Below are 144,179 nucleotides of genomic sequence, written 5' to 3'. Positions count from 1 at the left end.
GAACCATCCCGACACTCCCTAAGAGACCACGTCAGTTACCACTTTCTACAAGTGATTTTTAAAGAGAGTTTTCTCTCACCTACTTGCTTTAATGTGTGTTTCAAGTATGAAAAATAAACTGATGTAAGGAAAAAATACTGCTGAAAACTAAATTTTCCAGAAAATTAAATGTGCATAAAAGCTTAAAACCTTATAATATTTTAAAAAGACTTGGGGAGAGATTACTTTTGGAGGATTTAAAAGTCAGGGTGAACTTTTTTTTGAAATATGATTAGTTAAGTTTAGACTTACTTTTAAAAGTTGAAGCAAGAGAAAAAATTTTCCTTCTTGTTGCTTACCTGCTGTGTGCTATTTAGATTTGAGAAAAAAATAGTGACCTGAAGTTAAGAGGGGCTTTGCTTCTCCTCCTCCACATAATGATGATCAGCAAGTTCTGAGAAAATCAAAACGACATTGAGCCGTCTCTTATTAGCCTTGGATTTGTGTCTTTGTTATTGTGTATTTTAATCTCAAAAGGATGTGTCTGGTCCTACCATTGGTCTCCTAAAGCTTTCATATTCTTCTTCCCCTACCTCTGTCTCACACATACATATGCACCCACACACGGGGGAGGGAGAGGGAGGGAGAGAGAAAAGAAGAAGTTCAGTGTTAAATGGGAAAAGTCTAGTAAAATATCATTTCCATCCTAGGAGACAGGATATCTTATGTAACACTCACAGACACACACACATACACACACACACACACACACACACACACAGACAAACAGACACACACACAAACACACACAGTCAGATACAGACAGATACACACACACACACACACACACACACACACACACACACAGACACACACACACAGACAAACAGACACACACACACACACACACACACACACACACACACACACACACACTCAAAAAAGGCCCGTACTTTCAACACAGAATTTGAAAGTGAATTAAATCACTGATTTCCAGGTGTGTTTTCACACACTCTGACACTGAGCGTTGCAGAAGCTGAGTTGGTTCCATAGAGACTCAGAGATGCTGATGCTGGGTGGGGGCACCTAGGGAGGAGGGCAAATAAACAGGGAGGGGAGCATCCTTAGGTAGCCTTGTGACTACACCTGATACTTCCCTGTCTGTCAAGCCCAGGGCCTCCAGCTCACTGTACTTGGAGAGGATTTGAAACTGCAAACACTGCATGGACATTGACTTTTTTGTGCCAACCTTGGTTTGTTCTCTCATCTTCACTCTCTGAAAAATCTCTCCGGAAGCCCTGACCTAGACTTTGAGTGGGTAGTTTGTGCACATACAATCTTCTCCACGTACACATAAGTGTGAATGAGCGCATGCTCTTATATCCTGGCAGATTCTTATGGACCACATTTGAAACTGCATTTACACATGGTGTTTCTATAAATAGAAACACTAGTAAACCTGTTTGTAACTGTAAACTAGGAACTAAATAATAAAATGTTAAACCCGCACTGAATTTTAAAATGTACACGTTTCCAGTACCAAATCACTGAATATGACTATAATGAGAAAATGAATGAAAGATTATGATTGTTTTAGAATGTTATATGAAATTGTATTTCTGTGGTGTTTGAATTTTCCTTATCTTATAATTTTTTTAATATTTCCACCCCTACTTTTCCGTTGACTATTCCTCCAGTTTCCAGGAAATTGTAGAAGTTGGTGTTTTACTAAGTTTCTTTGGAAGTACATTACAAGTTTCGGTCATATAACATATGAAAGTGTTAGGGGCGTCTGAATGAAGATTTTTCAAGGATGTCTGAAGGTTCTGAGTTCATGAATCAGTGATTCTTCTCTGTGTCACTGGTTCACACCAAGGGGACCACGCCCAGAATGAGCATGGATGAAGTTCAAGGGGCACAGGGTGTCTTGTTATTTTGAAACATTTTCAAAGGCTTTGAAATGTTTCCGCACAGCCACCAGTCTGGAGACTATTGATGAACAAACCTTTAAGGGGAATTTAATAAAATAGTCATCAGCATTCTGTTTCTCCTGGAAGTGTTGAATCCAGAGGTTAAGTGAAAGTACTTCATCTGAAAAGTACCACGGGGAAGTGGACAAAAAGAACCGAAAGCAATCTGTACAATGGGAAAAGTTCACCCAGGAGAAATCTTACGAATGCTTACTACCGAAGTCTTTAAACTGTGAGTCATGGGTCATGATCAGTCAAGCACTGTTCTTCAGCTTTCGTTAACCATGAAAGTAGTTTTTACCCCACCGTGGTAATCGCTAGAAAAGATAAACTCCTACGCAGACAGGCAGTGGGAGTGTTGGGGGAGGCACTTGCAGGCTGTGCGGAGAGCTGTAGGTTGCTGGGACACTTCACAGTCCCAGGCTTGACCTACTGCTTGGGATAGTTTCTTATTCACTGTGTTCTTCCCCCCTTAAATTTGCCCCATACTTTCAAAAGTCAGCCTTGTTTTTAAAATGAAAACTTTGGTGTTTATATCAACTTGTAGCAGTACAGTATAAATTATAAACCACTCATATATTTTGAGTATTTCAGAATACATGTCTAGGTTTAAATATATTGTTGAGTTGTTCCATTTAAAACACAGGTGCCATCATTCAATATATTAAATTAAGCATTTCACTGGAAACTCACTGAGATTTTGGGGTCACAGAGTCCACAGCTAGCCAAGGAAATATGACCAATATTTCATTGTTTGTTGGAGACTGGGTCTCAGAATTGTCGAAAAGCACCACATAGAAATTGTTATTCTGAGTTTCTTCTTAAAGTTAAGTAAATTCACCTACACACACACACACACACACACACACACACACACACACACACACACACACACACACTGATTTACTGCCTTAAAAACCAAATAATTTCAAACTTTTAACATGTTACATGTATTTTCTCTCTCTGTGTGTGTATAAATAGGTACCCTCATATAGGAAGGTGAAAAATAGATAAATAAATGGAAAGAAAGGAAGGGAGGGAGAGAGGGAGGGAGGGAGGGAGAGAGAGAGAGAGAGAGAGAGAGAGAGAGAGAGAGAGAGAGAGAGAAACTTAAGTCCCAGCCAGCCCTTCCCAGCCCTTCCCATTTATTTTTCTGATTTCATGGACACCTAAAGTTTAGCTGCAAATCTGACCCCAAACACCAGAACTTCCCCATGTAGCTTTGAGATGATGGGAGGCCATGCATCATCTGCCTTTCCTGTTTTCGTTCTTTGCCGTTGTTCCTCATCTGTACAGGGTAATTAAACTTAGGACAATGCTGTTTTCCAAGTTCAATAATTCATCAGCACAACATGAGCAGAGACGGCCTAGTTACCCACAGTTTTGGCATAAGCCTCCTTGGCCTTCATTTCTTGAACTTAGCTTCTTTTCAATCCATCACTAAAGTCGTTTCTGAGAACTCAGTGGAATTGTCCCACATATTCCCACCTCCCTCAAGACAGGGGCCTAGTGTCTTCAGAGGCTGGCAGACTTGCCCTGCAGCAGAGACAGAGCAGGATTTCACAAAGCTGTGGTCTGGGAACATCAGACCTCCAGGGAGACTCCCTTCATGGTGTCAGAAACAAGGTAGTCTTTCTGCAGCTAAACTGACACCAAGCTATAATTTTCATGAAGTGTTTCCTAGAGAGTTAGTTTCACAGAGGCATGGCTTAGAAGGCAACATAAAGATGATTCTCAAACTTTGGAATGGTTAGTTATATCTCGGAGTGGCCTCTTCTTGAGGTCGGCCCAATGTCTACTTCTCCGCCACACCATAGGATCCAAACTCCTTCTGTTTGTGCATGTTGACAGAGTACATGATGGACTCTAGTTACTTTGTTTGTGCTGTTCTCATTTTGCAAGATGACCCTACAAGAACAGCAATAATCTTGGAAGAGAAGGAAAATATACTTCCCAAAACATCCAAAGAGCTTCAGCTCTTATGGCTGAAGTCACAAAGGCAGGGCAAAATGCACGACTCCCAACCTCCTAGGGATGCATTAGGAGTTCAGTGCAAATCTGACATTGCACAGAGTACTAACCCCAGACGTATAACAGTGAAATACCTAATGTTTCTTGAGGCAGCCATCACGGGCAGCAAGGAATGAGCCACCCATGGGATAACAGCCACTCATGTCTATTTTGAGTTTGTTTTGGTTTGAGGGAGGTTTGATGTTGTTTTGAGATAAGGTCTCTATAGGCTGTGAGACCCTTGAACTTGCAGGGATCCCCCTATCTCACAACTACATGCATAATTCACCATATGCAGCTACAATCTGTGTTCTGGACAGGTTGGAGGCATCCCCACCTCTGATCAGGTCCTCCTGGGCAACCCGGAAGATCTGTTAGGTTGGCCTTTGGGCTTTTAGCAGACTAAGACCTGTGTGCTCTGATTCTTGTAGGATCAGATGGCTCTTCTCTGATCTGCTTCTCCTTGCAGCAAGAATTCCAATAGATGCTCACACTGTCTGCCCTATACTCACATGGGCAGTAAAGGAGAGAGTGTTGGACTGTGCATGGTGTTCCTGGTACCCAATTACTTGTCACATTCAGTAAGTAACAGAACATGACTAGTCTGACAACAGCTATTGCGTAAATGAATAGAGATGCCTCAAATTTCTGAACTGGTCACAATATTTAAAAACAGAAACGAAGGTGCCTCTCTATTTCTCTATGTCATATGATTTTTGACTTTTATATTTTACATTCTTATGAGTGACATTGATAATTTAAAAGTTAAAGAAAGAATATATTTTAGGTCTTTGGCTACTCCTGATTCTCTGGAACCTTAGCATACTTATAGAGGGAAAAGTTTTGCATTGAATACTTCATAAATATCAAATATTTTATAGCATAATAAAATATACAATCCCAGTTTTCCCAAGACCTATTTACTGTATTGTTCAAGTGTGTAACCTTTTAATTGTACTGGGCATCGAACACTAGGTCTTTGATACTCTAGCTTCATATTTGAAAAAGTTTAAATTCAATGAGTATAATTATACCACAGCAAAATCACGGCATAGAACAATGTAAGAAGTCATATCTGGAGGCTCTTCCCCTCAGGTATACAAGGTCTTTAAAATAGACGATCAGGGTTCCAGGGCGATGACCCAGCAGTTAAGAGCACCTGTGTCTATTTAAGAGGACCCTGGCTTAGCTCCCAGCACCCAAAAGGGAGCTCACATTCATCTGTAACCACAGTTCCAGGATTGTTACCCTCTTCTGGCCTCTGTGGGTGAAGCATGCATATTAACCACATACATGGACATGCAGGCAAACACTCACACATAAAATAAAAAACATAAATCTTTTAAAAAACACTACATAAAATAAAAATAAATCTTTTAAAAAGAACACTCAGCTTAGCAAGAACAGAAAATTGAGTTTAATAGCATAATACTAAGCTACATATAAATGTGTCATGTGAAATTTGCAATACAAACTGGTAGATTATTTGGCCTAGAGGGATAGCCAGGCATAGACCATGCCAATCTTATTTTCAGAAAAATCAATGGAGACAACCAGTGTTTAAACAGACCTACTATATAGTGAAGCGGCTAGATCATATGCCACTAAGAGTAACTCATTGGTTTAAATTAAACTTCTATAAATAGACATTTCTCCTTGGTGTATAAAATAACTTCCAATGTAAGCTTTAATATTACTTTATGAGTTTCAAAGTTCTGGAGGGAATATTTACATCTACAATATATTGTTTTGAGTCCTTTGGGATAAAATATTGAAGCCCTCTTCTAACTTCTGCTTAGTAAATAGCTTTACTTTAAAATATTCATAAACCTATTCATAAGCCATCTGTATACATGTAAGGTTCCTGTGTATTCCCCAGTGCATGACCTCCACAATAGTTGGGAATTAAGATCTGAAGAGTGTGGAAATGAGGGTCACAGACAGTAAGTGGGACTCCAGCTTAACAACAGGAATTATTTCCCTCTTTTTTTCAACTGAAAGCAAAACATAAGAAAAATATTTCTTCAAATGAGGTATATAAAGATTCCAGGACCTACTCCTCATTCCATGAATGGAGACTGGAGACATTATTCAATGATTGAATTTAATGGATTTGGTCCAAACCTCTGATCTCTACGCTAATACTCTCTGGGTGGTAAAAAGAAGGGGTGATCAAAGGCAAAGTTGATGGTGAAAACAGACAGAGGTCCTGGAATTGAATGAGGAAATACATCCATGATCCCTGGAACAGGAACGAATAAGAGGGCAAAAGTCACAGGTGCTGAGTGCCAGAACCCTCCAGGGGCTGATCTGCGCCATCAACACCTAGGATTGCTTCTAAGAGCGGAAGTGTCTCTTGGGTTGGCTTGCTGTGATAACTGGACTTCGGTCCCAGACAGCTGTGATCCTGATTTATCCACATCTCTAATCCATCTCCTTCATTTCTGCCTTTTCAGGAAGGTAATGTATGCCCGTCTCCTGCCCCACATCTTTGCATGATGTATCCTTTGGAGCAGAATTTTGCAGAACAAAGCAGAATGTGATGTTTTTAGAGAATCAACTCTTCTATTAGATTTGGTGAGGTCCTTGATACACTTGGACTTGACATCCAACACATGTTTTCTTAAATTTCATGTGATCTACTCTGAATTGTCTTTTAAAAGCACAGGGCTATGGGTGCTGTGGTCTGGGAAAGTAGCAAAAATATATTAAATTGACTTTTTTCTTTGAGATGATAGTCACTAAACTTTAGCCAAGTCTACTTCCCATTCCAGATGCCTGAATAAAATAGAAGGTGACATTCCTTTTATGAATCTAGAAGGTTCAAGCTAACAACAAAATTTGCTCATAGCATTTTGGCTTAGGAGATAGAACACAAACCTGCCCTATGACCTTTCCAGTTTGACATTCAGTCCAGCCAGGGATCCTTGCACAGCTATTTCTGTCATTAAGTAGCATCACAGGTGACATCCTGAGGTTGTGAGAAAAAACATAATTAAACTCTAGTTTGAATCTCTCATGGAAACCTTAAGTACCAAAATGTGGAAAGAGTTGTAGCTTCCCTCATGGAAGATGCTGGGGTTTTTTTAGGGCCCCAATTCTCTGAAAATGATCACCTAACAGATAGAATATATTAGAACAATTTGTGAAGACTGAGCTTGCATCAGGCAAAGGTTGCCCAATAGGCCTTACCTCCTCTTTAGAGAAACGTAATGGTGGTGAAATCTTTGAAAGTAGAATGTGCAACTGTACCTACTCTCTACTCAACTTCGATTTCCTATGTGTGCTTGGACTCTGGATGCTGTAAGGTCAAGAAGGGTGGGGGCCTGAGTCCATGGCACATGCAGAGAGAAGAGTACACTTGGAATCTCTCCAGAAGGTTCAAGAAAGTACAGTGGCACATCTGTACAAGGTGCACATGTGCACAGCCTGCACTTGAGACGTACACATCTGTGGGAGCTCTCTTATGCATGGCACAGCATCTTGTCTTTAGAGGCAGGCAAGCTTACTTCTTTCCAGCCTGAAGCTTGGAAACTGTGCACTTGAGATGTTTTACTATTATTTGTGCTTGGAAGAAAATGCATAGAGTCTGAAGCTCTCATTTCTCCCATGCCAACACTAATGTGTCTTGTCTTCATAGTCTCAATCTCTCCATTTTCTCACCCTTGTCCTGACACTTGTGCCCTCAAGGTGTGTAAACGTCATTTTTTTCATCAGTCTCTTTAGATATGACTTTAAGTTTTATTAAAAAATTTTAACTCATTTCCTTGTTTTTCCCAGAAGACAAATCACTGGACAGAGTGATACTTGGTGAGCAGCCCTGGTCACTTAGCAGGCAGATGGCCAGCTTATGCTTGGATGTTTAGTGGCTTGAATGTATTGAAAAGATTAAGGGGCTTTAGGGACCTGTCCTAACCCTGCTCTACCACAGCATTCCGTGGGAATGCTCCTTTCCAGACAGAATGGTGAGAAATGTGATAACAAAGTCTGTTTGTCCATCTTGCAGACACTCTTCTTCCTCCATAGCATTTCCATGACGCCTTTTTGTCCACTTTCTAGTTTTGAATGGAAATAACCTTCCCACCTGAATTGATAGATTTGCAATATACACCTACGTTTCTCTTACGTAATTTAATTTATGTGCTTGATAATCTAGTGAAGAGGCCCAAGGCTTGAGACAAGATGACTCTTTCAAAAACTTCGGAAACTCTCCCAAATTTTAATAACAATTGCATGCCTTACATCTTTACAGCCTTCTGTGATGTTAACAATGCTTACAGCAAGGGGAGACCTTGGTTTCATGAAAAAGTTCCACCCTGCAGAGACAGCTTAGCAGCTAACCTTCCTGATGTTAGCTGATGCACTTCTTGCTCCTCTCACACCACAGTAGCAGGACATATTGTTGTGAAACAGTAAGTATTTTTCACATGGGGAGAAATGAGCAAGGTAAATGTCGTTCTGTGTTAGTTGAGAGGCTTCTCAAAGGGCATTCAAAATATTTTGTATCTCGAAACAATGATGTTTCAGTGACTCAGTTTAAAAACTGAGATTAAGGGCAGTTTATTTCCTGCCTTTTATTTCATGTTGGGAGAGGGGTTACGTGAATGCCTGTGGAAGCTACATGAACTATTTATGCTCTTGAATATTTTTGAAAATGTAGAAAAATATGAAATTCTAAAACTTCCCATGGCTTCGTCCCCTAGAACCGATACTTATAAAACACTGTAATTTTAAAGGAGTAATTCCTTTAAGACTCTCTAACCAGAGCTCGTGAGAGTGGAGTTGCAGGTGAGCCATCTTGCGAACTGGTCTTAGTTGGTGGGTCTGGGACTGCCATGCCTGCTGTGCGAGGGCTGGATTGGTGCAGCAGACCCACACAGCAATGTTGACCGTTATTCTCTCCAGTCCACCTGCTGGAAGAGTGAAATCAATAAAAAAATGGTGTCATTAGCCAATTCTGATTATATCAGGTGTACTTCAGCAAACACTTCATTCCTGAACTGGTGGAAATGTCTATGTGTCTGTCTTACTCCAGAAAGGTATGCCATTGCTTAGGGAGACTATTTCCTAGGTGATGATACTTATAATTCAGAACCCTGTAACACTAGGTAGGCAACAGTTAGGGATTATAAATGTAACTTCTCTTCTATGTAAGAGGACACTCAGCCCCTGCTCTTTTTAAAAGGTTATGTGCTCATTTCTCAGTGACTTTAAAGACTAGCTAGGTATTAACCTAGGCACTGGTTCTCTCAGGGAAAGAAATGGTGAGATGAAAGAGAGGAACATTCCTAGAAATGAGTGTCTGACCTGTGTGGTCCTTACAGTAAATTATACTAATTCTAAACTTCTGTTTATGTGTGGCCCTTTAAAGCTGATAGAACTTTTCCATTCAGTGGGCAGGTGGATTTCCTGTAGGACCCCAATTGCCTGAAGAAGTCTGTTGTTTTCTTGTGTTTCCATTGCAACATTAGAGACTAAGAGGGAATCCTCTGTGGTATTTCACATAGGTCGTGGATCTTTTATCTATAGGTTGTGTTCGTACCGAGAGGTGAATATTAATAGCTACTGGTGGCAGAGTGACAAGGGGGGAGTTCCCTGTGCATGGGCGGATTAACCTTTCAAAATACATGTTTCTAACTAAACCACTTAGTTACTGTTTGATTGGAGCTCTGAAGACAAGGGCCCTGTGCTATACCCCGCTGTGCCCTTCCTAGATCTGAGAGGAACGTTCGTATAGAGCATGGTGAGTGATACAGGACGTGCTCCTTTGCTTTCAGTTTGCCTGAGTATAGTCTGTTCTTCATGAAATGCTTAAGCCTTTCCTTCTGAAATCGTGTGCATGTGTGATTAGGAACTCGGGACCGTTAGCAACCAGACCACGGGTCTGTGTGTTCCAGGTGGGAAATGACATGGAACTTGTCGCAGATGTAATAATGTGGGTTGTTTCCCTTTACAATAGTCATTTTAGAGCTTTTGCCGTTTAGGTATTTCATCCACACCACATAAGTTATTGAAATAAACTTCTTACGGTGTGGGTACAATTTAGATCAAACTCTATAGATGGCAACTATTTTAAATAAGCATATGAATAATTTTACTCCAGTCACTTTTGGAGGCTGCTACAGAGTTTAGCAATACTGGTTAAATAGGACTCAATGAAAGGAACACTCAGTGAAATCCATAGCTGGGAAACTTCTCCACTACATTCTACCTGCTACAGTCTAATCACATTAATGTGGACTTGTAAACTAACGGGTTTTTTAATAATAAACTTACTAGATTGATTGAGTTAGTCTTTTCACAGGAGACTAGAAATGCCCGTGGGTGTCATGGTGCTGTTTCATTAAGTTGCTAAGCACAGCCAAGGAATTTCTTGCTAAGAGATACTGAGAGGAATCATCCTTTTCGAGTTGTCCCAAAGCCCAGAGTGCATTCAGATACTTGATGTGGCTTCCACAAACTCATTCCTGCAGCACACGACCTCCAGGGGCTCAGACAAAGACAAGAAGCAAGTATTAAAGAATTTGTAGAGTGGGTCGATTTTCACAGACTATTTTTAGTCAATGCTTGGAGATATTAAAAATTATAAACTGCAATATATTTTATAGTTAAAAACCCTCCTTATGTCCTCCTTTCCCTTTTGCTATGTGTCTGCTTATCTAGCCCTGTCATACTTGCCTCTACCCCAGATTGTTCCTGCTCTCTGTGTCCATGAAGTATACATTTAATTAAGATATCATAGCCTCTAGTATGACTTCCCTCTTAGATTTGTAGCCGTTGTCCCAGTTTTCATGGTTTAAGTGAGGCACAAGGAAGAAGTAAGTTTTTATCACGAGAAGCCGAGTTGTAGGTTCAGTTACTTCTGTAAAAAGAATCCTAACTACATATCAAGCAATGAGATGGTGAGACCGGTATGAAGGAAACAAGATCCCTTCGCACTGCTGTGTTCCTGGAAAGGCAGCTGGCTCTCCTTATCTAGGAACAGAGGAAGAAAGGCTTGGGTTTCTTCGCCTGAACATTATCTCCTGATAATAATAACTTGAACCTCATATTAACTGTTTTGGAATTTTTCTTTAGTGTTGTGCCCTTTAACTCTTTAATTTATATAGTTAATTTATAATTAATCTATTTGTTGTCTTTTGGGGATTGTGATGGTTCTGATTTCTTAAAAAAATATGTATTTCATGAAGGATGAGTTCTTATGATAGAAGAAACTTTCTACACATATGTCTTTAGCTTTAAAGAAAGAGGCAAATCTTGCCTTGAAATTGCATAAGGCATGAGAAAAAAATCAATTTTACCTAAATTAAAATAGGTCCTAAATAAAATACCTCTACAGTTTTCATATGAAAACACCATGAGGACCAACATGTCCTCAATGGATGGTAAGCGCAGCCCAAGCGAAAGAATCTCTTGGTGGATCTGAGACGTCGGGGTTCTCAGACACAGGAGCCATTACAGCTTGTAATTGGCCATTCCACAGCTAATAGACTGTCCTAGTTAGCACTCAAGACTAAGTAAGCATTGCTTGTCTTTGCTGATCTGAAATGTATAAGTTCTACAGGATAAGGCTGTTCTCTAATGCAGACTGGAGCAGAATAGCTAAAGAGATGGGTCTGAAAGGAACTCTCCTCCCCCATTCTTTTGAGCCTCACCTCAAGTTGAAAATAGGCAGAAAGGGTTCCTTCAGGTGTAAACGAGCATAGATAAGGGCAGCAGGTTATGTCCGGGTGACCCTCAGAGGGAGGCTACTCTTGACACTGTGCTCAGCATCAATTTTGAGGTGAAGCCATAGTTTTTTTCTTCTTCCAATTTTAGAGAGTATTTTGACATTATTCACGTATTCTCACATGGAAGTTGTTCAATATATTTTTTTTTTCTGAAAAAAAAAATAGCTGGCATCGTTGGATTTCCAAACAAAACAAGCAGGTCATGGATATAATTTCAGCGATCAGGAGGTGGAGGCAGAAGGCTGAGAAATTTAGCCTCCACTGTGTAGCAAATTCTAAGCCAGCCTGGTACACATGAGACCTTGTCAGAAACAAAAATAGTGGATTGCTGAACACCAAATGTACTCAGTGGCTTCTCATGATTGTTGTTAGTCTGTTTTTAAGGCTGTAATTTAATTATATTTTCTCCCTCCAAACCATCCCATATACCGTTCCCCACCCTCTTTCAAACTCTTGGCCTCTCTTTTTACAAATTGTTATTGCATACATATACATGTACATGGGTATATGCATATGTATATACATATATTCCTAAGTATAACCAACTCAGTTTGTATATTGTTACTTGTATATATGTTTTCAGGGCTGATTAACACTGGGCAACCAATTTGTGTGCTCCTCCCTAGGTAGGACCACCTTTCCCATCCCCACCTTACCTCCGTTACCTGTAAATTTTAGTATAGCAGTAAGACCTCATGGGCTTTTCCCCATCCACATTGCCTTGTCTGTTAGGTTGACCTTGGTCAGCTCACATTCTAGTGCTCATGCTGGGGCAACACTATGGGTGTAGCTTCTCATATTAGTAGAAGACACAATCTCACAGCAGACTCCCTGATCCTCTAGTTCTTACAATCTTTAAACCGCCCTCTTCAGTAGTGTTCCCTGAACTGCATGTGTAGGAGTGTTTTCTAGAGATATCCATTGTGTCTGGACTCCACAACTTTGCGTTTTGATTGGTTCAGTTTTATTGTTGTTGTTGTTTTGTTTTGTTTTTGTTTTTGTTTTTTATAGTTGCCTCCCGCTGTTGCAAACAAACGTTTCCTTAATGAGGGTAAAGATAGATGTGTAACATAAAACAAATGTTTATAAATTGTTGTTAAGGATTATGCTGGTTTAGTAAAGTAGTAGTTGTAGATTTTGTGCCAACAATTGTATGACTTTACTAGTACTGGACAGGTAGCAAGGTTTCCAGTACCAGGCATGGTGTCATTCTTATTGAATGGGTCTTAAGTCCAATTAGAGAGCTTTTGGTTACTGCCAATGCATGTGTTCAACTACTGCATCTGTAAAACTTTTGAATTATGCTGGCCATTGATGCAATCATAGGGATCATAGGTGGGTAGGACTATTTGTTGCTTCTCTCTTTTAGGCGCTTGAATGGTATTATGAAAGCTAGTCTTCAGGGAGGGGACCTTCAGGTCAGTTCCAGCTCAGGGACCTCTGAGCCCTATTTCTGAAATACTTGATATCTTCATCAATAGAGACTTCCTATCCACCTCTGTTGGCGGGGTTTGGGAACCGTAACCTAGGGCAAAAGCAATCGGCTGTATGTTTTGGGAGTCTCTTAGACAGCCATGGCCAACAATTCAAAAGAGGGCTTCCTGTGTCTGCTATTAGTGTTTTTGTTAGGTGATCTTTGTCTTTTAGGAGAGAATACCATAAGCTCAGATGATGAAAGTGCTTTAAAACTGCATGTATATATTTATACCCTGAACTCCATACATTACAGGGAGTTTTGTAGGTAAATAGTTAATAGTATAATTCCTTGTTATTTTTTTAATTCCATTCTTTGTCTATGTTTACCTTTTTCCCATTCCTTAAGGGAGTCCCTTTCTTATTACCCCTTCAATCACTTGTATCCTGCTATTTCCCTTTTTCCTCCTTCCACATACTTTTGTATTTATCCCTCCCCTTCCCTAAAGTACCCCACCTTCCCATTTCCCCATTCTGATTAATTATACTCTACTATTTTCCCTTCCTGATGCTCGCCCAACCCCATCCTAGTCATGGTCTTGTTTTACTCTCTTAGTTTTGGTAATTGAGCAATATCCCATAGTGCATATATACCACTTTCATTATCCATTCATCGGTTGGAATGTATTTACTTTGTTTTCATTTCCTAAGTATGTGACTAGAACAGCAAGGAACATGTTTGGTAGCTATGGAGAAGGATGTTGGTCCCCGTGGGGATATGCCAAAGAGCGATATAGATGGGCCATGTGGTAGCTTTATTTTTATCCTTTTGAGAAGTCTCTACATTGATTTTCATAATGGTTGCAACACTTTGCAATCCTACCACAGAGAACAAGGCTCCCTTTCCCCGTTTCCTCTTCAGTATTTGTTGTCAGTTGTTTTCTTGATTTTTGCAACTCTGACTTGAGTAAGATGAAATTCCAAGGTTGTTCTGATTTTATTTCCATAATTATTGAGGATGATAAATTTATTAAAAGACATTTCTTAGCTATTTTTACTTCTTTTGGTAACTCTTCAGGTTGAAGCCCCCGCCTTTTAATCCTTTTCCAGGTCCATTTTTTTTTAATGAGTCATTTGTTTTGTTTTGACTCCCTGTTTTTCAAATTTATTGTATATTCTGGGTATAATCTTTGGACCAAGATTACTTCCCCATTCTGATGGCTTTCTCTTTAAAAACTTGATGATTTCTTTATCTGGTTTAGGTTTTGTTTAGCTTCAGGAAGTCCACTTGTCAGTTGTTGGCATTTATGCTTGGACGGTTTGAGTCCACAGCAGGAAGCACTTTCCTACACTGATGTTATGTAGACTATTCTCCAGGGAATACATGGGACCATTTCAAAAACCAAAACCAGTAGATTTAACTAAACCTACACACACATTCTAGCAGCACTAAGTACAATCAGTTGACTTGGAAAGAAGAACACATGAAGTTGGGGAGGGGTAACGGAAAGGGTATGACAGGAGAGAAAATTCGGGGGGGGTGATTGCATTTGATCAATGCACGATGTACACATATATGAGATTCTTAGCTAATAGGAAGCACTGTAGTGTATGAAAATTAGAGAAACATTGTTCAACTTCCATGGGAAATGTGCATTCTCTTTGAAGATTCCTTGTAGGATAAAATATAAAACATATAAATAGTATCAAAACCAATTGCTTGACTTATGATAAAAAGAAACATAACACGTCAGATATAAATAAAATTTTGCCTAAATATGGGTTAGTACAGGAAAATTAATTTTTGATTGGAATGTCTGTTACTGACTTGTTTTCCCTAATTTTCATTTGGAACTGAGAGGCACAGGCCTCACTCTTTTGTTGCTCTGTATAGAACCCAGACTTAATCCTCTTAGCTTGAGTTCTTCTTGTTTACTTTTGTCAATCAGAGGATGAGCACCTGAGTATTGATCTGCAAGGTGCTTTCTGTGTTGCTCAGGTAATTATACTATGTATGATTGATTGGCTTTTTAGTGATGACAATTAAAAATACAGAATATTCTTCACTTTAAAAAAGTTTAGTGCAAGTACACCACAAAGCCTTGTCTTAGAGAAACAAGTCAATCAAAGAAGTAGGGGTGAGGTTGCAGCAGAATAATGAATCACTTACATGGTATAAAAGAATACATAGGTCAACCCCCAGGCTAATAAATAAATATTGGCTCAGCCTGGCTTTTACAAATTTCCCTTTCATGTGGATGGGAATGTGTCTGGAAGAATTGACACTGTTAGCAAGAGGCTAAAGATGGAGGTAGGGCTGGCTTACCTGTCATGGATATGAAAACTACTCATGACAGGTTTTACCTGAGCTATATTTCTATAGAGAAGACCCATCTTTAATCCAGCATTCCTGACCTTCCTCACAGTAGTCTACACTCATCAACAATTACATACATGATAATGTTTGTATCTCTTAAAACTCACTTTCTCTACAGACATTTTAGTGAGATTTGACACATCAAATACAGTTTAAGTCCTACCACATCTAGAGCTTTCAGTTCGCCAGGAAACACCAATCAAAGCTTCGGGTTGTCAGGGGAGCTGAAGGCTGTCTTAAAACAGACCATTCTGTTTCACTATCAGGACCCATCTGTTAAAAAAGGCAAGCATTATATCTGTTTCACAGATGGAGCTTAGTGTAAAGGGCAGCTTGTTGGATGTGAGAGACAGGGTGAGATCCATACCTTTAGATTTTAAATCTAATCAGCCTTCCGTTCAAATGCTTAAAAGGGTGAATATGTAATTTGAAGAACTTTAATTAAAGTTGCTCAATAAAAATCTTCAGTGCAAGAGTATCTCCCAGGAGAGAGCAGAATAAAGACTAAGAATAAGGAGATACTTATCTTCCACAAACAAGACCTACATCATAGGCTAAAAGTTGGTCACTAATGAGTTTTCACTAAGCCCATGTGCACATCAGCAGGATTTCAATAATCCTCATTTCACTAATTTTATTTTTTTTAAGTTTACAAAATTTATTAAACTTGTGTATTATTGTTCATGTGTCATATTTTGCTGTCAATAAATTCTAAGTAGAAAATTTTAATTTAAGATTTCTTATATTAAGACCCATTTTATATAATATTTCTAACATCTGCACATCCAGTTTGCATTATGTATTTCCAACATATATCAGTTACAACTGATAGAAATCTTTGATGACATTTCACTGATTTTTCATGACTCACAGTATTGGAACGAGTTTTCAATACTGCCTACAGATTATAGTTTCTAGTAACTAGGGCGAGAGACTCTGAGTTTCCTGGTTACTGGTCCCTGATTTCTGGACTTGGGAATATTTGGAATTGCAGTCCCCCATGTGTCTTCTTCTCAGGTGAAAGAAATGTAGGTACCCTGATGTGACTGAACTATGGAGAATTTGTGGTAGCAAAACTTGACTGATATAAAGCAAAATGATTTCTTAGAAGGAAACAGGTGTTGAAAGTCCCCTGATTTAACACCTTTCTCAGAAATATGAAATGGAAAAAATACCTCAAACTCAAACTATAGCTCTTTGGTTATTTCTTTTGATTTATCCAAATGATGTGTAGTCAAAGATCTCTCATTCTTAATTTCCCTTGAGCCATTACTGTAAATGAGACAGGTGTATAAATTTCCTTCCCTCCATTTTCTTCCACACTACAAGCAACTTCAGTGCCAGCTAAGTGTGAGAAGTCTGTCAACTAGAGGTAGCAAATGAATGGGAATGCAGAAGACATACTCTCTGATTGCGTTGTTGACTGACATTGTCATATTTTTAAAACTCTACCAGGGTAAGGTGGTGTCCACCTGCAATCCTAGTGCTCAGGGAACTAAGACAGGTCAGACGAGAGTTCAGGGGCAGAGTCAGTCTGAGGCTACCCTAAGCTACACAGGCAGACACTGGTTACAAACAAGCAAAGCTGAGCACTTGCTTTCGCTCTCACAGAAATATTCTGAAGTATTGGAGTGGTGTCTTACCTTTGAGCTTGTAAATTTTGTTAAGTTCAATAGTTAATTGATAACTGCAAGTGTACAAGTGTGTATGTGTGTCTGTGTGTTGCATATGTATGTGTATACACACACAATTATTGTGTGGGGCTCTAGGTATAAGGCTAACCTGGACAGGCAAACAGGCTATATCAGGTTGAATGATTTAGACTAAACAAGGTATTTAAGGTATTACTAGGGAAATGTTTTCTAAATTCTGTACTAGATGTGTTATAGTAACAAACATAACTAGCTGCTATCGTCCTCACTGTTCAGTTCATTCATTCCTTGTTTCTAGGGCACACGTGTAACCTAAGCACTGGACTGTGTACTGGGCATTTGCTTGTGACAGAATGACCAGCTCATAGAATTTACAGTCTGATGCAGAAAAATGATCTAGGATGGACAATGATATGCTCTAAAAGAGTAAAATTAAAATCTATGCTGCTAAGAGGACTGAGCAAGTCATAAAAGTGCACATTAATGGATTTACAGAGACCCAGGAGAGATTGCTTTTTGTGGGAAAAATAAGTCTAGAAAAATCAGGGAGTAGAGTGGAAGGGAGCACTCACCTTGGAGGGCTTTGTCACCATGATGACTGGGGAGCAGAAACCGCAAGTATCTGGGAATATCGGAGAGACTGGTGACCCATCTGAGGGATTCTGAGCCTTTCAGCTGTTTTAACAACTCTGTCATTGTGACAGAAGAGCACATGGTTTTTACTATATATGTGGGAAGAGGGGTGACAACAAGAGCAAATGTGTTTCAAAAAGATGGCTGTAACGTAAAAAGCAGATAGGGAGTGGATGGCATTGTCAGTGGTTTAACCACACTGGTTAGACGTTGGTTCTTATCAGCCAACTTGACAGATCATTAAATATAGTTAAAAGTTTGATGTATTAGATTACAATTCTCAGATGGTGCGAGTGCCGAGTTCTGCTTTGGTAGCCAGCAAATACAAATCAGCAGCATGGGTGCTATTCAGTGAGGCTCCTCACCCAGTGGGGGTTCTAACCACAGATTCTTGAAAGCGATAGTCTAGAGTCGTACACAGAATTCCAGAGCCCTTACACATGATTCAATTAGACCGTGGTTCTGAAAATTGGCATCCAGAGAGTAAGAGGCTTAAGATTTTATACTTAATTTAACAATTTGTAATTTAACAAATTAATTTAGCATTAATTTAACAAGCAGACCAGAAATACACATGGAGAAAAAAAAACAACTATAATTTCTAATCTGCTAAATGTTTTTCCCCTGGTCACATAACTTTTATTTATTTATTTATTTATTTATTTATTTATTTATTTATTCCTGATAATACCAGGAACCAGTGTTACTTATTCTCATCAACATATTGTCATCAAATAATTTATGCTTTGAAATTTGCAAAAATCCACCTACAGAAGTTACTAGGCAAAGTGAAAGGTAACTAAACATTAGGAATGCTGTACCTCGTTGTGGCTTTATTTGTAAATGAATCTAATGAACTGAGAAGACAGATTCATTCGCCCACTCACTGCAGCCCTGTGACCATGTTGATGTTAAGCTTCCTGACTCCCTGGCTGAATCTGTTGTACTTTCTCAAGTCTCTAACCAACCACGGACTCAACATAATTCTCTGTTCCCTCTCTACAGCATAGAAATGGCACAAAGGGTGGGCGATATATTCATGGTTGAGATTCACTTCTCTCTCTCTCTCTCTCTCTCTCTCTCTCTCTCTCTCTCTCTCTGTGTGTGTGTTATTCCTGTGTTATGTGTGTGTTTTGCATGTCTGTGTGTATATGAGTACAACTGCTCGAGTGTCTCTGAGGGTAACAGACACAATGATGTCATGTGTCCTTATTAGTCACTCTCCACAGTACTCTAAGACAGAGTTGCTCACTGACTGTGGAGCTAAGATGGCAGCCAACAAGCCCTCTAACCCTCTGTCTCTGCCCCTCTGGGCGTTTGGGTTACAGATGTACATGGCCATGTACATGGTGTGCTTACTAGGGATTGGAACTCAGGCCTTTATTCTTGCATGGCAAATGCTCATTACACATGAGCCATCTAAAAACAACCTGTTTTGTTTTTGCTACCTTTAAAAATTGAACAGTGAATTTATGAAGACCAGTTTTATTTGTCTTCCCATGCTACTTGAGAATTTATGTTTTCTGTAATTAACCCAATTTAACTGAAATGTAAGTGTATTATGCTGTGTGTAACCAAAAATGAAGGATAATTGTGTCTATGCAAGCTAACTTGTATACCTGAGAAATTTTCAATACAGGTAGTTATCAGACTAAATTTGAGTGTGATTGAAAAATATCATAAAAATCTGCAAGCTCTATGTGTCTAGCTATGTGTCCATGTGTATGAAGCAACCAAAATTAGAACCAACAGGATTGATCAGAAGTCCAGATCAGAAGCCTGCTAGGAAAAGGAGGCATGTATTTAACTATCTAATAAAGTAACATAATATTGACGTGTTACTCTCATTGTCTTAACAATGTTTTACTAACTTTCTACTTGTGGATCTTCTTTGTGGTCTGTTAGAAAGTTTTGATATATATTTTTTATTTTTTATTCTCTATATTTGAGTGGTGGTTGTAGTGGTGGTGGTGGTGGTTGTAGTGGTGGTGGTGGTGGTGGTGTGTGTGTGTGTGTGTGTGTGTGTGTGTGTGTGCCTTGCATGGACCTGATGCCTTCCAGAGGTGGTGGTGGTGGTGGTAGTGTGGTTGTATGTGTGTGGTGTGTATATGGTGTGTGTGTGTGTGTGTGTGTGTGTGTGTGTGTGTGTGTGTGTGTGTATGCCTTGCGTGGACCTGATGCCTTCCAGAGGCCAGAAGTGAGCAACGGATCCTATGCAACTAGAGTTACAGACGATTGTGAGCCATCACGTGGGTGCTGGGTTCACTGAGAGACATTCTAGTGCTCTTTACTACTGCCAAAATGCCATAAAAAATTCAATGACTGTCCTTATATAAAAATATGTGAATGAATATATATGTATTTTTCAACACAGTGTCTTTGAGAATTTTTAGTAGTTGTACATACAAATGAGAATAAATTTTTGATGATGGTTTAGTGCTTACTGAGAATTCATCATAAAAATATATTGAACCTGGTTAACATTTAATTTTAAATTTAGCAAAGGCAGATCCTGAAATGAAACAGGCTTGCTAAGCGAGGATAATGAGCTACAAATGGAACACCCCAGAGAGAAGCACATGTTGTTAAGATAAAAATCACTTGTCAGCATCAAGTACCTCCTGTCTTAAGTGAAGGTGTCATTCCTTTTTATGATATTTATATTCTAACACATTCCAACAATATAACATAGACTTGATCAACACAGCATATTTCCAACAATGTGTCTATCCTTAAGTTTGAATTATTTTGGAACTTGATTGTGTAAACTTCTGCTTAAACAATCAAACAACTTATGATCTTCACTGATGTACTGAACTTCATCCAAGAATCCAAGACAAGGTTTGGTTAAGTTAAACACAAAGCACCATCTGCTTCTTTAGCAATATCGAGATTCCTTTGTGAGGAGGAGGAGTGGGTGGGAAAAGAGAAGAAGAAATTAATCAAGTGGTGGGAAGGAAGACACTTAACTTCCTTTTAGCTTAAGTGGAAATCGTCAACCACTTGGGTATCTTTCCTCCTATGGTCTTTAGTGCTAAATCTTTTGGTTCTAAAAATTATATATGACTTATAATTTATTTCACCATCGAATCTAAATTTTGAAGCAAGTTTTAATCTTCCTGGTTTTCTGGGTTTTTTTGACAAAAAATGCAAAAATAAAACAATGTAAAAACTATGTAAACACTCAACTAAAAACCCCGAGCAAACCACTGTTGCCAATGATGAGGTACAGCCCTCTACTCCTAACTGACAACAACACATATCTTTCATTTCATCATATACGGTTAGCACATGATCATTTTTTTTATTTTTAAGGCAGAAAGACTCTGACCCATACTTGGAAATGGAAACAAGAAATCCCTGTCTTGCAACCTCGAAAGCCTGTCACCTTATTTTTCTCAACAGGATATTGATTTCTCAGAGGCTATCTCCTATGGCCTTACCTGAAATCATTAGTCAAAAAACTCTTAGAAATAATAATTCAAGATGGTGAACTGCCTACCTCCTCAGAAGGAGCCAAAATAGCATAATTGCTGCACGGACTTCATCCTTGCACATGGCATTACTTAGGGGAATATGACACTGTGTCCCAATTTTTAAAATTGTACAGTACTAGCTATCTACCAGGCAGGCACTCCAGCTAATGGCAGTCTGGTGTGGGCTACACTCATCACCCACTTATAGAAGAGGAGATGGAGAGGTCTGAGAAAATTAGACTTCCCAGGAAGCAGCACAGAGCCATTCTGCTGTTCTTGTTCTGTGGTTTAAAAAAGTAGCTCATAACCAATGGGTGGGTGGGAAAGCAGCTTCGGGGTTTCCATCCTGTGATCCTTTCAAAGCAGTTGGCATTGTGCACCTTGACGTTCCTCCTTTCATTCATCAAACTTAAATGTAGAACTTTCCTAAATGTTTTCAAAAGAATATACCATAAGTTCTAGGGGCAATCTTAGAAGAGTCTAATAAACTGACAGTAACCTTGTTGGAGAGGTGTATCATGGCAAGACTTCTGTTAGACGACGTGATCCGTAAAAGACACAAGTGCTTCTAGGCAAAATAATGGCTTCTTAGATGGTCCTGCACACAGGGGAAGTAGTTTGATACACAATCCTATCTTTCTTTTCACACCATTTATTTAGCATGTACATGCTTTTAAAATTTTATCTATTTTTTAATTGGCACACAAAGTTACAGGTTTCTTTATGGCATTTTCTGGATTTTTTTTTTTTTTTTGGGGAGGCTTGGTTAACCCTTCTGTACCTCTACCAAAATCGCTCTTGAAAAAAAAGAACTCCCCATTTTCTGTGTCCAGCTTGGTTATTTCATTTCAGATCTGGTTCCAGTGTGCAAAATGTTTAATAAGGTTAAATTGTTCCTAGTTGCATTGAACAATAAATGAAGGACCTAAAATCAAAGGTAGTTGCTGTGTTCTCCTGGTGCCAGCGGGCCTGTGACTCGGGGCCTCCTGCCTGGTGTTTGCTCTGCCTGTCTGCTAGTCTTCATACCACCAAAGGGAACTTCAGTAAGTTCCTGATCACCCAGCGTAGGGATTGAGTGAAATTCTGAGTGAATGTGTGGTGTTTGACATTCTCACGACCATGCCCAAGGCCTAATGCCTCAGACACATGGGAGTGGCCAAGCCTTCTCATGGTACGTCACAGAGGGATGTCCAAGTCTTCCTCTGTTCCAAGTGAAAACTTTGACAGTGTGCAATAACGTCTGTGCTAGTATTCTCCCAGCTTCCCCCTAGGCTTTTACACACTGAAGACTGCTCTCCTACACAGATTTCTCCTGCCAACATGAGCCAAGCCTGCCATCTTGTTCTGCTGTATGTAATAACTCTGCCTCCTTGTTCATCTGTGTGTAATAGCCCTGCCTCTCTGTCCAACTGTATAAAATAAACACACTGAACTCTCTAGATGCTGCAGCTTCCACATCAGAGAGCCCGGTCCACCTCATCTCTGCTTTTCTGTGTCTGTTTCTGTGTCTCTACTTTCTCCATTCCCTCATGACCTCTAGACAGCGTTCCAGGACACAAGCCATTCAAGGACATAGCAACGCAGCTACATGGTTTCTGGGCTTCATTTGCTGAGTGAAAATTGATTGAGGAGAATATTTCACTACAGTTGTTTGTGTGGCGACTTGAGGTTACCCTAATTTGGAATTTAGTGCAGACGAAGTCTGAAGGTTTCCCTTTCGATCTGCCAAATAATATGAGAGCATTGCCTATGCTATGTTTTGATGAAGTTTCATTTATAATGTAGATATTACTGTTATAACAAGTGTACTTGTATTTCAAATTTCAAATATCTCCTGTACAATGCACAATTATGGAGGGAAAAAAACCAAAGAACTATGTGTCTAGTCCTCAATCTGTAGCTGACTGGTTGTTTGCCTCTCTGGATTTCCATTGCTTCCTTTGGCAATTAGGGATAATAGAGTTCTTGATGCCTCATTTTAACTAATAGCATATTCAAGGGCTTTGTTACAAATGCATTTATTAATTCATTTATATATTTAAAAGCTCCTCATCTTCTCGAATTGCCAGGATATGCCTTCTTGCCCCTCTTTTTCAGGTATTTCTGGCTTTTCTCTTCAATGAGTGTGGGGAATTGTGCAACATCTCTGGAGCATCATACAAAGAAGAGAGACACTTACGCAATTTTGCATAATTAAAATGAAAAAAAAAAGGCTATACTAGTTGGTGGTCCAGTTCTTTCAACAGTCTCCAGAGGCATCTGCTTCCATCTAGTAACTGGCTGCCATGGTGGTAACAGATGACTTTTAAACAGCTGTCACATGTGAGAACAAAATGAAACAAAAAGCCACCCTCCCACGCTGTGTCTAGGTAGCTTGCCAATAGGTAAAGTGAGTCCTTCTCAGAGACACAGATGAGCAGACCTTGAAGACCAGTTTTTATAATTTGACAGAAACTCTAAGAACTCAGACAAGCTGCCCTCGTGTTTCCCAGAGATGCAATTCCCTGCGTTGTCTAAAGGGGTCATAGCCATTACTAGTTTCTAGGGGCATTTTAAATGTGTTAATTGCCTGCAGGAATTAACTTTCAAAATATACACCATTCATCTAACTCTTCAAGTTTCTGCTATGTAGCATCTGAGGCACCATGTTGCCTGTGTAGCTTTTAACAGTTTGGGTAACTACATTGCAATTAATATTAAATAGAAAAAGTGGGAGGGAAAAATGTTTCTTTTAGTTGTAACATCACTGATTCTTCTATTATCCTGAAAATCATGGAGATGATTACCAACTCCTACTGAACAGAGTTTGGAGTAAGCGGCATTCTGGGAAGAAAGGCCTTGGTACTGGGTGGTTAGCACACCTGGACAGCTTGTCCCTACAGTGTGGCTAATTGAATTGTAAACATGTCAGTCTGACAGCTTTAACAGTTTATGCCTTGAATGTTGGAATGTCGAGCCTTCTCCCCCTTGTTACTGGGCAATTTCTCTCTGTCATCAGAATCTTCCTTAACTGAAAGGCTGAGCCTTTGTTTATACCCAGCTCTTTACCCTGTCACCGAAGCACACAGAAGGCACACTTGTGGTCTATCTTCTCATGCTGGAAAATAAGTCATGAGAATAAAAACATGACTTTGGGTGGAAAGTGCATCGAACAGGTGGTTTTCTTTCCGAGACTGATAGATTTTTCTTCCCACATCTGAGACTTGCATCCTTTGTGTTTTCTATTTTGTCTTTTAGATTCCACGTCGACACCTCACACACGAGAAACATGACAAGACACGGGTAACAGTTACCCAACAGTGCGAAGATTATGAAAGGTAAAAGCAGCGTTTTCCTTAGAGGTTACATTCCTGTAATGAAAATATTCTGCTTGCAATATTTCTGTGCTCAACAATGACGACTCTGTTAAGAACTCTTAAAAGAGAATCTGCTGGATAGAAGCGAATGGAGTAGACAACACAAGGGGGTGGGAATAGGCACGAGTCATTTACATTCTTTGTTTTTATTTTATTATCTTCTTCATCATTGTCATCATCATAATGAAAGAGGGAGAGGGACAAACCACATGTGCACACACACACACACCTACGGAGTGGGGAGAGAGAGGAAGAGGGAGAGGAAGAGGGGGAGGGGGAGAGAGGGAGGGGGAGGTGGAGCAGGAAGAGGAAGAGAGAAAGCACCAAGACACTGGTGGGAAGCTCAGGGGACAAAGTTGAAGTGTCAGTTTTCTTCTTCCCTGAGGGTTCTGGGAATCAAACTCTAGCCATGAAATATGTGCGGCAAATGCTTTTACCTGCTGAGTCATCTCACTGGCTCCTGGGGTGCATGACTTGAACTGTTTTATTCCATTGCTATCCAAGAGGCAGGAACTGTGGTGGGTCCTGGGAGTTTTTGTGCTGGGGATGCTTTCTCAGTTGTACAAATTTGCTTTACTGAAGAAACAACTCAGGGCTGGAGAGATGGCTCAACACACTGACTGTTCTTCCTGAGGTCCTGAGTTCAAATCCCAGCAACCACATGGTGGCTCACAACCATCTGAAATGAGATCTGATGCCCTCTTCTGGTGTGTCTGAAGACAGCCACAGTGTACTTATATACAATAAATTAATAAGTCTTAAAAATTTATTTTAAAAAAAGAAACAACTCTTTCACCAATACTTCGAAAAAGTTCTATTTCCATTGCCTAGTTTGCTTAATCCTTAGTACAGGTTCCTCAGCCATATCCCTCATTCTGTCAGTCACTCAAAGGAGTTTTCCCTGTCTCCTCCTATTCACTGGGACAGTGAATAACTCTCAGTTCTCACTTGGCACCTTCTATGTTGTAAGATGCTCTGTTAGCTGCTTGCAGAAGTCATTTGTACACCCTTGCCTCCAGCTGCTTACAAGTGAAAATGGAAAATCTACGAGCACAGTTAATAATAATACCTGGTTAAATGTTTTGCCTAATAAAAAACTGGATGGAGTGTGCACACCTGCAGCCCGAGCACGCAGGAACCAGAGTGAGGAGAGTTTTGACAAGCTTGAGACCAGCCTGGTCTGCACAGTAACATTTAAGCCGGGGATAAATGTGAAATTAAGCAGAGCAATGGGAAAGGGGATGCTCAGATAAGCACGCTGCTGTGAGAAGAAAGGGAAAGACAAGACTTGTACACTTAAGGGTAGAGCTGTACAAAAGAGTGTACGGCACGGAGTGACAGGAAAGCTGAGCAGGAGGGTCAGCCTCAGGAAATGGGCCATTTGGACCTGTTCATCTTTATGTACTGTGAAGTCAAGGGAGGCTCAGATGAAGTCCCGTGGAGAGACTAGCTGCCTCAGGCTTTATTCTATCAGCCAACGGCTCTCTGTTCCTGAAACTCCCTTTTATAGTATCTATCTTTAAACAAAAGTTTAGACTTGATTTTATCAATTATATGTAGGGGTAAGGGATACGTGTGACTCCACACGCGTGTGGAGATCAGAGGACGGCTTTATGAAATCTGTTCTCTCATTTCCACCTTCCTGTGGATCCTGGAGATTGAATTAGGTTGTCTGCCTTAGCCCGAAGCACTGCTTTCAGTTAAGCCAGTTTAGCCGGGCTTTAATACCTTAAAGATAAATGATAATGAAAGACTTATTAAAGCTCAGATTCTTACCATTAATTTTCAGCTAGAGACATCTGTGGAGCTGGAGACATAGTTTTGGTTCTGAACTTGTGAATAAACTGCTTCCAATATGAACATCACGAGTGAGGCCAAGGGGCTCTGTAATGCAACTTGGACAGAGAGCTAATGGCAGTAGAGTTGGCCAACAGTGCCTACAATCGATTAGGGAAGAGAGCAGTAGCATTAATAAACAGTAGTGCTCACAGCACCCAAGCATATGCAGACCCTGGCCTATTTGTGCTCTCCTGTCATCAAGAGAAGACATACCTACTGATACTTTACCATTAAATATTTATTTTTATATGTGTTTTAATTGCAGCAATTGCCATTATATGACTGAAGCACATGAGGTAATTTGAAAAGCAAAAACTAGCAAGAAAACACACAATCTACATGGATGTTTATTTCTCGCCCATTTTTGATGATCCTGGAGTCATATCTATGCGCTTATAAGTAGTGTATTTCAGTTGTGCTTATATAGAGGTAAAATATATGACATAGTTGTATTCTCTGAATTTTTAATTTGAAAATACCCTTATTTTTATTTTTCAAACTCTATCACGATATTGGTTTTTCCCATTCCTCTAAACTATTTAAATTCAGTGTCTCTCATAAGTAGATTAACCTAAATTTAGTATTTTGTGATGTACTATTCTTTATCATTCTATACTAGTGGTGTTTGTGTCTTGCCTCCTTGGTAAGATTTTATGCTCTCCAAGGAAAGATTCCCTATATAACAATGGACCTTCAAAACATTTTAATAAAATGTGATAAGATGTGTATTTTTATAACATGGGTAGTCTGAGGATAGTCATGTCACAACCTCTGACATTAACAAAGAAAGAACGTAGAAGGTAATGGGGAGGGGCACACCTCATCCCAGCACTTGGGAGGTAGAGACAGAAGGATCAGAAGGTAAAGGGCAGCATAGCAAGATTGAGACCAGCAGAGGCAAGATGAGTCCTTGTTTCAAAAAACACAAATAAAGTGAAAGAGTGAACAGTGATAAGAGAGAGTCAGGGAGGGAAAATGGAGGAACCCAGTGTTTGTACAGAGATAGAAGTCGATATTCCTGCCCCGTTCCTTTGTCTTGGACACAAGACTGACACAGCTTCCTGCCTTGTGGGGAATTCCAAAGGCTTTATGTAATCTTGAGAGTCTTATCATATGGCTTTAAGAATAGAATAAATCCAAGTTTTCAGGCTGTGCCACTTTTTCTGTGGTGCTAAATTGACTTGCTACTGTCACCCTCCAACCTATTGTTAACATGCTATCCGGTATATTAATATTCAGCCTTTCTGTACTTACCCTGGCTGCAAAACACACAGCCTCCAAGAATTCGCATTGTTTTCATACAGTGTTGAAATGTTTGTCCTCCCAAGAAAAAGAGAGAAGGCTGGGCCTGTTTTAGATTACTTCTAAAGTCTGCAGGTACCTGGCAGGTTAACCTGTGTGCTTTGTGTGACAAGGGGTCCAGAAGGAGCGGGGACGGATGAGAGGTGAGGCAAATGTTGAAATCTCTTTGTTATCAGGAAATGAGAAGGTGAAGGACAGACAGGGATGAGAGCAAAACAGGAAGGAAGAAGGCCAGAAAGAGCCTGGGTTAGCCATCCATCACCGCTTCTAAACTAAGTCCCTTTTAATGGAAGCATCTGCAAGGGCAGAATTCAATGCCCTTCAAGTTTTAGGGCTTGTATACTCAGCTACCTTTCAAAGGAAAAGCGAAGACGATGTGGAGGTACCCTTGATTCTCAGTGAGAGGCATTCCTAAAGCCAACACTGATTTTGGTTCATGTGGTCCAGAGTTTTATAAGGAGCCTCACTCAGCATGCTGGGATCCTGGAGTCAGTGATTCATTTAAATTTTTGTAAGGCAGATGTTTCCCTGAGTTTTGTTATAACATTTATTTTTAGTTTATTTAAATGGATCATGCATTCAGAAAATTATAGTCACAGCCTAGCCAGGAAACCATAATGATTCATCTTTGTCTGAAGCAGAGATCATTTCAGAAGAAGGAGATAAATGTCAATCCTTGTGAATTTGTCTGGCACTGAACTCATGCAGTACAGTGGTCTTTGATCCTGTATTATGCATTATTATTATTATTATTATTATTATTATTATTAATTGTTGTTGTTGTTGTTATCATCGATGCAGCAGTCTCCTGTCTTCTGGTAGCAATATGCTGGTCTCCAGAAACATTTTAGGGGCTCTTTTTTCCCCGCATATCCAAAGTGTTCAAGTATCATTTTGTAAAACGTTGGTGTACTTTAAGAAAATTAAACAATAGGGTGTTTTTCTCCATGTGAACAGCATACTCCCCTCCAGATGCAGTGTTTAGCAGCCAAACAGCTGCTCTCTATTAAAATGTCTCTCAAAACCCTACTTATTTGCTCATAAAGGGAAGAGAAGTATAAAGTACGTTTATGGGGTGACAGGCAGATGTTTGGGTTGGAACAGGACAATGGTGGTGGTAATCAAACACTAAATTGATCTCTTTTATGGCACTGTAAGCAAATATGTTGGCCTCTTTGTTTTTAACCCTCTCCTTTCGTGATGAAAATTTTAACTATTATGGACAGGCAGAGTAAAGGACCTCTAGCTAGATGCTCCCTCTACTGCAGAGAAGTGAATCAGTCGGTTTAAGTAAAGGAGAAATCTCTTTTGAAGAGCTGAATAAATACTTTTTATGATACACACAGCATAATTGTTTTACAAGTTGTACTTATTTATTCATAATAGAAATGTGTTACTTTTTCAAGAATTTATAGTTCTTCAAGCCAATAAACAAACATCAATGCCAATGGATTCTGGACATCAGTTTAACTAAGTTCCTTGTCTTTCAAAACTAAGAAGGGCATGTGTCAACCATGGGCTTCTGTGTAATGGAGCAAGTGAAATTAACCTTTAGATGGTGGAGACATTCACAGAGAATTGAGGCATGCCACTGGGAGAGGGCGCGCCATGTGTCCTTATAGGACTTGATAAACTTCATTGTAGAAATGCTTTTGGCGCATGTCATCACTTCTGAGGTCTCACTTCTATGGAGAGTCCAAGAAACTATCAGGGATTTATCTTTGCACAGATTTTAATAAATTGTGCTTGCTTAACTTTTTGGACCCAGTGCGGCAATGACTTGTAAAGTGATTACCATTATCCAGGAAGTGTATTGGAAAATATAGTAGGTTAGACCTTTCCCAATGATTAAATAACTATTTACATAGAAAGGAGCCCCACTGCCTCTTCTGTGTATGGGATTGGGTGTGTCTGGAGACGAGAGTCTACACAATTTCTCAGTGAAATAATTTTGCTGAAACTGTGAAAGCTTGGCACTGGTGTGAAGCTCTGTGCTAGGTCCTCTCAGCCACATACAACACATAGGGAAAGAATTATAATCTCTCTCTCTCTCTCTCTCTCTCTCTCTCTCTCTCTCTCTCTCTCTCTCTCTCTCTCTGAATCTTTCTCCTTTAGTGTAAGGTTTCAGAATTTGTTGAATTGTCTCCTCCAACCTGATAACCTCTAGGGACTAGAGTCTACAGCAATAACACTTTCTTTCTGCAGCTTGAATTTGAGGCCATTCAAAGCAGATCAACGTGGTGAAAGACACTGTATTAACAAAATTCCGATTTTCAAGGCAAGTGGAAACAGGAAATTTAGAGCTCTGTCCAATTTTCTGACAGGAAGTTATGTGAATACACTGAAGAAATAGCAGGGAGAGTGAAGGAGCAGACTTTGGGAAGTTGAGTTTGCTATTGGTTTGGACAGGCTCCTTTATTGAAAATGTAGTGCCCTGAGGGAATCGGGTTCTCTTCTCTGGGGGTTTCTTTCAGTCAACTCACTATGAGCCTCTGCTCAAACTTGACTTTACATGGAGACCCTGTAATTATACTGAGAAATTATTTGAAATACATTTTCATTCTTCCTTTTCAGAAACTTGTAACTTGCTTGATTTCTACTGACATAGATTCTATGTGACACTGTATATCCCAATGTCCTCTTCCATTAGACATGCATGTAATAACTTAAATTGTACGTCACTTCATTTCCAAGTTAGCAGAATTGGAAACTTTTTTTCTTATTTCTATCTAGAAACTATTTCTAAATCAAGGATACTTTTGCTTTCCAAACTCAATTGTTCCTCGTTGTTCTTATTTCTAAAATTTCTTTAATTTCTTTATATTTATAGATCTGTGCTTTTAATCATCACAGAAGATATTAGCATATTAAAAACAAAATTTATTTTGCCATGCAAATCAGTTGTTGATCTGTCCTTTGCTTCATTTTTCTCCATACTGTAATCACAGCAGTAGGCTGAACCCTCATACATAAACCAGAAATCCAAACAATAAACATCGCCAATGAAGCTCAAAGATGTTCCACACCCCATAGCGTCATGATTATTAACTAGTTGAATGGCACTGAGTGCTATTATTCATAATCAGATGTTAGGTTTGTTTAATGTTCTGCATGCTATGGAGATCTATGTTGCAGAGGAATTAAAGTAGTTACACAGGAAGGGGCTTGTTTGTAAGTGGTACTTCATTGTTTCCAGTTGCGTCCAGGTTGTACCCCTTGCTGCTTGGTTAGCTGCTAACAGAAAATTGCCTAATGGCATTGAATGGGTGACAATGGCCAATGCCCTGGATGTGTGATTTCTCTAAGCAGCTCATGTCTCTCAATCTACAAATTAACCTGGCATTGCCATCTTCTTATTCTCATCTTCTACTTTTTTAAAGTATTTTTTATTTTTCTAATAATAAAATTAAAACAGTTTATGTCAGTTATTTCTGTGTGTACCAATTCTATGAGGTGCTGTGTATACGCAAAAGCATGAAAAGATTGTGAAGTAGAGACAAGAAGGAAAGCAAACAAACAACTTATGATTAATCCCTCATCCGAGGTAACTAGCAACAGGATATTTTGGGCATCTTCTTTGTTTACATTTGCTCTGCCTATATTGTGTTAAGTAGTGTTTCTGAAGCTGCCCACCTAAAGCCATCTTCCTAAGTTCCAGCACTGGGAAGTCACTGAAGTCCCTCTCCCCATGATGCCATACTGATTTTCTATACAGCCCTGTTTGTTCTTGAAAGCAAGTAATGTGCTACCTCTTTCTCCATTATTTCAAACTTTCATCATTCAAATCTGGATCCAATGAGAAACAGAATTACAAGTTAATATGATTGAGGCATCCCCTTTTTAATAATAAACAATTTGAGTAAATATTAAAAGAAAAAGTAATGGATTTGGGCCAGAGAGAAATCTCAGTGTTTAACGCTGATTCCCATCAAGCCTGACAACTTGGATTTGATCCCCAGGACCCACATTGTGGAATGAGAGAGCCCATCTCCTCCAAGTTGTCCTTTGACCTCTAACTTTGCACTGTGGTACATACACAAGCACCAAGCACACACCATACAGACAAGCACACACGCTATAAATGCTTACAATAAAGAAATATTTTATTAAAAATGGGCATACGATAAATGATTCCATTTGGAATTTCCTTTAAGATATTTTTTAAAGATCTATTTTTATTTTATACATATAAGTGCTTGCTCTGCATTCATGTGTCTGTGTGCCACATTCATACCTGGTGCCTGCTGAAGTTTGAAGAAGACATAGATCCTCTGAAATTGGAATTATAGACAGTTATAAGCTGTCATGTGGGTGCTGAGAATTGAACATATGTCTTTTGCAAGAGCAGTCAGTGTTCTTACCCACTGAGCAATCTCTTCGGACCCAACTCCCCCTTTAAAAACGAAGGTATAGTATGAAAATATACAAATTAAGTATTTATTTGGAAAGTATCCAGTCACATGGCTCTATGAATATTTATTTAACCACCATCCTGTTTTGAGATATTTAGTCTGAATTCAGTCATTGAGCATTAGAAACTGTACTGTAACAAACATATTTAAATCTTTAGGTACATTCTCCCCCTTCACCCAGGGTGAGTTCCTAACACTTAAATTGTTGAGTGAAAGCATTAATAAACTTTAGGCACTCCATATGCAGTTCCTGATATTTTTGAACAAACTGTAACACAACAGTCTCTCTAGAAAGAATATTTTGCTACATTGTATTCTAGAAACATTGTCCACTATTGATAATTCTATTATTTTTTCTAATAATAGTACTATTTACCCCATTACCATAAATATAGATGCGTTACCATTATCAGAATATATTTTATGAAAATACATTTTCAATAAATTAAAAAAGGTCAATTTTTCACATAAAAGGGACTTTTCACATAAATGAGCATATCCATCTCACAAGTACTCAAAATTGGACTTACATTTAACAAATGGTAAAATTATTGTGTGTGCAATAAATAATCATATTCTTCTATTTCTAAGACCTGAGAAATGCTGCCATAACCCTTTTTGACAGTATTTGGAGACAGTGTTCCTTCTTCACAGCACTGATGAGAAGCAACCTTCAAGTCCAGAGTAGAGGCATTCATAGAAAAAGGCTACAGAATACAAAGTTGTATTAAAATTTCATGAGATGATAAGGTTTCTTTCATTTACCAATGGTGTGATTTATTAGAAATGGTAAAATCTGAGACTATGGTTCTTACTTATTTACAAGTAATGAGCACTGGCTACCTCGATGACACTACTTAGAACCAGTATTGTGGTTAAGAGTGTGGTTTATTGAATCAGACTTTTGAGTTCAAATCATACATTTTAGGAAAGTTACTTAATTTCTGTAGAAAAAAATATCTTCTTTTTTTTACTTTCCTGATAGACCTAATAAGAGTTAGGATTAAATAAAGGAGTACATGCATAGGCCCTAATTTGTAATAAGTATTCAGTTATACTGCAGGTGTCCTTAAAACAACTAGCCTAGTTTACTATGTAGAACATGACTCACTGAAAAATATTTTGCATTTCAACCATTTTCCTTTAGAAGCCAGTAATGTAATAATAGATACCAGAAAGTATGGTACTAACTTGGTCTTTATGATAAGAGTATATTATTAAGAAACACTTAAGAAATTTCATAGGTATTTTCTGGATAGGTGGCCTCTGAGGGACCCTCTGTGATAGCTCTCATCCTTCATCTTCTGGGTGTTCAGAATTCACCAATAGCACTGCCTCCCACCACCATCTCCTCTGGGCTCATCATATCTCCTGTGGATAATGCTACTTGCTGGATTAATGGACATTACTTACACCTCAGTGGCTTATCTCCCTCTCCCTCTTTTTTTTTTTTTTTTTTTTTTGTTGTTGTTGTTGTTGAGTAGGGGCTTTGGTTTCAAAGCTATTCTCCAAAACTAACAAGGCACCCAACAACTCAGTTCATCATCAGCTGCCAGGGGGGTTTCCTCAGAGTCCAACATTTCCTAGGACAATTTGAATAAAACAGGAAAGCACTTATGCTTTCAAATGTATTATAAAAGATAGAAGCCAGGAATACACAGGTGCCTGTGGCACTGGCTCATAGAGGACTTTCCTGCTCTCCTGGAATGACCTTAATCTATGTATAGGTTACCTATCAGCAAGAAAAATCTGTTGGGCTCTTTTCCCTAGAAGATGTGGGGTAGGAAGGCATCCTATTCTCTACATCTAGGTGTGATCTTACTGGTGAACAGACCCCATCATAAAGCTTTGGGTAGGCCCCACTGAGTCACCCCATTACCATAAATATAGATGTGTTCCAGAGGGGCCTACTTACAAACAATAAAGAACATTTTGGTAGCTTAACAAATATCACTTCTATAGTGTGCTTTATTCTGGGCTAAAGACAAAGACCTATCAAATCTTTTATTGTATTAATTTTTGGTCTCCTTTTCTAAATTGTATCCTTTGTTTATTTTTGCTTTTATTCCCAATACATTAGCTTAGTGTTAGAATAGTCATTTAAAGATCACCAAAGTGATGAAGCTACACAGTATAAGATTTTAAATAAAACCACCAACTATGGAGCGACCCAAGGCTCCAGCTACATATGTAGCAGAGGATGGGCCTTGTAGGGTATCAATGGGAGGAGAGGCCCTTGGTCCTGTGAAGGCTCAGTGCCCCAGTGTAGGGGAATGCCAGGACGGGAGGTAGGAGAGAGAGAATGGGTGGGTGGGGAAGCACCCTCAGAGAAGCAGGGGGAAGGCGGATGGGATAGGGGATTTCCAGAGGGGAAACCGGGAAAGGGGATAACATTTGAAATATAAAGAAAATATCCAATAAAAGAAAAGGGGAAAATGATAAAAAGATTTTAAATGATCTAAATTAAAATTTAAATTAACTTTAAATTATCCATAGACACATATGCCACAGGCATATGTGAAGGTCAGAGGATAATTTTGTTGAGTCTGTTCTCTCATTAACTTTTATGTAAACTCCACGGATCAAATTCAGGTCACCAGTCTTGCATGGCATGATTTTAAAATTTTATATATACATAATACATTGTGTGTGTGCAGGTGCATCTTACAGTCATTTCCTCCATTAAGTTTAGCTATTCTGCTTCACTTCATGATACAGACTGATGTCTAACAAACTTAAACAGAATCCACTTGAAAGGGACTTGCTACTTTTCTCTTTGATTCCCTTAGTAAAGTTTAGTGAGTTCTTTATGAGCTAAAACACATCGTTGATCTATTTCTTACTCGCTTACAGCTTTGCTGGGTTCTGAGCATTCTGTATATGTCTGAATAATTCTCTGAGCATTCCAGATCCCTTCATCTTCAGTCTCCAATCAGCAACAAATACACAAAACAAAAGGCAGCTCAAATACGCTTGTTTTCCCAAAAGGTGCCATGAGTACACATTTTCTTGAATGATTAGATATATAGTTCATTTTTCAATATAAAGGAACATTCATGAACACAAAGTTGTATAGCTCTGCTTCCTAAGTAGTTTTCTACAAGATGTCTTGGGTTGTGTCTATATTTACTATTTCAACAATTTGAAATAAATTTGTACATAACAAAGTGAGCACTGATATACAAGTGATATGTCTATGATAGAATGCCTGTGACAGGACAGGTATCATGTAAGGCTAGTATTCTGAAGACTAAAACAGCACAATCAAGATTTTGAAGCCGTAAAGAAAAAAAAGTAAAGAAAAAAAATTTAGAAATATATATCTTGTATTCTACAAATACCTGTATGGACATATCCATGTAAACATTTGTTGAATGAACATAGAGAACAATCTGGTAATCTGTTCATAATACTAATCATCACAGCCCAGGGGAACTGAAGGAAACTCTTTCTTTTCTTTCTTTCTTTCTTTCTTTTTTTTTTTTTTGGTGTGTGTTTTCTAATGTTTGTTTTGTTAAAATCAATGTGTCTATACAATGTAAAAATACCAAGTAATGAAAAAACTAGGGTCTAGGAATAAATGTAGCTCAGTGATAGAATCTAGCATGTTTAAGATGAATTGGGGCTTTTGAAAAATTTTATATAAAGAAAGTAAAAATAAAACAGGCTACCGTATAGAAGAAGCATGTGATACAGTAAGTAAATAAATGAGCCCATATAGAATGGTGGATTACCTAGAGTTTCATCTCAGCATTAATAAAATGTGACATTTAAGATCGAGAGCATGGTTTTGACACTGGAGTTGAGGTGAGGTAGTTCCTTTAATTTGCATATGAGCGAAATGAGATCTTCAGGCATGCAGTGGGTTCTTGCAATGTGAATGTCGAATAAATGAGTGGTATTATTATAGCATGGACTGATGAGCTGAAAGTCTTCCCAAACTACAGCTGGCTGGTAACAGAGGTATATCTAGAGCCCATGTGTTCAGTTGCTTCTAGAGCGCTGTCTATGTTGGCACGTGTTCTCCATGAAATATACAGACAGGCATGCAAATACTCAGCTCTCATCGGCTTGAGCCAATGGTGGAAAAGAGTGATCATCCCGCCACTTTAGAAATGTGACTTTCCTTTATATTTTAGGATTGCTTTTTCCTGTTGAAGCATATAGAATAACTCTTAGAAACGGTATGCAGACACAGGAGACACAAACACTGGGTGTTGATGGGATATTCCAGTGTGCAACCCACAGCTGCAGAGAGCTACCTCCATGGAGCAGCCCCAAGGCATATGTGGCATCCTCCCAGCATCAGCTTCAGGACGCTCACCAAAGTTGCTCCCTGGTGGAACATTTGATTAGCAGGGCTTTCTGGACTTCCCTTCTTGCCCCCTACCCATCCACACTCATCATTAGAGTCCATTCACAAGTCAACCATAGTGACTAAAGCTGCCGAGTTTCCTCTTGACCTTAACTCCTCCTCTCTTCCCCAACACCAAGTTCCTCTTTTACTTGCAGTCAAGTCTGTTGTCACAGAGTGACCTTTACTTTTACTTTAACCTGGCAGATCAAAAAGTCAGCTTCCCCTTGTGACACTGTCATCCAGGCTTAGCTACATTCCAGTTTGCTCTCATAACAGAGCCTGAGCAGAGAGGCTGAAATGGCCAGTGAGGCCAGGGAACCAAAATCTGCTGGATGGGGGTGTGTTGGGGGGGGGAAGGAAGAAAACACTATTCTCTCCAAGGCTGTTAAAACAAATAAAGTTCTATGGAAAAATGGATGGCCAACGTAATGACTGGCAGATGATCTTGAAACCACAACCAGCTGTCACCCACGGCTCTAAATCGTTTCACCAAAGCAATAGGACATATTCTACTCAGGAGGCTGTGGGTGGTTACCGAATGCTCAGAGGGAACCTGCTGGCCTGGGTACATGCTCAGGGTCCCCTTTGTACATGCACAGGCTCTGGAGACTCAACAGCTGCCAACTGCCACAACTCTGTGTAAAGACGAAAAACTCTGCTCAGAAGTGTGGAAAGCCCCCACAGCCTGGCGAGTTCCAACTAGGTACAGTTTTGAGAAACTGGGTCTAAATAAGGAGTTTGGAGGGCCCTCCTATAACGTTTTTGAGAAATCTTAGATTGTTAATATTCTATTTAGTTCAAGATTATGCAAAAGAGAATTTGTGATTCCTGTCATGGCTTCTTTGCAGAGCATCGTCCACGGTTGGGAAAGCTGTTCTTCAGCATCCTCTGGTGTGGTTGGCGTCACTGGTTTAGGTAGTAACAAAGGCAGAGGAAATTCACGAGGATGATTTCTGTCCTTTCAAGGGCAGAGAAGGAACCAAGTCAAAGCAGCCACATCTTCCTAACACAAAATAGAAAAAATGCCAAATGTCACCCCAGCATTGACTATGTTTATTAAAGTAGACTCGCATGGTGTGCTGATATCGCATGCCCGCACAGACACCCTTTTCCCTGGGCAGAAGCGCCATTCCAAAATTCTGGGCTTGATGAAGAAATAAAGAATAAAGTCTCTGCCACCACCCTTCAAGCCATGTGTGAGTTAAGAAGGATTTAGCAATCTTCAAGGCAGGTGAGCTACAACCCTTGCTCTGGTGTCACCTCACAGATGGCTTCCTGAACCTGAACTTTTCCCTGTGGTAATTCAGAGATGCTCTTTCTGGCACATTGTGATTCCAGGTGTATTTGACCCACTTTCTCCTCCTTAGAGCACTCTTCTCTGACTGCTTCAGCTAGACACCAAAAATCAGTTCCAGTTGACTGTAGGGGAATTTAGGGAGATAAGAATCAGTTCAGTGATAAATTTCATCTCTCATCTCTCATCATCTTGTCAGGGGTTAAAATCTGTAACTGGTGGTTACTAGTTGCCACTTCCTCTTCCACCTCTCGAGCTGTAATTACACCCAGGGCCCCTGGGCTCTTGGCCTCTCCTGTGAATCCACTAAGCCAGCCAGGGATATGTCTAGGCTAGACTGGGGTATTTCCAAGCCATAAGAGTAGCAAGATTTTTTTTTCTTAAAAGCCCCGTACTGACTTCTTTTACTTATTCTGGGACAAGTTGCCCTCAGATTCCTGTCTGCCTCCCCAGTGTAGGGTTGTAGCATGTGCCAATGTGCCAGCCTCTCTTTCCCTTATTTATACCTTTCTTTCTCTATATCTTTCTCTATATCTATCTATCTATCTATCTATCTATTTTTCTATCTATCTATCTATCTATCTAATCTTTCTTTCTTTCCTCTTCTCTCTCTTTCTTCTCTTTTCTTTCTCTCTTGAGTGTAAATGTGTGTGTGTGTGTGTGTGTGTGTGTGTGTGTGTGTGTGCGCGTGCGCGCGCGCGCGCAACAGAAAAAGAGAGAGGGAGGGAGGGACAGACAGATAGAAAGAAAGAAGGGGAGAGAGGGTGGTAGTTTCTATATCACAAAGCAATAGCTCCCTGCTTTCAAATTGGTTTTCACTTGTCATTAGTATCCCTAAATGTCTTTTTAGGTAACCCTCATATGAGTAAAATCTATTTGTGTCTATTCCTAAAACACCTTGCACTAACTTTTAATCTAATCTGGAGTCCATTTTATAGAGTGCTTTTCATAGAGAATTTGGATAAACTAGGGACATTTTTAGATGAAATTTCTTATTTAGAAAAGAACAATCTTACTGGGGTCTGATGGTGCACTAATCAGAAAAGTAAAAATAAAAGGCAGCATCCCAGTTTTTGAAGAAAAAATATAAACATAGAAAGTGGGGCTAGAGAGATAGCTTAGCATGACCTCTCACCACCAAGCCTGACCACCTAAGTTCCTTCCATCTATAGGACCCACCTGGTGGAAGAAGAGAGCAGACCACACCCACACTCCCAACCTGGGCTTTTTAAAAATTCCTCCTTCTAGGTAATCTGTCAATTGTTGTCAGCCATCTGTAAGCACACATTTAAAATCACAATATTTATCACATTATTATTCAAAGATGCAAAGATCCATAAAGGTAAATAGGAACGTGTGCCTTCTTTCTACAGATAGAAAATACACCATTAGCATGTAGGCGGGGTGCTGTGTCTCAGACCTTGTCTTAGGCAGGTGGCAGGATCTCTGGGAGAGGGTTCAGACGTCCAAAGGGCACTCAGGTCCATCTCTGCCCTTTGTTTGCTTTTTTTTACAATACTAGGGTGAAGCTGAAGGCCTTGCACTGGCTAGGCAGGCTGCCCCACAAAGCTGCTTTCCTTGCCCATTTCTGCTGCATAGTAGATCATCTGGCCAAAGCAGATTATCTTTGAAATGCACACGAAGCCTCTATCCTGCCAGGTGTTCTAAATTCTTAGATTTGAGAACCTTTTCGTTCAGAACGTGTGTGGTTGCATTTCCTCAAACTTCTCAACTGACCTGTACGTCAAGCTTATGAAAATTAATGAAGAGAAAGCAATCGATTTTGCACCAAATGTTTTCTCCGCTGATTTTTCATGGGAAAGTTGCTCTGTGCAAACAGAGAGAGAATTTTGTTTTGGCATTTTATTTGGGAAGGAATGATCCATTCTTTATACTTAGAGTAGTAATTGGTGTGGAAGCTTGAGGATAGTAGAGACAGGGCACTAAACATCACTTAGTTACTAAGTAGCTAAGTGGTACACTTTGGCACAGAGAGGCAAAATGCTTATATTTTAATAAATGTATAATGAAACATAATTTATGGATATTTCTTTTTTCTAGAGTTCATTAAGATAATAAAGATAAAGGCAATTAATTCAGAAGGTCAATGGGCCGTATACACAAGGATTTACAAAAGTTTGTTGAGCTAAAACAAGTTGCTATTCATTTTCTTTCTTTTTTTTATAGTCTTATTTACATTTATTTCTTATTTCGGTCAATGCTCCTCATCTGTTTTTAAGGGTTCAAACTTTGGAAAATCTAATTTCAATTTTACTGAAGGGCTTTCTATTTCAGTCTTCTAGGATATTCATTTACTACCTATGAAGTCCATTCCTTGGAGTGGCTTGGTCCCACTCTGGGTTGTTCATATGGGTCTCGAGGCCCTTCAAACCTCCTTTCTCTGATTCCTTCAGCTCCAATTTTGTTTTGCTGCTGGCATGTTGACTTTCACAGTTTGTATGAGTCCTCAACTGTTAAGTGGTTTGGGAATTTCATTTTTGCTCTTCAGTTCCTCCCACAGGGGAGGCAAAACCTCTCATTTTTGTTTATGTTGCTTTCATCAGTACAACGTTATGGTGGCTCTTCAGTTTTCTGGACTGGTCCTTTATTTTTATTTGCTTTTTCATGAAAATAAAACAGACTAACAAATCTTTTGTTTGCATTAACAAATCCCAGAGAAAGTGCACTGGCCTCTATAATGGTGTAGAGAATCTACTGAACTATGGCAATCTGTGGGTAGAGAGGGTTTATTGGGGGATCAAACTAGCAAGGCCGTTTCTGAAGGGTTGGGCAGAGAGAAGCAAGCAGATGTTATTTGACAGTCAGGAGGGTGGGGATCTGAGCTAATACAGGCTGTTGACCAGAAACTGGTTGACCTTTGGGAAAAGGTTACAGGGGTTTCTTGAGGATTAAGAGTAGTTTCTGATCTTAGATAGTCTGGCTGGTGTGAGGTGGAATCTCAGGGTCATTTTGATGTGTATTTCCCTGATGACTAAGGATGTTGAACATTTCTTTAAGTGTTTCTCAGCCATTCAAGATTCCTCAGTTGAGAATTCTTCGTTTAACTGTGTACCCCATTTTTTAAATTGGGTTATTTAGTTTTATGGAGTCTAACTTCTTGAGTTCTTTGTATACTTTGAATATTAGCCCACTATCCAATGTAGGGTTGGTAATTGTTTCCCAATCTGTAAGTTGCTGTTTTGTCCTATTGCCTTACAGAAGCTTTTCAGTTTCATGAGATCCCATTTGTCAATTGTTGATCTTAGAGCCTGACCCATTGGTGCTCTGTTCGTGAAATTTCCCCTGTGCCAATGTGTTCGAAGTTATCTCCCACTTTCTCTTTTATTAGATTCATTGTGTCTGGTTTTGTGTAGAGGTCCTTGACCCACTTAGCTTTATACAAGGATATAAAAATGGATCAATTTGCATTTTACTACATGAAGACTGCCAGTTATACCAGCACCATTTGTTGAAGATGCTTTCTTTTTTCCACTGTATGGTTTTGGCTTCTTTGTCAAAGATCAAGTGACCATAGGTGTATGGGTTTATTTCTGGGTCTTAAATTCTATTCCATTGATCTACCTATCTGTCTCTGTACTAATACCATGAAGTTTATATCACTATTACTCCTGACACTACTGCTGATGACAAGATGCTGCAGACAGGAGCCTGGTATGGCTGTCATCTGAGAGGCTCTGCCATCACCTAAGACAGATATAGATACTTACAGCCAACCACTGGATTGAGTCCAGGAACCCCAATGGAAGAGTTAGGGGAAGAACTTAAGGAGCTGAAGCAGATTACAACTCCATAGAAAGAACAATAGAATCAACTAACTGGATCCCTCAGAGCTCCCAGGGACTAAGCCACCAACCAAAGAGTATATACATCGGCCAGTGTGTAGCTCCCAGTACATACGTAGCAGAGGACTGCTTTATCTGGCTTTAGGGGGAGAGTAGGTGTTTGGTCCTGTGGAGGCTTGATTGGCCCAGAAAAGGGAGACGCTAGAGGGATGAGGCAGGAGTGGGTTGGTGGGTAGGGGTGCACCCTCTTAGAGGCTAAGGGGAAGAAGATGGGGTAGGAGATTCATGGAGGGGAGACTGGGAAGGGAGGCAACATTTGAAATGTAAATAAATAAAATAATTTTTGTTTAAAAAAAAGTAGTTTCTGGAAAACAGAAACCCTTTTAGGAGACCTGCATTTCTGGTAAACCCACCCTTAGGCTTGCTTACTCTGTTAGTGATTGATCTGTTTGGGATGATGTCATCAGCAGTGCAGTGCCTTTTTTTTTTTTTAATATTTTGGTAGTGGCAGTGGTGGTACTTGGGGATGTGGCTTTACACCTAACAGTTCAGCCTTTTGTTGATGATAAGAGATGATAAATCCTCTGGTTACTTCCTGTTGCTGGGGTCCTTGAGAAAAGGGGATCCTGGAATGCTGGTCCAAAACCAGTAATCAAGCTGGCTGACAATGGTAAGAGACCTGAGGAAATTCCTTCCGAAGCATCTGGCCTAATGAACTTCAGGTTATTTCACAAATTCTCTCCAGAAGGAACTGGAAAAGACAAAGAGCAATCATTATTATAAGAAGGATAGAAACCAGTAGGCCAAGGAGGAAGAGAAACCAGGGTCCCAGTGAGGAGCATAGCAAGAAGTCCGACTTAGACATAGTCTCTGGAAGCCATAGTTCACAAGCCAGTTTTTCCCCTTGGTCAAACTATTTTACACTGGCTTTAAGTAAGCTCAGAGATAGCCAGGTCTTCAGAATGATCTGGGGCTATGAAGATGGGTCTGTTTTGAAGCAGATTCTAGACCACATCTGATTCCTAGATGGTGTCTACCACCTGAGTGGAAATCTGCTGGGACAGATAAGGACTGGGGACAGAAGGTAAAGCTAATGAGCTTAGGGGGCTCTTCACTTACTACTTCCAGGTCTGTCCCTTAGTCTAGAAGGTCTGGAAGACAAATGGAACATACACCAAACAGGAGGGGGAAGAAGGGGTTCATTTGACCTGTGGCAGATGGCTCCAAGTCACAACTCCCTAAAAGCTTGCCTGAATCCTTTAAAGTTGATTTTAAAAAAAGGTAAGTTTTAGAAATATTAGTATGTAATATGCACTGAAGTCCTGCTAAAGGAACAGGAGTAAATAAGTGTCTGTAAACTGCTCAAGCAGATTTGTATATTTGCACCGTAACAAAATAAAACTTGGAAAGTTATTGTCTTAATCGGTGTCCTGTTGCTGTGAAGAGACACCATGACCATGGCAACTGGTAAAATGCAAAGCATTTCAATGGGGCTGGGTTACACTTTCAGAGGTTTCACTCACTGTTCTCCCTGTAGGAAACATGGTGGAGTGCAGGCAGACATGGCACTAGAGCAGAAGTTGGGAGTTGTCCATCTGGGTCCATAGGAAGCAGGAAGGGAACACTGGGCTTGGCTTCTGCTCTTGAAACCTCAAAGTCCATCCCCAGTGACACACTTCCTCCAACAAGGCCACACTTCCTGATCCCTTCAACTAGGGCTACTCCTTCAGTCTTTCAATTTATAAGCATATAGGGACCATTCTTATTCAAACCACCACAGTTATCAACATGGTGGAAGCATAAACTTTCATTTGTAATAATACAGAAATTTCTGTCTCATTACAGAGACAAAGAGCTTGCGGATGCAAAAGATGGTCTGAAATAAAGCGAACACTCCTCTGTCCAGAGAGCTGGATGTATTACATTGAACAGAGATACTCTTAGTACCATAAGAAACATGTTAAGGCTAGAAAAGAAAACAACCAATTTTGAGTCTGTGACCATGATAATGGAAATACTACCAAGATTAGATTAATGAACTATCTGAACTCTGTGGATTAACTTTAAACTTCGAAGTCTTAACATCATATATATCATCTTTAAGTCTACTTTTTCATACCTTAAATTGCTTCCTCAGACCTTCACAGTGTACACTCACAACCCACTTCCTCAGATCTTAGCAACTCTCATAATTTAAACATTTTTTTAAAAACATTTAATCACTTATCTTGAGACACAAGTCTTCTGTTACTGAAAGCCCTCATTGAAAATAGAAGAATAGTAATAGGTAAATTCTAAGTCAATAATAACATCATGGTAGCTTTTACATCGAAATCCATGAGTTTGTCTTTCTCAACATGAAGCCTGTCAGCAAGGTAAACTTGTCTGGGAGTTTGTCTTTCTCAGTGGGAGACCTAGTAGCTTTAGGAAAAGCAAAAGAGTTTTACAGATAAAATGAATTCAGGCTGGCAGGTCATTAATTGTTCCTCAACCTCGAAGCCTTTTTATTTAAGAGACTCCGGTAATTTGCAGGTAATTTAAACTTTTTCAAAAGGGGTTTTTAAGTTTGTATCATCAGCAAGTAACATGTCCACCTCTAAAAACCAAAGCTACCGGGAAACTAAAATGGATTAGATGAAAGCGGACTTTCTAGCTATGAATCGACCGCCCTAGCAGCTGCAGCTTAGCAGGAGGGGCTGGCTGAGGTCAGCTTGCTGCTGATAGCTGTCTGTTAAAGCTTGGGCCCTCCACTAATGCATCCCAGAGATCTGAGAAGGATATATTTGAGCAGGAAGTACAGAGCAAACAGCCTCTGAACCAATTAAGAATGACGGAGTTACAATGGACAGGCAGCCTGGGCTCCTGATGGAGTTACAGGTAGTCTTTGCCTGCCACAGGGCATCATTAGATCTTCCATCACAAGACCCAGCAGACCTAAGAGATTTTCTTGTGGAAGAGCTTGGGGGAACTGGTCTACTTTGGCAAGGCAGTGTTTGCAGCTTAGGTCAGGTTCTGGAAGTAGGTAGGGCACGGGGCATTTTTTTTTTTTTTTGGAGGCCTGCTGTTGCTTCTTTACTCAAAAAAAAGGAGATACAGTGATAAGCAGAGAAGTCAACATGTTCTACCTCCTTTTAAACTTAGAAAGATGGCTGCCAGCCATGGACTGTGTACACACTGAGCATAACTTGAGAGTGTATGAGACCTCGGAGCCTCCCTCCATAGTGAGACACTTCCTCCAACAAGGCCACACCTCCTAACAGTGGCATTCCCATTGGGCTAAGCATTCACACACATGAGTCTATAGGGACCATACCTATTCAAAACACCACAGCTTCTCTGCCCTTACATTTTCCTGTAAAAGAATTCTGCTTTTAAATTATTATCAGAAATACTACAAATATAAAGCCATTTAAATGTGTTCTATGATCTGATTACAATTTGTATTTTTTTCCGATGATTCTGAGCATCATTTATATGAGCTTCAGCCATCTACTAAGATTTTCATTTGTAGGGTCGTGTGTTCATGGGTTGGCATGTGTGTGTATAGGTGTATGCCTGAGCATGGATATGTGAATATGCATCCATGTGTGTATGTAAGCATATGTGAATATACCAATGTGAGTGTGCACATGTATGTGTGTATGATGTCTTATGTAGATTCTTTCTACACTATTTTTGACAGAATTCTATATTTTAAACCAAAAATATTTTATTTAAATTTTTAATAAATTATGTTAAACAAAACAAATGGCCTGTACTTTCATTCACAGGTAACCTCCACATTCTGCTCCTCCTTCTATCCTCCCTCTATCCCATGTTCTTTTAATACCAAGTTTTGATCATAATATAATGAAATTATATAAACATCTCATTCTTCATTCAAAGTTGTTATTAACGTAGTGATTAATAGTTTACTTGCTGATTGCATGCTTTTTGCTTATGCTGATGTTGAAAATATGTAATCAGTTCTCAAAGAAGGATTCGCTGTTTTCTGGAACAAAAAGAAATCCTAACTTCATAAATTTCGTATCCATAGGAACATGACAACAAGAAGAATGAACGTAGATTACACCGCATGTGCACAGGGGTGACAGTCCTTTAACCTCAGATAACATGTCCCCTATCCTTTCATCAAGCTACTAAGGCACTGTGTCAGAGGTAGAAAAAGTTACAGAACATGTTCAGTCAAATCATCGAAAGGTATTATTATATGTGAGTAATTCTATATATTATCACAAGCTGTCTAAGGCTTCTACAGTGCAGGAAGACAGCCGTTCTGTAGCTCTGCTGTCCAGAATATCCAACAAGGATCACAACTACAAAGACAGTTAATTTTAAAAAAGAAGTAGGGGTGTTTACTTTTATTGTCCAGCTTCTCAAATTGTGGTAATTGAAAGAGTCACGTGGTTTCTGCACAAAGAAGAAATGCTAGTTCAAGATGTATTCTATATTTTAAACCAAAAAAAGTTATTAAATTTTTAACAAAATATATTAAACAAAAGGAATGGACTGTAATTTTTATTCACAGGTAACCCATCCCTACTGCCGTTCCATCTATCCTCCCTTCATCCTTCAGCATCTCAATCTCTGAAGTTAAAATTCAAGGTGCAAACCTCAAGGAATCAAAGTCAATAATACTTTTTTTAGTGAACTAGATGCAGAGCGCCCTCTAGGGACACCATTACATTAGTGCAGCATTTCCTACTTAAATGAGCCAGGTAGAGATGAAAGACAGCACAGGCAGCACAGTGAGTCTGCTTCAGTCTGCCTTCTCTGTGTTTGTGGTTCTTCTAGACATAGCCACAAGAAGTTTGACTCATGCATTTGGCATCAGAAGAGTGACCTGGCTAATCGCAAAATGTAACAAAGAAAACCAGGTTCCGTCCAAGAATTCAAGAGGACAATAACAGAGTCTATATCTTGGTCACCTGGATATACATGTCAAAAATGAAATACAGTTTTAGAGAGTTATTTACATTATCAAGAACACATTACCTTGGATAAAACTGTTAAATTCTCTGAGGGTCATCTGAGGACTCAGCCAGTAAAGGTGCTTACCAAGAGGTCTGAGGACATCCTGTGACCCACAAGGTGAAAAGGAAGACGTGACCCACATAAACGCATGAATGAGTAAATAAATAAATAAATAAATAAATAAATAAATAAATGTAAATTTCTTTTTTTTTTTCGGAGCTGGGGACCGAACCCAGGGCCTTGCGCTTGCTAGGAAAGCGCTCTATCACTGAGCTAAATCCCCAACCCCCTAAATGTAAATTTCTTAAAGCCTCTAAAGTCTATGAGTAAATGCTTTTTCCTCTCCTGCTTCTCTAGCCATGGCTCTTAATGTTTTCAGTAGTATGGTAACTAAAATATTAAGACTTACTAACTTTAAACACCACACATAATTCCTTTGTTGACTAATTAGTTTCTTCACCCAAAGCCAGAAGCATATGTAAATATCAACTATACGTTTTAGTGACACCATTCTTGGGAAGTCATGAATAAAAATTTACTCATTCTAGATAGGCAATTCTGGATGTAATAGGGTGTCTGTTCCAGACAGTTTGGTTGGTCTGACCCTTTTTCTAGGCAGTCTGACTGCTCAGAGAGCATCTTCACATTGCTTACCGCTAATATAATCTCAGAGAGTGAGGAGCCCAGTGAATCTGATCAGCTTCAGGAACTTCCTGAAGCCATTAAGTTGTTTCCTTCCTAAGTTTTGATAAACTTTCTTGTAATACAGTGTTTTATTTCAGAAGAAACTGTAACATAGCACATACTAGAAAGGTAACATGAACTTTGAGCCTTCATGAGTATCCTTTGGGCTATAGTTCTCTGTCTAGGTTACCAACCCCTGGTCTTTGAACATCTGGAAGCATTTCCATTAAAACGAAAATAACTACCAATTTTTCTTTGTCTCATACTTAAATCGTTGTTCTCCAGAATCTTTCCTTTTAAAACAAGGCTTGAAAGACAAGATAAAAGCTCAAACTATGACTCTAGCAGTGAGTGGGCAGGACATGTGGACTCTGAAGGAGGATAAACACTAGCTCTGAATCCTTTGTCCTGGCTTTGCTGTCTGTCCTTTGCCCTGCTGAGTGTGACTTCTCTGCCACATTAGGAGATGAAGCGAGAGGTCATGCAGTTGCTCCCAGAAGTTTTCTGTTTTGTCTATTGAGTGTAATTATTTTCTCCAGGAATTTGCCTTCATGCAGGTGCTAATTAAATTAAATATTGTGTGACCATGAAATGAAGTCTTTTTGCTTGGGTTGTATGCTTGCTGCACACCACCAAAGCTAGCTAGAAAGATGCAGGGGCCCAGTGGTGTTAACATACAATGTGAAAAAGTTGAGAGCATGGATCAGGTACAGGCTAAAAGGAACATCTGCCCAGGGTTTTATTCAGCTCATGAATAAGCAAGGAATACCAAAGGAGCACTTGAAGAATTGGGTGGATATATAGGCAATTAATGAGAACTGCTAGAATAAAAGGGTAGATTAGACACAAAATTTCCCTATAAGGCAATAATCCATAATATTTGAGTTTTTCCCTACCAGAAATGACTCAACAGGTCAGCAATAGCTTGGCTATGATCAACTAGTAAAACATAAATAATTAAATGACTCTGGGTAAGCTTTGTAAACAATGGCGTTCTAGACAGTCATTTGGGGGATGAATGTTTTGAGTGTTTTAAAGATGTCTCCACTGGAAACCTTTGAACTAATTCTGAAAGCACAAGAACTCCAATATTCCTGGCAATTACTCATTCCTCTCCCTGTCCTCTCTGCTGGTCTTCTGGGCTTCTGGGAGGACAGTTGTCTGTGGAGAAACAGATCACAATCACATAGAAACCAGGGGAAGCTAATTTTCAAAAGTTTATTATCAAATCGGCTTCACACACTGTCCCCCACTTGTCCCTACTAATTTCTATCATAATTATGTGATGAAATTTTGCTTTAAAGTGGCTGATGGGGGTAGAGTGCACGTACATTTATGTGGAATCAAGACGACAACCTGGGGTTCATTCTTCAGGCGCCATCATCCACCTTTTTCTGAGACATGAGCTGAGACATAGTCTGGGACTCATCAAGTGGATCTAGATAGCTGGGCAGAGCCCTGGGACCCTCCATGTCCTTGTCTCCTTAGTGCTGAGATTGTGTCTGGGGTTTGGTGTGATGGAATTTTGCAGTTCTAGGTCATTAGACTCAGATCTTGGGGTTTGTGAGGAAAACAAGACCGAGCTGTGCCCCCAGCCTCTCTGTCTTTTTTTATTATTGTTCTTGATGCTTTATTTTTCACTCTGCTGCAAGCCTCAGTTCACTATGTGTATGCAATTAATGTGTATGCAATTAATTAGTGTTCTAAAAAGAAAACAGAAGCCTACCAGGTTTAATAATTTTTACCCTCAAATGTCAGAATTGTGACTCCGTGGAAAAGAAGCAAGCCTGCATTTCTCTTGCTTTTAGGGAGCACTTTAATTCATAAAACATAAGAAAGTATACGAATTAAAAGCAAAGTGCAAAGTATTTCCATCTACTTAGTTTTTACATATATTAGACAATATTCTATCCAACGATGTAACTAAACATTTTATTACCTCGTCTACTAAATTGGATTTTTGTGCTTTTAAAATTATTTTTCCTTTTCTTTTTAGCAATATACTAAATATCTGAGTTCTGCTTTACAAACACACTTGTGACAAGCCTCTTTGTTGCATCTTTAGAACCTAGCAACAGGAATAAAGCTGCATTTGGGAGCATCCAGCAGAAGCAGCCTAGTGGTGTGTTATCACTGAGCCTAACAGAGCTAGAACATTGCATTGCTTTCCCACTTCATAAACCGAGCTAATGGGGGCACACAGAGGGGCTTACGCTCGGCCCACTCTGCTTGACCGCTAAAGAGTGTTTATCTATTTAACTTCTACTAAATGTTTCCACAGAGTCTTCAAATGAAAATTCTCAGTCACACCCATAGAGGGATAGACATTGGCAGTAACTGGTCCAATGAGAATAGCAGATTAATTCAAGTCCTGCCCAAGATGTGATACCCAGATCTGTGCCCTTTCCACTTCTGTTCAATGGTCAGCTGAGGACTGGGTGTGCATGCCCATCCCACGCTCCAAAGTGGTGACCAAAATCCCTGTTTCTTGTCACTTACATGTGGAGCTCTCTGTTGCAGTCACTTCTCTTCTTCCTATAGTGATGGAAGGCAATTAAGAGAAACTGCCTTTTCCCAATGGTCAGGAACCCAGCTCTCAGTAAGGATGCCTGTTGGCTGTGAATTCGGCAGATACACTTGAAGGTCCAGCCATGGGGCAGACCGTTTACCCACCTGTGCAAATGCAGAGACGGGAGCTGCCGGTCTTCATGAACATCCAGCTGTCAAGTTGAAGTGGTGAGAATCCTCACTGCATGTGGTTTTCCTCTGTGATGTCAGTGCCTTGTAGTACTGAACACACAACCCAGGTGGTAAAGACAGGGCTGCTCCCAGGGCAACCAATGCTCCAATGCTCATCTCTGAAGCTGTTATTAGGGTCTTCTTGCTTGATAACCTATGCTCTGCCCCATTTGACCCATGAGTGTGAGGCTATTTATATACATTTTAGACAATTTAATGTTTACAATTGTGTTAGTAGGCATTTTGAATTAAATGTTAACAACCAATATTTGTGGAGGGCCTACATCTGCTAGGGGACAAAACCATACATAAAAGCAAATAAACATATAGATGGAACTGAAATTTGAAAAGACATCAAGATAAACAGAAGTCCGGGAAGAAAATAAAGCAGAACTAAGGGACAATAACAACAAGAATATAGAAAGCTGGTTCAGGTGGCAGGAAAACGGAAGCATCCTTAATAAAGTGGCATTTAAGCTAAGACTTAAGTAAACTGGGTAAGTGAGAGCCCCAAAGGCACTGGCAGCAGCCGGGCCCCAGAGAGCAAACTGTGTTTGACATCTTTCATAAACTGAAGAAGCCATCACAGGAAAGAACAGGGAAGAAACAATCAAGGACAAAATCAGGAAGGTAGCAAGGAACCAGACCATTTCAGGACCCGGACCTCAGAGTGGGTCTTCTCAAGGGATCCTCCTGCCTGTGGTCTCAAATGCACACAAACGTGCTATTTTGCCAAAGGTTACAATACTAGAAACTAGTGTGGCCTCTTGGCAGACAAGACTGGATCACAGTACAAATCGGAAAGCTCCCTGGAGGGGTTGGTCTTCAGTGCACTCCAGTTCTGAATCTAAAGGTTGAAGGGCAGCTTCTGTTATGCTCCATTGATTTGGGCAACACCTGGGAGACTGGCAAAACACAGCCCTGGGGATGCCTGCAAGGGAAGATCTGCCCTCACTCCCATCCAAAAGATTAGATAAAGGACAATTACCCACACAGCTGTCATTGTGGGCTGCCTGGGCCCTCACAGGGCTCTTTGTTAGAACCCTGTTAGCCTGCCCTACCCTGACCCAAAGCAATTGATACAGCTGGACTTGGACAGAAACCTCTGAGACACTAAAAGATATCTTTTCTCTTGTAGTTGTTCCTTTTAAGTATTTGTTAGTGACAAAAAGCCAACATAAGTTACTGAAGGGGTCATAGGAGTCCTCTTAGAGGAGTGGGAGCCTCAAAGGTAGGTTCAGATTCTACACAATACGTATTCAGTCTTTTTGGTCAAGAAAGGTACTCTATAGCTTTCTGTTTTACAGTAGGATAGTGTATCTATAGATTCTGTTTTGCAGCAGGATCGTGCAGGGTGTATGTGTGAGGTACAGGTATTTCGCAGCCTGCTAGGAATATTAAAAGAAATATGAAGATCAGGTTGCATTGTTTATGGAATTTTTTTTTACTAAAAATAATGGAAAACAAACCTAGATTTGTTGCTTTAAAAAACACAGATAGTTAATTCTAGACACAGAACACTAAGGTCAGTTGCTTGCTTTGTGTCTAATAATTATGAGCAAGTCAAGTGTTATCATAAGTCTAGATGTTACTGCTTCCTCTTGGCAGCTACTATAAAAAGGGATTAGGCTAGGCAGACAATCCCTGCAGCTACTGCCATCCTGACATACTGTCAGGCCTTCCAACTTCATGGTTATCTTATTTGGAGACAATTTAGAATTTCTTAATCTGTGGGGCTCAAAGTGTCTCTCTCTCTCTCTCTCTCTCTCTCTATATATATATATATATATATATATATATATATATATATATATATATCTGGAAGGGCATGCTACACTGTCAGTGTCACTGGACAGAGCACAGCTTATGGTAGTGCTCAGCAGAATGGGGCAAGATTAGATTCTCTGTACAGTCGCTTCAACATACTCCTCGGCTATCAAGTAGCATTTCTCTCTGATGGCAAGTAAGTGCTTAAGGATTTGTTATCAGGTTAAATGAAGGTATACAAGAAAAAATTAGTTAAGAGGCGCTAAGGAATGGGATGAATATTTCTAGAATTTCACATTCATTGTGAAAGTGTCCCTGGCATATCCTCTCTTTGACTACTGAGATGCCAATTAGGTATACATTATCCTGTCATTCTACCATATTCACTTTTCCCAGATTTGCTTCATTTATATTTTACTGCATTTATCTTGAATGTATTACTTTTTACTAATCCTCTCCTCACGTTGTGTGTATGTGTGTGTTAAATATTTAGTTCATATGTTTATTTGGGTGGTATGGCTGGGGAGATGATTCAGTGGGTCATGCACTTGCCACAGAAAACATGAGAACCTGAGTTGGAATCCACACACAAGCCAGTCATTGTAGCACATCCCTGTAATCCCAGTATTTTCTCAGCAAGATAGGAGGTGGGGAAGTCTAAGAAGCTTTTGGCCAACTAACCTGGGAACACAATAGCAAATAACAAAGCCTTATCAGATAAGGTGGAGAGGAAGGCTAACAACCTCCATATGTCTTCTTACAGACTTACTCTCCTCTCTCGTTCTCTCCCTCTTCCCTCCCTCTTCCCTCTCCTCCTCCTCCTCCCTCCCCTCCTCCTCTCTCTCTCTCTCTCTCTCTCTCTCTCTCTCTCTCTCTCACACACACACACACACACACACACACACACACACACAGGCTACTCTGTAGATAGGAGTCTGGTCCTGTTCTACAAGGGTTACTGGGTGTGATTTTACTGATTAAGTCAACATTCTGAACTCAAGTTAATGTAGCTGAAATGCAGGTCGTAGTGACTGTTCGTGACTGTTGGTAAAGAGTTTTGTTGTGCCAGTTGATAAAGATGATTGCAGAGAATTACCCTGCACAAATGCTGCCTTCCTGTCTGTTGTAAGCGTACTGCATCCTTGAATAACTTTGAATCACTTTTGTCACATGTGGCTGTCCTGTGTCCTCCCCAGGTGTGAGAGCATGGAGCTTGATGACAAAATCCGGGATCTGATAGCAGGTAGCCCAGAGGCTACAGCCAGCCACAAGAATATCCATTCTCCAAAGGTGAGGAGCCATTCTCTTTCTGCTTTTTCTCAACACACAGTCTACAATGTGTCATTTATGGTCAGCCATGGACTTTCTTGATGGCTGAGAAGGTAGTGTGAATCACAACAAACCTTATCTTCCAGTCAGTACAAGGCCCCTGCTAGGTAGAGGCCTGAAGCAAAGCCCCTGGGTGTTCAGGAGAACAAGAATGGAGTCCTGCTACTAGAAAGAGTACAGAGTACCAAATGTATCTTTGAAGAAGGTGACCCAGTTGGCTAAGATGCGCACAATTCATATTCATGTTTGTCTGCTGTTGATTTTATTTCTTTCTGCATTGCTTTAAAAAGAAAAGAAGGGGCGCTTTATTGATAAGGCATTGTTTTGATTTTCTTTAAAGATGTTTGTGGTACTGCTGTGTAAGTAGAGATAATAAGCTCAGGATGTGGTAGATGGCTTTTCAGGGATGCATCATAAAACACAGAGGACTGTGCAGCTCTGAACAATCCACAATTTAGAACTCATCTCTAACAATCATTTCTAAGTTCCAATGTAAGTACTTTTGCACTCATGGCTGATGTTGAAAATTGAATACATTAGATTTTGATCCAGATAATTTTAGTTCTTATCACTAAAGTAGCACACAGAAGACTATAAAACTTAGAGACAAATATTTCATGTAGAGCAAATGGGGACTAGATGACCCTAAAGAACATTTATACATTTATTGCCATAGACAATTTGCAACCATAAATTCACAAGCCTTTTTCTTTTTTAAAAAAATTATTAGATATATTTCTTTACTTACATTTCAAATGGTATTCCTTTTCACATGCCTTTTTCTTAAGAAATATCTCAGAATAATACAAGCTTCAGCCATCACTAAACACAGACATAGACACTATAAGACTCCTATCTTGAAAATGCATCCCTGTTAGGGCACCTTTTACACCTTTTCTCTCTCTCTCTCTCTCTCTCTCTCTCTCTCTCTCTCTCTCTCTCTCTCTCTCTCTGGTTTGTGTCACTGAATGGGACATTATTTTTTGCTTAAGTCTCCCTTCCTAAAAAGCCTGGCTGTTTTAAAAGTTATCATTGAACTTTTGTTAATGGTTAAAAGCTTAAAACAGCCGCCTCTAGTTTCTTGTCTATCTACATATCAGACATTCTTGTTTAACAGAAAATATGTGCCTTTTCTCCTATGAAGTTCTTATCTAATCTCAGAAAGAAATGTACTAGTGAACAACAATATTCTCTTAGTAATCTTGACCTGTGTTCCCTTACCATACAGTGCTGTACTCCTAACTCTCTCACTATTCTGTGCACTCACTTCCATGAATGCTGCTTCATAGGAAAACCTTCTTCTGTGTCTTTACCCATCACAGGGTATCAAGTTCTATTCACTGTGCAGGCTTAATGGACACTTGTCACTACCTCTAGAATACTGTTTCACCATCACTTCATATGTGAATTTGTTCATTTTCCTGCAGTCCAAACTTCCAGGCAACAGGTAGAGAATTCTTAGCTGATATTTTCTAACTTCCCTGTGTTGAGTGAGGCAAAAAATGGCATCTGCAGAGACTGTAAGAAATGAACTGTGAGGCTTAAAGAAATGTAAGGAGCTATGAATTGGCCACTGGAAGACAAGAAGACAGAAGAGGGAAAGAAGATTCAGAGGAGCACCTTTTGGAAGTCATCGTTCTAATTGTTAAGCAATGTTGCTGCCACATGGCTACACTCTCTGCCTCCACATTCCAACTTGAAATCGGTTCATCTTCCCATTCTTTCAAATTTAGCTGAGCCAACCAACCTCACCCTCAAAGCCCACAGCACAAAACTAGTAGCTTCTATTTGGGTGGTAGTAATACATGCCTTTAATCCCAGGCAGGGACAGACAGATCCCTGAGTTTGAGGCCAGCCTGCCCTACAGAATGAGTTCCTGTAAAGTCAGGCTACACAGAGAAACCTGCCTTGAATATCCAAATGCAATCACACAAACAAACAAAAACGTAGTAGCTTCTGCCTGGACAAATTTAATTGACACTTGTACCTTTTGGTTCACCCATCCTCTCATTTTTTTTTCTTTTATTGGATTTTTTAAATTTGCATTTCAAATGTTACCCCCTTTCTCAGTTTCCCCTCCAGAAATTCCCTATCTTCCCCTGCATCTATGAGGTTGCTCCCCCACCCACCCACCCACCCACTAACTCCCTCCCACCTACCCACTCTGACATTCACCTACACTGGGGCATCCAACCTTGACAGGACCAAGGGCTTCTCCTCCCACTGATGCCCAACAAAGGTCATCCTCTGCTACATATGCCCAGGAGCTGTAGGTCCATCCCTGTGTACTCTTGGGATGGTGGTTTAGTCCCTGGGAGCTCTAGGGGGTCTGGTTGGCTGATATGGTTGTTCTTTCTATCCCTTGTTGTTTGCAATCCCTTCAGATCCTTCAGTCATTTCTCTAACCCTTCCACTGGGGACCCCATTTTCATTTCAAGGGTTAGTTACAAGCATCTGCCTCTGTATTTGTCAGGCTCTGGCAGAGCCTCTCAGGAGACAGCTACATCAAGCTCCTGTCAGCATGCACTTCTTGGCATCTACAATAGTGTCTGGGTTTTGGGTCTATATATGGGATAGATACCCAGATGGGGTAGCCTCTGGATGGTCTTTCCTTCAGTCTCTGCTTCATGTGCTCTCTTCATATTTTGTCCCATGAGTATTTTTGTTCCACCTTCTAAGAAGGACTGAAGTATCTACACTTTGGTCTTCCTTCTTCTTGAGCTTCATGTGGTCTGTGAATTGTATCTTGGGTATTAGCTTTGGGTCTAATATCCACTTCTCAGTGAATACATACCATGTGCATTCTTTTGTGATTGGGTTAATGAGGATGATATTTTCTAGTTCCATCCATTTGCCTAAGAATTGCATGTAGTCATTGCTTTTAATAACTGAGTAGTATTCTATTGTGTAAATGTACAACATTTTCTGTATTCATTCTTTTGTTGAAGGATATATGGGTTCTTTCCAGCTTCCAGCTATTATAAATAAGACTACTATGAACATAGTGGAGCATGTGTCCTTGTTATATGTTGGAGCATCTTTTGGGTATATGCCCAGGAGTGGTATAGCTGGGTCCTTAGGTAGTAATATGTGCAATTCTCTGAGGAACCTCCAGACTGATTTCTAGAGTGGTTGTATGTTTGCAATTCCACCAACAGTGGAGGAGTGTTCCTCTTTCTCCATTCTCTCATTTTCCATTAACACTAATCAGAATTCAATTTTCTTCAAATGTCTTACATATTGATATCTATAGTACTCTCCTCTCACATACTTTGTGTGTCTGCTCCTTTCCTTTACATTTTTCTTCATACTGTTCCCTTTAGTCACCAATGGTATTGTTCACGGGTTGTCTAAAATTCTCAGCTCATGAAACTGTAAGACACACAAGTCTCCTACATATGTACTTGGAAGGTGTGGGTATGTGCCACTTATGTGAAGGTACCTATTGTTACTGCCCCAGGTGACAATATGAACCTGGGAGAGCAGAACCTAAAATGAAGCAGATAAAAGTCATGTGTGATAGACATCTTTATTAGGGGCATCAGGCAATTTATATGCTGAGGGCATTCTGAGGGTTTGTCAAAATCATATGGGCAAAGTTCATTTGAGATCAAGCTTTATAGAGTCACAAGGACAAGATCACATCCAATGGTTCTCCACCTGTAGGTCATGACCCTTTGGGTATCAAATGATACTTTCACAGGAGTCGCCTAAGACCATCAGAAAACATAGTAGCATTCATAACAGGAACAAACTTAGAGTTGTGACGAAGCAACAAAGGGTTACCACAGAATGAGGAACTGTATTAAAGGATCACAGCAGTAGGAAGGTTGAGAACCACTGATTAGGCCATGTACAGTCACAGGACAAGTCCTGCTTGGAATCATCATTCTGAATAATGATGAGTAATCTAAAGTAAACCCACTTCTGTTTATTACACCTGGAAGGGGCACAAAAGCACATTCTAAGAACAACCCATGTTAGGAAGAAACAGAGATTAAAAGACTTTTGTCTTCTTTCTTTGGAGTTATTTCACAAGTTCTCAAAAACTCCCCTCAAGCAGGTTCATTCATGGACCATGTTCCAGTGGCCAATAAAGTCAATAGGGATTAGATCACCTGGAGCTGGAGGTACAGGAAGTTGTGAGTGAGTGCTGAGAACTGAACTCAGGGACTCTGGAAGATGCCAAGTCCTTTTAACTTCTGAGCCTCAATCAAATCTCTTGCCTCAAATTTGGAGCTTTTTGGATACGTTCACTTATTTTTTTTATTGAAAATAATTTTTCAATATAATATATTCTGACATCTTCTTTTAGAGTCCCCCATATACTCCCCAGATCACATGTCCAACTCTATGTTATGTGTCTTTCTTAGAAAATGGGCAAATACAAAACCAATCAATCCAGAATAAAACAAAACAAAGAAACAGGGGGGAAAAAACAAATGAGAAACACAAATGCAGTAACAAAGGCCATAACACCACAAAGTCAAAAACCATAATCTAAGCAAAAAGCATGGAAGGTTTAAAACAATACCCAAACAGGGCATTATGCTGCCACAGTCTCCGTAAAGTCATATGTCCATAAATTCATATGTGCATCAGTCCTGCTGTGCACAGACCCCTTGTTTCTGTACTGTCTTCTATCACCTCTGTGTTACAATCTGCCAGTACTATGGTGTGAAGGCTCTAGTTAGGCACCACCTTGAATTCTCCATATCCACTGAGATATGTTTTCAGCAATAAGATCTTGCCATTGGTTTTTAGGGAGAAACCAATAGCCACAGCAATAGCGAAAGTTGTTTGAGGTTACCCCTTGGTCAATAACTTAATTATATGTAACCCACTCTTTGGCTCTGGAGGTTTCATTTGATGGGGAAAGAAATTTATTCAGGGTTTTATTCTCTTGTTTTATTCCATTACATTTCTTTCATATGTGTATATGTGTATATAGAGTTCCTACTGTAGTAGGTTTCCATTGTGACTCCTCAAGTGGCACTTATGTTAGCTGTCCCTCACTGTTGTGCAGCTCTTTCTCCCTTTTCCCTCCCTCTCTCTGTTTACTCTTTTTGTTCCACTCCCTTTCTCCCTGTCTCTTCCTAACTACATATTCTATTTCCTCTTCCTTCCCTCCCTCCTAGTTCCTTACTCTATTCCTAATCTCTGTGGCTCTACTAATTGTAGCATGCCTATTGATGGCTTAAAAGCTAAGGTAAGAGAACACAAACACATTTAAGATTTCTTTTTGAGTTGGGTTACCTGACTCAAGATGAGTTTTTAGGTCTGTCCTCTTCCCTATGGATTTTAAGATTTCTTTTTTGTTCCTCTTTAACAGTCGAATAATGAATATTCCATTGTGGAAATGTACTGTCTTTTCATTATGCATTCATTTTGATAAACTATGAGCCCTTGAAGTTTGAAAGCTGTTTCCCTCCACCTGCAGCAGAGAGTAAAGTATTTTCATGATGCAGAAATTCCTCTGCATATATTGAAGGAAGGATCTAATATTTGTTTATAGCCACTTTAATATCTATAATGACAACCAGGGCCATCTTTATCTTTGTTTCATTAATAAAAAATTAGCTCTTGAAATATGTTAAATCATTGCCAAAATCTACAAAATTATAAAGTACCAAGGGTGTAAAATCCCTCATGAGTATTTTCCCCATAATATATTGCTACAGTCTGCATAGTCTTCTACCTCTTAAAATATGCATGTTCTTCCACTTCTCAGAAGTCACTCCACAATCCTCCAGTGGGCTGTAAGATTTCATATACTGCATCTTTATTTCTGGAAGCCTCTAGCTGTGAATTAGTTAAACAGCTTTGGCTTCCTGCACAATGTACATGTGCACCCTCCCAAGAGCTCACTAGATTTGTGAATGAAAAACATAAATATGCCAGCTAATTTTGATATGCTTTGACTACTAGCTCAATGACTGGGCACTTCTAATCTTCCCTGCGCCTAGCATACATTCTCCCCTCCAACTTTCCTTAGTCAACTTGCTAAATCAACATTTCATCTACCCCAGATTCAGTAAGGGGAGTGGCCCTTAGGGACATTTTCCCTGGATTGTTACATGGCTGGTTGCTTTCTATCCTGTTGCTCTTACATCGGATCCTTCTCCCTCATGGTCTCTATCTATTCTCTCTCTCTCTCTCTCTCTCTCTCTCTCTCTCTCTCTCTCTCTCTCTCTCTCCCTCTCTGTGTGTGTGTGTGTGTGTGTGTGTGTGTGTGTGTGTGTGTGTGTGTATGTCTGTGTGTCTGTGTGTCTGTGTGTCTGTGTGCCTTGTCTGTGCAATCTAAAAGTCCTCCCTCCATCTTTTTGCCTAGCCATTGGCTGTATGGAAATTTTTTATTATCAATCGAAGCCAGCTAGGGGCAGAGACCCTCAGATCTGGAAGCGCAGCTTTTGGGTAGCCAAAATAAAACAGACCATTAGAACCAGTCCCCAACAGAAGTCCTGTATATTTGCCTACTGGATGGAGCTAGTCTGTCCCTGTCCAGATCATTACAAACCTATAGCCATGTTCATGTCCCTATACATTATGAGTCCTTCCTGCTTTGGTGTAAACATCTACCTTCTTTATACTTCATTCATACGTGTTATTACTTTAGTTCTAGGGTCATACATGAAGAACCTTATGTTCTCTGCTAATCATGAAATTTTTATCTGTTATTTTGGGATTTTTATTTGTCACATTTAATCTTTTTAAATTTTGTGTATATGTGTGCATATATCTGGTACACACGAGCCATGCCGTGATTTGTGGAGATAAGAGGACAACTTGAAAGAGTTGTTCTATCCCTCTACTATGTTACTTTTAGAAATCAAATTGAGGTCATCGGACTTGGTGACACACTTCTTTACCCAGTGAGCCATATCACTTGTTGTTCATAGGTTTTTATAAAGTAAGTTGTTTAGAATCATACACAAATATTCCACAATGGAGATTTCCCTAAAAGATGTCAGCAATAAACAACCTTTCACTAACATGGGCTATAATAGAGTGAGATTTAGAATAATGGCCTCTAGAATTTCCTTGAAAATCAGTCTCAGAATCCACAGGTGAAACTAATGTACTGTGTGCTAATGTGTACTTATGGGAATCAAGGTTTATTTTTATCATTGTGAAAAATGTCTGAGAGAATTTAAAGGAGAAAACATTTGTTTGACTCATTTTTTTAAAGCTTCATTTTCTGAAGTTGTTATGAGATAGAACAACATGGCAGAAGGTTCGAGAAGAGCAATGTTGCTTACCTATGGTGTCCGGGAAAAGAAAGCTGCAGAGCAGAGGTAGCCTGGGACAAGGGACCTTTCCAGGCCATGCACCTACTAACCTATTTTTTTCCATCTACATACCACCTTCTTTTCCAGCACTTCCTAGTAATCTTGTCATATTGTAAATATATCCAAGGATTAATCTATCCATCAATTAAAGTTAAGTCCCCAGGACTCAATCAATTCTAAAGCCTATCAACTTTTAGCACCTGAGGACTTCAAAGAACACTTTATACCTGAACCATCCCACTCACAGAAGCAATCTCCCTGTTCTCACATGAAAAATGCCATGTGATCTTTCTTATGTCTGTCTCCCACAGTCTGCTAATTGTTTTTATACATCTACCTTTTACCTAGATGCCTGCTTCAGGAGCACTGTCAGGTAACCATCCTTGTACCAAGCACTCCCCAGCTAGGGTATGTCCTCTGATGTCACAACTGCACACTGTGACTTCCACCTTTGAGGATAAGAAATGTTTTCCTCAGCATTAGTTATTCAAACACCTCATGCCATCTTGCACTTCCAATGCTTTCCAGAGATTACTATCTATCAGCTTCCTTCTGTTTGGGTTCTGGATGGTATCTAGTTAGGAGCTATTCTGAGCCAGCAATTTGCAAAGCATTTCTCTATGTTAGCCTATTTAATCCTTACCCCAGTCCAGATGGGAAAAGATTTAATAATGTGAAATAATTTTTGCATGATCTGACAGCTCATAGGATTTGGAATCAATACCTTGGCTTAAATCTATATAATTAAAGCCATCATTTTATAGTTTTGCTTTTATTCTCCCTTCCCTTCCATCAGTCATCTGGGAACTGTGCTCAGGTTGGTGTCAGGAGTGATTGCAGCCTCTATGAAGCAGCTTCTCCTCCTGGCTACAGCACTATACTTGGTTCAACCAATACACCATTCCTCTCTTTCTCAAAAGACTAGCCTTGGGAGGGAGTCTTCATTCTTCACGCTCCAGACTGTCCTCTGAATGTGTCTTCAAATATTTGATCCCTTGAGTAAATAGCTTGGTCTCCAGGATGAGTGGCTGAACTGGGCTTTATGCAGTAACACTCTGAAGAAGGCAATTCTCTACTCAGAACAAAGCAAACACTCTCCTAGTTTTCACTGTGATAATGACAGAATGAAAAGGATCGGAACATTTCTATTTGAGCAGACAGGAGTGGGCCAATGTCCAGGGAACTGTGGAAGGCAGCTCTGGTTTCACTTTGAATGAAGTCATCATTTGAATGGTAGGTAGATGCTTGGTGCAGGAACAGAAGTTTATGACTTGACGAGTTTAAGATAATGGAACAGAAGAAGTATAGTTTTATTAAAGGTTCTGAAATGAATGAAATGCTTTCCTTTCCCTTGGTATCTATTGCCAAAAATAAATAAAGAGATTAGAGAACTGCCAGAGACTGACTCGCTGTATGGAGGAAATGGGAAAGTGGTGAGAAGCATGCAAAACAGCCTAGCAGCATAAAAACAGACTATATTGTTATAGTAGAGCCTTGGAAAGATGATGCTGCTGGACCAAGGGCACTTTTAAGGAACAGAAAAATAATTGCCTAAGTGAGAATCAAGTATCACTTTTATGTGGAAATGAAACTTGATCTTAGTCAGAAGGCCAAGAAAAGATGATGTGTAGAAATTATCAGTTTTCAAAGCCCATTTAAAGGTACAAAGCACACAGGATCCTGCAAGTTCTTCGTAGAATCTGCCAAGAAGCACAATCTTTGTATGATACTGTCCTGTGCCAACAAATACCCTAGTTGTTTGGAAATCCTTCCATGAAAAAAGAGACCTATCTAAATTTGCTTAATGAAGTCATTACTAGAGAAGACACAGATGTAATGATCACTATAAAAATAAGGGGTGACTCTTTCTGATCTAAGGGATCAATCAGTTGAAATATCAAGTCCCCAAATTCTTTTATAAAAATTCTTTGCGGGATCCTGTGCGCCTTGTACCCTTAAATGGACTTTTCTAACTGATAATTTCTACATGTAATCTTTTCTTGGCCTTCTGACTAAGATCAAATATTGTTTCCACATAAATGTGATGAGGAATATGGACATTAAAATCTCACAGTAGCTACTATGCTGACAAAGGGAGAGAGTGGCAGGAAGTTGCCAAGGACAGTCTTAGGGTCTTTCAGTTCAACAATGTTTTGCTGTCCATCCAAAGACAGAGTGTCCTTTTATCGCATAACCTCTCAGCTTTAACTGTCTGTATAGCCCTGGACATTAAGTGCTCCCATGACTCTTAATGGGGGAGAAGCATTGTGTTCTGACCTGCTACTTGCTTTACTGGCATTAGTACTTATCTGCTGGCTTCCATGTATTATCTCGTTTACATATGTGCATACACACAGCATCACACGTATGTGTACATAAGTACATCTACATATTCTTATCAATATCTATAGACAGGCACACATGAATACTGAATATTCATTGTAAGCAGGGACTTTTGCTTGTTTTCCTTTGGAACTCACTCATTTCCAACTGCATAGTGAATCATACCCCGAAAAGGGATGGCCCTTTTCATTTGTTATGCAATCTGCTTGTTTAGCCCACTTTAAATATCACATTATGATTATTACCCAAGCTTTTATCTTTACTATCACAGATTGCCACTCTAGGAAAGATGTTACCACTATTCCATTGCTTAATGTTGGAGTTGACCCTTTATTTGCTGAAAGATCTTACCCAGTCACAAGCCCTTGAGTGATAGAGCTGAGGTATGAAGCCAGTTGACCTAATCCCACAACTAGAACACGTCCCTTCCAGATCCTCTGTCTCTACTGAGATAGTGCATGGCACGCACATCAACTCAGATGTCTGCCAAAGAAAGCCTTCAGGCATTAGCAGACATGCCACGCTTTCTTCTTAGACTAGTTGTGAGAGAAGTACAGTCAATATAACCAATAAGAGTCACTGATTAGGGCCTTAAAATTCCTTAGGTTAATTTTCTCCTAATGTAAAATATTACTTTGTCAATTCATCATTGAGAAGGCTTTAAAATTGCTTTGGAGATGTGCAGGTGAGACTTCAGTTTCTCTCAAAATCACCTCAACTGGTGAGATTTCTCCAGAGAGAAAGGGTGACTGAGGGTCACCCTCAAAAGGGAATGAAACCAAGGTACCAAGGACTGTAGAGCCTCTCTTTCTGTTTTTGGGATGGGTCAACTGATATTCCCATTTTCCTCAGGAAATCTTGTTTATTCATACATCTTAGGACCGAGAACTCACAGAAACTCACTATGCTATCAATCTGTTCAGCAGAAGAGACAGAGGAGTTGTGATGAGAATTGTGAAGCTATAGGATTTGACATGACAGACACTATCGTACCTCACGTGAGGAGCATGTGTCAGGATCCATAGCAGGGAAGACTCTAGAGACAGACATACCAAGAATAACATTTGAAAAGAATGCTCTTTTAGACCATTTTTGAGGGTTCACATTGACGCTTCCACCATTACAGTACAACCTAACACAGAAAAGTATAAGGAGCTTTGAACTGTATACACCTCACTTTGAACATGTGTATTTGCGGGGCAGGATTGAGGATACATGAGTGTGTGTTGGAATAAAACTACTTTCCCGATAAAGATTTTTCTTTATTTTTGATGAGCATGTCTCAGTGTGAATAACATGTCAGTATCTAGAAAACCTCTGTTTTTATCCTCTATACTTGGAGCAAGTGTGTGTGTGATAACTTTTTATCTTCAGAACTCTAGAGGAACAATTTAAACCCCAACTTGTATTTTTGTGTATTGCTCTAAAGCAACACAACTTTCTTTCACTCTTACATGTCTTCAACTCCCCGCCCCCCAAATAGCAGGAAGTAAGCAAATGTGCTTACAAAAATCTGCACATTTGGAGTATAATATAACGGATATTCACCAATCTACTCATTTAATGAAACACATTAGATATTGCTAGAGCAGTGTAGATACAGAGATGAATACAGTGACAAAGAACACATGGTTTAAAATGGAGAAAAGCGTTCCCTCTGGCTAAGAAGAAGAAACAGGGTAAAGTCAGAGGACAAGAGAGGTTCTGTGCTCACCAGGTATATGGACAGGGGGTGGGGCAGCAAAGGGGCATGTTCAAGGTCACAAGGGAGAGGGGAAAGCCTCATTTCATGTTGTTGAGATAATTTAATATGACAGGAACATGGAATAGAGTAGAGAAAAGTGAGAGACAGACTATCTATATCATAGATGGAAAAGAAAGGCCAGACCTGTACACACTTCCTTTCAAAAGTTTTCTGGTTCCAGAGACTTTTGTTTGTTTTTTGTTTTTGTTTTTTGTTTGTTTGTTTGTTTTGTTTTTTGCCTTAGCCTACTTGTGTGGGAGTGTCTCTATGAAAGTCTCCAGTCATGTTACTGAACTGAAAGAAGTTTTGCTTTTCCTTTCAGCAACCACTTCTTTACTTGTTTCTATTCCAGAACATTCCATGTAAAACACAGCTCCAATGCCCCCATGCTCACAGACCCCTATGCAGCATGTCTCCAGTACAACATTAACTGAAAGGTCTGTAGCAAGACAGGAAGGAGCCCGCCAAATAAGGCAGACCAAAGTTCTGGAAGAAAAACTGATTTAATGATTTAAACAAATGCCTTGGCAAAAAAAATTGAACCCAGCCTATGAGTATTCGATCTGAAAGCCAGATTGTCCTTTATGCTATTACAGAATGCTTAATGCGTAAGCAACACACATTTTATTTTGTTAAGAATTATTTCTTTTTTTGCTTCTGTGAGAGTTCATAGCACTCACAGGCAGGCATGATTCACCAGACATTGCTGGAAAACCATACCCATAGGAAACAAGAAATCAAGCTGTCAAAAAAATCAACAGTGACCTACTTGGGTAAATACAATAAATTTCTGGCAGTTAGGCCAGAAGAAAGACTTGGCTGGCCCCAGGGATTCTGCGGATAGGAACTTCCTCATCTAGTGGGAGAAACTGCTCTAAAAGGAAGAAGGGCAATTTATCTACACAGCAAGGCCAATCTGCCCTACATCTTAGTCACAGCCTGTCTGCTTGAGACATCCTGGGAAATCCCAGTTACATGGAAGCCAATAAAAGTTAAAATCACATTTCTCCTTGTACATCCTTACTCAGTGTGCTTAACAGTCACTTCTGTTGGGAGTCTAACGAGGACTTTACTGCCACGAGTCTACAGAGACATAGGCTTTCCAGAGATTTTCTTTTTCTCCTTTTTCTTCTGCTTTACAAGACTCTCAGAAAAACAGCTTCCTTGTCTTCCCAGGACATGGCTGGACTGAGTGGTGCTGGAGCTTACATGGAGTACACAGAGGTAAGAACATGTGTCAGGTTAAGGTAGCCATACCCAGAGTGAAGAAAACAATGGTAGAGGATTCGAGGAGTAGAGAGCATCAGTAGCTGAGCTGCCTTCTTCAACTAAGTCCTGCTCAGAATTTGAACAAGTATTATTTGACATATAAAAGGTCACTGGTGACCCTGTGCTGCCTTTGAACTCACTGGACTGGGATGCTTCTACCAAATGACAAGACCACATCTGCATAGAAGAGGTCAGTTCAATGTAAAGTCTAAAATAAGTACTGTAAAGATGTGATTAGAAATAAAATATTTAGCAGTAAGAGACTTATAGTATTAATATATTCAACTGCTACTATAATTTGTCCAGTTACTTAAAAACATTCACTATTTAAATAAATTGATTATTATGCTTTCTTAGTTTTATCATATTTTTATTCATTTATTTTGAATGTGTGCATACACATATGCCACAGAGTGACTATGGAGGCCTGTCCCAGAGATCAAAGTCAGTTATTTGTCTCAGTGGCCTGTGAATTACCCACTCTGCCAATTTGCTGGATTATCTTAAATTCTTCTTAAAGAGTTATCCAAGACATAATGAGAAACTAAGTGGAATTCATTTATTCGTTTGGATATTTAATTTACTGTGTCACAACTTGAATATCTTAGCAGTTGACTCAAATATTTTAGTAGAAGAAGGAATAGCCAGAGCTTTTCAACACAGACTTCAGAGAAAATGAGAATAAGGAATTGTTTATAAGGATTACTTGTTTCATAAGTAGGCCTTTCCTAGAACCCAATGATTAAATATCTTTGCATTTACTATGATATCAGATGACTTTGCTAGCTGAAGAAAAACTGAAAAGAGAAATCACACACAAAAAACTTACTCCAAATATGAACACCTTTGTTTTTGTTTGACTCTGCTTGGTTTTAATAAATACCTGAGGCATAAAAACCATGGTTCAATGCTGAGTGATCTATCTAGAAATGCCTGGTGATATGGTTCTTTCAAAAACTCTTTCTAGCCCTGTGCTCTATCTTCTCTTCTCAATGTCTCCAGTTATAACTACTATTTCAGAATCTTGTACATAGGTACTCTTATGGTTACAAGTAGACTTTCTTAAAGATTTAGTAGAGAAACCTTACTTATAAAATAAAAGCCAAGAGTTAATGTGTTTTAATTTTTATTATTATTCTTTTTATGCATAGAGAACATTGCTGGGAGGTTGGAGGGTGCATTGGACACCAGATCCAAGATCGTGGAAAGTTTGCTACTTACAAGTTTTGTATCACAAATAGGAAAATTAGTGAGGACCCACAGTTTACATTTCCAAGCATGATGTTGCGTGTTAGGATGTTAGGATACTTATCATGAGGGGGGAATTGTGAATCCCCAGAATTGGTCTAGTGCTCAGGGTGCTTTACCCTTCACAGGCTCGCTTGGGACATTATCATGCTATTGAGGAGAATCACTAGTTTAGAATCAACCTCAGGGCGGCTCTACCTTGCTGAGCTCAGAGCATGCTGGGTAGGAACAGCTCATAGCATTTTTCAGACCATGGACATTTTGTGCTTACTCAGTTCTAATCCAGTATGGGTCCAGTTTCTTAGAATCAGTCCCCAAAAGAGAAAGTCCAATAATAATACCAGGCACTGCTGGCACTTAGTTTTTGATGTCATACTTTCAGTTTAGTCAAATGGCCTCTTGTGTAATGAGCTACTATTAACCATTCTGTTTATTCTCCAGCAGAAGACTGTCCTTAGAATGTGGTCTGATGAGAACATGACTCTAAATTAGGTGGAGTTTAAGAACAAAGGACAGACATGTCCTTTGTAAAATGTTATCAAACCCTGAAACACTGAGATGTAAATAAGTTGGCAAAATCAATTTATTACTTGTTTCTAGTGAAAAGGAGTCCTTGAAACCCCATGCTGATTGCCAGTCATTTCCTCCAACTACTTTTGGTGAAGACCAATGAAGTCTGAACAATGTTTCTTGGTTGTTCATGAATGACTTTCAGGGTGTGGCTTATGGTATTTAAAGACTGATCATGGAAACTGAGCACAGAATTCAGGGCTGCTCCGATCACCCAGTTTATTGAATCACTTAATGACTTGGATAGGTTGTATGTAGGCTATTTGAATTACAGCAAGAAAGCATTCTTTTCTGTAAGCTTTCCTGGAGGTGGTCCATTTTGCTAGATGGCATGCAGTTTCTAAAACTTTAACCCCTTTGAATGATTATCTCAATCCCTAGGTAGAAAGTAACTGAAGACAGGGATTTTAGCTCTCATTATGCCAATAACTTATCAGTCTAAACTTGTGTTCTAATGTTCCACCTAAAATGGCTGGCTAAAGTACATAGGGTCAGATAATCTCTACCTACTTCTATAACATACTTATGTAATGGTCATAACAGCAGTTAATTCATTCATAATTTGCAATCAATTTGGTGCATTTTAGCTGTATGTGTTGGTCTTGCTTGCTTAAAATTTATTAGTAAACTATTTCAGTACCTAATTAAAATAAATGACAGTAGATATATAGGATATTAGATTGGTCCATCAGCTTGTCCCTGTGATGATGTTTTTGTGTATTTTGGGAATCAAATTCAAGGCCTTGTGCATGCTGAGCATATACCACAAAAATATATATTGGCAACCCTTATAGCAAATATTTTAACAGAACACAGGATTAGGCTAAATCAGTGAGGTTTTTGAAGATCAGAACCGCTTCTCTTTATTTTATTGACTGTTTAATCTCAACTTTTCATTATTATTAAAGTGTGCTCCACCAAGAAGAAAGGACTTGACAAATTCTCTTGAACAAAAGATAAAGTGCTTGGAAAAACAGAGACAAGAGGTAATGTAGAAATATTAGATAAAGTCACCTAGCAATGTATTAAGACTGAGAGTAAAATAAGGTTTCCTTAATATCTTATTTCTGTCATTAAATCACAGTACCTAATTAATACTGGTCTACACTATTTTAAAAGAAAAAGCTTTTAGAAATTATGTTTGTACTATGACAACTGAAAAAGTATTGATGTTATGAATGTGGTGGTTAAAACCCAGCTCTTGCAACTGTTGATATTTTCACCATGTGCATCATGAGAGCTTATTGCCAATGACCTTATAAACTGGCACATGAAGAAATTAGATTTATTAAAAGCTTAAGCACAGTGGATTTAAGTTCAATGACTTCCTGTATTAATCACCTTAAGGAATGTGAGTTATAGATACCTGTCAGGGGCTGGAGAAAGAGCTCAGTAGTTCACATACTTGTTGATATGATAGATGAGTCAGGTTCAATTCCCAGAACCACATGATGGTTCTTAACCATCTATAACTCCAATTCCAAAGGATCTTATGGTTCTTCTGATGTCTGATGCCTGGTTCACATACATACATGTAGGCTAAATACCCAAATGGATAAAATAGCAATTGAATGTTAATCTTTTTTAAAAAAAGTACATAAAGTACAATGCATTAGAAGAAATGTGATTTCCAACACATTGCTGGGAATTAACAAATGTCTTTAGTTGTATTGTTGGCGTGTTCCCAATTTAATGGGTGTTAGAACTCTTCCTGACAGAGGAGGTAAAAAGCAAAGTAGATACATCACACATGAGTTCTGTGGTTCTTTTGCTGACTCATTCTGTGCATTTCAGCTTCCTTGTTTTCTTCTTTAGAACCTTCTTCTCCCCTTTGATGCTGGGTAATTCTGTGTCCTTCTGGAAAATCACTAAGCTATTGCAGAATGTCACTTGCATGGCAATGTACCAAGTATCTTCATAGTCTACTCTACAGCTGTATACTAAGTAACTAAGAGCTTTCAGGACAAGGATTATCTAGTAATTGTCACTCTGGATTAGGGTTTTTTGGGGTTTGTTTTTATTTAAGCGGAAGTTTTGGATTTTTAATTATTTAAATTTGAATTTATATATTTTTGGACATTGTGGCTATCTTCTTGATATCTACTTCATGTTGCTAACTGTAGAAATTTTTTTCAACACAGAATTATAAACTTTTCTTACCAGAAAATGAAACACATACCAAGATGTTTTTTCTTTAGTAAGCAAAAAGTTTTAAATGTATTTCTGAATACTGTCTTATAACAAAAATTACTCCCCAAAAAATCCAAACTTTCAGAATGATTTTATTTTACATTCATCCAAAAGGAATCAAAAATATGTCTGTATCCTAAAGTATGTCACTGCAAGCAAATGACACAATTAGTAGAGTTTGTACTTCAAGATAAATTCTTTGAAAAGCTATAACAAGAATTCATTCTGATAGACATAGTAAACAAACAAGAAAAATATGGAGAGCCTTCATCTGATAATAATTCTTACAGAACATAAATGCCTACAAAGTTTCACCAGATTCTGGTTGCATTAAACAAAGATGAAAAAGTAACTAAAGTAGAAAATTTCTAATGAACATCTCAGCTACTTGTCAAGACATGGCTTAATACTTTTTTTCTTTTAATTCATGAACCAGTTATTGAGATATGAGAATGTGTCCCTCCAAATTCCCAGCAGGGGTGTTATGGAGGACACAACCCAGCACTGCTACCTACAGTTTGAGGCCTTCCCTTGGCTTGTGGGGACCATCATTCAGAGGAAGCCAGATCCTTGACTTCACCACAGAAAAGAAATTCCAGGTTAGCCAGGATGAAGTTGAATTGAGTTTATGACAAAAAAAGTTGAACATAGACTTAAACAATAAGAAAAGAAGTTTTCAGGGAAAGAGTAAGGTACACTCCAGAATGTGGGTGTAGGCTCCTCATAAGAGAGCTGTGCTTACTTTCCAAACAGTAGCTATGTAAACTATTTTGGTGACTCAAGTTACAACCCACAGATCTGCATTGAAACATTCTTTCCTTTACTTGATTTGAGGAGACAGGTTATAGGATGGCTCTTGAGGTGCCTTGGGTAGGACTGTACACTGATAAAATAAATAGGGGGTCATAAAGTTTGCAAGAAAGAAGTTAAGACACACCTTTGTTTCCGCTGTAAATGGAGTTTCTAATGAGATTCCTAGATAACTGTAGGCTTTCAGCTGGGAAAACAAAAATCCATTCATGCTCAGGCCTTGAGTCTGGTCGTTTGAATAATCTTACTTGAAACCTCTTTAAAAGGAAATTTGTCTTTCTCAGTCTTACGGTAGATGTTGCAGTTCTTGGTTCATGATTTAGCTCTTGAAAGACCCCCACCAGACTCTAGGTGAGAGGCCGCTTCTCTACCCAGGTCCTCACAACCCACTCTTTCTAACCTGACCTCAGAACTATCCCAGTCCAACCAGAGCTTCCTGGTGAAGCTGCCTTTATCCATGGCTTTGAAAATCCGTATAAGTTCAAATAGTGATCTCATGTTTTCTAAACTCCCAAATAGACTGAAATCTTTTGTTGCATCACCAATTTTTAATAATTTCAGCTCCTGGATGTCAATCAACAATGGGACCAGCAATTTCGAAATATGAAAGAGTTATATGAAAGAAAGGTAAGAAATTATTTAATTTTGGTAGGGCCAGAAGAGAATTTTGTGAATCCTTAACTACTGGCAAACAAGGAACAGAGCTCTACCATCATGATCGGTCTCTTCATTCCGAGGATTCAGTGTCAGACAATTGCTGGAAAGGTAGCATAGGTTCTGTCCCAAGAGTTCTCCTGTGGGCTCCCAGCTCTGAGTTGTTATTACCAAGTGAAGGCTGAGGTCTTGTCAGTGAGAAGTCCATGAGAAATCAGTTACCTTCTACACATAGAGAAACAGCGGTAAGAGACAGAGTGGAAGGGAAATGCCCTCTTCTGCTTTCTCTAAAGCAGATGCAGTGGAGAAGCTTTTTAGCCAGAACGGAACTTTTTGGGGAATTTCTTAAAGATAAGTTAAAGTCGTTGTTATTTAATAGCACTCCATTTTCTAAAAGGCAGAAGAAAGTAAATTCCCCTAAATAGTTTAGAACGAAGAAAACTGACCACAGTAATACAACAATCCTTGCGTTTTCTTCCCCATTTGAGAGTTAAATTTAGAAACAGGAAGATGGAGTCACACTACAGTTATCTGGCGACCTAGTTCTATCCATGCTGGACCAATCGGTGGCTCCAAATTGTAACAACAGTGTTCCCAGAAAGAACTTCCCAGAGTGACCAGTGAACCCAGAGGTCATAGCAAGTGCAGTTCTCAATTTGGAGGAAGAACCATGTCTAAGGTTCTCTTTCAGAGATTAAATTTGTCAGGAGGCAGAGAGGCAGATCCCTGGCCTGGATGGTTCTACCTGTTTCCTGGCCACCTGCGGCTTTTTCTCACCCCTTACCTTCTAGAGGCCAGGTATATCTGGAGAACTCAGAGCCCTGCCTTCTGTGTTCTAGCTCCTCTGGGTAGGGAAGTAGGGGAGGTTTGGAGAAAAGAGAGATGAGCAGGACCTTCATTTGGGAATAAATTGTGTGCTTTCTCTGTAGAGCAAGCCCCCTTGAAAATGCAAACTGTAGGGAAAAGCTCTTCTCCGGGGTCCTCCTGAATAGCTTGGGGAGAGGCGCTTTTGATCCTAAGTGCACTGGGCCTGTCACCTGGTGTGATTGTCTGCAATTGTCTCTGATGATCCCCTAAGGTCCTGGAGCTAAAATCTAAACTGGCGGCCACAGAAAATACTCACACCCTGGAGAAGAAACAGAAGCAAAGTGTGACAGAGGGCGACAGGCAGCTCGAGGTGGGTGGCCTCTGGTTGAGCAAGGTCGGATTTTGAAAACTGGCTCCCTAAGGAACCACAGGCAGGCACAGTGCCCCAGAGTGGATGGGGTGGGGGGTGGGGTGGGGAGTAGCTGGGAGGGAGGAAGGTGCCCTCCAGTGACCAGGAAATGAGAAGGTAGCTGATTGGATGAGAACCTTACAGGGCTTTGCAGCCTCTTCTATGACTCTGTGACTCCCCCCACTGCCCCCCCTTTTTTTTTTTTTTTTTGCTAAAGACAAAGTATCCCTAAGTCTAGCAGTCTTAACTCTCTTGTCCAGAATTGTTTACTCACCCCAGGCTGGCCTTGAGCCTTCCCGCCTAAGGGTCCCAAGTACCGTGGTTATAGAAGTCAGCCTTAAGAACATGGGGCTCCTGTACACAGACTTCTGACTGCAATGAGAGGGGTTTCTCCTGAGGCAAGCTTTGTCTCCTGTCGTTGGACTTTATGATTCGATACGGTATATGAAAGGCGGATGTTATATTCCAATGACCTTTCTCTGAAGCTATAGTAAGAATAAAAAACAGGTTTAAGTATTTGCAAGGAAAGCTTCTCACGACCATCCACTTAAGTGCAGAAGTCCAACAGCATTGTTAGCAGAATGTCTAAAGGGAAGTCTGTGTCCTGGTGTCCCCGACACTATTCTCAATAGGAAAATCAAAGTAACAATTCATTGTGAAAACCTGAGAAAGGAAATGTATTCAGTGTGTGTACCCACATTGAGAAGAACACAAGAAAGAGGTTCAGTGACCTTCAAGTTCAAGTTCTGAGTTCTGATATGACAATCGGTTTTAAACAAAGGTCAAGAGGTATTCAGCACTAAGCAGTCTTGGTTAAGTTGTGTCTGTTGCCGGATACTTACTGATTCATTGCCCTGCTCTAGTCTGCCTTGTGAATCTGAGAAATACACACACACACACACACACACACACACACACACACACACACACACACACATCCCTGTGAAATCTCTTTGGCTGGCATCCTTAGGAACCTTATCTCAGTAGTCTGACAGTCAAAGGGAGGGCTTGTATGTCTCTCTGAGTATCTTCACTCCTGCCAGGAACAATACTTACCATGCCGTAGCCCAGGTTTGCCCACCTTGCTCAGGTTACTGTCAGTGTGAACCAGGAAACAAGCCTGTGACAATTCCCTTTCTGCCACGCAGCACACACGCACTTCCTTCTCCAGCTACACCTTAGCTAGGAATTTCAGTAATTTTTTCCTTATGTACTTGGGAACCTTTTCTAGATGTAATACAATAATCTCTCTTAACCTCAGTTAAATAGAAAATGATTAACTCATCCAAGTACATAGGCCCAGGCCCTTGAAGTGCTAATGAGATGTTTCCCTTTTAAAGAAAGTAAGTTGCTTGAGATTGTGACCGCCAAATTAGTGGTCATCTCATTATTACTTCTCATCTTGAGTTATCTATATTCTGCAATATATATTTTTCTAGACTGAATTCATTAACGGTCCAATTTTCTCCATAGAACTTTGCGATCTACTGTATGAAATGGAGGACTAAGAGACATGAGTCAGGATCCTCAGTTGTGTAAAACAGTGAACTTCTTGGAGATTGTCTGAGGCACTGGCAGTCAGAGGCTGGATTTTTGCCTTTTCGTTATAGCTACGACAGTGCTATACTCTGAATCTGTAATAGAGTTCCTTACTTGTCTAAAAATTATTGTCCTTGTTTCTGATATAGAATTGTGCAGGATTGGCCTTGAGCTTTTTAATATCAGTTTATTACAGTGATACCCCTCCCCTTGTTTTAGGCCTTTTAAATGTTTTAAACCAGTTCCTTAGGAATAGGAAGTAGATTATGCACCACACCCACTGATTTGACTATTGCATATGAGGATTAAGGTCTTAAATTTTTACCCGGAGGATCACCACAACAGCACCAAGTTTTGATACATTCAGTAACCTGTCCCCCATCCGGAGAATATTGCTCAAAAGGAATGTGAGAGCAAACCTTGAAGGTCTGGTTTGCTTATGTTTGGGGGATGACTATCCGCCAGAAGCAGCCAGTCTCTGAGGATTTCTGTCACTTTGGTAATTTTTGATTTGGATCTTGTTTTCTTGTTCTTTTCTTCAGAAGGAAAAAGACATCTTAAGGAAAGAATTACAAGCACTGAAGAAGGAGAACAAGCTGTTGAAGGAAAACAATGCTCTGGCCAATCGGAAGAAAGAGCACTATGCCTGTGAAATTAAACGCCTCAATAAGGTACCAGATCAGGTGAAGCAAGCAGGGTCCAAGTGAAAGGCCCAGCAGTAGTTCTTCTGAATTACAACAGAGCCAGGGCCACAGTGAAGTTCCGCTTGCCTCTGCTGAGGATGAACTCTCCAGTTTACACAGAGCACCTAGCCACAGCATGGAGCCATATTAGGCTAGGATGCTTTAGGGAATTTTTGTCCCTGCCAAGGACCATGAAAAGTAGAAATACAGAGAAATAATAGTTGTCAGTAAGAACTTTATTTTAAAGAACCACATAGCTGCACGGGGTGCTTGTGAACAATAACGCATATTTTGGTCAACCACAAAAGCTTCCTGGGGAAGCAAGCTGTCCTTTAAAGTGATAGCTCCGGAACTGGGTATGATGCATTCGCGATGTATGGGAGCTTGCTCAGGGTCAAACTCAAGGCTGAGACGTCTGCTGTCTGGGGAGCAACCTGAATCCACTGTGAATAGGAACCGGCCACAGAAAGAGGCAGAGCTTTGGGGGCCCACAAGAGACTCAATAGCTAAGCTCAGAGGAGAACTGAACCTCTATAAGAGGATGACGATGAGTGTGTGAATGTGGGCATATGTTTGTATATGTGTGCATATGTATATATGTGTGTCTGTGTATATATGTGGGCATGTATGTGTAGTAGATATGTATGATATGTGGATGTATGTGTATATGTATATGCATGATATGTATATATGTGTATATATGTCTATACATGTGGTATATATGTATTATATATGTGTGTGTGTTTGTGTATGTATATGTGTGATGTGGGCATGTACATGTATGTATATGTGTGTATATATGTGTATGTATATAAGTATGTGCATATATATATACATGTACAAGTACATATGTATATGTGTGTATACATTTGTGTATATGAGTGCATGTATATTTGTATGTGTTTTGTTTCATGTACTAATGTAATATTCTGGGGAATGAGAAAACTAATTTAGCATAAAATCATAAATCCTATACTGCTGTCTTTCCAAGAGCTAAGCCAAGTGTAAACACAGGCATATTGAAGACCGTGGATAAGTTAAGATATGCATCACTTAATTAGATATTTTATGACCAAATTAACAGAAATGACCTATAGCAAAAGAAAGTAGCAGCCTGACCTCTAAAATGTGTTTAAATGTGTTATACATGGACTGCATGCCAGCTCATGCTCAGAGACCCCATTTAAAGACCCCAGTGAACTGTGTGCTGGTGTCTTTGACAGGATGTTTACTAACCAGACTTGGCATTAGGTCTACTTGCAGCACAAGTCCTTCAAGAGAAAACAGGAGGTAAAGAAGGTAAAGAAAGACTTCATCCTTCAGAGAGATAGAAAATGTTCACGGAAAATATATGTCTTTTCCTTTTTATCCTCTACTGGAAAGATTACAGAAATCAGAGAATGTAGGGTAACTGTCATCACATCTGAGCTCTGGCTTGTTTTACCACATGAAGGCAAAAAAACAACCAACAAAAAACAAAACAAAACAAAACAAAACAAAAACCCAAACAACAAAAACATGTAAGTAGCCAAGAGTTTTGTATTTGGGTTCATTTCCAAGCGCACGTGCTGTTTTCCTGAAATTAGTGATTGTGGCTGACAGAACGTATTTAAATTCAGAGACATAGGCGCTGCCTGGCACAACTATAACTTCAACACTTGGGTGACAGAGGCAGGAGGATCTATTGCAACTTCAGGCCAGCCTGGTCTCCATAGCAAGCTCTAGGTGAATCAGGTGTGTCTCCAAAAAAAGTAAATTTACAATTTGATACATAGAAACACAAAAGCTCATCCAGAAAAAAATAATCCTAACAAAATTCACATCTTTAGACATGAAAATATTTTCAACAAGTATTTTTCCTTCTTACCTAGATTAAAATTATACACCCTCACCCCAGATACAATCTCCTTTAATTTTTTTCCTGGCATTTCTGAATGTCACCACGTACAGAATGATGTCTAACATTTATCAACCCTTATTTACTGGTCCACTGTTAATTGTGAGTTCCTTGAGGTAGGCTTGGGCATGGTACAAGCTCTGGTTACCACAGTGTGGTTCACAAATAGAGTATGTGGCCACAGTGCATGTGAGGGCTTATAACTATGCCTTGTTTCTCTTTAAGCAGAAGAAAAATAAAGTTGTAGGATAAAAACATATTATGTTAGTATTTATTCACACAGTGGCTGTAAAATACAGTGTTATTATGTATCTTCATGGAGTAAAGGCTTGGTAAGGGCAGGTCAGCATGCAGCCTTAACTTCTGCTTTGGTCACTGAAATTTCTGGAGTGTCTAGAATAAGGCCTTTGTCACACAAAGTTCTTAAATGCTCATTGAGTACTGAAAGTATGAATGAATGATTTAATTAATCAGTTTAATTAGAAAGCCCACAACATATGTAATAACCAATTTCTGATCTGAGCATCATCATTTAAAAGACATCACGTTAACATAACCCAGAATTTATTGTTCCTGATTCATGATTCATGATAGGGAACATAAAATTAAATAAAATCCCCAATATGCTTAAAACCCCAAAAGATTTCAACCCACTCTCCTCAACTGAAAGTGTCTCTTAAAAGCCTAGATGTGAAGTGATAATGAATGATAACAAATTAATATTATTATTAGTAGTAATAGGCTTAAATTTATTTTATTTTTATTTATATGTGTGTGCCTGTCTGTCTTTTTTGTGTATCATGTGTGTAAACTCCCCTCAGATTTCAGAGGAGGGCACTAGACCTCCTGGAACTGAAGTTACAGGTGGTTGGGAATAGCCTGATGTGAGTTCTAAGAACTAAACCCCAAGGCTCTTAAGTATTCAAATGCTTGGATTTTTATGATGAATACTATTCTTTTCTTATTTCTTTTTTAAGCTATTGCAATAAATATGGCGATATTTTGAGTATATCTCAGAACATGAATTTGGGAGCAACCTTTTGCTGCCTGCTAACCCCGTCACCCAGAGAAACCAGGGTTAAAAATAACAACAGGAGCAGACAGTAACACAAATAATTAATATGAGCTTTACAAATGAATTCATGTTCTTAATTCAGTTCATTTGCTTTGAAGACAATATCCTAGGATTTTGCCAGTATCAGGTTCTTACAGGAATGATAGATATTTAAGGGGAGTGAGAATTGAACATAATCAGCCGGCGCCATCCAGGCCAAAATCAATTGTCTGCCACCTCATCATTTTGGGAATGGATGGATTGTTTAGTGTGTCAGAAGTGATAGTGGAAAGGACTAATCTAGGACAGGTTCAAGGAAATCTGAAAGTACCAAGATGAAACAAATGTTGATTCAACTCATTTCATTCATGACTCATTTTTAAATTTTCAGAATAGAACTGAGAGGTTACCAGGTAATTAAAGTCAGATGATCTCCAGAAGGAGTCTTGTCCTTGGTCCTGGCTATTCCATTGGCATGTTTGATTGCTGTCACCCATTTGTGTCCCCCTCCCAGGACTCCCTCTACTATGGTTCATAGAGCTGTAAATGTTCAACCTAATTGTTATTGCCTAGAAGTGGTGTAGTTCCTTGAGAGTCCCCATTAGACCTATAGTTTCAGACCCTCTGGATAGACTCCCCAGGGAGTCTTCTCTTCTAGGTGCCACCAAAATGTGAAAAGCACAGAGAGCAAACACACTGGAGGAAATCAGAGCCTCTGTAAAAGGCTTTTCCTCTTGTCTTTTCTTAGCTAGGGGACAGGGAGGTCAACATGAGTGATCCCCTTTCAAATAATAGAGGCTGAGTACTATACACATCATCACGGGGAACACAGAGACTTGGAAAATAGGCACACATGCAGAAAACAAGAAAGAGAAAAGCTAGGCAGGCATGTGGAGAGCATAAAAAATGCCTCCTCTTGTATTGGAGGAGGTTTTTAGCAATTATGAAAGAATTACTAAGATGACTGTAAATCTCTTATCAACAGTGTGCTTCATTTTTAATACAGGTTCTTCAGGATGCCTTGACAATCGGGAGCTCTTCGCATTCTGAGGACTTAGGGAAGTGTAAATGCAGGGGCAGCCATGCAGAGATGAGAACAGAGGTGGAATGTCACAAACAGCAGGTAAGAGGCCACAAGTGGTGTGAGCATGTGGCAAGCATGGGGCTCCGTATGGTATCTCTGACTGAGTTGCCTTGCAGGTTCCAGTAAGTGTAGTTTTTTCAAAGAATCCTTCTCACTGATGACAATCAGGTTAGCTCAGTTCCTCCCATCCGTTAGTAGATGACCAAGTTTGCTTCTGGACATCAGCTCCCTCCTCTCACTACTCCATCCTCTCTAATGCTCACTGAGTGGACTTTGTTACTACATCACAGGAAATAGATGATCTGCAAAATTAAATGGTAAAGTTTGATCTTCTTTCCCATCGAGGACAGGTTTCTGGGTAAATGGTTAAGTTCAGGTTTAATGCATATACTTGCAAGTGTACACTGGTGTGTAACAGTGAAGAGACAATCAAAACCCGTCTCCTCTGTATCTTAATGGCTCCATTGCCAACAACCTTAATTTACATTTTAACCATTGCTTTTTTATAACTGCACAACTATAATGATCACACCACCAAGTGCTGCATGAAATAGTGCAGTGCGCGGAACTCAGTGACTTCACTTAACAGCTTTTGCTAGTTAGCTCCAGTTTAGAACTTGAAATAGTGTCGACATTAAACTTCAGTGATCAGTGGTATACAATGGAGGATAGAAAAAATAATAATAGCATAACAAAATTTAAAATAGGTATAGACATGTTTTAAAAATTGTCCGTGTTGCTTTGCTTCTGAGCTGCTCATGTGTGCTCAAAATTAAAAGAGAAAAAAAAATTGGCTCACCAAACAACCAAATATAATGTTATAATCATAGGTATCTCTACGTTCTACCATGATATATTCTACTATGATCTCTATAATTCATGAAGAAAGGTGAAGAATAATTTAATTTGGAAAAGCACAAGCAATAGCTTTTCTGGAAATAATTTAAATATTTAACAGGTAAAACAACTTCTCAATCTTGGTTGGACAGACTGAACTCTCAGTTATAGGCTAGTAAAAGAACTTTTGCCAAATATATGCATGTTCTACTGTTAATTTTTTTGTTTTTTTAAGCTTCAGCCCTTTTGAATTCTGGTGATTGACACTTGGCTTTTAGGAGGTGATTACTGGGAATGAAATCATCCCCATACATTCTTATAAGGAGATAGAAACCACTAGAAATTCCTTTTAACTTAAGTATATTAAAGAGTTACCCAACACTGGGTCCCAGAGACTATTTATGAAATAAGAGTTCTTCTGATCTTTTTCTTATAATATTTATCTTGGTGGAATGAGAGTTTAACTACCTACTACTCAAATACAGGCAAGTTGTTTAGAAGCCGTTTTCTTTGAAGGGCTGTGCTGGAATGTCCCTGCCTTCCAAGGCATACATATTTCTAAATACCATGCACATGCCGAGTGAAATCCCTGGTTTTGTTCAGTGAATTTCCAGATTTAATGGAACTGGTACACTTTCAAGGAAGCCAGTTTCATGAGGTAGAGTATATTAAATATAAGCAAGTTGAGTGTAGTAGAATATATTAAAAGTACACTCAGGAAATTACTATGCTAAGTAAATACTGAAGTTAATTAAGGAAAGCGTAACTAACGTCCCTTTCTATTAGTTCTGAAGTTAACATACAGTGTGAAGGATTCCATTGTGTCATTTTCGTACATATATTCATGTCTGCCACTCTTTTGCCTGTCTCACTATTCCTGGTGTTCTTCCTCTCAGACGCGTCCCTCTTCTCAGAGACTCTCCTTCTCTCAAATTCTCTCCTCCTCCCAGACACTGCACTCATTTTGTCACATGTATTCATCTCATATGATTTTTAGCCTTCACCATTTCTCCCTTAAGATTTCTTCCTCTCCTCTCACGACCTTCTATTTTTATATCACACACACACACACACACACACACAGACACACACACACAGACACACACACAAACACACATACACACACACGAACACACACACACACAAACACACATACACACACACACAAACACACATACACACACACAAACACACACACACACCTCTTAAATAATGTGATTTATAATGTAAAGAATGAGAACATTCTACTGGAAAGCTATGTCAGATTTTTCAATAAGAAGGGAATTAGCATGGGACCTGCTTGACTGGTCATTTAGCTTCAAAATCTTCAGCCTTTCAGGAAACAGTAAAGTATTAATTATGCTTCTTTCCTTCTTAATTCACAGTAGATTGTGAATTAAATTTTATTTTCTTGACTCTTTTTCCAGGATTGACATGAAATTCAAAATTTTACATGTGAGTTATTTTGGCAGAACCATTTCTAAGAAATAAGAAATTATTTTATGTAATAAAAATTTAAGTTAAAAGGAATTAAAATGCAATTAGGTAATTTTGTGAAAATCATTTATTCAATCTAATAAGTAACATAACAATAGGCAAAAAGTTCTAATTGTTTCTGGTGAACAAATTACCCTCTCATTTATTTCTTACATGTGAAGCTACTTTAATTCATTTTATTTGAGTAGAAATCATTTTATTTCCTAACACTTTTCAATTCCTACTGTATTAAATTCACTTGGTGATAACTTCGTGCTGAGGTTTGGCAGTGTATGTCCTGTTACAGAGCTCTGTAACATATATTCATGTTTGACCTTGTAGAGAAAGACTCACGAGTAACTTTTATTCAGATGGCATCTATAATCTTTAACTTTTATCAAAAAATAAACTGTCTAAGCACAATATAGAAAAATTGTGTGTATAAGCTAAGAAATATCTTCAGGTCTAATATCTCGAATATATTAGAAATTTTCAAGCTAATCATTTTTTATTCCCTATCTTCTATCTGTCTGTCTGTCTATCTATCTATCTATCTATCTATCATCTATTTATCTATCTATATATCTATCTATATATCTATCTGACCCATCTATCTCTGTGGGGGGTATTAGTAACAAAACAATAGCAGTAGAAAGGATGATTTCCAAAGTCCATTATGCTTATTGTGATATTATTTTGAATATCAACTTGAACCTTCGTAAGAAGAATTTCTAAGGAAATAGGAAAAGCACATGGAGGCAAATGGAAGCCAAAGATCAAAGGTGGGTGATTTTTTGACCATCCTCCTCCTCATATACACATTTGAGGGCCCTCTCTTATAACTAAGCATAACCATGCCTGCTTTTGCAAGAGTGCTAAAATCAGAACTCAGGTCTTTATGCTTTCACAGCAATCACTTTACCCAACTCCTGCATTCAGGACATCATCAGGGACACAATCTTACATCTTCACGTTGCTGATGATACACAACCAGATTTTCTATGTCCATATTCATTCCAGGGTCACAATTTTATTTCAAGTAGGTATCAGCTTTACATTTCATTTTTATTGGATATTTTATTTATTTACATTTCAAATGTTATCCCCTTTCCTGGTTTCCTGTCCATAAATCCACTATCCCATTCTCCCTCCCCCTACACCTAGGAGGGTGCACCCCCACCCATCCACATACCTGCTCCTGCTTCCCCGATCTGACATTCCCCAACACTGGGATGTCGAGCCTTGGCAGGACCAAGGGCTTCTCTTCCCATTGGTTCCCAACCAGGCCATCCTCTGCCACAAATGCAGCTGGAGCCATGGGTCTGTCCATGTGTACTCTTTGGATGGTGGTTTAGTCTCTGGGAGCTCTGGTTGGTTGGTATTGTTGTTCTTATGGGTTTGCTAACCCCTTCAGCTCCTTCAATCTTTTCTTTAGCTCCTCCAATGAGGACCCCTTTCTCAGTTCAATGGTTGGCTGTGGGCTTTTGCCTCTGTATTTGTCATGCTCTCGCAGAGCCTTTCAGGAGATAGCTATATCAGGCTCCTGTCAGCATGCACTTCTTGGCATTAGCAATATTGTCTGGGTTTAGTGGCTGTATGTATATGGGCTAGATTCCTAGGTGGGGCAGTATCTGGATGGCCTTTTCTTCAGACTCTGCTCCAAACTTTGTCTCCATATTTCCTCCTATGAATATTTTTGTTCCCCCTTCTAAGAAGGACTGAAGCATCCACACTTTAGTCGTCTTTCTTGGGCTTCATGTGGTCTGTGGATTGTATCTTAAGTAATCCAAGCTTTTGGACTAATATCCATCAGGATGATATTTTCTAGTTCCATCCATCTGCCTAAGAATTTCATGAAGTCATTGTTTTTAATAGCTGAGTAGTACTCCATTGTGTAAATGTACCACATTTTCTGTATCCATTCTTCTGTTGAAGGGCATCTGGGTTCTTTCCAGCTTCTGGCTATTATAAATAAGGCTGCCATGAACACAGTGGAGCATGCGTCCTTGCTATATATTGAAGCATCTTTTGGATATATGCCCAGAAGTGGTATAGCTGGGTCCTCAGGTACTCAGGTACTACTATGTCCAATTTTCTGAGGAACCTCTAGACTGATTACCAGAGTGGTTGTACCACCTTGCAGTCCCACCAACAGAGAGGAATGTTCCTCTTCCTCCACATCCTGGCCAGCATCTGTTGTCACCTGAGTTTGTTCTCTTAACCATTCTGACTGGTGTGGGATAGAATCTCAGGGTTGTTTTGATTTCCACTTCCCTGATGACTAAAGATGTTGAACATTTCTTTAGGTTCTTCTCACCATTTGATATTCATCAGTTGAGAATTCTTTGTTTAGCTCTATACCCCATTTTTAATAGAGTTATTTGATTCTCTGGAGTTTAACTTCTTGAATTCTTTGTATATATTAGATATTAGCCCTCTATTGGATGTAGGTTGTAGGATTGATAAAGATCTTTTCCCAATCTGTTGGTTGCCATTTTGTCCTAATGACCATGTCCTTTGCCTTACAGAAGCTTTGCAATTTTATGAGGTCTCATTTGTTGGTTCTTGATCTTAGAGCATAAGCCATTGGTGTTTGTTCAGGAAATTTTCTCCAGTGCCCATGTGTTAGAGGTTCTTCTCCACTTTTTCTTTTATTAGTTTGAGTGCATCTGGTTGAGTGAAGGTCCTTGATCCACTTGGCAGTAAGAATGGGTCAATTTGCATTCTTCTACCTGCTGACCTCCAGTTGAACCAGCACCAGTTGTTGAAAAACGCTGTCTGTTTTCTAGTGGATACTTTTAGCTTCTTTGTCAAAGATCAAGTGACCCTAGGTGTGTGGGTTCATTTCTGGGTCTTCAATTCTATTCCATTGTTCAAACTGCCTGTCTCTGTACCAGTACCATACAGTTTTTAATCACTATTGCTCTGTAATACTGTTTGAGGTCAGGGATGGTGATTCTCCCAGAAGTTCTTTTATTGTTGAGGATAGCCTTTGCTACCCTGGGTTTTTTGTTATTCCAAATGAATTTGCAAATTGCTCTTCCCAACTCTAAAGAATTGAGTTGGAATTTTGATGGGGATTGCATTGAATCTGTCGATTGCTTTTGGTAAATGGCCATTTTTACCTTATTAATCCTGCCAATCCATGAGCATGAGAGATCTTTACATCTTCTGAGATCTTCTTGACTTTCTTTCTTCAGAAACTTGAAGTTCTTGTCATACAGATATTTCATTTGCTTGGTTAGAGTCACAGCCAGGTATTTTATATTATTTGTGGCTATTGTGAAGGGTGTCATTTCCCTAATTTCTTTCTCAGCCTGTTCATCCTTGGAGCAGAGGAAGGTTACCGATTTGCCCCAGTGAATTTTATATTCAGCCACTTTGCTGAAGCTGTCCACCAGGTTTAGTAGTTCTCTGGTGGAATCCCTGAGGTTACATAAGCATACCATCATATCATCTGCAAATAGTGACATCTTAACTTCTTCTTTTCCAATTTGTGTCTCCCCCCCCGCCTCGCCATCCCCTCCTGTTGTCTGATTGCCCCAGCCAGGACCTCAAGCATTATATTGAACAGGTAGGAAGAGAGTGGGCAACCTTGTCTAGTCCCTGATTTTAGTGGGATTGCTTCAAGTTTCTCTCCATTTAGTTTGATGTTAGCCACTGGTTTGCTTTCTATTGCTTTTACTATGGGCCTTGAAATTCTGATCTTTCCAAAACCCTCAACATGAAGGGGTTGTTGAATTTTGTCAAATGCCTTTTCAGCATCTAATAAGATGATCATGCGTGTTTTTTTTTCTTTGAGTTTGTCCATATAGTGAATTACTTTGTTGGATTTCTGTATGTTGAACCATGCCTGCATCCCTGGGATGAAGCCCACCCGATCATGATGGATGATCGTTTTGATATGTTCTTGGATTTGGTTTGTGAGAATTTCACTAGTATTTTTGCATTGATATTCATAAGGGAAATTTGTCAGAAGTTCTCTCTGTTGGGTCTTTGTGTGGTTCAGGTACAATATCAATTGTGATTTCACAGAAGGAACTGGGCAGTGTTCCTTCTGTCCCCATTTTGTGGAATAGTTTGGACAGTATTGGCATTAGGTCTTCCATGAAGGTCTGATAGACTCCATACTAAACCCATCTGGTCCTGGGCTTCCCCTGGTTGGAAGATTTCCAATGACTGCCTCTACTTCCTTAGGAGTTATGGGACTGCACAAATGGTCCATCCAATCCTGACTTAACTTTGGTAACTGGCATCTGTCCAGAAAATTGTCCATTTCATCCAGATTTTCCAGCCCTGCCAAATATAGGCTTTTATAGTAGGATCTGATGATCTTTTGAATTTCCTCAGTCTCTGTTGCCTTCTCTTTCTCCCTTTTCATTTCTGATTTTGGTAATTTGGATACTCTGTCTGAGCCCTCTGGTTACTCTGGCCAATGTTTCATCCATCTTGTTGACCCTCTCAAAGAACCAGCTCCTAGTTGACTTTCTGCACAGTTTATTTTCACTTGGTTGATCACAGCCATGAGCCTAATCACTTTCCTCCATGTACTCCTCTTAGGCATATTTGCTTCTTTTTGTTATAGAGCTTCCAGGTGTGCTGTCAAGCTGCTAGTGTATGCTCTCCATTTTCTTTGTGGAGTTACTCAGAGCTATGAGTTTTCCTCCCAGCACTGCTTTCATCACTTATGCTGTCCCATAAGTTTCGATATGTTGTGCCTTCAATAAATTCTAAAATATCTTTAATTTCTTTCTTTATTTCTTCCTTGACCAAGCTACCATTGAGTAGAGCATTATACAACTTCCATGTATATGTGGGCTTTCTGTCATTTTTGTTGTTATTTAAGATCAGTCTTAGTCTGTGGTGATCTGATAGAATGCATGGGATTCTTTCAATCTTCTTGTATTTGTTCAGACCTGTTTTGTGACCAATTATATGGTCAATTTTGGAGAAGGTACCATGAGGTGCTGAGAAGAAGGTTTATTCTTTTGTTTTAGGATGAAACGTTCTATAGATGTCTGTTAAATCCATTTGGTTCATAACTTTTGTGAGTGTCTCTGTCTCTGTTTAGTTTCTGTTTCCATGATCTCTCCATTGATGAGAGTGGGGTGTTGAACTCTCCCACTATTATTGGTTGAGGTTCAATGTGTGCTTTGAGCTTTAGTAAGGTTTCCTTTATGAATATAGTTTCCCTTGCATTTAGAGCATAGATATTCAGGATTGAGAGTTCATCTTGGTGGATATTTTTTCCTTTGATGAATATGGAAAGTGTCCTTCTCTGCCCATTTTGATAACATTTGGCTGAAAGTTGATTCTACTCGATACCAGAATAGCTACTCCAGCTTGTTCCCTGTGACCATTTGCTTAGACAATTGTTTTCCAGCCTTTTAGTCTGAGGTAATGTTTGTCCTTGTCACTGAGGTACACTTCCTGCATGCAGCAAAATGCCCGGTCCTCTTTATGCATCCAGTCTGTCAATCCATGTCTCTTTATTGGGAAATTGAGTCCATTGATGTTAAGAGGTATTAGGGACCAATGACTGTTGTTTCCTGTTTCTTTGTTAGAGATGTAATTATGTTTGTGTGCTATCTTCCCCGGGTTAGACTGAAATTAGATTGCTTTCTGTACAGTGTACTTTCTCTCCTTGTGTTGGAGTCTTCCATCCATTATCCTTTGTAGGGCTGGATTTGTAGAAAGATACTGTGTAAGTTTGGTTTCGTCATGGAATATCTTGGTTTCTCCATCTATGGTAATTGGGAGTTTTGCTGGATATATTGGCCTGGGCTGGCATTTTTGTTCTCTTAGGGTCTGAATGACATCTGCCCAGGATCTTCTGGCTTTCATAGTCTCTGGGGAGAAGTCTGGTGTAATTCTGATAGGTCGGTCTTTATATGTTACTTGACATTTTTCTCTTACTGCTTTTAATATTTTCTCTTTGTTTTGTGCATTTGGTGTTTTGACTATTACGTGACTGGAGGAATTTCTTTTCTGGTCCAATCTATTTAGAGTTCTGTAGGCTTGTTGCATGGTTATGGGTATCTCTTTCTTTGGGTTAGGGAAGTTTTCTTCTATAATTTTGTTGACGATATTCACTGTTCCATTAATTTGGGAGTATTCTCTCTCTTCTATACCTATATTATTCTTAGGTTTGACTTCTCATTGTGTCATGGGTTTCTTGGATGTTTTGGGTTAGGAGCTTTTTGCATTTTACATTATCTTTGATGGTTTTGTCAATGTTTTCTATGGTATCTTCTGTCCCTGAGATTCGGTCTTCTTTCGCTTGTATTCTGTTGGTGATGCTTGTGTCTATGATTCCTGATCTTGTTCCTAGGTTTTCTATCTTCAGGGTCATCTCCATTTGTGATTTTTTATTGTCTCTATTTCAATTTTTAGATCCTGTATGGTTTTGTTCAATTCCTTCACCTGTTTAGTTGTGTTTTCCTATAATTCTTTAAGGGACTTCTGTGTTTCCCCTTTAAGGGCTTCCACCTCTTTATGTTGTTCTGTATTTTTATTTAGGGAGTTAAAGAAGATGTCCATCTTCAAGTCCTCTAGCATCATCATGAGTTCTGATTTTAAATCAAAACCTTGCTTTTCCAGTGTGTTGGAGTATCCAGGGCTTGCTGTGGTGGGGAAACTGGATTCTGATGATGCCTAGTGACCTTGGTTTCTGTTGCTTAGGTTCCTGCGCTTGCCTCCCGCCATCAGGTTGTCTCTGGTGTTAGCTGGTCGTCCTGTTTCTGCCAGTGCTTCCTGTATGCCTGTGTCAGCACTCCTGGAGACCCACTTTTTTGCCAGAGGGATCTGGGTACAGAGAGGTGTGGCACTGGCCACAGGTGCAAACTTGAATGATGCTATCCCAGACTGCTCCTGGGTTCCTGTGTCCAGAGTGCTCCAGGAGGGTTCCTCTTGAACCAGGAATGTGAGCAGAAGTGGTAGTCTCCCCTGTGCTCCCAGGATTGTTGTCACTTCTGAGAATCCAGTTTTTTTTTAATCTTTATTAACTTGAATATTTCCTATTTACATTTCGAGTGTTATTCCCCTTCCTGGTTTCCAGGCCAACATCCCCTAACCCCTGTCCTTCCCCTTCTATATGGGTTTCCCCTCCACATCCTCCCCCCATTACCACCTTTCCTCCAACAATCACGTTCACTGGGGGTTCAGTCTTCGCAGGACCAAGGGCTTCCCCTTCCACTGATGTTCTTACTAGGCTATTCATTGTTACCTATGAGGTTGGAGCCCAGGGTCAGTCCATGTACTGTCTTTGGGTAGTGGCTTAGTCTCTGGAAGCTCAGATTGGTTGGCATTGTTGTTCATATGGGGTCTCGAGTCCCTTCAAGCTCTTCCAGTCCTTTCTCTGATTCCTTCAACAGGGGTCCCGTTCTCAGTTCAGTGGTTTGCTGCTGGCATTCGCCTCTGTATTTGCTGTATTCTGAGTGTGTCTCTCAGGAGAGATCTACATCCGGTTCCTGTTGGCCTGCACTTCTTTGCTTCATCCATCTTATCTAGTTTCGTGACTGTATATGTATGGGCCACATGTGGGGCAGACTCTGAATGGGTGTTCCTTCTGCCTCTGTTCTAAACTTTGCCTCCCTATTCCCTGCCAAGGGTATTCTTGTTCCCCTTCTAAAGAAGGAGTGAAGCATTCTCATTTTGGTCATCCTTCTTGAGTTTCATGTGTTCTGTGCATCTAGGGTAATTCAAGCATTTGGGCTAATAGCCACTTATCAATGAGTGCATACCATGTGGAGAATCCAGTTCTTACCACAGGATCTAGGTACAGAGAACTGTGTTATAGGGTCAGCTCCAGGCATAGGCAGAAACTGGAAGGAGTCTAATCATATTTTAATATCTCATTCATTGTTGTAAAATAATAGAATTCATAAAAGGGTACAGGAGATGATTTGATGGTCCTTGCTTAAGTGTACTGACAGAGACATTTGCCCATGCTTTATAGAAATGAATAACATGGACATCAGGTTTTGTTGGTGTGACTAGTAAGTCAAAAGGCAGCTTCCTCTAAGTGTGCCATGTATGAAGGATCATAGGTTGTTGACTTAGCAAGATGAAGTTGAGATTTAAATAGTGAGAAGACATAAATTATGTTCTAAATAACATAATTATCTTGTGTCCAGTGTCCTCATCTCTCTGGTTGAGATTGTGATGGCCTGCATAAAGGCATGGTGGAGGCCTCACTGTACAGAAGGTGAACAAAGCAGCAAGTGCACTGTATTAACCCGTATCACACTTCTGAGAGAGAGAGAGAGAGAGAGAGAGAGAGAGAGAGAGAGAGAGAGAGAGAGAGACTGACTCAATTTCAGGCTGACCAATCCCAATTTCATTTAGCAAGCAGTGGAAGTTTCTGTATTTATACCTAAATAGTTTTACCAAGACAGAAATATATGACTGACACATTTGTATAATTTAAAATAAAGCTGAATTTATAACTTGCACTTGGGAACTTCAAGATAGAATCAGCATATCACAAGCAGGGGCAGTCTCTTTCATGTGGCATCACTGCTGGCAATACACCCATCGTCCCTGGGCTCCTGAGCGAGTCATTCATAGGTAGGTCAAGATCAACTTTGGAACTAATGACTTGAAATCTCCTAATAATGTCTTTTTTCTATAGACAAAATCTTGTCAGATGGAGAAGTAAAAACTAGGGAGACAAACAACTAAAATAGTTATCATTGTCTATACATAAGGCCTCTTGTCTTTTATCAACAGTTTTTATTCCCCCATTTCCCATTGTATCAATGGCATCTTTTTCTGGTAATGCAATAGATGGTCCAGAACTATCCACATTTTTTGTTATGCCTAAAATGTCAGTGAATAGATAATACTTAGGAATTACAGAGAATGTCAAGAAACCCATGTACCTCTCAGAGTATGTCACAGGCACACAGGATGTGTCAGTGTGATCTAGCAAATGCAGATTCCTTCACAAACCCATAAGCACCTGAGAAATGTGGCTTTTTGGTGTTTCTCTCAGCTACTTGCATAATGAAATCTGGAAAACTGCATCAAGGGTTTTATCCCTAGAAAGTGGAATGCCTTCTGTCACTGAACCAGTTCTTCCCACTACTTCTGTAACTAGACATTGTATCTCTCCATTACTAATCGCCTGCATGAAATCTCACATTAGCATCTCTTAAAGATTTCCTTCTATGACGAGAACTCATAAACAAAGCTCGTCGTATGTACTTTTCAACTGTCCCCAATCTCCTTAATAATAATGCCATCTTGGGAAAAACTTACTTCATGAGACACTTCTATCACTCTTAAGTTTTTACTGACATTTATTGCTTTGAGCAAACATTATGCTGGATTTTGCTGAGCCTTCAAATGTAAACAAAGGCTGTTTGATAATAGCAAGTGTCAGTGTAACTTCTCAGTTTCACTTACTTTCAGTAAATTGATAGTCTCATTCTCCCCAAATGTGTCTTCCAACCGGTAACTGTTAGTGCTTTATCTATGGGATCCATGAGTACTGAAAACCTCAGGGCTAGAACATCATCTATGGAAGTATGCAATGAATAAGACTTCCTCCTCCAAAATGTGTGTATATAGCAATCTCTGTTGGTAGAAATGATTGTGCAGGTCCCAAGTAAGAGCATCATTTTCATCTATCCTCCAATTTGCAATGTTCTCCTGGTCCATGTCCGTTATAATTATCCTTGGGACACTGAATCCAAAGGACATATTGGTATGAATAGATTTCATAAAAGATATCAAATTGAGCTCTAATTTCTTGAACAAATATATTTTTACATGGTCCATTCTCAATTATCACATATGATACCACCCAAAGAACATATAAGAAGAACAAAGTAAATATAGTCAAACCAAATAACTATGATGTTTTCTTCAGTTATAAAGTGCTGTTGAATGACCAAGAATATCGCTAGGTACATGCAAAAGTTTTGATCTTTTCCAGTTAAAAAGGGGTTTTCTTAGAAGACACAAGAAAAAAGTAGCTCACTAAAATTATTCTTTGTAGCTGCATCTGCCAGTACAATTGAATAATTATTTGTAAGCAGAATTGATTTGGACCATGAATCTGAATAAGTCAGAACCTGAGAACCTTTGCTGTCCTTCCAAGGAGAAATATTTCTTGCCCCCCTATGACCACTGTGTTTGATTCTACTCTGTTTTGCCAGTCTGGGTGGAAAGCTTATTCAGGTGGCATGGTCATACATTTTCTACATCTTGGAATGAGCATACAACTCCTTCTGCCTTTAGGTTTCATGAACAATGTAATCATGCTTCAGCTCTGGGACTCTGAAGTAGGGTTTTCCTAGAAAAGCACTTAGAGAAATGCATTTCTCCAGGTTGTCTGGAACCCTGATACTTTTATGTGAGAGTATAACTTAAACCCTCCTCCTTTAGGAGCAGATGCTATCCGTTGGGAAGCAGAACAGCACTGGAACTTAGTGAGGTCCCTTTGGCCCTTCTTCTCTTCCTGATGTGACCAGTTGCTAGTCACATCTACTCTTTATCTTTGTTACTGGTTTTTTCAGTCTTCACTAGAGACACTTCTGGACCTCTCCCACCATTACCATCACTCCTTACAAATTTTCTCTCAAGGATACAGAAGTAAATTAAGTTTGTGGGAAACATAAGGAAAAAGAATCATGCCTACAGTTTGAGAAACTTAATAGTCTTGTGAAATTCAAGGTACATGAATAACTCAACTTTATGTTGGAATAGAGATGGTTGGCTGCTTCTGTAAACCTTCATTAACAGGAAGAAGGAAGGAATTCATGACCTATGATGTAGTAAACTCCCAGAGGTGAGGAATTTCAGATCATAACGTTATCACCCAAAAAGCCAGTATTTGATGAAAGCAAAATAAAAGTTTTTATTTTAAACAGTATTTTATGAATGAAATCAGTGTAACCCAACCTCAAGGAGAACTTTAAAAGAATAATTCGTATTTCTTTATATCTACACCTGAATTAAATCATACCTAATAATGTTGGTAAGATTATACTTTCTTACCTCCTGTTGGCAGCTCTCCTGGAATATAACGCCAGGCCTTACATCACTTAGGTACGCCATGTGTTACTTGAGTCATCTAAAAATAAACAAGGAGATAAAGAAACAGAGCTGATCTCATTTCCTCTTGTAGTTCTTTCATGAGCCAAAGAGTCAAGAGCCTAGGTGTCTGAGGTGTGAAGTGGGTCAGGCTGCCGTGAACTGAAGGAGCTGACTAACCTTTATCCCAAGAGGTTAAATACCAAGTCAGTGGCTTAAATTTTTCTTGGCAGTTTAGGATGATTAGTGTCTTAGTTGGAGCTACTATGGCTGTGATGGCACAAAATGATCAAAAACAAATTGGAAATGAAAGAGTTTATTTGCTTATATATTCTGAATCATAGCTCATTGAGGGAAGCCAAGGTAGGAACTCAAACTTGACAGGAACATGGAGGCAGGAGCTAATGCAGAGACCACAGAGGAGAGGCAGGAATGAAGCTGGTTATTGGTTTGCTCTCCATGATTTATTCAGCCTGCTTTCTTTATAGAATGTAGGAACCCCAGCCCAGGGTAGCACCATGTACAATAGGCTAATTAAGATGCCCTGTACACAGGTTTGTCTACAGCCAGCTCTTAAGCAAGCATTTTCCAATTGAGGCTTCCTCCTGTTAGAGGACAATAGCTTGTGCCAAGTTGATAAAAAACTTGCCAGCACACTAAATATCGTTTATTTAATGCAGCTCACTTGCTCCCTGATAATTAACAGGTAAGTGGAAACTTAGGAGGAAATTTCAAGTAAAAAACAATGTATTCCATTTACTGTACCTGTTGTGCAATGTGTAGCTGACCTTCTCTGGAATCTCAGCAGGGAGGTGGTGGTGTTTAAATCTTGGTTCACACCTGGACAAAGCATACCAAGCCAACATGGTTCCACGTGGAGAGGTTTAATGAGAGAAGAAGAGTAGAAGGGGGGATAAGTAAAGGAGGTCGGCCATGGGCATGTGGGTGGATGGGTAGAGAGAAGGGACAGGGAAGAGGGGAAGAGCAGGGAAGGAAAGAGCAAAGAGCAAGCAAGAGGGAGAGGAGGGGGCAAGCAGCCCCCTTTACAGTGTCAGGCACAGCTGGCTGTTGCCAGGCAACTGTGGGGCGGAGCATACCTGGCTGTTCCCAGGTAGCTGTGAGGGTGGAGCTTAGACAGAATACCAACCGAAGGAAGTTTTGTCCAGCTTTGCCTCCTGAACTTGTGATCACTGTAGTCCCACGATACCTGTGGGTTCTTTCTCAATCCACTAGAAAATGTTAAACTTATATTTTGTTCTGGCATTGTTATTGCCTGCAAGTGAAGGTCCTAAAAATAACATTTACTGACATCAATGTGCTTCATTTGATTTGCAGGTGATAGTAGGTTTTCAGAGTTGTTTTTACTTCTTCAGAGATTCAAAAACACCATTTTAAGACAGAGAGGGAGAAGAGGTGGAGACAGAGAGGGAGGGAAGGGCACGTTCTAATTACTACTTGATGCTACGATAAAACACTGACTGAAACCAACTTAGGGCTGACAGGGTTTGTGTGGTTCACTCATCTGCATCACACAGTTCATCACTGAAGGAAGCCACAGTAGGATCACAAGGCAGGGGCCTAGAGGCAGGAGCTAAAGCCAAGATCGTTAAGGAATGGTACTTGCTCCCCATGGCTTCCACAGCCTGCTTTTTTTATACAACCCAGGACCATCTGCTCAGGAGTGGCAGTGCCCACAGTAAACGAGGCCTTCCCACATCAATTGTTAATCAAAACAATGCCCCACACATGTGGGAATACGTCAATTTGATGGAAGCAATGCCTCAGTTGAGGTTTTCTCTTCCCTATGATTCTACTTCATGTCAAATTGACAAAAATGATAAGAAAATAGAGAAGTTGTGGGAGGAAAGAGAAAAGAAGAGAGAGAAGAAAAGGAATCAGGATGTTGGGTGGAGGAAATAGACAGAAAATGTACAACTCCCAAGTCATACAATCCTAGCTAGGCACATGCAGAGGGGCTGAGGTAAGGGGATGAAATGAGGAAGATTGGCAAAAGATTTCTATCAAAACGACATTTTTGTTCATTGGCTACTTAACAAAACCCACCAAGAATAATTATATTTCAATGTGCCTTCATGCTTTTTTTGAAGTCCATATTTCTATAACAGTGCTTTATTTTTCCCCACAGCCAGACTATCAGTGGAATGCTCTCAACCAGCTTCCTCCACATGTACAGCATAAGGCACATGGTAAGACCACAGCTTTAATGGACATTCCTTCATGTTTACATACAAAAGGGATCTTTAGGGAATGCCTATGCAACATCCATTTGTACCAGGGAAGAACTTGCTCTGAAGTTGTGTTGCACACACAACACTAATTTGTGGTCTGAAGTGAACTCCTTCAGACAATGTTGAGATGCCAAAATGTGAGTTCTGCTCCTATTTTAGGTTCAGCCTCAGAGACTTAGAGAGAATCCTTTAAATACAATCATTTCCAGCACTGGGTAACAGCTACAGCCTCTGATTCTGCCCTGAAGGACAGGTGCAAACCCACAATCCCAGAGGCTCCAAGGCAGACTATTGTTTGTTCTGTTTTGAGACATGGTCTCACATAGAACAATAGCCTCTGTCTCATTGTGTAGCTAAGGATGAGCTTGAGCTCCTGATCCTGCTGTGATGTCCTAAGAACCAGACTTACAGGGCTGGACCACCAAGCCCAGCAAAGCAGATGTTTCTAATGTCATTGGCAGAACCCCAAAGCTCAGAACTGCTTTCCCTTGGGATGTGATGCCAGACTCTAAGGAACAGTTCTGTTCATTCAGAGCTGTTTACAGCAACCTCCTCACATGGTGCTGGAAAAATACTAAATGCCATCTGTAAAATACTCACAATGGAAAGTGCCTGTAAGTCTTATTTTCCTTTGGTTTACTATTATTCCCCTCTTTCTGTGGAATTAACCTTACTTTCTGCTTGTTTGTTCAGTGCCTTGAGGCCATCCAGGGGTAGGTAGTATGAACTAAGTTACTCTTCTTCTCTTAGCCATTTACAGTCTCACATGACATACACTTACTCCACTTGGTTCATTTTCAGACATGGGAATTTTTCTAGAAACTTCAGTATAATCTCTGTAGCTTCAACGTAGATTTGAAATGTTAACACATTTAATTCAAAGCTGAGGTAATGATGCTCCACACTTCCAACTCTATCACTTGCAGTGGACAGAGCCTCTTTCTCAACCTGGCAACAGTCCATGGCTACAGGTCTGCACAGCAAATATCCCATGTTCTTGGCATCTCTAATATCCCGGAGTCTCTCCTGCCACCTATCTCTACCTTTGCGACTTCACACAATGTCCTCTTGAAGACTCCATTGCAGGGAGTTGGACCCTGCCACACATTGTCTGGGCTCAGCTGCTTTCTATAACCGTGAATGGACCAGGACTCCATGACACTTACAACCTTGTCTTTCATGCTTCTAACCTAACACCATGTGGGTGACACTGTCAAGTTCTGTTCTTACCATTTCCTAGGATGCTTGGACCCAAGTTGCATAAACTTCTGTGTGCTGACTTTGAGAAAGGTCTCTCCTAAGCTCCTGCTTTTGAGCAGGGAACTCCCTCAGCTGCTTTCTCAGTTCATGCTTTCTCCTTTCATGTAAATTTGCATTTTTATGGAGCCCTTAGTGAGTGGGTTTTTATCTAAAAGTCATCTTTTATACTGTTCCATTGTTCGCTGCTGTGAAGCTATTCTCAAGAACAATTACAGCTGTTTTGTTGTCTGTACTCTGTGAAACTGTTCCCATTCCCTCCCTGGACTAAACAAATTAGTTCATTATCTTTAAGTTGATCTTTATGGAAGTTCTCGGGACATGGGCAGAATGTAGTCAGATTCTTTGCCAAAACTTCACATGAGTGCCTCCTAGTCTTTTTCTAACAGAGCTCCCATTCCACTTTGAGACCTCATGAGCCAGGTCCACATTGTCTTCATAGCATTTTTCTTTCTCAAGATCCCAGAAAAATGGCTATTAAACTCTCTTCCAAAGCAGTGAACTTGAATGTTTCAGTGATAAACTGAAAAACCTCATTAGCGTGTTTATATTGCAATTGTCCCACTTCTTTTTTTAGGTACTAATTTTTGTCTTAGTTTCTCTTCAGTTGTGATAAAATGCTCTGACAAAAGAAAATTTAGAAGGAAGGGTTTATTTGAGCTCACGGTTTGAGGTTATACTGTATGATTGTGGAGAAGCCACAGTAGTAAGAGTGTGGGACAGCTTCTCATGTTGCATCCACAGTCAATAAGCAGAGACAGAAATGAAGCCATGCTGCCCCTCAGTTCCTTGTCTCCATTTTTGTACAGTATCCCAACCAGGGAATGATGCTACCCACATTGGGGAGTTCTCCCTATCTCAATTAATGTAACCAAAAGAATTTCCCCAGCCATACCTAGAGGCTTATCTCCCAGGTGATTCAAGATTTTAACACTAGGCATCATATATCATCACTGAGAATAATAAAGGATGTAGGTTATATGAGCATCATAAAGAAACATAAAAATGACATAAAGATACATAAAAAATGAATAATCTATAATAAAATGTCCAGATGTATTTTAGACACATACTATACTTTGATTTTGCTTTGATTTCCTCTATATATAGACTGCAAATATAACTAGTAAGTTTTTGGTTTCCCCCATAATGAAGAAGGGCATTAGAAAGGCATCTTGTTAACCTAGGCTATTGTATAATGTTTGTAGTTTTGAAACCCATTGAATTGCTACATGGTATAATTTTCCACTTTCTACTCAATGAAAATAAGGTATTATCTCCATGTGCTACAGTTTTAGTGATTAGAAAATAAAATTACTAATTCACTAATCAGTAATCTATATATCCATAATGAGAACAAAAGAAGAAATATACCTGTAATGTACCAACTCAGGTAGTTTTAGAACATTGTTAATTTTATTCTTCTCAGAAAAATTATAATGTATGCTTATTTTATGCCAGCTCATATGTGAAGAAACTGAGCCTTAGAAAATTGCAGTAACATTTTAAATTTCACAGTGCAATTTAACACTGAATTTAGATTCTTTTATACAAAGGTTTGCAAACCTTGGGATTTCGATTTCAATTACTATATTAAAATATTAAAAATGGTCTCTAATTTGGATAATTAGCTGGGTGATATTTAATTTTCAATAGTTCTGTCTTCCTTTGAGTTCACAGCATGCATTATCTCTCCTTTTCATTCTGTCCACAGCCCATGTGGTACTGTCCACATTCAGAGTGCCTCTTCCCACTTCAATTAACCTAATATAAAAATCCCTCACAGTCATGCCTAGAGCTCAACCTACTGTTGACAGCTCCAGTTGATTCTAGATTGTGTTAAATGACAACTTAAAGTGACCCTCACATACATCTCATAGTTTAACGACAGTAGTCCTTGTTTTAGTACATGATAACAAATTTATTTACTGGCCAACAATGTAGTTTGTCTCAGAGGACAGCCATGCTAGACTCATGTCTGCAAGCATAACAGAGAATCATTAATAGTGTCAGGGATTGGTGCTTGCTTATGGGCCATCTTGAGTTGGGGCAGTTACTGGTTGTCCATTCTCTCACTCTCTGCTCCATCTCCAGTCCCTGCATTTCTTTGTAGATAGGATAATTTTCGGTAGGAAGTTTTCTGGGTAGACTCGTGTCCCTATCACTTCATTGGCATCCCTGCCTGTCTCCAGGAGGTGGCCTCTTCAGTTTACATACCCCCACTGCTGTGAGTCTCAGCAAAGGTCATCACCATTGATTCCTGGGAGCCTCCCCCATCTCGGGTCCCTGGAAAGTCCTCCAGATGCTCCAAACCCTGCCACCCCCAGCAGCTGCAGATTTCCATTCGTTCTCCTGGCCCTCTGGCCCTCTTTCCTGTCTTTCCCCACACCTGATCCCAACTCCCCCAATTTCTCTCCCCATTTTTTCTCCTACTCAGTCCCCACCCCCATCTGCCTCCTATGATTATTTTATTCCCCATTCTAAGTGATATTCAAGCATCCTTGCATGAGCCATCCTTCTTGTTTAGCTTCTTTGGGTCTGTGGAGTGTAGGGTGGGCATTCGGTGTAGGGTAGCCATATTTCCTAGCATCTAGTGATTACTATCCTACACTCTTATGTTTTGAGATAAAAGAGTTTAGTTTTCTGATGTAGAAGAGAACATCTGGTGTTTGTCTTGTGTCTTGCTCATTTCACTTAATATAGCAACCTTCAGTTTTATTCATTCTGCTCTAGATGACAGGGTGTCGTTATGTTGTGACTGAATAATATTCTATCATGTACATAATCCACGTTTTCTTTATATATTTGTGTGTTAATAGGTACATAGGTTGGATCCTCTGTAGGTTTTGATACTGAGGTGTCTTTATATTACACCAATTTGTTCCCTAGGTATATGTACAGTGAATGAAGTGATTTCAATCATCTGCATTTTTTGATTATACAGAGTTGTCCCAAATTAGAAAAATGAGACTGAATTTTTTCCATTTTTTAATTGGATATTTTATGTATTTACATTTCAAATGTTATCCCCTTTCCCAGTTTTCCTTCTGGAAGCCCTCCCCCTGTCTCATCCCACTCCCCCTGCTTCTATGAGGTGTTCCCCTCCCACCCACCCATTCCCACCTCACTGCCCTGGCATCCACCTACATTGGGGAATGGAGCCTTCACAGGACGGAGGGCCACTCCTCCTATTGATACTAGACAATGCCATCCTCTGCTACATATGTGGCTGGAGCCATGGGTCCCTTCATGTATATTCTTTGGTTGGTGGTTTAGTCTCTGGGAGCTGTGGGGGGGGTCAGGTTGGTTGATATTGTTCTTCTTCCTTTGGGATTGCAAACCCCTTCAGCTCTTTCAGTCCTTTATCTAACTCCTCCATTGGAGACCCCATTCTCAGTCTAATGGTTGGCTGTGAGCATCTGTTTCTGTGTTTGTCAGGCTCTTGCAGAGCCTCTCAGGAGACAGCTATAACAGACTCCTGTCAGCAAGCACTTCTTAGCATCTACAATAGTGTCTGGGTTTGGTGTCTGTACATGAGATGGAACTCCAGATGGGGTAGTTCCATCCTTCAGTCTCTGCTCCACACTTTGTCCCCGTATTTCCTGTAGACAGGAGCCATTCTGGGTTAAAAATTTTGAGATGAGTGGGTGGCCCCATCCCCAACTGGGGGCCTTGCCTAAACTTTGGATATGGTTTCTACAGGTCCTCCCTCCCCTTCATTGAGCATTTCAGCTAATCTCATCCCTGTTATGTTCTGGGAGCCTTTTGCTTTCCTGGTATGTGGGACGTGCTGGTAGCTACCACTAGTTCCTCATCCCCCTTTACTACACACCTCTGTTCAAATTCCTGACCCACTGTATATCATCCCCGTCTCCTCCTATACCTGATCCTGCCCAGGTATATTGTTAGAAGTATGAAGATTTGACCCTAAGGCAGATATAGAAAAAAAATTTCATGTGCCATTAATTGACACATGTGTTTTAAAGATCAGACAATATCGTTGCTATTAGTTTCCTGGTTACTGACAAATTTATTTTTTACTTCTAATTAACAGAAGTAATAAAATAATGGGTTTTATTCATTACCTATCTAGTATCTTCCATTGTGATTATTCCTGTCATGAAAATTAAAGCTAAAGTTACAGGGGTTTTTATACCTTGCATATTTATTTGTAAATTATTCCATTTCATATTTTACAAGCAAGGCTGCATTTAAAAGTTTATTTTTAAAGTTAGTATAGACAGTAGTGGGTTTCATTGTGACATTTTAAAAACTATGGTTCATTATGTTTCATTCTTATTCGTTCCTTCCCTTGTTCCGACCTATATCTTCTTGTTCTCCCTTCTCATGTGGCACTTGTACTCTGCTGTTCTCTCTTCCCCTTTCCTTACTTTTTGAAGACAATAGGTTTGTGGAAAATGCCTTTATTATATTGAGTTTTATTCCCCCAGACATCGTATCTTTGGGACTTTTGTCATAAAGGAATGTCAATTGCATTTTCTGGGTTTATTTGATAATATTGTGTGATTTCAGTCTTGAAGTTTATTTACATTTATTGACTTGTGCAGCAAATGAAATGAATCCCCAAAATGAAGACTTATTGATCGTGGTGTATAATCTTACTAATGTGTCATTGAATCCACAAAAAATATTGAGAATTTGTGCATCTATGTTCATGAATGAAATATGACTATAGCTTATGTGTCTGTAATGTCCTTATTCTGTTTAAGTGTTGGGGTAATATGGGCTTCCCTGAGTGACTTTGGTGTTGTTTATTCCCTGTCTATTTGTAGAACAGTGCAAGAAATATTAGTGCTAGTTCTTTATTATATGTTGTGGAGGATTTGCTGTCAATGCATGCAGTCCTGAGTTTCTCATCATTGGTAGACCTTATATTCCTTTTTTAAACCTGTGTTTTGTTTGGATCTATTTAAGTTTTTAAAACTATATCCTTGAAGTCATTTTGGTACATCATATATGTGTCTGAAAGTGTATCTATTTTTTTCTAGAGTTTTCTGCTTTTCTTAAGTATAATTTTTTCCTTATGATCCTCTAGATTTCACTGTCATCTGATGCAATATTCCCCCTTTTATGTAAAATTTTTTGATTTGGGTCTTCTCTGTACTTCTTTTGTTTAATTTGTATACAGTTTTGTCTTGCTTTCCACTTCTACAGCTTGATATATTATCTTTCATCCTTTGAGTCTTAATCTGTAGGTGTGCTTACCAGTAAGCTGTATTTCCTGGAGACAACGCATGATTGGATCTAGTTCTGTAATTCATGATTGGATCTAGTTCTGCAATTCAGTCATCCAGACTGGCCTCTCGATTGGTGAAGCGAGACCATTTTCATTTAAGGTTATCCTTGAGAGATATTGGCCAATTTCTAAAGCGCTGTTGGTTATTTCTGCCTGGTTAGATTATTGCTTGATCTGTTCATTCTGGCCTGTCTGGATCAAACACTGGTTTGCTGCTTGGGGTGTGATAAATTTCCTGCTAGTTCTCCTTTGTTTAGCTACTCTTCTTATGACATTTATTCTTTCCTATGCTGTCATTGTTGAAGGGACTTGTGTTCGTACTTTCAAGGCCTCCTAAGGGGTGTATTCACCCAGATGAAAACATGCAACTGTGGGTGTCAAGTAGACTGCAGGGCTTCAGAATTTTCAGGTTCTACAGCAGTGATCAGAAATAGGTGGCTCCAGAGGTTGCCTGACCTAATCCTCAGGGCTATCAGACACCAAGGTTATTTTCATTCGTGAGATCTGCTCCTGGCAGTCCATCGCAGAGCTTGCTACTTTATTCTTGGCATCGTTTGCCAGCCAGGGCATCAAAACTGCCTTCAGAACCAGTCTATTGTCCTGTGGCAAATTATATTTAGGTGTCTGGGGTCTAAGGTCACTGGGGCAGCTGCTTTAAACAATAGGTTGTTGCTGTAAATGGCACCAGGCCTCTGTCTACCAAGCCATACTGCATTAAAAAAATGAGGTCCCTACACATTGCAGGAATCTGTCTCACCAGAACCTGCACTGGCTTTGATGTTGCTGAGGCCCATGACTTGCCCGTAGAACAGGACTGCCAGTCTCTTTTTACAGAACTCTCCTGGCTGACCTTATGAAGGAGGCTTCTGCTATGGGGAGTCACAAGGCTGAAACTATGGCTGACTTGCCCCCACAAGTCTTGCCTCTTGTCTTTTTCTTTTATAATGCCCTATCATTACCTTTTTGAACTTCCAGCTCTCTGTTTTTAAATCAGTCAATTTTTTTTTCTGATTCTTTCCTGTCACTGTGTCACACAGAGATTCATGTAGGGTGCCACCTTACCTGGAAATACTTTATACAGTGTAAAAGATAAACAAGAGATGAATGGTGAAATTTTAATAGCATTATAATTCTTAAACATTCATCGATGGGTGCAAGAATAAATACAAAGTTGCACACTATGAAAAAAATTTTAAATCACACTTGGAAACTGTTATAGACCATTCTTTACCTTAATTAGCATCTCCGAGATAGGCCAGAGTGGATTTAGAATACTTTTTTTTTTCTCCATCTTTATTAAATTGGGTATTTCTTATTTACATTTCAATTGTTATTACCTTTCCCGGTTTCCAGGCCAACATCCGCTTAAGCCCTCCCCCTCCCCTTATATATGGGTGTTCCCCTCCCCCTCCTCCCCCCATTACCACCCTCCCCCCAACAATCATGTTCACTGGGGGTTCAGTCTTTGCAGGACCCCCGGCCTCCCCCTCCCCCTGTGCTCTTTCTTGGATATTTATTTCTACCTCTGAGGTTGGGGCCCCGGGTCAGTCCATGTATATTCTTTTGGTAGTGGCTTAGTCCCCTGGAAGCTCTGGTTGGTTGGCATTGTTGTTCATATGGAGTCTCAAGCCCCTTCAAGCTCTTTCAGTCCTTTCTCTGATTTCTTCAATGGGTGTCCTGTTCTCAGTTCAGTGACTTGCTGCTGGCATTCGCCTATGTATTTGCCATATTCTGGCTGTGTCTCAGGAGAGATCTACATCCGGTTCCTTCAGCCTGCACTTCTTTGCTTCATCCATCTTATCTTTGGTGAATGTATATGTATGGGCCACATGTGGGGCAGGCTCTGAATGGGTGTTCCTTCTGCCTCTGTTCTAAACTTTGCCTTCCTATTCCCTTCCTAGGGTATTCTTGTTCCCCTTTTAAAGAAGGAGTGAAGCATTCACATTTTGGTCCTTCTTGAGTTTCATGTGTTCTGTGCATCTAGGGTAATTCAAGCATTTGGGCTAATATCCACTTATCAATGAGTGCATATCATGTGTGAATGGTCTTTCTAAGTCAGTTCTCAGTATTAGCATGAGCCCTAGCTTCTTGCCCACAGGTGTGCTCTTTCCCTCCTTCTCTGCTCTATAGGACTATTTTCCATGGGCTTCAAGACAGCACAGCTCACACACTCTGATTCTATCTCCATCCACCGCCATCCCAGAAAATGTCTCCTGCAGGACCCCGAGTTATGCAGAGACTGGGTTTTTCCCAGAAGAAAGTTTAGGGACATTAGGGTAGGATTTTTGGAGTCAACACTTGCATACCAGAAATTAGTTTGGGAAGACAAATTGCTCACACAGTGGGGTGGTGGTCATAGCTGGAGTGGAGCACAGGACCACCTGCATCATCTTCTGGTCACCTAACTTCCAGCCTTGATCCCATCTACTGTCTGGTTATTTTTTAATGCTTTCGAGGCACATTGAAGTCAATGAACCTTTCGAAAGCACTGGAGAATTTCCTGCCTCCTGACCAAACATCACAAAACAATGAGCCTTTTCATGTGTGGGAATCCACAGATGTTAATGAGTGGCAGCTCCTGTTTACAAAGGTGATTTTACAAAGCACATTTCTATCTCCTTTCATGTGCTGTTGGGGTGGGATGCAAAATTGCTTCCATATTTCAAAAATGACTATGGCATAACATAATGAGTACATCTTGGAAACATGCTGTTTGTTTGCTTTCTTCAAATGAAGGAGCTCCGCTGACTGCACTGCACGCCTGGCACTTGAGTGCATTGCCAACTTCTCAGGTGGTGCAGAATTAAAGTTTGCTTAATGCGTTGAGTTATGGAATAAGGAACTCTGAGAATGTGCTAGAAGTGGAGAAGAACAGAGCCTGAACATCATGACTGACCATGCGCTGAGTACTTAGCACTGACTGGATTTGTTTTGTAGGAATAGAAATACATAGACCCAAAACTAGGTGGAAAGGAAAGAAACATTCTTCATAGTGGTTTAAAATTGGTGTGTTGACAAGCTCACAGTTCCTTAAAAACTGAGGTTCTTTCTTTTCCTCTTTCAACTTGGGGTAGTTCCTGGTATTCTGAATATTAATTGCTTTTTTTTTTATCACTGTAACAAAATAGCTAACAAAAAGCAACATGAAAGGGTTTATTTTGGCTTAGAGTTTGATCCACAATGGCAGAGAGCACATGGTCTAGGGAACATGAGGCAGCTGATTTTCTTGTCCCAGCAGTTAGCAAGCAGAAAGAGGTGAATGCTGGGGTTCCACACACTCTCGGTTTTCTTCAGTCCAGAACCCTAGCTCATGGGATGGCCCTACCCATATTCAGGTAGATCTTCCTAGATCAATTGTATCTTTCTGGTTGTACCATCATAGACATGCCCAAGAGATTGTCTCTTGAGTGAAGAAATATATAGTCAAGCAAACACTAGAACAGCCATTGTGGCCAAAGTTTCTGTTTTCACCTTCACTTCGCCTGACCATCTTTCTCTGTGCTCATACTCAAATTCTCTCTTGCATTAAAAATATTGGTTCTATGGAGTGAGGGGTCACCCTAAGGAGTGCTGCCTTTTCTCTACCCAGCCACATAATCAAGGACCCCACGGTATTTCCAGAACTTGTCACATATTTTCAAGCTTTGGGAATTAAACATATTTTCTCAAGGGTACAGTTAAACCCATAATACTGACTGTGTGGCAAACATTATTCTAAGGGTTTTGTATATACATACACAATTTTGTTGAAGCTTCATAGTAAGTCTGTTCAGTAAACACGATTATTGTCTATGTTCTTTAAGTAGACAATTGAGGCAAAGATGGTAACATAACTTCTTAACATGCTTACAGCTGGTTACTGGCTACCACATAGGAAAGCTCATGTAGCCTGAGAGCACATTCCATATTAGGACCACCAAAAACATGAATGGTCCTGAGCTACACCGTAGATAAAATAGAATCAAACATGAAGGCTTTTTATTCAAATAAATTATAATGATCTTATTCTGAAAGCCAGAATGTGTCATTTTAAGTTTCTATGTTTTTATAACTGCAATTATATTTCATCATTACAGACAATGCTTATGTTAGTGAAAGTCTAGCTTACTTGGATATTTTCTTTTTTTTTTTTTTTTAACTTGAGTATTTCTTATATACATTTCGAGTGTTATTCCCTTTCCCGGTTTCCGGGCAAACATCCCCCTCCCCCCCACAGTCTAGTTCACTGGGGGTTCAGTCTTAGCAGGACCCAGGGCTTCCCCTTCCACTGGTGCTCTTACTAGAATATTCATTGCTACCTATGAGGTCAGAGTCCAGGGTCAGTCCATGTATAGTCTTTAGGTAGTGGCTTAGTCCTGAAGTTCTGGTTGCTTGGCATTGTTGTACATATGGGGTCTCAAAAGCTCTTCAGTTCTTTCTCTGATTCCTTCAGCAGGGGTCCTATTCTCCAATTCAGTGGTTTGCTGCTGGCATGCGCCTCTGTGTTTGTTGTATTCTGGCTGTGTCTCTCAGGAGCGATCTACACTTCTGCACTTCTTTGCTTCATCCATCTTGTCTAATTGGATGGCTGTATATACATGGGCCACATGTGGGGCAGGCTCTGAATGGGTGTCCCTTCAGTCTCTGTTTTAATCTTTGCCTCTCTCTTCCCTGCCAAGGGTATTCTTGTTCTCCTTTTAAAGAAGGAGTGAAGCATTCACATTTTGATCATCCGTCTTGAGTTTCATTTGTTCTAGGCATCTAGGGTAATTCAAGCATTTGGGCTAATAGCCACTTATCAATGAGTGCATACCATGTGTGTTTTTCTGTGATTGTGTTACCTCACTCAGGATGATATTTTCCAGTTCCGACCATTTGCCTACGAATTTCATAAAGTCATTGTTTTTGATAGCTGAGTAATATTCCATTGTGTAGATGTACCCCATTTTATGTATTCATTCCTCTGTTGAAGGGCATCTGGGTTCTTTCCAGCTTCTGGCTATTATAAATAAGGCTGCGATGAACATAGTGGAGCACGTGTCTTTTTTATATGTTGGGGCATCTTTTGGGTATATGCCACTTGGATATTTTCTATTCCTCTCAATATGCAAAAACAAGGGCTCTACTATAAATAACAAGGCTTACTTTGAGATATAAGAAACAGGATGTTTACAATTACAATACTTAGTATAATATCCAAAACAAATAATTATAAAGTTTTCCTTATTAAATATATTTTTATTATTCTACTAGTACTTACTATAGAAATTGCTTATCAGTTAATGCAGCAATTTTGCTAAAGAAATAAGGTATACGTATATAAACATAAAAGTATATGCATATACTTTACATGCACATACACATGCATAACAGTGATAAATATATTACTATTTAAGCATTGATTTGTAAGCAAATGTTAAATACGTTAATTAGAAATTACATATATGTACCCAGTAGATAATTTATATATATATATATATACATGATAGATCAATGATGAATAAGTGGATAGATAATAGAGAAATGATTGATGATAGATGGATAAAGAGTGGGTTGATAGAAGATAGGTGCATTGATAAATGATAGAGGATATATAGATATTAGGTAGATGTCAGATGGATTGACAGATGCTGGGTTGATGGATAGTAGATGGATAAATAGATGATATAAGAAGATAAATGAAAGACAGATATTAGAAAGATAATTCATAGTGAGATATATATATATAAATAGATAGTATGCAGATAGATGGTAGCTTTAAATAACTATAAAGATGAAGAGGGGCAGGTGACAGATATGTTGATAGATAGGTACATAGACAGACAGAAAAACAGACAGATTGGGTTAGCTTGATGATAGGTGGTAATAGAGATAGATATATAGGTGACAGGTGCTTGGTAGATGGTTGAAAATAGATAATAAGTAGATTATATGTGATATATAAATAACATAGAGATATAATGATTATAGTTGATAAGTGCTAGTTGATAATATTTAGACAATAGATAACATTATATAAACAGGTGACAGAAAATAGATAAATGTACAGACAGCATACAAATAGATGATAGATGGATGAACAAGTATGATATATTATCAGTTACTTATATAGTAAATTTTTTATATTTGATCAAATAGAAACTAAACACTTTTAGGAAGGAAAACAAGTTGTATACAAATGGAAAGGTGGTTGCTTGCCTAAGTATTAGAAAAACTCTGCCTTCCCTTCAAATTTGCATCCTGCTATAGATTATTTAATGGCCACAGCTCTTTTCAATGCAAGCTAATAAAGATTTCAGCTCTGCCTATCTCATAAAAGCACTGGCCAAATGGCAGGTGGACTATTTAAAGATGCCTGTAGACAGGCGCCATTAGTGCTTAGTCCTAACTGCCCTTGGTTCGATCAGTAAATGATACTTCAGGGTTAAATTTATCTTCTGAATGTACGGAGAGCTTCTAGTTTGGGTTTCTCCATTATGACTTACTTGAATAAGTGGTGTGCCATACCACGTGATCACATGCCTCTTGTTTCTTGTTAAGACATGTACTGGATAACACTCCTGCATTGTTTCTGAGGGAGTGTGTGAGCACTCCCTCACTGTCCCCGCACGTCTTTAGATGGCCTTTTATGATGGTCACACTTTTTGAAACGTACCTTTCTATCTTTTTAGAAATAAAATACAGAATAAAATAAAATGTAGAAATGTAACTACATTGGTGTTTACTCTCTTTTTCCTCCCATAAACTCTTCCCACGCACACCCTCACTCTCTTTCAAGTTCATGGCCTATATTTTTAATTGTTGTTACATATCTGTGTGTTTATATTCATAATAGAAACTTGTAAATATATAAGTGTCTTTATAATATATTATGTATATGTTTATTTATTCCTAATTATATTTATACACTTATATACATAAATATATATGAATATATATTCCTAAATACATAATTATAATCTGCTGAGTCTATATAATATTACTTGTTTATATATAATTTCAGGACTGACCATTTGGTATTGGATAACAAATTGGGCCCTGGCAAATACTATTTCTCCCACTCTTGGTATACTTTGCTTGCCTATGGCTCTTTGTGTAGAGTTGCAGGACAACAAACTTTCCCTCTGCCATGGTAGCATGCTCATTGCTGTCATCTTTGTTCAGGGTATTTTAAGCAGGCATCCGATGGGACTTAATGTAATTTATAACATTTTTAGGTAACACAGGCTCACAGCAAACTCCCTGTTCCTCTGGCTTTCCTAGGCCTTCTAGCCTTTCTCCTGCTAGGATCCCTCCATTTTAGTTGCAGGCGTTGGGCTGTGGATTTATCTGCATTATCCCTTGTTCTCTTCATTTTGATTGGTTGTGGTTTTCTGGAATGGTCATTACATCTTGTAAAGGGATGGTTCATTAGAGAAAACATCTTCTTCATGGTTTTTCATTTGTTCTTAACCATGATGTTAGTTTCCCATGTTTTAGGTTTCCTGAATTCAGGATATTAAATATAAATATTCAATATATCTTTATGGTATCATCACAAGACATTTTCTCTCTGACATACTTTATGCCCGTTTCCTGTTGCCATGTGTAAGCATCTGATTCTGTCTTCTTTGTCATTCTTACTCACTGAGTCCTACCCAAAGCCTATAAAAATATGTCAAAACTTTAATCTTAGCCTTCATACCGCACTAACAAATCTTAAGAACATGGTATTTTTCCGTGGCTTTACAATACAGCTAGTACCATTTTATCCTTCTTTTAGTTTTTTGTTTTGTTTTGTTTTTTGAAACAGGATACTACTGTGTAGTGCCAGCTAGTCTAAAACTGGTCCTCCTCCTCCCTTAACATCTCCATCACTGGATTACTGGCACACACATGGCATTTAAGCATTAGCTTTTGTGTCCATTTGGCAAGTGCTCTTTCTTTGAGGGGTGGGGTGAGCCTGACTTGTAACAGTAAAAGTGACTTAGTTTTCCAAGTCAATGCCTAAGCCATTGGAATGCTGTTGAAAATGAGAATTCCAATATAGAACATTTTCCCCATTCATAACTGGGATTCGACCACTACGGATTACCCCCTAATGGTAAGCATATGTTGGTACTTGAAACAATGACTATCTATTTTCCACCTTTGAAAGCATGTGGGAAACTCGTGAGTAAAATATCTCCCCTTTTGCCAACTCAGAAATTTACGTTATTTATTCCTAAGTCAGAAGAGAAGTGAAATTTAAAAATTTAACCTGAATCATTTTCTTTCATAGGTTTCTCCTCAGAAAGCAAATTCAACCTGTAGAATTACATTAGCAGAGAAGAGAAGAGGGCTGTGAGCTCTCGGTTGTGATCGCTTTGCTTCTTCAGGACAGCTGTGAACATTCTCCTTCGAGATCTGCTCCCAGTTACCTTCGCTGTGGCCCTTAAAGAGGAAAAGTCAGGACCAGTGGGACACAGTACAACTCCACAGACAAATCAAGCTTCTCTTCTCAAGTGACACAGGACAGATGATTACACGCTGTTCACAACTCTCTTCAACTAACTACTGATGCGTTTGCAAAGACGACTCCAGGATTTACATGAGTCCAGCTCTGGTGCCGTGACACTGTATACTTATTCGGAACATACAGATCTAAAGCCAGGCACAGTGGCACATCTTATAATTCCATGGGAAGTCGCCACAGGAGGATTGCAGTGATTTCAAGGCCAGCCTGGGTTACCACACAAATGCCACAGAAGCCAATTTCTGCATCTTAAAAAAAAAAAAGTAATAATAAACTGTGTAGTCCCTAGGAGAAAAACCTATTTCCATAATGGCTAACTTAGTTCTTCAGTGGCTGACAGCTGAACTAGGTGAAATGTTCGTTATTATTGAACTTGAAACTACATGAATTTTAATAGACAATCGAAAGACCCATAGACTCCTCTGACTAAAAGAGTGAATCAAACTAAATAAAATGACAAACATGAAACTCTCTTTCCAGCTTTTAAGCTTGTCATAAGCTTGCCTCTTTCATCTCTAGGTGAAAGACATTCTGAAAGGCTACTGTCCTGATGTCTCCACCTTCTGTCTATATGTAGTTAGCAAGAATTGCCAAATACATGTCTCTTTGCCTGTAGGTTTGAACCATGGTTTAAGAAACTCGACTCTGACTTTTTGAAGTAGTTAGCCTAAAAATAGCGCATACAAACATTTCATTGCAGTTGAATTACAACGTGACCTAGCAGATTGCTAAAAGCCAGCGGTTTTAAAGGCATTAAGCGTGTCTTCCTCTGTAAGGTTTTCCTAGTGTCAAGTTGAGCTCCTGTTTGTAAGGACGAATGTTCGTGACAAGAGTGTGAGAACTGCAAACAGCTAACACTTCTAGACGAACCTAAATAGACCACGGACATCCAGGGCGTGTGCAAAGAAAACTACCGGATCTCTCTAGCTTCGCTTCCAAAATTATGCGGCTTGTCTAACTCAAACTATTTTTGTTTTAATTTGTGGGCACACACTGCATAATGAGGAGGTAAAAAAGTCCCCGGAAACTAAGCATTTCCCCTTTGGTCTTTATCTATGCTGTAACTTAAGAGAAGCAGAATGACCCGGCCACGTTAGCTCCTTTTGCTTACGCAACTGTTTATCAGAAAGATAAGTCATGGTTGGGTATCACTTCAAGTCAGAAAAACAACTGTCAGCTCTAGGAAGGCATCCTGCATATTGGAATTTTCCGTTTCTTCAGACTGTTAACAAGATCATTGTAATGCCTGTTTCTCCTGCTGAATTAAGTATGAAACAAAATATGGTTATAGAATTTTTTTTAAAGTACACACAGGAAAACACTCTTTACAGATCGGTAACAATAAAACATAGCAGCAATTGTCTGCAGCAATAAAACATAGTTTAATTATTCAAACTGCCTCTACACTGTCAACAAGGTGCTAGACACTGGCAAGAATGCATAAATGTAACCTAGGTGGAGAATAGCCTACTAATAAGAACTAACTTCATTTTTCATCCAGGACTCTGTTTTTCATTCAGACTCAACTGTTACCAGAAAGATTCCAATCCCTCATTCTTCTTATGCCCCTTTCCCTATAACATGTCTGGAGACGTCTCTGCCCACAATCATAATAAGGTTCAGACCCTCATCTGTGGGTCTATTTTATTTTTCACACAGAGTTTGTGGGCATTTGTGAGCAATAGCAGTGTTGCTTTGAAAGGAAAAGAGGTCATGACGCCTGTCTGAGGAAGGAAACTTGAAAGCAGGCATACTTCAAGAGTCAGGGTGATCATGGAGAATTTGATCTTTGACTTGAAGATATCACATGAAGAGAAACACGTGTTCACTTTGTTTTGGTAGCTACAACAGTTTAGAAGAAAACTGCAGGTCTGGCAACATCCGGGGCATAGGTCAGCCATGCCTCCTCCTTACAAGCTTTACTTTGTTTTATTGGCTTCAGGCTTTATTTTCTGTTTTATGGTGTGTTCACTGAGCTCGGTTACCAGCAAAAAAAAGTATAATTATGTTCTTGTGATGGGTGATTGATCTGAAGCCTACAGAGGCTCAGGCATCTTCCCTGTAGGTGACAGCCAAGGTTCAAAATTGTCCTCAGAGGGGCAGCCCAGATATGTGGATGTCACAGCACTGCTTTCTAGGTCCCCCCAGAAAGTTCTGCTCCTTGCGATGATCCGTTTGGTTTTCATTAAGTTCTATCAGAGGAGCATAGTTTTGAAAAAATTTATTTAGAAAAAATACTGCATGTTATGTAGAATTATGGTTACATCCCAAGTTAAGAGAAATATCTTATTTAGAATATGTGAGGAAAGAAATGTGCACAAAGTGTATCAGATACTCCAAGTATGGGCATGTTTTATTTCTTTTAAATGGCTGCCCTCTTGCACTGAATGTGGGCAGATCCACATTCGGAAGCTACTCGGCAGTTGCCAGCCCAAGACCTCCGCAACTTGAGGGTCCCATTTTTGCTTTTCTGTCTATTTTGTTTTTGTCATTTCTTATCCTGCTGAAATCCTCATGGTTAGAGTCTCTAGATTCTGTAGCACTAAAAGCTGCTGTATTGAGTTTTTTCTCTACCCAACTGCTTGTGTTCCAGTTACATATACATGCCTATATTTCTCATTCACAGTATTAATTTTCCCATTTTCTGCTCCAAGAGAGGAAGCTCTTGTACAAAGTATAAAGAATACTATATTAAGTTTGCTTCTCTCTTGCAGTGATAAAGCACTCACCAAAAGCGATTTGAAGAGGAAATGGGTTTATTACGTTTACAGGTAATAGTCCATTCAGGGAAGCCAGAGAAAGATCTCCAGACCAAGAATTAGATGCAGAAACTGAATAGGGAGCATGGAGAAACACTGCTTACTGCCGTGTTCCCCATGGCTTGCTCAGTTTCCTTCTTATGCAATCCAAGACCATCCAGTCATGTGTAGAACTATTCACAGTAGGCTGTGGCCTCCAACAGAAATCAGTAATCAAGAAAACCTCCCAAATCCATGCCCACAAGCCAATTTGAGGAAGGCACTTTCTGAATTGAGGTTCCTTCCCAGGTGACTCAAGTTTGTGTCAAATTGACAAAAACTAAACCAGCATAGGCAATTACACTTCTTGTCTTTGTGATTCCACAGGAGAGGAAATATATATATATATATATATATATATATATATATACACACACACACATATATATATGTATATGTATATATGTATATGTATATATGTATATATATATGTATGTATAATACAACATACATTCACACTCCACATTCCCCATGATAATCACAGACACATACATGAAGCAAAGAACACTCTGTAACTCCCCCTCATCAATCTTGTATGCCAACCACTTCAAGAACTGCATCAAATAGTTATGGAGAGAATGGACATCTTTGTCTTTTTTCTGAGTTTGGTGGAAATGAGTTTTCCTGTTTAATTTGACTTGGGCTTTTGGCTTATAAATTTCCTTTATTATGTTGAGGTATGTTCCTTGTATTCCTTGTTCTCCAGGAATTTTTTTGAAGATTTATTTATTTATTATACATACAGCATTCAACTTGCACGTATGCCTGAAGGCCAGAAGAGAGCACCAGATCTGTTATAGATATTTATGAGCCACCATGCTGGGAATTGAACTCAGGGCATCTGGAAGAGCAGCTCATGCTCTTAATCTCTGAGCCATTTCTCCAGGATTTTTATTATGAAAGAATGTTGCATTGTGGAAAGCCTTCTCTTCATCTAATGAGATGGTCATTGGTTTTTGTCTTTTAATATGTTTATTTTGCAGATTAACTTTATTGATTATTGATTTACATATATTGAACTATTCTTTTGCCAAAGATCAGCCTCGCCAAAGATCAGCCTCGGCTTGCCTTGGAGAGTGGTTCTAAGGAAGGAATCTCTGGGAGCTGTGAAAAACAGACTTGAAGTCAAATCCTAGGTTACAAACTGACAGCCTATGTTCTGCTAGAGGGACAGCTTTCCAGTTCTCTCTCTCTCTCTCTCTCTCTCTCTCTCTCTCTCTCTCTCTCTCTCTCTCTCTCTCTCTCTCTCTCTTCTCATCAGGTTTCTCTGAGGGTTTCCAGACAGCACTCTGCTCAAGTCATGTTTTTGTTTGTTCATTTGTTCGGTTGGTTGGTTGTTGGGATTGTTTTGTTTTGTTCTTTTGCAATTCTAAAATCTCTTTGGATAGTTCATTTCTTGCAGACCAAAAACCTAATCTTTTATTTTAGAGTCATTACCCAAGGCTTTCTTTTGATTATCACCCCAGCTCCTTAATTCTCAGAAGGAGACAGCAAGTACATTTGTTTTTAATATTGCACAAGCACAAGCAATAAGATAGCTGGGTGGGACCCTGCCCTGAAATTACCATTCCTATCACATGTGGGCTGGCCTGAACCTAAACTCCCTCTGTCTCAGGCTGACTTTGAACTCAGAAATCTGCCTGCCTTTTTAAACACAAGCAAAAAAACTTAGCTGGGTGGAATCTTACCCTGTGATCACCACTCCCTAAACCTCCATTCTTAGTATCTTCCTGACTAGTTGACTCATGGTATAGTAGTCTCTATTCTTTTAAATTTGTGAAGCTCCTTATACAATTCATACTGCATCTTTATAATTTACAGAACTGAAAAATTATATATTTTTGAACTAATGTTTTCAGAGTTCTTTCTCACAGCCTTAAGGGCTGTGCTGAGGGTCTCAGTATTTACTATTTTGCTAAAATATAGACATACCCTCAACTCCTAGACTATGCTGATTCTAATTATAATGTAATCATTAACCTAGGCTGGGAGAATATTTTTTTATAATCTTGGCAGGGAGAATATTTCCCATATACAAACAAGCCTTATGCCTTGTTTACATGCCACAGCAACCATTGACACTTGTGGAAGCCCACACCCTGCTGGCCCTGTTTAGGGGCAGGAACTATGTCACATGGTCCTTTCCATAGCCAAGCTGGACTCAACATCCCTTTGTCTTTGGAAAAAAGCCAAGTTAATCGTCTTTTTGATGTGTTCTTAGATTTGGATTGCAACTATTTTATTAAGAATTTCTGCATCTTTGTTAAGAAGGAATGTTGATGTATACCTTTCTTTTTTGGTGGTTTTAGTATCAGAGAAGTAGTGGCTTGGTAAAAAGAATTATAAAATATTACTTTAGTTTCTATTTTGCAGAATCATTTGAGGAGTATTGACATTAACTCTTTTTTGATGGTCTGATATAATTCTATACTGAATCCATCAAGCCCTGGACTTCCTTTGGTTGGGAGATTTGTAATTACTGCTTCTATTTTGCTAGGGGTCATAGGTCTGTGTAAATTGCCTATTTTGTCTTGATTTAACTTCATTAAGTTGTATATATCAAGAAATTCATCCACTTCTGTTTGTTTTTCCAGCTAGTTAGAATATAAATTTTCAAAGTATACCCTTTGGTTTCCTGAATTTCTTTGGTGTCTTTTGTAATGTTCCCCTATTCATCTCTCATCTTATTAATCATATTTTCTCTCTCTGTCTTTAGGTTAATTTGGGTTAGAGTTTGTTAATCTTATTAATATTCTCACTGTGAATATTGTTTCACTGTGTTTGTTGTCATTGTTTCATTACTGTCAGTGCTAAACTTGATTATTTCTTTCTGTCTATTCTTTTGGGTACTATTTATTCTTGTTTTTCTAGAACTTTCATATCCTTAAGTTACTAATACAATATTTTTCCAGTCTTTTTGTTTTAAGTACTTAGTGTAATGAACTTACTGTTTAGAATTATCTTCACTTTGTCTTATAGGTTCAAGTATGTTGTATATTTTCTCTTATTCAAGTCTAAAAGTCTTTAATTTCCTTCTTGATGTTTGTCTTGACCCAATTTTTATTTAGTTGTGAGCTGGTCAGTTCCATGAGTTTGTATACTTTTTGATGTTTCTATTATTGTTGATATTAGCTTTAATCCATGGTGGTCAGACAGGATACAGGGTATTATTTCAATTTTCTTTTATCTATTGAGACTACTTTATATCCTAACATGTGGTCAATATTGGAGAAAGTTCCATGAGATGCTGAGAAGAAAGTATATTCTTTAGCGTTTTCACAAAATATTCTGTAGATATCAGCCAGGTCCATTTGATTTATGACATCATTTAGCTCCAGCATTTCTCTATTTAGTTTTTGTTTGGAGGACCTATCTATTGGCAAGAGTAGTACACTGACATCTCCCACTATCAGGGGAGGGTCCATGTGTGATTTTAACTGTAGCAGTTTTCTTTTATGAACTTGGGTACTCTTGTGTTTTGTACATAAATGTTTAGAATTATAATCTTTTGGTAGATTTTTTCATTTAATGAGTATATGGTATCCTTCCTATCTCTGATTAGTTTTATTTGAAGTCTATATTTCAGATATTAAAATAACTATATTTGTTTCTTAGGTTTATTTATTTGGAATATCTTTTGCCATACTTTTAAATCAAGATGATAGTGAGATGTGTTTCTTGGATGCCACAGAAAAGTGAATTCTGTTTTCTACCCCACCATGTTGCTCTGTGTCTTTTTATTGGAGAAATTGAGACTATTAACATGGAGAGTTATTAGTAAGCAGTGGTTTCTTATATTATTATTAGTCCTGTTATTTTGTTGCTCTGATGTAGATATTATTTCCCCTTCTTTTGATTTAGTGTTTTTGGATTATTTATTCCTTGTGTCTTTATTGGTCTAGTTAATCTCTTTAGACTAAAATTTTCCTTCTAAGGCATTCTATAGAGCTGCATTTGTAAGTACAAGTTGCTTAAATTTGTTCTTATTCTTGAACAATTTTCTTTTTCCATCAATTTTGATTACTAATTTTACTAGGTCTTGTGGGCTGTCATCTCCGGTCTCTCAGAGCTTGTATAACAACTGTTCAGGCTCTTCTGACTTTCAGAGTTTCCAGTCAGGAGTTATTCTAATAGTCGTGCCTTTATATGTGACTCGGTCTTTTCCTGATGTAGCTTTTAGGTTTCTGCTTTGTTTTGGTTTGTTTTGTCTTGTGTGTTGTTGTTGTTCTATACATTTACTGCTTTCATTATTATGTGTACTTGGGAATGTTTTTCTGGTCTTGTTCATTTGATGTTATATATGCTTCTTGTACTCTGATAGGTACCTGTTTCTTTAGATTGGGGAATTTTTATTCTATAATTTTGTTAAAAATATTTTCAATGCCTTTGTTTTGTGTTTCTTCTCATTCTTCTATGTCTGTTACTTGTAGGTTTGAACTTTTCATAGCATGCCAGATTTCCTGGATGTTTTATGCCTGGACTTCTTTTAGGTTTAGCATTTTTAGTAAGTGAGCTACCCATTTCTATCTGGTCTTTAAGTCCTGAAATTCTCTCTGATCTGTTGGTGAGAGATTTTGTTTGACATCTTGAGTTTTTCATTTCCACTTTTATTTCAATTTGCATTTCTTTGGTGATTCTCTTTCTATGTTCATGTCTTGAAACAATTTTATTATTTCATTACACTGTATTTTCATAGTCTTTATTAAGGCATTTGTTTATATCTTTTGTAAAAATTTCTTATTCATAATTGCTATTTTTAATACCTTATCTGGTACTTCAACTAAATTCCATTTCTAAGGTTCTATTGAAGTAGAGTTTCTGGCTTCTAGAGGTGGCATATTTTCTTTGACGGTTATGTTTGGGCTTTTCCTCTGGGATCAAGGCATCTGGAGTTACAATGTTTAGGATGTTTAGTGTAATCAATGTCTGGTTTTGTCTTTGTTGAATTGTTGTTCCACTCTTTGGTTGTCGTTGACATTCTAGGCCAGTGTGATGGAAAAGTGTGCATGTGCCTACACTGGAGGTGAATGACATAAAGGAATGGAGATGGGGTAGGAGAAAAGGCTGAGAGGGGCATTTGAAGAAAGTTTGGGGGTGGGGGAGCAGAGGGGGATGCTCTGGATCTGTACCAAGGGATTGCGTCCCAGGAAAAGGAGGTAGAAGAGAGGAGAGGATGCTCCAGGCAGGCTTCTGCAGTACTTGAAGTAAATCAGAAGATGCCAGAACAGAAGACAGGAAGGAAAGTGTGACAAAGGAATGGAGATGACAAGAAGGCTGAGGAGAGTAGAAGAAAAGATCTTTGGGGACCTTGGGTCCACACCATCAGAAAGAGTCAGGTTTTATTTTCAAAGATCGTTCTGCTTTTTATTTCTTTTTTTTTTTGATTCTTTACAATATCTTATCTATGCAATATCTTACTTCTTGTACCTCAGTATTTTGAAATCTCATCTTTTGGGTTGTATTTTCTTGTTAATGATGATGGTCATAGATTCACTGCTATAGGCAATTAGGTTGGTGTAGACTTAGAAAAAGATTGGTATGAGTTACTGGTATTGAAAAACAGACTAACTGAGCATGGGTCCATAACTTGTATGACTCAATGTGTCTTCTATAAAAAGAAGCATGCAGGCATCCCAAGACTAACAAAACATTTTGACAACTCTAAAACATATTTAAATCAATAATAACCATAGTCAGTTTTGCATTTAAATACAAAGGGAATGTATTTAAAAGCACAAGAGAAATATATTGAAAGATTAAACAAAATACTACCCAACAAATCCACCAGGACCCCATAAATAAATTGGCATTGACTCTGTGACCATTAGACACTGATGTTTGGAAGACACATTGTAGTAGAGAGGTCAAATTTGTGCCGAAATGACTTCTTTGAAAAATTTGAAGAATTGATGAAGTTTTACTGTAGATAACTAATATTTTGAGAAGTTATCTGTCCTGTTTTATTACACTTAAAAAAACCCTTAAGGAATGTCATCAAGGCCACAGACACTAAGAGGTTACAAAGGTGATCTGCCAATCTCATTACTGTTGGTGTGACTTCTGGGCATGAGACCCTTACTCTGCTGCACTCTTGTCTCTAGGCTCAGTTCTTCTGGTGCTGAAGCACTTCCAAGATGGTCTATGCTCTAAAACTAAGAATCAAGTCTGGGTAGATGTCCTAAGCCTCTTGAGAATGGGCCTGTAATCAGGGGTATTCATGTTTGAATCTGACCTTCTCCTTGTGCTAAACTACAGGGACCAGTGAGTGTACCCTCTAAAGACAAAGTAAACAGGAAACTAACCACTGGGACCAGCTGATCCTCCATGTTTAGAAAACACAGCTGCTAAGAGCTCAAAGCTGTCTAACTCACAGGACAGGCATAAAAGAACTCTAGTCAATCTTTCTTCATCAGATTATCTGGCTAAACAAAGAATTCACAGCTGAGGAATGCCGAATGGCTGAGAAACACCTAAAGAAATGTTCAACATCTTTAGTCATCAGGGAAATGCAAATCAAAACAACCCTGAGATTTCACCTCACACCAGTGAGAATGGCTAAGATCAAAAACTCAGGTGACAGCAAATGCTGGCAGGATGCGGAGAAAGAGGAACACTCCTCCATTGTTGGTGGGGTTGCAGACTGGTACAACCATTCTGGAAATCAGTCTGGAGGTTTCTCAGAAAATTGGACATTGAACTGCCTGAGGATCCAGCTATACCTCTCTTGGGCATATACCCAAAAGATGCCCCCACATATAAAAAAGACACGTGCTCCACTATGTTCATCGCCGCCTTATTTATAATAGCCAGAAGCTGGAAAGAACCCAGATGCCCTTCAACAGAGGAATGGATACAGAAAATGTGGTACATCTACACAATGGAATATTACTCAGCTATCAAAAACAACGACTTTATGAAATTCGTAGGCAAATGGTTGGAACTGGAAAATATCATTCTGAGTGAGCTAACCCAATCACAGAAAGACATACATGGTATGCACTCACTGATAAGTGGCTATTAGCCCAAATGCTTGAATTACCCTAGTGGCCTAGAACAAATGAAACTCAAGACGGATGATCAAAATGTGAAGGCTTCACTCCTTCTTTAAAAGGGGAACAAGAATACCCTTGGCAGGGAAGAGAGAGGCAAAGATTAAAACAGAGACTGAAGGAACACCCATTCAGAGCCTGCCCCACATGTGGCCCATACATATACAGCCACCCAATTAGACAAGATGGATGAAGCAAAGAAGTGCAGACCGACAGGAGCCGGATGTAGATCTACAGCAAATACAGAGGGCCAGCAGCAAACCACTGAACTGAGAAGGGACCCCATGAAGGAATTTGGAAGAGCTTGAAGGGGCTTGAGACTCCATATGTACAACAATGCCAAGCAACCAGAGCTTCCAGGGACTAAGCCACTACCTAAAGACTATACATGGACTGACCCTGGACTCTGACCTCATAGGTAGCAATGAATATCCTAGTAAGAGCACCAGTGGAAGGAGAAGCCATGGGTCCTGCTAAGACTGAACCCCCCCAGTGAACTAGACTGTCGGGGGAGGGCGGCAATGGGGGAGGGTGGGGAGGAACACCCATAAGGAAGGGGGGGAGGAAGGGGATGTTTGCCAAATGTACATAAGAAATACTCAAATTAATAAAAAAAATAAATAAATAAATAAATAAATAAATAAATAAAAACAAAAAAAAAAACCAAAAAGATTATCTGTGGCTACCTAGATTGGCCTTATATGCAGAGTAAACAATGGCACCATCAAAATCCTGACATCCTGGAGGAGGGCTAATTGAAGTCTTTTTGTGTGTGTACAGTCAAATAATGCTTTGCACTGGTCTTAGCCTTTTGCATTTATATGGGCACATTCAAGACATTCACACCACGTGAACCTAGCATATAACTGCAAGGGGGAACAAATAGGTTTCTTTTTTCTCCCAGTGAGAGCCTTACTAAAGGGTGCTGCAGAGGCCATGTCACATTGATCTGGGCTAGGCTTTATTATACCATCTGGCTCCTTTCTAGGGATATCCTTAACTAACCCATCAGGGCCTTCTCCCCTATACATCCGTCCACGTGAAAACAACAAAGGAAGTCAATTGTGCTGTTCCTCTGTGTGAGCCCCCATACCAGGCTTGTTAGCAGAAGCCTCCCTCACCCAGCCTGCCTAGCCTCCCTTTCTCAGTCAGGAGTCTTCATTTAAGTCCCTTTTAATGAGAGGAGCTGAGCACTAACTCAATAGTTCCAACCTTCCTCTTAAAGAAACTTGAAGGGTGAACTCCACCCTCCCAGCACAGCTACATCCACCAGCATTCCTAATAAGATTCTGTAATGTTTTCCTATGGTATTTATGCAGTGCCTACACAGTTTTATTTTCAGAACCACTGTTCTCCTTTTCAGAATAACTGTGTTATAAGAAACTTATTCCATTTGAAGTAGGACCCATCCCTTACTGCTTTCCCAAAATAGCTTGTGGATTTATATTGTTATAACAACCTATGAGTAATATATACTGCTAGAAATAGTGGTCACTCTGAGTCAAATATTAGAAACCCCTTCAACCAACCAGCTTCTTCTACTAAGTCCTGGACTATTACTTCATTGGGTAAAGCTTATTTACTGAAGAGGTATGCTTGGCAGTCAAAAAAGGAGGGACAGCTGTAGGAGTTAGTTGTGTTTCCATTGAACTCAGTGATTCATTTGGAACTATATAAGCCATTTAACCAAGAGGTGTTTAAATAAAGCGTGGCCCAGGGTAGCTAGCTGACTTGTGGTGCTAATTCTTTTGATTTGAAAAGAATCCATATGGCTCTCAGACAAGTGAGTTGTGACATCACCGGGAAGTCTATTCTTCCTGTTCTTTTTGTCCTTGTTCCTGTCTTATATTTTCTTCAGATATAGAGTGTTTTGTTCAGTGATGTGTACAGGCAAATTTCACAGTGACTCATGTTGGGGCACATGAGAGTCTTCAAACTCACCATCAAGAATCTTGTTATTATTAAATGGACAAGTGAAACCAGTCCACATTTCCACATTTCCTTTACTTGGCACAGCCCAGTCAGGCTTGCTTAACACTAACAGTCAAACTTCTGCCTCTGCAAGACAGGGCCTAAACGCTGCTGCCGCTAACCTGCATCAGACATCTTTAGAGGTCCACATGATTAACTCAGGGACTTCATCACAAGCTGGAAAACTTTGCCATTTCAATAATAATTTTGTCACTGTAACGAAGCACATCATTCAAGTTTACAAATGCTGTCCTCAAAATGATCACCAGCAGCAGCAGACCCACCTAGGGGCTTTCTAGAATTACAAACTCTTAGGCCATAGCACAGAATTTGAATACAAACTCAGTTTGAGCAGTTTACCAACCTGTTTTGACAACGTCTCTCTGTGACGGTTGGTATAATGCTAACTTTCCCCAAAATAGAAGTACTTGAGCAGGGAGGCTCACCTGAACTGTGCGAATTGCCTTAATGGTTGTGAAAAGAGCCCCAGCCCCCAAGCGTGGCAGCAGCATTTGGTAGCAGTCCAGATAAAAACAGATTGGGCAGAAGGAAGATTATTTGCCTTCCCCCCATTGCTCTCCCCTCTTCGTTGTTTGGACTTTTTTTCCTACTGTTGATTTTTATAGGGTTGTTCTGCTGCTAATCCCGCTGTTCATAACAGAAGCAGTGTTTTAGGCTCCCACTCTTGACTAAGGCCAGTGGCTCCCAGGAACTTCTCAGCTTTTCAGTTTCAGATCAGGACTGCTGAGGCACCCCCCGCCCCTTGAAACAGGTAGGTGAGCGCTATTTAGAAGCCTCTCGGTGAGCTACTATTTTAATGTAAGTTTATTTAATAAATTCTTTTAGAATATATTCATCCTATCAATTCTGTTTCTCTGGAGAACCCTGACTGGTCAAAGCTTCATTGACACATTTAGCAGAGCAGAGCTTACCTGCTCCTTAACCAAGGAAGTATTCACAAAGACATCTTCCACTTACTGTATATAACACACAGCTTAAAAATAAAAGAAAGAAAAGAAAAATCACAGTAGCCAGACAGTACAGGAGATATAAATAATTTTTTCTTAAAACCTTTGTCGTTAGTAGAAACAGGCTGAATTTTAATATTATATTGTTCACAGTCGAATCCATTTCATCACATGAATCATAATCTTCTTTCTGGAAAGGGAGTGCTGTTGAAAGGGAGGGACCAGTGACGAAGCAGTAAGGCCATGCTGTGGATGGCAGGCATCCTTCCTCAGGTGCCTCTCAACTTAAAACCTGTATGTGTTTTAAATGTTTAGTCATAAGAATCTTCACCTGTGAGAATTTTTTACTTCCTCATTTCTAAGCTAAAGCACTTCTTTGAATGGTATCTCAAATGGCAACGGTTCCACGGCCTCTCTAACTGGCTTTCTTCTCACATTGGTTTTGCTACTTTTACATTCTCCAGTCACCTTGACTGAGCCTTTTGGTCCTGTACAGTCTTCAGTCTGTCCTCTAATTCACATCTCTTTGTCTGTTTCTGCCACCTATTTAATATCTGACAGTATCTCTTTTCTTCTGTTAGGCACCACTCTCTAGATTCAGAGTCTAGAACAGCAGAAAGAGATGTGGGAAGAGCATTATAAAAGGGGATTCACTAGAATGAATCCTTCGTGCTAAAGAAGCTGAGACCCCAGTTACTGCTCAGTCCATGAAGCTGGACGACCAGGATCAAAACCCCGTGAAAAATGCCTGGAAGATTCCTATATAGCCACTACTCTTCAGGTTGGAATGTCCAAGGTGCTAGGTGGTGGCTGAAGTCAGCAGAGGTGAAAGTAGGAGCCACAAAAGGAGGGATAGATAATCTCACTCAGCTGGAAGCAAAGACAGGCAGGCAGGAAGCGCTGTCCTTTTCTCAGATCTCTTTGTAATCCAGACCAAATAGAGGAAGGCACTGTTAACTCAAAGAAAAATTCTCCTGAGTTAATCCTTTCTGTAAATGTCCCTGCAGATCAGACTAGAAGTGTGGCAATTGAATGACTCCAGATCCTGTTAGGTAGACAATCAAGATAAGTCATCAGACCCCCCTTGTGAAGGAAAACCTTTAGCAAAGGTTCTCTTCATAGAAGAGTGTGTCAACAGATCTGGGAGAGTTTGCTTTTAACATACTGATTCGCCATTTCTGATTCTCTTTGCTTGTCATCTTTGCATATATCTTCCTGTCTCTGACATAACTCATGCCTTTATCCAAGTTATTAGAAGTGGATGCTCTTGGCCGGATTAACGAGAAGATGATACAAACCAGAGGCCATACATAGACAGTGTCACCTACATACCCCCTGGATGGATATGATACAGAATATGGATATGTTGGTGCCCCCTCCTTAGGGAGGTTTAGCTTTGGATCTGACTGAGTACGAGGTGGGCTGACCTGAAAGCCCTCTTCTCATGCCACAGCCCACTCCAGTGCCTTTTCTCATACCCAGCTCTTGTATAAGCCGATCCTCAGTGCCCTGCTGCTTTCTGCTGAATCCAAAGCTATGTCCCTTAAAGCAACATTCTTGGTCCAGTTGTACTGTGAGCTAGAGACATGTTAAAACAAAAACAAAAAACTTTGATCTGCTCTCGACTTGACTCAGGAAGCAGCAGTCTGTAACCACATCCTGTAGAGAAGACTGTGCTGGCTGCATGAGGGTCTTCGGGTACAGGCCAGGTCCTCAGTAAATATGAATATATAAGTACACTCCTCCTTCAAAGAAAACAAGCTTGAGTATGCTTTCCCTCTGAACCGTCCCTTCACTACATGTTTGCCTCCACCCTTTACTCTGTTCACGGGGTTCTGGACTACCCTGTGGTGAGATTTAACCACTGGGTAAAATCTTTAGCTTGTGTGGCTCTTTCAGTGGCTTAACCCCGGCACAGGAACTTTTTACTAGACTTCATTTCTGTTGAGAGCAAGGAATGCCCAGGCCAAAATAGAGACTGCAATTCATATGGAAGGAAGCAAAGAGGGAAGATGCAGAGACAAGCAAACAAGCCAAGGAGACCGCCTACCTGTCAGCTCAAAAGCCCAGGCTCAGAGAGTGTCTGTAATTATTTTCCTAAAATAGGTACTGCTCCTTACTCCTTGATCACAAGCAAATCAGCACAAAAGAGGAGATAAAAAATCATGATCACCTTAACACAGAGAGAAAATGCCGGATAGGTTCGACATCCAGAAGATCACAGGAAACATTGTTTTTACTGGGGCAGCCAAAACATTACCTGGTCCACAGTGAGGGTTCTACCAAGCAAGGTTCCCATGTGGATTGCTTCTGTTCACCACATACCAGAGGTAAGGACAGGACAAAGAAATAAAAGTCTCTTGAATTGGAAGGAGCAGAGAAATAGCCTTGCTCATGTAAAAACCCTAAACCCTCATCATAAACAACGAAAGAGCATAGAGCTAAAAATGAATGCAATAAAGTGGCCAAGTTGGGAGTATGAAAACCAGGATATTTCTGTGTATGAACCATGAGCCATTTGAAAGAAAGCTAAGAGAAGAATCTTATTCATAACAGAAAAACAAACAAGCAAGCAAACAAAAGATGGGGAGGCAAGAAGGCTCAGCAGAGTCCAGAAAGTCTGGACAGGTGAGATCAACCTGGGAGCCCATGGACAAGTGGAAGAAGAGACTGATTATACACAAATTCTTTTCTGATCTCCACATGTGTGCCACAACAGAAGGTCTGACTTACAATAATAAAAAATAAAATTAAATCAAATCCCAGACGGGAATCCTAGTTCGAGTAGTCGTTGTGGTGTAATACCATGGCACAAACCAAGTGGGAGAGGAAAGGATTTATTTGGATTATGCTTCCACGTCACTGTTTATTGTTGGAGGAAGTCAAGACAGAAACTCAAACAGGGCAAGAACCTGGAAGTAGGAGCTGATACAGCGGTCATCGAGGAGTGATGCTTCCTGGCCTTCTCCTCATGGCTTGCTCAGCCTGCTTCCTTACAGAGCCCACAACCTCCAGCCCAGGGGTGGTACCACCCACAATGGGCTAAGCTCCACCATCAATCACTAATTGTGAAAATTTCCTACACCTGGATCTCATAAAGGATTGTTCTTAATTGAGGTTTCCTCCTTTGAGATGTCTCTAGCTTGTGTGAACCTTACATAATGCTATCCAGTGCACTGGATGTGCTGATTCATACCTACCATTAATTCTGGCATTCGGGAGCTAAGGCAGGAGGCCTGTGAGTTCCAGGTTAGCCAAAGGTACATAATGAAAGACCTTGTCTCAAAACAACCTTTGTTCTTCAAAACAGTTCAGATAACCATTAAAAAATAAATAAAAAGCTGTTTTTTTAGGGACAGGGTAAGCCTTATAGTAGAATACTTCAGTAGTCTGTGTGAGGCTCTGGGATTTGATCCTGAGTACCCTCTTTGGTCTGTAGAAGAGCAATTTCTATCCATTAGCATTAGTAGTAACTAGTATTTCTCAAACCACTTACTTAAACCACTAGATTTTCCTATGAATCAACTTGTTTTCTTCACTCTATTGTCACATCTGGATTTTGTTCTTTTCTTTGTTTTGCTGGTTCTTGGGGATTTTATTTTATTTACTTACATGGGCCTCCACATCTCCCTCCAATTCACTAATCTGTAGCATTTTCCCTCTCAAAGTTCTCTTCTAACGGCATCACTTAATGAGATGTTTTCAGGATTCAGAAGTATTCATGACGGTTTCTTTGCAACTCATATGTGGAAAGGTACCAACCAGTAACAAAGACATTCATCTAGCTACATATTGTCCATCCCAGTGAAAGGATCAGGCTGAACTCTTGAAGCTTATAGAAAAGATATCCAAGGACCATGTCATTAGGAATGTAAGCTTGCAGGGTTTTTGTTAGCCTGCAGATAGAGGGATCCTTAGAGAAACAGTGGCTCAATAAGCCTAAACCTAGGCTATAATTGTTCTCAGTACATAAAAAACAGATGCCATAACTTTTCCCTTAAACTGGGGTGGCCCTTCTGGTCAGGTTTCAGGCTGTGGCTTGAGTCATCTTTGTCCAGCAACGTAGTCAAGAAACATCATGTCTCCTCCAGATCTTGCCATGAGAACTCAGACTGTAGGTTTGTACAATCTATTTCTATTGTTCTATTTTGAAACAAAATAGAAGTAAATAATAATCTAGCTAACCATTTGATCTTTCAGAATAGAATTAATTCTGTATCTGTTTCATTGAATCACTCATAGAGAGTTTAGGTTTTATGTTCACTGACAGTGGGTTAAGACAGGGGGGTGGGGGGAGAGAAAATTCCTGTCGCTGCAGGGTTCTATACTCCCAGCATTCTAGTTATACTACAGGATTTCAGTTGACTTTTAGAGTAGTTAGAGACAACCAACATTCACCAGAACCAACATAAGTTTTTCAAGTGGGCTAGTAATTTAGAGTCATTGGCATGGCTGGTGCTTGATTTAAACATCTGAACCAATTGACTGTTTCGAAGAACAGTGATTATTTGAGGTGAAGTGCTTTCTTCTTTTTTTTCTTTTGTAGGCTTCTCCATGGTTCACTCTGGACCGGAGTCAAGTTTCATCATAAAGAGCCACACTTGAACCACTCTGCTAAAGCACCCTTTAGTATCCACACAGTAACAGTAAACACTGTCCAAGTGAGTAATGAAGAAACAATTTTGTCTTGAAGTTTTTAGACAAGACACTTTTTAAACAAGTTCCTTTGTTTCTGGCCACAGTCCCACTGGGCCTTTTGTGTGGGTTTGACTCTTTTTAGTCACAAATTATACAAATCTATACTAAGTATCAGTTTATTCCTAAATATGTGAACTTCTTATTTATAGGTAAACCATTTTGTTTTTCTGTTAATACCTTTGACTTTTCATTAATTATATATCTAGTATTCTCTGTATTAGTTTCCTTTCATATTGATTTCATCAAAGAGAAAACATTTGGATTGAAAGGTTTGTTTCTAAGTCAAATGTCCACTAGGTGGAACTATTGTCTCAAACGAATGAGACTAGAAAAACCATTTCCAACTTTCCCTGTTGTTAGGGCATGAAATCTAAAGGGTGATTTCCTTTCCTTTCTTTTTTTAAATATAAGCAACATTAGCACTTAGAGTGCATGCCGGCCGACAGCTGATAGTCAGAACTGCACCTCTATGAAGACTTCAGTTAAGATGACCCAATGCTCAACGCTTCAGGGCGCTATTGTGTTTCTTAGGTTTAATGATAAAAATAAAAAGTACTTGGCTTAGAAACTATACCTTAAAACTAGGATTTTGGCGACTTTCTTAATAAGACAGTAATCAAAGGCTCACAGACATGTAAATAGAAATACAAAGTACCAACCAAAAAGTTGAGGAAGTCCTCAAGACTGGAAACATACCCACGAAGAGCAAATTCTAGTGTCTGTCCCATGTCTGTCAAAACCTCACAAAATCCCATTGTGCATTCATTCACACACTCTTACCCAGTACACAAGTTACTTAAATTGTGCATCTTACTTAATGCAAAGGGCACACAGCAAAGTTGCAGAGTGCATTTCTTTCCTATTTTCAGTTTCTGTCCTGAATATGAAAACCTCTCCCTTACTAAAATTTACCAGGTTTGGCAGTAAATTAAATTGAAATACTTAACAATATTTAACATTTTTAAAGCTCTTATATTTTAAGTTTGAAGGTATAGTCTCCTTTACACTTGCAGTCAAAATAGTTTGCCCACTTTAACCTAAAATTCTTAAAAACTAACAGGGATTCTCCAGTCTCCCTTTAAATCACTTGTCAAAATGGAATTTTGAACATGAGATTTTCATTTGTTGTTTTATACACAAAAACAAAAGTAATGGCACTCAGTAAACTTCTCTACCCATTCTGTGCTTTGAAAAAACTAGAAGTTCACGTTCTGGGTTAGATGTCGGTCTCCTAAGAACTCAGAGGCCAGTGTGTTACTCCTAAGAACAGCACTGCTGTGAATGCAGACAGCAGGTCCTGGCTGGAGTCCCCAGCACCGAGGACATAAAGGATGTAGGCCTCTGCCACAGCCGGCAGAGTACGATACTCACTTTCCCACCCATCCAGCTGCCTCACCAGTTATTAATCATTTCTATCCAGTTATTTATGGCTTTATAAACACTCAACATTTCTATGTCTTTATTTTTAGTATAACATCATATCTTTTAAATTTTTTCAAAAGTTTCTTTCTTTCTGTCTGTCTTTCTTTCTCCTTTTATTTCTTTGCCTTGTTCTATTTATTATGTCTATCTATCCATTTATCATATCTGTCAATCTATCTATCTATCTATCTATCATCTATCTATCTATCTATCTATCTATCTATCTATCTATCTATCCATCTATCTGAGATAAGATCTTGAATCACAGGCCTGGCTTTCTTGGTATTCACCATGTAGCCAATCCTGGCCTGGAATCTGCATCATCCCAAATGCTGACATTACAGCTTTGCCTCACCTTACCTGGCTAGATCCCAGCTTCTTAATAAGGTTCAACTCAATTTCTAGTCAGGAACAACCTTTCCAGTCTTTATCTTTGGCAGCTTTGAGTTGCCTTTCAGATCACGTATTGGTTCTGTCTGAGCTGTTTAGTGCGGGTTCAACTAGACACAAACTAGTTACCTAGGAAGAGGGAAACTCAGTTGAAGAATGACCTCCACGAGATTGGCCTTTGGTCTGTTTCTGGGCATTTTTAAAACTAAAAATAGTAGGAGGACCCAGCTAACTGTGGGCAGTGTTGGGCTGTATTGAGAAGCATACTGAGTAATCCATGAGGAGCAGGCCAGTTAGCAGCACTGTCTCATGCCTCTGCTTTAGTTCCTGCTTCCAGGCTTCTTCCTGTCATCCTACCTTGACTTCCCACTGATGATGCACTGTGACATGATGGCCATGTAAGCCACGTGACTCCTTTTCTCCCTAACTTGTTTTGGTCACGGTATCTATTACATTGACATAAAGAAAACTGAGTAATATTTGCAAATGTTACGTTGTCTGATAGTCTATTTTCCACAATAAAGGAAATGAGCTTGATAAATACTAATCTAACTATCCCTTGATTGAACACATTAATTACTCTAATGATTTAAAGGACCAAATTCAAATGCCTTCAGCTGGTTCTTAAGAGTGAGCATAATATGACCAAAACCCATTACCCTCAGCCATTTTCAGCTCAATATTCATGTGTGTTTAGCTTGACTTTCCTCAACTTACAGTAGACTTCAGCAGCCCTGGGTCTTTACATATATTGCCTCATCCACCCTTAATCACAGTTCTCAATGCTAAGCATGACTAAGTTCTCATTTATCAGAATTTTGAGCCTGCACATCTTCCACAGCTACTAGCATTGTATCTTTGTCCAGGATCTATCCTGTATCCTTCCAGAAGCATCCCACACTTTATAGACTGTAATTGGTTTTATCCATTTCCTCCCCATCTGCTAATAAATTTGTTTTTAGAGACTGTGTCTATCTCATGTTCAGCAACTATCAAACTGTTTTGAACACAGCAAAAAACACATACTTAAAAACTCTGTGGGGATATAATATATAATATTATATATGCACATGTACATAATATTTAATAAATACTTATAGTGATCACATTTATTAGCTTTTTGGAGAAAAGAAATTCCATGGTTGTCTAGATGGTTTCTTATTTTATACTGTATTGCTGTAAACCAATTATAATGCCATGTAAGCAATTCAGTAATAAGTCACATGTGTAAACCAATTCTTTCACATTTTGTTTCTGTAAGTGCACAGATGGTATATCTATGCTGATTGTCACATCATGACATTTATGTCATTCTCAGGTAACCAACAGTGATTTCTAGAAGTGATAGAATAGATGCATTGGCCCAGAAAAAGTCTGTGCATTGACCCACATGTATTAACATATCTTAACGCTTACATTAAGAATATCCATTTCTGGGGTTGGGGATTTGGCTCAGTGGTAGAGCGCTTGCCTAGCAAGCGCAAGGCCCTGGGTTCAGTCCACAGCTCTGAAAAAAAGAATAGAAAAAAAAAAAAGAATATCCATTTCTCATTGGTTATATGGAACTCTTGGAGAAATCCCTTTACTCCCTGCTGAACTGCTCTCATCATTCACAAGTTAAAGTGGTCATTGTGGTTCAGCCTAGAGACACACATCAAATGGAACACATCTCAATTATCTGAAATAATTACCACATAATACAAATCAATAAACAGCAGTTTGGCAACTTACTGAAAGTGTTTGTCCTAACCTGGACAAGAGCTAGACAGAGGGACATCTCTTCCACTTCCTGGTTTTACTCATAAGGCCAAGAGAGGTCCAAGAGAGGTAAGTGGCACTTTAAAGTATTTCCCAGCTCAGTAGTAGATTCCTCATCTAGCATGTGCGGTGTCATTTGTCACTCATACTCCCTTGTGTGATGTCCATTACACCCTGTTGCTGTTCCTGACTACTCCCTTCCCATAGTCTGTGAGACAATCTTTGCTGGCCCCTCATGTTCCAATTTCTGTGACAACATGGATGTTTTTAACATATATTTTGTGGGGTTGTAAGCAGACAAACAAAGATAATGAAGTGTTATATTGAACTGCAATATAAAATAGAGAGTCAATGAGCAGATTTTTTTTTCAGGAAATTTAAATCTTCTTTGTTAGTACAGCTTCACTCAATGCATTTCCAAAGGACCCAGATATTTAAGGAGAAAATTCTGAAAATAGAGAGTTAGAGAAGAGGCTATCTGGTCACAGACATTCTGGATTCTGTTACCCAACCAGTCAAGTGCTACCCTTGGGCACAAAATTGACTGATATAACAAAATATACTTTCACTGAGGCATGCTTTGCCTGTTTTAACCTAACACACTGGTTATATGACATTTCTGAACCTCAATTTCTCCATCTGCAAAATATATATAAAACCCAGTGCCTGCGCTGTTTGTTTCATAGGTTTCTTATTAGTCCCAGAGGGAATTATGGGTATGAAAGGCTTTTAGAAACTGTAAAAAGCAACCCAAATATGAATTGAACATATGGTTTATTGTACTTTTAGGAGATAACACACACACATTAATGCTGCATAAACTTCCAGGTTTGCAGAATAAAACCAAATAGTAGGCAAGTCTCTCCTGTGAGTTCTGAGCCATTCAGATAGGCTCTCTTGGGACAAGACAAGTGATAATGTTCTTGTTTGTCCTCCCATAGGGCTACATGTATGCAAGTTACTATGGAATTCTTCATAAAACACTTCTAATGCCCCCTCCATCTTTCTCTAGCCTGGGGCTCTTCTTCCAAATTTTGAAGGGTGACACCCATGGCTGACACCTACAGCTGGTCTTCTTACACGGTTAACTCATTTATTGTTAAGAGCTTTTCAGTCAAGAAGACAGAATCTGTCTGCAAAAGACATTATTCAATACACACAGGATCCCCAACCCCACAGGAAACTGGGTCAAGAAAACCCAACATGGTGGATCTCTTCTGCTTGGTACTATAACTAAGCTGTGTCTCTCTCCCCACTCACTCCAATGGTGAGAGAACCTTAGTCTCCAGAAGTCAGACTCTTTCAAGCAATATGCCCTTGCTTGACTTAGTTGAATATAAAAATTATATATTTGTATTTCCTGCTATACTTGCTTGAAACAAAACATTTTTTAAAACTTTATTTTAATATTGTCCTGTGAAGTCGAAACTTAAGGTTTCTTTGAAAAGTCAGTTGGAGGATGTTTTACTGGGCAAACATATAAATTGACTTTTAGCTGAAGTAGACACAAGTGAAAGATGTAGGGAGACACATGAAGGAAGGTTTCACTGAAGTGGACACATGAGAAAGAATGTCCTGCTAAAGCAAGCACATGATGATGAAGGATATGTGATGAAGGATTCCTTGCTAACTACATGCATGTACTGATCTACCTTACATTATGCAGCTGAGCTGCATTTGTCGGGACTCCATAGAGAGAAACATACCAAAAATCTTGTGGTAGTGTGCTGCAGTTTCTTGCCTCTTCTAAGTACTCAAGATGATTGACAGAGTGATGTCAGCTGGGACAGACAGACTGAGGGAAGACCTGTGGAGAACATGTGGTGTTTGGAGGGTATAAGAAGGGCTTGGTGGGCAGTGACAGAGGCTGTGCCAGGCTTGCTTATAGAGCTCGCTATGCAACACTTGTTGGTCTCACATCTCCACTGATCTTCACTTTACTGAGAGAGGCACAGCTGAGAACTTCTCCTGGCATTTCTGTTGGTCCCTTCTGCGGACTTATGCTGAGGCTAAGGCCTGACTGTATTTGCTAGGTAACACCACCACTGCTAGTTCGTGTTTGACATCTCAATTCTACTGAACTGGACTGCTTGTATATCTGTGAAGTGTTTGCAAGTGAATCAAATTGCCACTGCTAACCTGTGAACTGAGCTGTGAATTTCCAGACAACACAGATGGGAGTTGCTCCAAAGAACCTTTCTAAAGAATTCCACTCCCCTGCCCCCATATTCTTTCTTTTCCACTACCTCTGGTGGGTGGTGGGCTAAAAGGGTTGTTAAAAGTTTTAAGAACCATCATTAAAAATAGACCTTTGAAAAAAATTAAAGTTACAGTCCTGGTTTATGGGATCCTATTTATTTCATATCATATTCATGAGAGTAATAAGCAGATTTTCAGTCTACCCTTATGTTTTGTGTGTGACTATAATATTACAGTGTATCTAATCATAAAACACTTTTAGAATTTTTTAGTCTTATTGCTTTCCCTTTAACTGTGTATAGTTACCAAATAAAAATAGTTCACCAAAGTATAACATCAGGTTTTAATGTGCTTCTACATTGTGAAATCACTACACAAGACTCATTTCATTACACATATTATCTCAAATATTTTGTGTTGAGAATATTTAAGATCTCCTATGTTAGCACCTTTTAAGTTTGTGTATAGTTTTTTGCAATGCATGCACAGAGCTCCAGAACAAATTCATTCCACTGAACTAAAACTCTATATCCTTTGCCAGCCTTTTCTCCTTCCCCACCATAACCCAAGTCCCAGGAAGCAGCCATTCTACTATTTTTTTTAAGATTTTATTTATTCATTTTATATATGATGAGTACACTGTCACTGTCTTCAGACACACCAGAAGAGGGCATCAGATCATGTTACAGATGGTTGTGAGCCACCATGTGGTTGCTGGGATTTGAACTCATGACCTCTGGAAGAGCAGTCAGTGCTCTTAACCACTGAGCCATCTCTCCAGCCCCCTCTACTATTTTTTATTACATCTTCTCTCTCATTGAAACATTGGTGTTCTTAGAGGTTCCATATGAGTGAGATCATATCTCTTCGTCTCTGGCTTATTTCAGAATAATGAATGTTAGTAGAATGTTCTGGGGGATTGTCAGAACATGGCCCGTGTATGAAGCTGTGTGAGGAGTATTCTGAGAGCTTACAAGGAAACTCCAAGAAAACAAGACTAGATAGAGTCTTGTGACCTCAGGTTCTTCAAACTGCAGAGTTGTTCTCAGAATGTATTTCCATGCTCCTTATAGATGTAGCAGATAGGAGTTTACTCCAGTTATTATTCATATTTATTATTCATGTGCCTCTGCGTGGGAGAAACATGTTTTTGTCACCTGTAGCCTTGTCTTTGTGATCTTATAATTTATTCAGGTGAAGATTCTTAACTCTCAGAGTATAAATTGTCTGATGCTCTGAATAAAGTTGGCTATTGCATGAGAATTCAGTCTGTCTCATTTCTAGACCCCATTCCCCCAAGCTCACATCACCACCTAGAACAACAGCAGAGAATCATCCAGGCTGTTGTGAATGACTGGCTAGATTTCATTTTTGCAGCTGCATGGTATTTTATTATGGCATTTGTGTGTTCACATTTACTTTATTTGTGTCTTGGTGCCATGTCTTGACTCTTTGTAAATAGTGATGCTACAAATGTGAGAGTGCTACATTGTGTGAGGTCCCTTTGTCCCATGTTTTTGCCAATGGTTATTACTGTCTGCTTTTCATAGTAGCTATTTTAAAGAGTATTAGATGGTATCTTCTTGAGCTCAGGACAGTCTTTCAGTCTTTAATTCTGTTCAGATCTTTGCTTGTCTGTTGATCATGTACGGTCCCACTCTTCTGAGAAACATCAAGCCCCTTTACCATGTTTAATAGGGTCACATATCGTCTTGCTATTGAGATTTTTGAGTTCCTGGCATATTTTGAAGGTTGACTCCTTATCAGTTGTACATTTTTACTCCCTTTATACAGAATGTCTTTTCTTGGTTTTTCAAATGATTGGCTGCAATTCAATTTAGTTATTGTTGCCCTTCTTTGGAAAGGTCATATCCCCCCATCGATCATATCAATGTCAAAATTTGTCCTTTTATATTTTTATAGTACCATTAAAGTTTCAAGACTGGGGAATGGAGCTATGGCTCAGCAGTTAAGCACTGGTTGCTCTTCTAGAGAACCTGAGTTCAGTCCCCAGTACCAACATGGCAGCTAACATCCATGTGTACCTGCAGTTCCATGGTCTCCAATGTCTTCCCTATAGACACTGTATACAGGCGGTATGCAGATAAACAGGCAGCCAAAACACCTATACAAGTAATATGAAAATAAATATATCTACAAAAAAGTGTCAAGACTTCTGTTTGTATTTTCAATCAACTTTAGTTACAGGTTTTTAGTATATTATATGACATAGGAGTCAAATTTTATTCTCCCATATGTATTTTCCCAATATTATTTAATAAAGCTCTTCTCTACCATGTAACCTTGGCATTTTTGGTTGAAGATCAGTCAGATATGTGTCTTTCTCACCTCTGCATTCTTATGTCTTAATGCCTTACTGTACTCTTTGTTTTATTAACAACACAGTTCATATAGTAAATAATACATACCTATTGGACTCCAATCTTAAGACAGAAGCCATAACCATTTTTAAGACAGGATTTGTTAGAAGAATTAAAAAGAAAAAGGTGGTCACTACATAACCACACAGGGTGACCCCAGGAAAGCAGTTGCAACTTGTGGGATGAAAGAAAATGCCAGAACCCAGAGTCTTGGAGAGAGATATATGGAGACCCTGTGAGGTGCAGCTCTGATTTTCAAGGCTAGGGCATTGTTTATCTATCTCTGTTATCTCTGACCTTGGAAAGAACATTGGGCCTCTGAGGAGAGGGCACTGGTCATTTGTTATTGAAGTCTCTGAGGAACTCTGAGGAGGCTGGGAAGCAAACAACAAACAAAAAGTATCAACTGTAGCCAACTACTGTGTCCACAAAATATTGCCACTGCCTGAAGAGCCATCGATATAGAGAGGCAGATGGCAGCAGGAAGTAAAAGCAGATTCAAGAATCCAATGGAAGGAATATGCTCCTCCTTCCTCCAGCCTCATTCCTCCTCCATCCACCCATCACCAGAAAACTCTAACAGAGCCGACAATGCAGGAACACATCACACAGAGCTCATAAACATAAACACAAATAAAGGACCCTTTCCAAAGTAGAAATAAAGTTTAAAACAAATATTTTTTTTGCTTTAGGCAGACTTGGGGACTTTCTGTTACTAGTGAAATGTTGACACTGTCAGCTTTTTCTATGCTTCTGATGTGTCAATAGGAGTGTTCAGTGAAGTACTGTTATATTCATTAATTCCATGCTCAGGAATTAATAAGTGATAGCCAACTTAAGCCATAGCTGCTGCTCTACTGATCCTTTCTGGTCAGGTAGCTAGGGCGATTGTTTACCCCATGGAGGGTCTTTAAAAGAACAAGGTGTTTTTTGTGTTTTATTCAGATTGAAATAAACTTAATTGACTAATAATTTGGTTCTTTCCATTTGTATTTTAAGTATGGTTTTCCACCTTACATAAACAAGATAATGCCTCAAAGTTGTGATTGTATGTCTACATGTAAGTGAGGATCTGAAATTAGCATCATCTACTAAACAGATAAAACTATAGAAATATCCTCCCCACATTATCTAATTCTGTAAAGCAAGGCGTGTCTCCAAAGGAATGGGGGAATTGGCTCTTTAAGTTATTAAAACCTCTTTCCAATCATGCTGCTGATACTGTATTCAGCTATACTGAGCTTCTAGCATATGATTATAGGAACTTGAGTAGATCAAATGTGACCACAAAGTTTTTGTTCTTCTCTTGGAGGTAGAGTCAAATTTCTTATGTCTGAAATCGAACCATCTTTGTCAGTTTCTTTGAACAGAAAGGGTACAGAAGGGATCAGTCCTGTCTATTTTCTCTACTAGACTTCAGGGACCTTTCTCTTCAGCTCCCTCCCCACCACCTCAGCCGTGCCCCCACTGTAGACTCAGTACTCTGTCCATAGCTCTACTGTATTTCTTGGTTCCTTAAACTTTTTCAGGACTTCTCATCACTGCAGAAGCCAGACAGGAATTCCTCTACTCTCCTCTCAGCCTACAACCATCTCACCTTTAATGCATACAAGAAACAATGGCATGAGATATTTTAAGTGATTCCATTTTTTAAAATGTTTATTTTAGTGTATATGAGGAAAAGAAAAAAACATAACCAGCCTATGACACTGATATTGCTGTTTAGGTTGTTAATTTCCTTCTAAAATAAGCTATTTTATATAGAGAGGGTTTATATCTTAAACAAATCAATCACATAAGTAATAGTAGACGTTGTGTTTAAATACAGAAAACCTTGGGGAAATTCTACCTTAAGGCAAAATTGGCTTAAATCCCACTTGGTTCAAATCCACAATCTAATTTACTTTCTCTCTTTTTCACTGAAAAGACTCTTCTGACTCCAGAGCTTCTGCGTCTCCATGTTCTGAAGACCTCATTTGTCCTGTCATGCTTGCAGGGCCTTGAGTTTCTATTCTGTGTTCTTGCTGCATCAGTGTGCATCAGTTACCAGGACATTCTGGATAAAGGTTTTACAGTGTTATTACTTCCTGATGCTGTACCTCTCTGCCATGTCTGTCTTTCCCTCCCCCACCCCACATTTTCTATTCTCAGCATGCTTCTCTGCCCTTTCTGTCTTCCCCACCCCACATTGCTATCCTATGACCCCCTCTATGCCACATCCCTCTTTCCCTTACTCTACATATGCCTTTCTGCAATGGCTGCCTTCCCCTCCTCACCCCACATTTACTATTATATGTACCCTTTCTGCCATGTGTGCCTTTCCCACCCTCCCCACACTTTGCAATCTGCATGTCCCTTTTGTCAGCACTTCCTGTGGTGCTGACAAGCTATGTAGCATTGTTCTCTTTTGAACTTGTTAGTTGGCATGTGCTGTTGATGATGACGATGATGTATTGTGACTGGGGTGAGCTGAAATCTCAAAGTAGTTTCCATTTCCATTTCCCTGATGGATGAAGATATTTAGCATCTTTTCATTTATTTATTGGCTGTTTGTATTTCTTTTGAGAGACGTCTGCTCGACATTAATTTGCTCATTCCTGGATGTCATTGCATGTTATTTTGCCATTTCAGTTTGCATTTCCTTACACATTCTAAGTATGAATCCATGTCAAATGAATAGCTGTGAAAGAGTTTCTTCCATTCTGCACACTGCTTACTTCTTCAATTCATTGTTTCCATTGCTGTGTAGACGCTTTTTAATTTCATGAAATCCCATCCATCAATTCTTAATACTTTAGAGCTCTGTTAAGAAAGTTTCTTATCTATGCCAATGTCTTGAAATGTTTCCCTGAGTGGTTTGAGCTACTTCTTTGACCTTTATACATGGTAAGAGGAGGTGTGGGAGAGGGGAGTGTGTGGGAGAGACTTTAGCCTTTTCCTTAAGTTTCTTAATATCTAGTTATTAAAAAGATCATCTTTGCTTCATTTCTACACATACAAAAGAATGTGAGTTGCTGATGGTTTTACCTACTGTCTCATAACTACTGTAATTTCTCAATTATCATCCCCTTTTCATCCTCCCTACCCCCTTTCCCCTTTGTAATCTGTTATGATCCGCTGGGATTATTGTTGTCCACTTTGTTGTGTTTTTTTTTTTTTGTTCACTATATAATGCCTTGCCTTGAAGTGAGGATGAGGAAATAGATTCACAAGTGTGTCTTCCGGTGAAAAGAGAAAAGGAGTCACACTGCTGTGGTTCTGATGTTGTCTGTATTTAAGGCATGGCTGGAATCTGCGGCCTCCTCCTTTGAGAATATCACACCCAGTATTAAAAGCACTGTCCCAAAGCTAACTGGCTCTAAGTCGGTCTCCAGTTCCTGAGTGACACTGCATTAAGCACTACTTGCTTCTTGCTCAGTAGGTGATTTGCAGTTCCTCACAAAGGTGAGGCGTTTAAAGTTTTTCTTCTTTCCTCTTACTTTTTCTCTTCATCTTTGTTTCTTCTTCCTCTTCCTCTTCTTCTTCCTTTCCAAATTAAAATGCCTTTCCCTTGCTTTCACAGATGAACAAGTAAATTTAAGTTTCCAGTCATCTGAGTTTCATATCTATTTGGATTCTCAGTTTGCTACTTTCTTTTCTCAATTACTAGAAAACATCCTACCATTGTATATGAACTAGGATCCCCTGGGGTTTTGACTGAGCTGTTTGAGCTTGGAGGCAAGAAGTGATAGAACATCAAGATTGTTGCATTACTGGAAATTCATGGCTTCAGAAGCGCAAGAACGTATAGGAGAACAAGACCAGGAACAGAGAGATATTCAGGATTCACACTGGGGCAGTGATTTCAAATGAGAGGGAAGACCACAAAGCTAAATAAATCAGTATGGGAGATTTTGACTGATTTAATCTTCTAGACTTGTGGTCTAAAAGGTTGTGGCTAGCACGATTATATAACACACAACTGGCAGAAACAGTACCTGGGATGAATTCACTCTTTATCAGATGCCAACAGGGGACTCTCAAACATATTTTGTGGTAAAGTCTTTTCTCTTTAAGCCTATTAACATGAGAAGATCAAGAAAACAGAAATGAATCTAAAAACAGTTGATAGAGCAGCTCCTGGCAACTTCCCAGGACTGACACAATTGGTTGAGAACACCGTATTTGAAGTTATGCTGAGTGAGGCTCGGATCCTGGCTCAACCACTGATGGCTGGAAGCCTCAGTTTCACCATTTGAGAAGTATAAATAAATATGCCTTTCTCACAACCTGTGAGGGATGTGGGGTCAACCTTGTAGAGACTGGAAAGAGGTCTCAGTGCATCTTGTCAAACCTAAAGTTATCATCTGGGTGTCCAGTGTGCCAGAGCCAAGCAAGTCCTTCCAACTTATTATTCCTTTATGTATTTTTATAATCTGGATGAAGCAGATGTTCTGTATATTTAATTATTTACTATGTGCTTTAATTGTCAAAATCGTTTAATCCTGCTAATAACACTCTTGGGAGGGGATGTTACTTCCCCATTTTATAGATGAGTGAGGACAGCCTCTGAGAGATTCAATTTTTCAAGTTCACACAGTCCCATAGCCATTGGACTTGTGGTGTGTAGGATACAGTACCCAAACCAAAAGGCCTGTGCTTTATTTTCCCACTCCATTTGAATCCATTCAGATATATGACATTTAAAAATAAGTAGGCCTTGTGTCTGTGTGACCTTAAGGCAAAATGACATCACCGGTAAGTAACTCTGAGGGTCTGGACCCAAACTTCTCACGTGAAAGACATTTTTTTTTCTTTAGCTTCATCTAAACAAAATTGATCAAATAAGGCATCCTCGCATGAATTTAATTATAGAAACATTATTTGTCACACAATCCCTGATCCTACTTTCATGGAAGGGCACGCCGCCATCCAGTTCTCTCAGACCTCTTTATGCTCTAGACTGGCACTGTGTTTTTCTCCTCTCTTATTTGTGTGTTTGTGCCTATCCTCAGTGACCTCACAGAGATCTGCTAACTTAGTCTCTCATGGTCAGCCTTTGTGTTAGTAACACAGGGCTAGACTAGACCAGAGTGGGAGGACATCACAGACTTCAACTCTGCCATTGCGGAGTCTAGAAGAGAGAAGGCTCTTGGGAAATATGATTCACATTAAAAAATATTTGAATGATTTTTTACCATGTAATTGATAGAGTATAATAATAAATTAATAAAAATGTCCACAGGAAATGAGATGAAAGCGAGAGTATCTGCTTTGAAGTGGAACACATAGGAGTTTTATGTGTGAGAGTACTTGAAAATAAAAACTATCTCTGTTATAAGTCACTAGGGTTCTTCTTGAGTGTAGAAAACGATATTTGTTTTCTTGCTTTTTATATTTAGGTTTTGTGCATTGCCAAGAGGATGAAGCCAAAGCTTCTAACATGGTATTTCCAGTGTGCCCAGCCTAAAGAACAATTTCTTCTTCTGTTATTTCCTCTGACAAAAATCTATTGCAGCAAAATAAGTCTATCAACTGCCTCTCAAATGTGCCTTACTACTTCCTGTCTCTCTCTTCTGCATATCGCTTTCAGGATTTCTGTACTCCCACTCTCTCCCCTACCCAGTCAAACAGTTCCCAGTGGGAACAAGTCATATCCTGTGTTCTTACTCTTCTTTGCAGTTACCATTTACTGTTGGAGGCTGTAACCAGTAGTTAAAAGCCAGCTAGTCTGTTACGTTGTGTGTTCTCTGAAGACAAAAGCGACTCCTTTCGAATCCTATGTTCCAGACTCTGTAAGATAATTGATGCCTAACAGACATTTATTAAGTGTCTGATGGAATGAAATAATATATTTCTAATAGCACTTTACAGATTTCTGGGCAAAGTGTTGTTTTTAGATATCATTGCATCAAGTACTTTGCATGAAGTAAGAAGTTCAGCACCTTAAAAAATAAGAATTAAAAACTTTGTATGAAATGCCAAATTATCCCTTGATTCAGTATTTAATAAAATATATTATTAAATATAGTATATTAAATATAGTATAAATAAGATTGTATTTGAGGTTTTAAGTTTTTAAGAAATAATTTTTTGTTTTTAATGAAGTGATTTTTTTCCTAGAAGATAATAGCATTCTAATTTAAAGTAAATATAATTGATTATACCTTAATGTTTTTTAAAAAATCTTCTAATCAAATCAAGAGTCAATGAAATATGTTATCCTCATATTTGATACCCGATGGTTTTCTATAGTAGCGGTTAATTTTTCCAGTTTGTAAGAGTCTTTGAATGTGTCAAAGTCTAGGCTGTTTCTTGTTCTAATCCTTGCACCCCAACCCCCAATTGTTGCTTTCTTTAGCAATCCTTCCAGGATTTCACCCTCCCAAGCTTCCCCTAGATTTGCATAGCACCTCATTATTCCCCTCTACCACATGTGAATTATATATATTTCTCTTCTAGACTACAGGTTCTGCAAGGAAGGAGACTCATTTACTCTACCCCTCCCAGCTCAATGTGTGCTCATAGTTAAGTGCTGAGTCTGTTGACTGAACTTCTCCAGAAAGCCTGAATGTTGGCTACGGTTTATTTCTCCTTGGCATTGGCTATATGGGTCAGAGTAATCAAATGATCATTTAAGTCTGACAGAACTGAAGAGAATGGGGTTATGTCCATATGAGAGACAGTGTATGGCACTCGAGACAAGGAAACTGAACACATAAACAGGTGTGAGTGACATCTGCCAGCAAGACCAAGAGTAAGATTCTATTTTATCCAAGCTTCCAGGCTTGGATGATGGTTTGAATTTGTTTTCTTGTCCCACTGCCCCTCCCCCCAGAGGCGAATGTCAACTCTTACATTGTAAAGAATTGAGTTTATTGAAGATAGACTTACATTTGGTGGACAGGTAACAAATGATGATGATGCTTGAGCCTTGAAGACCTTCACAATCCACTTTTATGACTCTGTTTCTTATCATGTGGCCTTTTTCACTGTAGAGTGGTCCTTAGATCATTGAATAAGATAGAGGACTCTGAAGAGCTCTAGTTTCTTGAGTTATTTTTATCAATATGTATATTCTATAACTCAGAACAGAAAATTTAAAATATTTACTTCAAAATAACTTACAATAAACTTAAGCATATTAAATAAAATCATGCTCTGTAAAATAACCATATTTTCCAAAGAAAACAGTGTAACCAAAAAGGGCATTATTTTTTGTTCTTTAAAAGTCTCTTTAATGTGGGCTTACTAGAAAACAGTTGGCATTGCATATCATTTCTGTATTCAACTTTTGCAGTGTTTGCTTTTGTTTGAGGTAAATGAGGAGATTCTAATTTTGTACAGATATCTAGTTAGAAGTTTTTTTTAAAAATTGGTAACTTCTTCAATAATTCAGGGTATTCTTTAGTGTTACACAGAAACCCAGTAAGAAATAGTCTCTTTAACTTGATTACTGTAATGTGAATCCGGAAGCTGCTTCGCTTTAGCTCCTAATGCTGTGTTACATCCAAGCCCAGTGGTTTATTTTGCACTTAGAAAGACTCTTTCACTCGGGGCTTATTCTAGGATGCATCATTTAGAAAATACTGGCTCCCTGTTTTATACAAATCTCTTGCAAACAGTGATACATCTTGTTACACAAAACCACCTCAATTTCAGGACAAAGAGCTACTGGGTTCACTGGGACTGACCCAAGTTCTCTAAATATTCAGATTTTGTTTACATTGAAAATAGATGCTGCTGGTTACTCCCTTGAAGAGACAGGCATTTCATTAAAAAAAAAAAGGTCCATCAGTATACAAACTAAAATAGCACAGAATGTTTGCCAGTTACTCTTTAAGTCTATATTCCATGCAAAAGGCAACCAGTGCAGCTCAATTATTCAAACATGTCATTTCAGGATAGATACCGTGTGCAGGTTAGTGTGCAATGGAATGGCTTATATGCATTGTCTCTTTTGCTACAGGGAATATTAAAAAGAACTAGAGATGAAATTTCAATATGTGAATAATTTTTGTTGTTTCATCAAAGGCATCTTTAACGGTAACTGACATTTTGACAATAAAACTGAAATAACCATGAGGAAACGTTTCAGGGCATGGCTTCTTTCGATCCTGTGCTAGTAGGTTTCCCCACCAGGGTCTTGGTGTGGTTAGTACCAACTACAGGACAAAAGGCAAATCAGTCTCTTACAACTGACCTGAAAATAGAAAAGATCACCGCTGAAAAGGAACGAGGGACACATTTGGGGCACTGTGTCTAAGACTTGAACTAGGAATCCTCCCAAATGAACTTAATGTTGACTGAATTTTTCAATTCACTGGAAATGAATTTTGTAGTTTTTACAGTAAATTTGGGCAAAAATAAGCAAATACCCATCAAATGATTTAATATGTAAAACTATTCTTGGAAACATATGTTATTAATTGTTCTATTTTTATATTCTCAAAATATTAATGCTCAGAAAATTTTTGCTCTATAATGAAAAGTTTTCAAGACTAGAATTACATGTGGCTGTCAGGCTTAATAATGCATATCATATCTAATACAACTCTCTTTAAACATACAAAGAATCCATGAATGTGAAAATGCAAAGCACTGGTTTCACTGACGATACATTTCTTTTTGAGAAAATAAGTATATTGGTAAGTGCAAATCTTGAATTTCAGAATGAATATTTGTATGAATTTCCATTCAAAACATCTTTACAGAGTTTCTCACATGGACCCATGTCTGTGTTTAAGAGACAGAATCAATAAGTGACTTTACTGCCTTTTAGACTGTCTTCCTACTGGAAGTTTAGAATAATTCCTCTGCTATGGACTCACTCTATCCATCCTGTGAAACTGACAAGGCAGGACACTGCCTACCTGCTACTGAAGTGGGAACTGACTCTCAGAGAAATAGCAGGCACCTCTGGGGCATCCTCATCCATTCCCTGCCCACGCCTTTTCCTCAGCCACATGTAATCCAGACCAGGTAACTCACATAAGATAAACAAAATGACAAATAGTCCTTGAGAAGGCCACAAAACAATGTACCGTCTTCTATACATCTCCATTGCTGTCTGTCTTCCCTTTATTTCCCAGTCACTTCCCTACTCTTACTTTATTACCATTTATCCTCCACCGTGTCTTTATTTTCCACTAAGAGCTCTTCCTGCTACCTTATGGTTTCATTTTTAGTCTTGTGACCCATAAACATACACATATGTAAATGCATACATACCTGCATACATATGGACAATGTCAAATCTAGGTTCTACATATGAGCAAAACCACAGTACTT

At 39.3% G+C, this 144,179-nt stretch overlaps 1 protein-coding gene across 1 annotated transcript; it reads left to right on the top strand.

The window, feature by feature from the left end:
- The first annotated feature begins 65,651 nt into the window (after positions 1–65,651).
- Tnip3 (TNFAIP3 interacting protein 3) lies at positions 65,652–109,186 on the top strand. Its single transcript, XM_032905120.1, has 8 exons — positions 65,652–65,696; positions 68,468–68,545; positions 71,121–71,186; positions 72,292–72,390; positions 74,511–74,639; positions 78,609–78,725; positions 94,186–94,246; positions 109,042–109,186. Exons 1-8 carry the CDS (start codon positions 65,652–65,654, stop codon positions 109,071–109,073), a joined length of 627 nt encoding a protein of 208 aa, XP_032761011.1. The 3' UTR covers positions 109,074–109,186.
- The last annotated feature ends 34,993 nt before the right edge of the window (positions 109,187–144,179 follow it).

The sequence above is a fragment of the Rattus rattus genome, chromosome 6 (assembly GCF_011064425.1).
Source record: "Rattus rattus isolate New Zealand chromosome 6, Rrattus_CSIRO_v1, whole genome shotgun sequence".
NCBI lineage: Eukaryota > Metazoa > Chordata > Mammalia > Rodentia > Muridae > Rattus > Rattus rattus.
The sequence above is the reverse complement of the archived record's forward strand: the minus strand, read 5'-3'. Positions and strand labels throughout refer to the sequence as shown.

Excerpts from the sequence above, each read along its gene's own strand:
- Tnip3 (XM_032905120.1), top strand. The coding sequence starts at position 65,652 with ATGGCTGGACTGAGTGGTGCTGGAGCTTACATGGAGTACACAGAG. Across the intron at positions 68,546-71,120 it reads TGGAAAAACAGAGACAAGAG|CTCCTGGATGTCAATCAACA; the intron begins GTAATGTAGAAA and ends TAATAATTTCAG. Across the intron at positions 72,391-74,510 it reads AGGGCGACAGGCAGCTCGAG|AAGGAAAAAGACATCTTAAG; the intron begins GTGGGTGGCCTC and ends TCTTTTCTTCAG.